This window comes from Symphalangus syndactylus, chromosome 20 (genome assembly GCF_028878055.3).
Source record: "Symphalangus syndactylus isolate Jambi chromosome 20, NHGRI_mSymSyn1-v2.1_pri, whole genome shotgun sequence".
NCBI lineage: Eukaryota > Metazoa > Chordata > Mammalia > Primates > Hylobatidae > Symphalangus > Symphalangus syndactylus.
The window spans coordinates 63,134,024-63,274,303 of NC_072442.2; the positions used below are offsets into that span (position 1 = coordinate 63,134,024).

At 47.9% G+C, this 140,280-nt stretch overlaps 6 protein-coding genes and 1 long non-coding RNA gene across 36 annotated transcripts; 3 read left to right on the forward strand and 4 right to left on the reverse strand.

Annotated features, from left to right (window-relative positions):
* Window positions 1-12,230: 12,230 nt before the first annotated feature.
* LOC134735275 (uncharacterized) lies at window positions 12,231-61,205 on the reverse strand. 23 transcript variants are annotated; one of them, XR_010118290.1, is made up of 8 exons: window positions 61,079-61,205; window positions 38,986-39,145; window positions 22,816-23,033; window positions 17,958-19,469; window positions 16,661-16,781; window positions 14,214-14,311; window positions 13,857-13,944; window positions 12,231-12,584 (listed from the first exon to the last, which is right to left on the reverse strand). XR_010118290.1 is itself a non-coding variant. In XM_063629615.1 (4 exons), the coding sequence occupies exons 1-4, from the start codon at window positions 39,292-39,294 to the stop codon at window positions 19,357-19,359; spliced, it is 738 nt and encodes a 245-aa protein (XP_063485685.1). In that variant the 5' UTR covers window positions 39,295-39,329; the 3' UTR covers window positions 19,135-19,356. The 23 variants fall into 23 exon arrangements, 1 of the variants encoding a protein (XP_063485685.1); XR_010118293.1 differs by having other exon boundaries at window positions 14,214-14,332; XR_010118287.1 differs by lacking the exons at window positions 13,857-13,944; window positions 16,661-16,781 and having other exon boundaries at window positions 14,214-14,332; window positions 18,097-18,701; window positions 19,328-19,469.
* Window positions 17,801-45,195, forward strand: SCIMP (SLP adaptor and CSK interacting membrane protein). 6 transcript variants are annotated; one of them, XM_063629617.1, is made up of 5 exons: window positions 17,801-18,064; window positions 29,853-29,976; window positions 31,955-32,015; window positions 38,577-38,650; window positions 42,840-45,195. In XM_063629617.1, the coding sequence occupies exons 1-5, from the start codon at window positions 17,816-17,818 to the stop codon at window positions 43,022-43,024; spliced, it is 693 nt and encodes a 230-aa protein (XP_063485687.1). In that variant the 5' UTR covers window positions 17,801-17,815; the 3' UTR covers window positions 43,025-45,195. The 6 variants fall into 6 exon arrangements, with proteins under 6 accessions (XP_063485687.1, XP_063485688.1, XP_055111791.1 ...); XM_063629618.1 differs by having other exon boundaries at window positions 17,841-18,064; window positions 29,853-29,955; XM_055255816.2 differs by lacking the exon at window positions 17,801-18,064 and adding an exon at window positions 18,099-18,557 and having other exon boundaries at window positions 29,853-29,955.
* Window positions 61,206-61,244: 39 nt separating the features above from the next.
* ZNF594 (zinc finger protein 594) lies at window positions 61,245-73,747 on the forward strand. The gene is given in 3 exon segments (XM_055255775.2): window positions 61,245-61,484; window positions 71,286-73,693; window positions 73,696-73,747. Coding segments are annotated over 2 exon segments (2,421 nt in total). The 5' UTR covers window positions 61,245-61,484; window positions 71,286-71,305; the 3' UTR covers window positions 73,729-73,747.
* Window positions 73,748-75,135: 1,388 nt separating this feature from the next.
* Window positions 75,136-84,154, reverse strand: LOC134735276 (keratin, type I cytoskeletal 14-like). The gene is made up of 5 exons (XM_063629622.1): window positions 84,023-84,154; window positions 83,196-83,278; window positions 82,609-82,765; window positions 82,382-82,497; window positions 75,136-76,550 (listed from the first exon to the last, which is right to left on the reverse strand). Exons 3-5 carry the CDS (start codon window positions 82,663-82,665, stop codon window positions 76,385-76,387), a joined length of 339 nt encoding a protein of 112 aa, XP_063485692.1. The 5' UTR covers window positions 82,666-82,765; window positions 83,196-83,278; window positions 84,023-84,154; the 3' UTR covers window positions 75,136-76,384.
* Window positions 84,155-85,712: 1,558 nt separating this feature from the next.
* Window positions 85,713-89,081, reverse strand: LOC129469346 (uncharacterized). The gene is made up of 3 exons (XR_010118301.1): window positions 88,898-89,081; window positions 86,727-87,319; window positions 85,713-86,548 (listed from the first exon to the last, which is right to left on the reverse strand). It is a non-coding gene; the product is annotated as an uncharacterized lncRNA (long non-coding RNA).
* Window positions 89,082-89,107: 26 nt separating this feature from the next.
* On the forward strand, window positions 89,108-96,195 carry ZNF232 (zinc finger protein 232). Of its 3 annotated transcripts, none has more exons than XM_055255783.2 (4): window positions 89,108-89,216; window positions 91,152-91,626; window positions 91,968-92,094; window positions 95,398-96,195. In XM_055255783.2, exons 1-4 carry the CDS (start codon window positions 89,194-89,196, stop codon window positions 96,105-96,107), a joined length of 1,335 nt encoding a protein of 444 aa, XP_055111758.1. In that variant the 5' UTR covers window positions 89,108-89,193; the 3' UTR covers window positions 96,108-96,195. The 3 variants fall into 3 exon arrangements, with proteins under 3 accessions (XP_055111758.1, XP_055111759.1, XP_055111760.1); XM_055255784.2 differs by having other exon boundaries at window positions 89,120-89,216; window positions 95,425-96,195; XM_055255785.2 differs by having other exon boundaries at window positions 89,120-89,216; window positions 95,434-96,195.
* Window positions 96,196-106,125: 9,930 nt separating this feature from the next.
* Window positions 106,126-125,929, reverse strand: ZFP3 (ZFP3 zinc finger protein). The gene is made up of 2 exons (XM_055255781.2): window positions 125,286-125,929; window positions 106,126-111,001 (listed from the first exon to the last, which is right to left on the reverse strand). Exon 2 carries the CDS (start codon window positions 110,991-110,993, stop codon window positions 109,485-109,487), a length of 1,509 nt encoding a protein of 502 aa, XP_055111756.1. The 5' UTR covers window positions 110,994-111,001; window positions 125,286-125,929; the 3' UTR covers window positions 106,126-109,484.
* Window positions 125,930-140,280: the final 14,351 nt, after the last annotated feature.

Genomic DNA, 140,280 nt, shown 5'->3' on the forward strand with positions numbered 1-140,280 from the left:
AAAAATTTTGTCCATTATTTCTTTGAATATATTTTTCTGTGCCTCCTCCTTTTGGAAATGGAGTCTCGGTTATTGGAAATTCCAGTTACATGTATATTAGGCTTCTTGAAGTTATCCCACAACTCATTGTTCATTTATTTTCAGCCTTTGTTTTTCTCTGTATTTCACTTCAGATTACTTTCTTTTCTTTTTCTTTTTTTTTTTTTTTTGAGACGGAGTCTCGCTCTATCGCCCAGGCTGGAGTGCAGTGGCGCGATCTCGGCTCCCGGGTTCACGCCATTCTCCTGCCTCAGCCTCTCCGAGTAGCTGGGACTACAGGCGCCCGCCACTACGCCCGGCTAATTTTTTTGTATTTTTAGTAGAGACGGAGTTTCACCGTGGTCTCGATCTCCTGACCTCATGATCTGCCCGCCTCGGCCTCCCAAAGTGCTGGGATTACAAGCGTGAGCCACCGCGCCCGGCTTCTTTTTCTTTCTTTTTTTTTTTTTTTTTTGAGAAGGAGTTTGGCTCTTGTTGCCCAGGCTGGAGTGCAGTGGCGCGATCTCGGCTCACCGCAACCTCCGCCTCCCAGGTTCAAGCGATTCTCCTGCCTCAGCCTCCTGAATAGCTGGGATTACAGGCATGCACCACCACGCCCAGCTAATTTTGTATTTTTAGTAGAGATGGGTTCCTCTATGTTGGCCAGGCTGGTCTGGAACTCCTGACCTCAGGTGATCCGCCTTCCTCGGCCTCCCAAAGTGCTGGGATTACAGCTGTGAGCCACCATGGCTGGCCCAGATAATTTCTATTACTGTGTCAAATTCACTAATCTGTGGTCTGCAGTGTGTAATCTGCTGCAGATTCCATTCAGTGTACTTTTCATCTCCAGAAGAGACAGATGATAGATACACTCATATATACATACATAATCTATCAGTATCTGTTTATCTTCTATGTCTCTACATAACATGCTCTTGTCCACTAATCTCATCATCTGTGTTATTCCTGGGTCTGTTGCAACCGATTTTTCTCTTCATTGTGAAAGTATTTTTCAGATTTGTTGAATACTTGGTAATTTTTCATTGAGGGATGTTATTTTAGATAAAATCAAAGCCTCTCTGAGGAGGGTATCATTAGGTTGGAAAATAAGAATAGCTGACCCTTGAACAACACAGGGGTTAGGGGTGCCAACCCCTGGCACAGTTGACATCCCACATGTTATTGGTAAGGCTTCTGGTCAATAGTAGGCTTAACTGCTAATAGCCTGCTGTTGACCAGAAGTCTTACCAATAACATTAACAATCGATTAACACATTTTGTATGTTACATGTATTATATTCTGTATTCTTGCAGAAAGCAAGATAGAGAAAAGAAAATGTTATTAAGAAAATCGTAGGCCAGGTGCAGTGGCTCACACCTCTAATCCCAGCACTTTGGGAGGCTGAGGCAGGCAGATTACTCAAGGCCAGGAATTCGAGACCACCTGACCAACGTGGCAAAACTCCATCTCTAACAAAAATACAAAAATTAGCCGAACGTGGTGGTGGGCTCCTGTTATCCAAGCTATTTGGGAGGCAGAGGCAGGAGAATTGCTTGAACCCGGGAGGCAGAGGTTGCAGTGAGCAGAGATTGCACCACTGCACTCCAGCCTGAGCCACACAGCAAGATTCCGTCTCAAAAAAAAAAAAAAAAAAAAAGGCCAGGTGCAGTGGCTCACGCCTGTAATCCCAGCACCTAGCACTTTGGGAGGCCGAGGTGGGTGGATCACCTGAGGTCGGGAGTTCGAGACCAGCCTGACCAACATAGAGAAAACCCGTCTCTACTAAAAATACAAATTGGGTGTGGTGGCACATGCCTGTAATCCCAGCCACTCTGGAGGCTGAGGCAGGAGAATCACTTGAACCCGGGAGGCAGAGGTTGCAGTCAGCTGAGATCATGCCATTGCACTCCAGCCTGAGGCAACAAGAGCGAAACTCTCTCAAAAAAAAAAAAAAAAAGAAAAGAAAAAGAAAAAAGAAAATTATAAAGAAGACAAATTATATTTACTATTCATGACATGAATATTTAAGAATATTTGGTTTTTTTACATTTAAATTTTAACTAAAATCTGGAATTAGTTTTGATGTGTGAAATATGATTCCAATTTTACCAATAAATTTTTTTCCCCTTCCTCCAGCACCTGGCAACCACCATTCTACTTTCTCTTTGTATGAATTTGCCAATTTTAGGTACCTCAATATAGGTGGAATCATACAATTTTTTTTTTTTTAAAGACAGAATCTCGCTCTGTCACCCAGGCTGGAGTGTAGTGGCACGATCTCGGCTCACTGCAACCTCTGCCCCCCAGGTTCAAGTGATCCTCCTGCCTCAGACTCCTGAGTAGCTGGGATTACAGGCATGCGCCACCACGCCCAGCTAATTTTTGTATTTTTTTTTTGAGACGGAGTCTCCCTCTGTCGCCCAGGCTGGAGTGCAGTGGCGCAATCTCAGCTCACTGCAAGCTCCGCCTCCCGGGTTCACGCCATTCTCCTGCCTCAGCCTCTCCGAGTAGCTGGGACTACAGGCGCCTGCCACCACGCCTGGCTAATTTTTTTGTATTTATAGTAGAGATGGGGTTTCACCGTGGTCTCGATCTCCTGACCTCGTGATCCGCCCGCCTTGGCCTCCCAAAGTGTTGGGATTACAAGCGTGAGCCACCGCTCCCGGCCTAATTTTTGTATTTTTAGTAGAGACAGGGTTTCACCATGTTGACCAGGCTGGTCTCAAACTCCTGACCTCAAGTGATCTGCCTGCCTCGGCCTCCCAAAGTTCTGGGATTACAGGCGTGAGCCACCATGCTCAGCCACAATGTTTATTTTTTTATGTCTGGCTTGCTTCACTTTAGCGTCGCCTCCTCAAGGTTCATTCCTGGTGTAGGATGTACCAGAATTTCCCCTCTTATTAAGGCTGAATAATATTCCACTGTATTTTTTGTTTTTAATTGAGACAGAGTCTCACTCTGTCACCCAGGGTGGAGTGCAGTGGCGCGATCTCGGTTCACTGCAAGCTCTGCCTCCTGGGTTCAAGTGGTTCTCCTGCCTTAGCCTCCCAAGTAGCTGGAATTAAAGGCGCCCGCCACCATGCCAAGCTAATTTTTGTATTTTTAGTAGAGACGAGGTTTCACCATGTTGGCCAGGCTGGTCTCGAACTCGACTTCAGGGTGATCCACCGCCTCAGGCTCCCAAAGTGCTGGGATTACAGGTGTGAGCCACCACGCTCGGCCTCCGTTGTACTTCTATAACCACATTTTGTGTCTCCATTCACTCATTGGTGGATACTTGGGTTGCTTCCACATTTTGGCTATTGTGAATAACACTGCTATGAACATGGATGTACAAATATCTCTTTGAGCTCCTGCTTTCAATTCTTTGGAGTACTGACCCAGAAGTGGAATTGCTGCTGGATCACATGGAATCCTAATTTTTGAGGAACTTCCATACTGTTTTCCATAGCAGTTGTGCCATCTTACATGCCCACCAGGAGTGCACAGGCAGATTCTCTGTCTCTGTCTCTGTCTCTTTCTCTCTCTTCTCTCTCTCTCTCTCTCTCTCTCTCTCTCTGTGTGTGTGTGTGTACGTTTAGTAGCCATCCTAATGGATGTGAGAAGCGGGCATAAGGGCCTCTTGTCTGGTTTAACAATTAGCCGATGAAGGGATGATGGCCGCCATCTGGTGGTAGAAGTCAGAATGTTTCCAACCTTTTGGCAATTTATAATTTCTACTGAGCATCCCAGGACAACTCTGGATGAAGGTAGAGGCACGGTTTGGCAGCACCAGCCAGGCTGTAACTTTTTGAAACTCTCTTCAGTTCAGTGGGTACTGAAGTGGGTACTTTTTTTTTTTTTTGAGACGGAGTCTCGCTGTGTCCCCCAGGCTGGAGCGCAGTGGTGCAATCTTGGCTCACTGCAAGCTCCGCCTCCCGGGTTCAAGCGATTCTCCTGCCTCAGCCTCCCCAGTAGTTGGGATTACAGGCGCGCCTCCACGCCCAGCTAATTTTTGTATTTTTTTTTTTAGTAGAGACAGGGTTTCACCATATTGGCCAGGCTGGTCTCGAACTCCTGACCTCATGATCCACCCGCCTCGGCCTCCCAAAGTGCTGGGATTACAGGCGTGAGCCACCGCGCCCAGTTGAAGTGGGTTCTTCTCCCCACTCAGCTTTGGGAGTGACAGGGCAGAGACCGTGGGCAGAGCTCCCCACACCTTTGTTCATAAGGGCTCTAGGATGCCCCCACCCAGCAGGAATTCCCTCACAGACTCCCCAGAGTCCTTCTTTAGGGAACCCCTGGGACTCCTTTGAGGTAACCTTGTCTTTTCTGGTTCAATTATGGAATGCAAAGCCCTCCCTGCAGGCCCGGCCCTCAGGGCCTCCCTGGCCTGGAGAATATCAAAGGCTGCTCCCGCTCTAGGGGGGCCTTACCTTGTGGCTTTGCCTTCATCTCAAAAGCCAAGAGGCTTCCTGCCCACAGAGTCCCTGGGATCCAGCCTTGCTTTCTGCCTCCTCCCTTCCTGGCTGTCCCTGACGCAAGCCCTGAGATCTCTCACATCAAAGAGGTTCATTGCCAAATTCATCAGGAAACCCAGGTTATAGGTAACAATCTAGCAGTGGAAGCTCTAGTATCTCTCAGAAATATGAGGGCTCTTGTTCTTGGTCTACAAACTGCTCCCGAAGCCCCTTTTCTATCAGAAGTTCTACTGACCTGGCCAGGCAGGGTGGCTCATGGCTATAGTCCTAGCTATTGGGAGGCTATGGTGGGAGGCTCGTTTGAGGGCAGGAGTTTGAGGCCGTGATCATGCCACTCCACTCCAGCCTGGGCAACAGAGTGAGACCATCTCAAAAAAAAAAAAGGTGTGAGCAGTGGCTCACACCTGTAATCCCAGCACTTTGGGAGACCAAGGCGGGCAGATACAAGGTCAGGAGATCAAGACCATCCTGGCCAACATGGTGAAACCCCGTCTCTACTAAAAATACAAAAAAATTAGTCAGGTGTGGTGGTGCACACCTATAGTCCCAGCTTCTCGGGAGGCTGAGGCTGGAGAATCGCTTGAACACAGGAGGCAGAGGTTGCAGTGAGCCAAGATCTCACCACTGCACTCTAGCCTGGGCAACAGAGTGAGACTCTGTCTCGAAAAAAAAAAAAAAAGTTCACTGACCTGCACTTCTTTCGAATTTCTCAGCCTCAGCCATCTCTCATAGAGAGAGAAGTTTGTGTTTTGTCGGAAAGCTGTGCAGTATATAAACTCCAGGGCAGCATCAGGGACTGGTTTTGTGGCACCAGGGACTGACTTCATGGAAGACAATTTTTCCATGGACCAGGGGCCAGGAGCAGCAGAGTATGGTTTCAGGATCATTCACGCTCATTATATTTATTCTGCCCTTTATTTCTATTATTATTACATTGTAATTATAATGAAATAATTATACAACTCACCGTAACGTAGAATCAGTGGGAGCCCTGCACTTGTTTTCCTTCAACTAGACAGTCCTATCTGGAAATGATGGGAGACAGTGACAGATCATCAGGCATCAGATTCTCATAAGGAGCGCAGAACCTAGATCCCTGGCATGCGCAGTCCACAATGGTGTTCGCACTCCTATCATAATCCAGTGCCCCTGCTGACCTGACAGGAGGCGGATTTCAGGCAGTCATGCAAACGATGGGGAGAAGCTGTAAATACAGATGAGGCTTCGCTCACTCACCCAACACTCACCTCCTGCTATGCAGCCCAGTTCCTAACAGGCCCCGGACCCCTGTTCTAGAGGGTATCTTTCTGGGTTATCTGATCTCAATTCTCTGTAAAGTATGGATGACTGATAGCAATGCAAAAATAATCCTTGTTTATAGAGGTGAATATTCTGTCTGGTCCTATAGCAGTTGCATTGATTTTCTTCCCCACCCCCTTTGTTAAAAAACAATTTGCTTACATTTGCTTGTCCTGTTACCCAAATGAACTTGGGTCGGCCCTGCCTGACCCAGCAAAGCCAAAACACTGGCATGAGGATCGCAGGCAGAGAAAGCGGGGCATTTATGACAGGGTGCCAAGCAAGGAGAATCTGGCAGATCCTGCTTAGGACTTGAACTCTCTGATGGCTTACAGACAAAGGTTTTTATTTTTTATATTTATTTATTTTTGAGACAGGGTCTTGCTCTGTCACCCAGGCTGGAATGCAGTGGCACGATCTCGGCTCACTGCAACCTCTGCCTCCCGGGTTCAAGCGATTCTCCTGCCTCAACCTCCTAAGTAGCTGGGACTACAGGCATGCGCCACCACACCTGGCTAATTTTTGTATTTTTAATACAGATGGGGTTTCATCATGTTGGCCAGGCTAGACTTGAACTCCTGATCTCAGGTGATCCACCCGCCTCAGCCTCCCAAAGTGCTGGGATTACAGGTGTGAGCCACCATGCCCGGCCAGGCAAGGGTTTTTAAAGGCAGAGAGGCAGAGGTTACAGGCAAAGTTGTAAATCAATACATACAGGCTATATATTGATTTTACCTAAAAAGGAGGGACATCTCAAAGGGAGGGAGACCACAGGTCATAGGTAGGTTCGAAGATTTTCTGATTTGCAATTGGTTCAGGAGGCGAAGCTTTATCTAAAAATTTGGGGTCAGCAGGAAAGAATGTTAGCTCTGGCTCCTGGGCACGACTTCCTCTAGGCCCCTCAGGAAGAAATTTAGAACAAAGACCAGAAGTCAGAGTTCAGTTCTCAGCTGCCCTTATCTGAAGTCTACTGGTGAGCAGATCCATTTGGTGGGTGTCCGGATTTCAGAAAAACAACTCAGGGACATGGGTAACAAAACATCTCCTCACTCTAACTTCCTTGGCTATTTTTTGTTTGTTTCTTGTTTTGTTTTGTTTTGTTTTTTGAGACAGAGTCTCGCCCTGTCGCCCAGGCTGGACTGCAATGGTGCAATCTTGGCTCACTTCAACCTCCACCTCCCAGGTTCAAGCAATTCTCCTGCCTCAGCCTCCCAAGTAGCTGGGATCACAGACGCCCACCACACCCAGCTAACTTTTTTTGTATTTTTAGTAGAGACAGGGTTTACCCCGTGTTGGCCAGGCTGGTCTTGAACTCCTGAACTCAGGTGATCCGCCCTCTTTGGCCTCCCAAAATGCTGTGATTACAGGCGTGAGCCACCACACCCGGCCTTGGCTATTGTTTTAAGCTATTACCTTCTTATCAAGTTACTCATTTACTTCTCAGGGCTAGGCTAGGTGCCTGGAATTTTCTTTGAAGGAACTCAAGATTTTCCTTTATTTCCATGCTTAAAAGGGCTCTCAGGCCCCTAAAACAGGTCCTTGCTCTATCTCAATTCGTTTCAATAACCTTGATTTATAAATGTTACCTGGTTTTTGGATTTTCTTTTAAACCTCTTAAAACATTGGCCTTCTTTTTTTTTTTGGACAGGATCTCCCTCTGTTGCCCAGACTGGGGCGGCTTTCTTCCCTCATTGATTAATAAGTGGAATAAAAATTTTTTTTTTTTTTTGAGACAAAGTCTTGCTCTGTTGCCCAAGCTAGAGCACAGTGGCTCGGTCTCGGCTCACTGTTCAAGTGATTCTCCTGCCGCAGCCTCCTGAGTAGCTGGGATTACAGGCGCCCGCCACCGCGTCTAGCTAATTTTTGTATTTTTAGTAGAGACGGAGTTTTACCATGTTGTCCAGGTTGGTCTCGAACTCCTGATCTCAGGTGATCCACCTGCCTCAGCCTCCCTAAGTGCTGGGATTACAGGCGTGAGCCACCATGCCTGGCCTACTTTAGTTTTTTTCTTTAGACGGAGTTTTCGCTCTTGTTGCCCGGGGTGGAATACAATGGCGCAATCTCGGCTCACCGCAACCTCTGCCTCCCAGGTTCAAGCAATTCTCCTGCCTCAGCCTTCCTGAGTAGCTGGGATTACAGGCATGCGCCACCATGCCTGGCTAATTTTGTATTTTTAGTAGAGACGGGGTTTCTCTATGTTGGTCAGGCTGGTCTTGAACTCCCGACCTCAGGTGATCCACCCGCCTCGGCCTCCCAAAGTGCTGGGATTACAGGCATGAGCCACCGCACCTGGCCTACTTTAGCCTTTTTCAAGAAAGAATTGCTACCAGGGGCAGGAGAGAGGGGACAATGGTTACAGTGTTTCACTTTAGGAAGATGAAAAAGTTCTGGGCTGGGCACAGTGGCTCACACCTGTAATCCCAGCACTTTCGGAGGACAAGGCGGGTGGATCACAAGGTCAGGAGTTGGAGACCAGCCTGACCAACATAGTGAAACCCCGTCTCTACTAAAAATACAAAAATTAGCCAGCCATGGTGGTGGGGACCTTTAGTCCCAGCTACTCGGAAGGCCGAGGCAGGAGAATTGCTTGAACCTGGGACGCGGAGGTTGCGGTGAACCGATATCGCGCCATTGCACTCCAGCCTGGGCAACAAGAGCGAAACTCCGTCTCAAAAAAAAAAAAAAAAAAAAGATTAAAATAAGCCTTATGGTATGTACATTTTACCATGATTTTTTTTTTTTTTTAAAGAAAACAATTTGCTAATTTTGTCATGAGCGGTACAAGGTTACAGATAACCAGGTCCATGTGTGTTTGTGTCTTTCCACAGTGTCAGGCTTTTACTGATGCTACTTAAATCACAAAAGCCACAGGCTACATGGAGTTCCCAAGGAGGCAATTCTCCTTAGTACTTCCCATCACTCAGTAATCAGCTGCGGGCACACAGGCTCCAGCCAGTCCACAATAAATAAGTCAATATTGCAAACCGTACAGAATAACATACTTAATTGATATATAAGTGTTACGTAGTAAACATCCCACGACAAACAAAGTAACATTTAACATCAAGAGGAAAAAGAGGAGAAAGGGTTAAGGAACCAGTCCAGGGGGAGCAGGAAGACCAAAGCAGTCCCGGTCTGGTGGTCTGGTGGTCTCTGGGCCCCGTTAGATCTTGCAAGGAAGAGTCTTTAATGTGGCCGAGCTTTGGGGGTCAAATGCTGAGTTCTTTTGGTTTGTTTTTTGAGACGGAGTTTCACTCTTGTTGCCCAGGCTGGAGTGCAATGGCGTGATCTTGGCTCACCACAACCTCTGTCTCTCGAGTTCAAGTGATTCTTCTGCCTCAGCCTCCCGAGTAGCTGGGATTACAGGCGCCCACCACCAAGCCCAGCTAATTTTTGTATTTTTAGTAGAGATGGGGTTTCACCATGTTGGCCAGACTGGTCTCAAACTCCCGGCCTCGGGTGATCTGCCGCCGCCTCGGCCTCCCAAAGTGCTGGGATTACAGGCATGAGCCACCACGCCCAGCCAAATGCTGAGTTCTTATCATGAGTGATGATGATGAGTTATGGCTATTCAGAGCTGCTAGAGGCCTGCTTTTTTTTCTTCTTTTCTCTTTTTTTTTTTTTTTTTGAGATGGAGTCTTGCTCTGTCGCCCAGGCTGGAGTGCAGTGGCATGATCTTGGCTCACCGCAACCTCCACTTCCCAGGTTCAAGCAATTCTCCTGCCTCAGCCTCCCAAGTAGCTGGAACTACAGGCGAACGCCACCATGCCTAGCTAATTTTTGTATTTTTAGTAGAGATGGGGTTTCACTATGTTGGTCAGGCTGGTCTCCAACTCCTGACCCTGTGATCCACCTGCCTCAGCCTCCCAAAGTGCTAGGCTTACAGGCATGAGCCACTGCACCCAGCCAACCAAGGCCTGTTGTTTTACAGTTAGAGTCCTCTGATGAGAACTGATGGTGGAAGAGTGTGCTTGTTTGTATCTTTATCTGGTTGGATGCAGTCTTTTTTTTTTTTTCATTTTTTTCTTTTTTTTTTTTTTTTTTTTTTTTGAGACGGAGTCTTGCTCTGTCCCCCAGGGTGGAGTGCAGTGGCACGATCTCAGCTCACTGCAAGCTCCACCTCCTGGGTTCACGCCATTCTCCTGCCTCAGCCTCCCGAGTAGCTGGGACTACAGGCGCCCACCAACACGCCCGGCTAATTTTTTGTATTTTTAGTAGAGACGGGGTTTCACCGTGTTAGCCTGGATGGTCTCGATCTCCTGACCTCGTGATCCGCCCGCCTCGGCCTCCCAAAGTGCTGGGATTACAGGCTTGAGCCACCGCGCCCGGCCTTTTTCTTAAGCAAAACATCTTATCCTAGTTGGCAAAGTGCTCTATGAAATATGAAATGGAATATTTTTCTTTTTTTTTTTTTTTGAGACGGAGTCTCGCTCTGTCGCCCAGGCTGGAGTGCAGTGGCGCAATCTCGGCTCGCTGCAAGCTCCGCCTCCTGGGTTCACGCCATTCTCCTGCGCAGCCTCCCTAGTAGCTGGGACTACAGGCGCCCGCCACCACGCCCGGCTAATTTTTTGTATTTTTAGTAGAGACGAGGTTTCACCGTGGTCTCGATCTCCTGACCTCATGATCCGCCTGCCTTGGCCTCCCAAAGTGCTGGGATTACAAACATGAGCCACCGCGCCCGGCCAAAATGGAATATTTTTCTAAGATGGAGTTAGTTACGTCAAGGGTGCTCTATACAAGTTTGAATACTTTTCTGGGGGGTTCCCATGGGGAAAGCCAAAATTAGGCAAGATTTCACAGGTTCTCAGAGCCTGAACCTTTTTTAGGGTGTGTGATTTTTAAAAATAGACCTTCTTCCTCCTACCCCACCCACTCAGTTCTCAACCAAACAACAAACAATGACTGTGACCTCACCATTGATAAGGCTTCAAGGACCAGAATAGAGGAGATGGAAGGAGACTTGCTACTGTTGTGTAAGGATTGTTTTCGTAGCAAATGGTGGCAGCCTTCCTGGAACTGGCTTAGACATAAACAAAAAAGTACTGAGGCCGGGCGTGGTGGCTCACACCTGTAATCCCAGCACTTTGGGAGGCCGCGGCGAGCGGATCACCTGAGGTCAGGAGTTCGAGACCAGCCTGGCCAACATAGTGATATCCTGTCTCTACTAAAAACTACAAAAATTAGCCAGGCATGGTGGTTCACACCTGTAGTCCCAGCTACTTGGGAGTCTGAGGCAGGAGAATCGCTTGAACTCGGGATAGGGAGGTTGCAGTGAGCCAAGACTGCACCACTGCACTCCAGCCTGGGCAACAGCGTGAGACTCTGTCTCAAAAAAAAAAAAAAAAAAAAGGTACTGGGAGGATCCTGCAGGTGTTGAAGGGTGTATTCACTTCCTGTTTCTGCTGTAGCAAAATATCACACGTTTGATATTCTCTTACAGATCTGGAGGTGCTAAAGCTCAGCAGTCTGAAATGTGTTCGCAGGCAGGTTCTTTCTGTGGGCTCTGGGGAAGAACCTATTTCCTTGCCTTCTTCACCTCCTAGAGGCCGCCTGCATTCCCATGTGGCAGTGGGGAGTGAAAATCGCAAAGTGGCAGCTCTGACTGAAAACAATGTGATTGGTAAAGAGAGTGGGCAATGGGGGGACATTTTCTCAAAGGAAAGGGTTGCTTTTCACCGAAGAGGGAGTGAAGGCCTGGGAAGGCAAGATAACAGGTGTGCACTCAGCTGTGATAGAGAGGCCGACCAGGTACGCTGTTTGCAGCAAAATGGGTGTCATGCTTTGCCCCTGGAGGCGTGGAAGTGGGGCAAGAGGGTAGAGAAAAAGTTGTTCCAGCCACTACGGATGTGTAACAAGTTACCCCAAATCTTGTTGACTTAAAATAGCCACTTGGTTTGCTCATGATTTTGTGGGCCAGGAATTTAGACAGGACTGAGCCCGGCAGGTCTCACTCGGCGTTTCCCTAGCAGCTGCGATGTCATCTGAAGGCCCCACAGGGCTGGACATCCAAACTGGCTCACTCACACGGCTGGCACGGGCTGTGTCCTGGTAGCTCAGCTGGGGCTGCCAACCCAGGGCTCTACGTGGCTTCTCCAGCATGGCGGGGTCTCAGAGTAGCTGAACTTCTTATGTCGTGGCTGGCTGGCTTCTCCCTGCCCACTGAGTGGGAGTCTTAAGAGGACGAAGTAGAAGCTTCATAATTTTTTTTTTTTTTTTTTTTGAGACGGAGTCTCACTCTGTTGCCCAGGCTGCCGTGCAGTGGCCTGATCTCGGCTCACTGAAACCTCCAACCCCTAGGTTCAAGTGATTCTCCTGCCTCAGCCTCCCGAGTAGCTGGGGTTACGGGTGCCCGCCACCACGCCCAGCTAATTTTTGTATTTTTAGTAGAGACAGGGTTTCACCATCTTGGTTGTTACACGCCTCTGTATAAGAGACCACCTGAGCAGGCTTAGTATGAGCAACAAGGCTGTTTATTCACCTGGGTGCAAGTGGGCTGAGTCAGAGAAAGGGGTCAGCGAAGGGTGGTGGGAGTAGAACTGGTTTTATAGGTTTGGGGTAGGTAGTGGAAAGTTACAGTTAGGGGCAGTTTTTTTGGGCAGGGGAAGAATGTCACAAAGTGCATAGTCACAAAGTGGGAGGAAGTCACAAGGCAGGATATCACAAGGTGGATGGATTAGTTAGGGTAGGGCAGGAACATATCACAATGGTGGAATGTTGCAAGGTCGGTTAATCATTAAGGCAGGAACTAGCTGTTTCATCTTCTTTGGTGGTTCTCCTGTTCTCCAGGCTTTGTGACTCCAGGAGGCCTGTAACGTGTGGGTCACAGGGGTCACAATGGCTCGACCATGGTGTAGCCCGTTCAGAGGACCTTCCATTGGCCAGGTTGGTCTTGAACTCGTGACCTCATCATCCACCCACCTCAGCCTCCCAAAGTGCTGGAATTACAGGCGTGAGCCACCGTGCCCCACCCAAAGCTGCGTAATTTTTTATCCTCAGAAGTTAAGCAGCTTTCCTTCCCCTACAGTCTGTGTTATAAGTGAGTCACTAACGTCAGCCTACTTTCGAGTAGAGGGGACATAGATTCCCACGGCTCAATGGGAGGAGTGTCAAAAAATGTATGAGCATATTTTAAAACCACTGCAAAGTACGTCATGGGGAGAATGTCCAGAGGAGAGATGACTGAGTTGGGTTAAATTGCCAGGCCAGGCACGGTGGCTCATGTCTGTAATCCCAGCGTTTTGGGAGGCCGAAGCAGTAAAATCTCTTGAGGCCAGGAGTTTGAGACCAGCTTGGGAAACATAGAGAGACCCCCATCTCTACAAAAAATTTAAAAATTAGCCAGGCGTGGCGGTGCATGCCTATGGTCCCAGCTCCTTGGGAGGCTTAGGTGAGAGGATCGCTTGAGCCCAGGAGTTTGAGGCTGCGTTGGGCCATGACTGCACCACTGCACTCCAGCCTGAGTGACAGGGTGAGACAGTCTCAAAAATAAATGAATAAATAAATAAATTGCCAGGCCACAGAAAATGCTTAAGTATTACAACTGGTAAATCATAAGAGTTATGGTTGATGTGGCTCCCAGTCGTTGAGTGGTAGTGCGGCTAGTGGACTCATGTTTGGGAACGAAGAGAGAAGGCTCAAGAGTGAGAACTGAAATCACTGCTGTCTCCCCATCCCTGTCCCAGGGGAAAATCCATTGCCAGCCATTACTAGCTCCTCGAGACTGCCTGCATTTGTTGGCTTGAGACCCCTTCTTCAGATCTCCCCAGTCTCTTGCTTCTGCCAGCACATCCCCTGCCACTGACCCTGACTCTCCTGCATCCCTCTCAGAAGGATCTTGTGATTACATGAGGTCCACGTGGATAATCCTGCATGACTTCCCCACTTCAAAATCCTTAGTCATATCTGCAAAGTCCCTTTCACCATATAAAATAACATATTCATAGGTTCTGGGGATTAGGGGCCCAATGCTCCTAGTACATTTCATGGGAATCTTTACCTCCAGAAACGGGGAGAAGTGGGCAGGGACTCCCTCCATACACAAGAGACGGCTGCCTCCTGCCACACCCCCAAATACTTACTTGCTTTTTTACATCTGAGCTGGAACGACCCCACCTCAATGTCATGGGGGCCAGGGTGGGAGACAGAGGAGCTGCAACATCTGCTTGGCTATTGTTAGGGACAAACAAAGCAGCCACGGTCACTTAGTGATGACTCCCGGTTCCACCTGAGTGCTTTGGCCACCCATACTGCTCTTAGAGCTCTTTAAAAATGAGTTCTTGTGCTGGGAGTGGTGGCTGACACCTGTAATCCCAGGACTTTGGGAGGCCGAGGTGGACAGATCACCTGATGTTGGGAGTTCGAGACCAGCCTAACCAACGTGGAGAAACCCCGTCTCTACTAAAAGTACGAAATTAGCAGGGCATGGTGGCACACACCTGTAATCCCAGCTACTCAGGAGGCTGAGGCAGGAGAATTGCTTGAACCCAGAAGGCAGAGGTTGCAGTGAGCCGAGATCACGCCATTGCACTCCAGCCTGGGCAATAAGAGCGAAACTCTGTCTCAAAAACAAAAACAAAAACAAACAAACAAAAAAAACTTTTTAAAAACTGCAATAAAATCTATTAATGTTCTAATTGATGTTCTATTTTATGATTTCTCTTTCTTCAGTTTTTTTCTCATGATGGGGATTAATTGACACCTGTGAGTGGCACAAAGAATAACACCTCATTTTACACATGACTTGGATGACTGAGAAGAAACAAAACGGCAGAAGCTGGGTGCCATCCGGATGTTGACCAAAAGGTTGAGTCATGAGATGAGGGGTGGACTAGAATCCCTTCTGAGTGTCCTCTAGCCTGATGGTCTCTGTAGCTTTAAGAGGTGAACATCTTGTGTGTCCAGCCATCCCTATGGGGAAGTCAGAGGGACCAGAATCCTGAGGAGAAAGCACCACAGATGACCACTAGAGGGTGCCCTTCATTCTCCTTGACCCCCTCTGGTCCAATTGCTAACCTAGGGCCCCCAGGGACCTCTTTAGCTGCCCAGATCAGCAGGTGGCATTTCAGATGTGCAGAAAGAACACAACTGCCCCAACTTCCTGCCCTCCTCTTGTGGTGGAAAGACAAATGGTGGAGTCGGGGAAGAATGTAGATAGCGAGAAAGTGGGTAGATCCAGATGCTGTGGTGTGTGTCCCTAAACTTTGCTCTCAAGCCTCTGCCTGCCCAACACATTCACTCTTGATCAGCCATGCAACCATCTGTTTCTCTCCAAATACTATGGCTGCTTTGTGTCTGTCCACATTCTGTCCACTTGGTGAGATCCTATACATCCTTCAAGGCCCAGTTCAAATGCTACCACTCAGACCCTTTCTTCTCTCCCACTTTTGTGCTTCCACAGCACTAGCATTCATCACTTTGCAGAGTAATAACTTATGTGCCTTCTGTCCTGCAGAACATGTGCTCTACTCATGAATGACTTGCCCAGTTCTGAGTCTCTACTTGTTGAGCATAGGGTCTGGCACAAATTGAAGGTCATCGTATTTAGCCTGCATCATATTATGGCTTCAACTTCCTCCTACACTTTGCGGGACTTTCTTGAGGGCAGACAGCAAAATCCCTGGAGCACTTTCATATTTATCAATTGAATTGTTTCATTTTACAACAAGGAAACTGAGGCTCAGAGAAGGGAAGGCTTCACAAAGAGAGTTGTTGTCAAACCGGGCCTGGAATTCTGATCACCTGACACCTCAGGCTTGAACTTGCTGTGCAAAAGGCATGGTTAGAAATAGTAGGACTACAGAGTTCACTATATCACAGCTGAACTGGGGTCCTTAAAGGTTAGCAAAATAATTTGTTGAATAATTTATTGAATGAATGAATGAAACACAAACCAAGAAGTCACAGCTTTGTTAGCCTAGGATGAGGTCTCTCCACAGAAGCATTTATTCACCCCTCAGAAGAGAATTTTTTTTTTTTTTTTGAGACGGAGTGTTGCTCTGTCACCCCGGCTGGAGTGCAGTGGCTCGATCTCGGCTCACTGCAACCTCCACCTCCCAGGTTCAAGCGATTCTTCTGCCTCAGCCTCCCAAGTAGCTGGGACTACAGGCACCTGCCACCATGCCTGGCTAATTTTTGTATTTTTAGTAGAGACGGGATTTCACCATGTTGGCTAGGCTGGTCTCAAACTCCTGACCTCATGATCCGCCTGCCTTGGCCTCCCAAAGTGCTGGGATTTCAGGCGTGAGCCACTGTGCCCGGCCTAGAAGAAAATTTTAAATTGGCTTTTAGGAAGGTTTTTTAGCAGCTAAACTTTGGATGAGCCCAATAAGAAAGAGTTCAGGCCTTGGCCAGGTGCAGTGGCTCATCCCTGTAATCCCAGCACCTTGGGAGGCCGAGGCAGGCGGATCACTTGAGGTCAGGAGTTCGAGACCAGCCTGGCCAACATGGTGAAACCCCGTCTCTACTAAAAATACAAAAAATTAGCTGGGCATGGTGGTGCATGCCCGTAGTCCCAGCTACTCAGGAGGCTGAAGCAGAATTGCTTGAAGCCGGGAAGCAGAGGTTGCAGTGAGCCGAGATCACACCACTGCACTCTAGCCTGGGCAACAGAGCATGACTCCGACTCAAAAAAAAAAGGTTAGACAGGCATGGTACTGCATATGAGTTGTCCAGCTACTTGGGAGGCTGAGGCAGGAGGATTACTTGAGCCCAGGAGTTGGAGGCTGCAGTGAGCTGTGGTCACGCCATTGCACTCCAGCCTAGGTCACAGAGAGAGACTCTGTCTCAACCTCCCCGCCTCCCCACAACCTCAGTTTAAAGTCCTCTTCTTGGCTGTGCAAACTTGATTCAGTGATGTAGCCTCACTGAGCTTTGATGTTCTCACCTGTAAAATGGTGATGATAATCTTCAGGGTCAGTGAAGATGAAGTGAGATGTAAGAAAAGGGATGTAAAACACTGGTTTCAGGCTCTAGTCCCAGTCCCAGCAGATGCTTCACAATGGGATCTATCAATTCAAATCAATTCAGTGGCTTGCTGAAACTGGCCCAGACAGGCCCATGGAAGCCAGCTGAGGGTGTATGTCTCTTCCCAATTCCAAGCCTCCCGATGCCCTTCTTGGTAGCTTGAAATCGGCCACGGAGGGAAGATTTACATCATAGAAATTAGTGGCCAAGCACAGTGGCTCACGCCTGTAATCCCAGCACTTTGGCAGGTGGAGGAGGGCAGATCATGAGGTCGAGAGATCGAGACCAGCCTGGTCAACATGGTGAAACCCTGTCTCTACTAAAAATACAAAAATTAGCCAGATGTAGTGGCACACGCCTGCAGTCCCAGCTACTTGGGAGCTACTTGGGAGGCTGAGGCAGGAGAATCGCTTAAACCTGGGAGTTGGAGGTTGCAGTGAGCCGAGATTGTGCCACTGCACTCCAGCCTGGTGACACAGCAAGACTGCATCTCAAAAAAAAAAAAAAAAAAAAAAAAAGGAAAAAGAAAAAGAAAAAAGAAATTAGTAAACACTGCAAATCTGGAATCTTCTGAGCCAGATGTTTTGTTTTGTTTTGTCTGAGATGGAGTCTTGCTCTGTTGCCCAGGCTGGAGTGCAATGGTGTGATCTTGGCTCACTGCAACCTCCGCCTTGGGGGTCCAAGCAATTCTCCTGCCTCAGCCTCTTGAGTAGCTGGGACTACAGGCGCACACCAAAATGCCCGGCTAATTTTTGTATTTTTAGTAGAGATGGGGTTTCACCATGCTGGCCAGGCTGGTCTTGAACTACTGACTTCAGGTGATCCACCTCCTTGGCCTCCCAAAGTGCTGGGATTACAGGCGTGAGCCACCGCGCCCAGCCAGAGCCAGGTGTTTGTTAAATTTACCAGACATATATCAGACATTATCAGATATTTATCAGACATATCTGGTTATTATAATTATTACTGAAATGAATAACGACTCATTCGTTCTGGGCAGATACAATGCACATCTGTTTGCCTATTTTTACTAATGTGACTGCTCATTTGAGTCAGAACCAGCCAATTCAACAAAATGGTTAATTGGTTTCCCCACCCCAACCCCCATGTTCAGAGGCCGTGGGCCTGGCTGGGAGTTCTGTCTCACAGTGTTGTAAGAGGGGACCCAACTCAGTCAAAATGCTCCACTGGCCACATTTCTCAAGGTCGCCACTCACCCGCCTTTAGAAACAGGAAGCCTGTCCCTTGCTTCCTCCAAGCAGAAGATGTGTCAGCAGTTCCAAGGTGCACAGGAGCTTTCAAGAGTCACCCTCGTGGTGAGATGGTGAGTTTGTCACACATGAGCTGGTTTCTTACCTGGATCTGTCTCTGCATGGGAGCTGGCGTCCTGTCGCTCTTCTTGAGACTGAGGTTGCCACATCCAGGAATGCTCAAGGAAAACTCGTCTGTGGGGACACCAAACCCACCCCCACTGCCAAGTCTCCACCCTGGCCCCTGCCAGGACCCCCTACCACACCATGAGGGTCCTCTGGTAGGCCTTGCGGGAGCGACACGGGGCAGTGAGAAGATTCTGGCTTCTGGACAGCCGTCGGTGGTGAGCTTCCCTGGAAAAGGGATGGTTGCCTAGAGATGACGCCAGGGTCTCTGCCCCGTGGGCTGACTAGAAAGGGGAAGTGGTCAGGATGGGGCTCACTGTCTCTAGCAGTGGGTGAGGGCCTGTGAGTGAGGAATGCCTCTCACCAGCTGTGCCTGAGCCGCAGCACTCCAGCCACCGCTGTCTCCTTAGCTGCTCACATATGGATACTTTCACAGTTCAGGTAAGCATCTCGGCTTTCCAAGGGACAGTTTCCTGCTCTCTTCACAGCAGACATCTGCCAGCGCCGGCATCAGGGCATGTGTCCCTGGAAGCCACCAATCGGCACTGGGCCAGGGGATTGCAGCCTGGGGCCCTGGTACGACTGCTGTGTAGGGTTGGAGAAAAACTTGCATTGAAGGATCTGCTCTACCGGTAAGTGGCTGAGTGACCTGAGGCATCACTTTACCTCTCTGGGCCTTTTCCTCATGTGTGTGTCAGGGGCGATGAAGAAGTCTACCTCTTGGATTGAAAGGAGATAATGACTGGGAGTGAGAGGTCTCAACTGTAACGAGTTACTCTCACTTTCTGGATGCCGACAGTGTGTTTTGGGACTTGATATGTGAGAAGACTGTCATGGTGCTATGCTGGAGGTGGTGGTGGGAGCGAGGCACTCACTGTGTCAATTTATTTATTTTTATTTTATTTTGAGATGGAGTTTCACTCTTGTCGCCCAGGCTGGAGTGCAGTGACGCAATCTCGGCTCACTGCAACCACCGCCTCCCAGGTTCAAGCGATTCTCCTGCCTCAGCCTCCTGAGTAGCTGGGATTACAGGCACCCGCCACCACACCTGGCTAATTTCTGTATTTTTAGTAGAGATGGAGTTTCACCATGTTGGCCCGGCTGCTCTCGAACTCCTGACCTCAGGTGATCTGCCCACCTCGGCCTCCCAAAGTGCTGGGATTACCATGGTGTGAATTTAGGCTACGTCTTGGGGCTCTTGGATGAAAGACCTGGAACACCTCCAGTCTTGGTAGCTTTGTCATTGCATCTCTGCTTTCAGCAGTTCATTAGGCACCTTCCCTTCCAGAAGCCTCGAGATCAAAGTGTGTTGGGCTGGCGTGAGTTCTCGGTGGAGCCATCTGCTTTCGCCCTCTGGAAAATTATTTCAAGAAGAGATCTGGGTTTGGCTTTGCCATATCCACTCCCACTGCCCAGTGTATCCACTTGTCCCCGAGGTCTTGGCCATGAAGCAATGCGGAGCGCAGGCTTCACTCTGCTTCAGTGGTAAATAACTACTGAGACGCAGGCGGGGCGCGGTGGCTTATGCCTGTAATCCCAGCACTTTGGGAGGCCAAGGCGGACAGATCACGAGGTCAAGAGATCGAGAACAGCCTGGCCAACATGGTGAAACCCCGTCTCTACTAAAAATACAAAAATTAGCTGGGTGTGGTGGTGGGCGCCTACAGTCCCAGCTACTCGGGAGGCTGAGGCAGGAGAATCGTTTGAGCCCAGGAGGTGGAGGTTGCAGTGAGCCGAGATTATGCCACTGCACTCCAGCCTGGTGACAGAGCAAGACTCCATCTCAAAAAAAAAAAAAAAAAAAAAACTACTGAGAGGCTTAAAGCAAGGAAGGGACAGGGTCACACTGGTATTTGGCAGCCAGTGGGGAGCCAGGTGGGGGCTAGGGGCCAGCGAAAATGGAATGGTCCAGGTACAGAGATGAGGACTTGGACTACATTTGGAGGCTGACGGGCTGAAGCAGGGTGGGGATGGGGCCATGGGAGATACAGGAATGAGGCGAGGTTTCCGGTCTTTCCCAGAAATGAAAGTATAGAGAAGGGGAGAAGAGAGGCTGGACTCCTTTTAATGACCCTGCCCTGCACTTCCCCATGCACACTTGGGTTTTAAGTTGCCAGTGACTATCCACATGGCCATTTCTGGTGCTGACATCAGCGAGAAGGACAAGTGGAGCGAGGCTCAGTGGCTCACGCCTGTAATCCCAGCACTTTGGGAGGCCAAGGCAGGTGGATCACTTGAGGTCAGGAGTTTGAGACCAGCCAGGCCAACATGGCAAAACCCCATCTCTACTAAAAATACACAAAAATTAGCCAGGTATGGTGGTGCGTGTCGGTAATCCCAGCTACTCAGGAGGCTGAGGCAGAAGAATAGCTTGAACCGGGAAGTAGAGGTCGCAGTGAGCTGAGATTGCACCAGTGGAGTCTAGCCTGGGCGACAGAGCAAGACTCCACCTCAAAAAAAAAAAAAAAAAAAAGACGAAGAAGAACGAGTGGGAACAAGGCCTCACTGAGCATGAACAGAAACAGTCTGGGAATTAGAGACGAACTGGGGCAAGAACTGCTCATGCCAACTGGCCTAAATTTCTCTACAGCCTCTCAGACCCTCGAGATCTAGGCTGGGATTAGTTCGAACCCTCATTCCAGGCCTGCCAAAGTCCAAAGCCCTCCTCAGGACTTCTGTGGACTCCTGAGGAGCCCACCTCTTTTTCCATGGTCAGTAATGGGCCTGCAGCCTCTGTGGGTAAAACTGTTTATACTGCACTGTTTATATTCCACCCCTTTCTTAGTTCCCCACACCCCCAGCACAAATCTGCTCACAAAAGCATTGGCAGATGCAGCAGACTTTAACAAAGACTCAGCGGGAGGCCACCAGAGGGGCTTGTAACACATCAGTGCAAACAACTGTACACAGAACATAACACGGCCCTGCTCTGAAAATGTCTTTGCCACCCTGTCCCTGGGCACTTTCTATCAGTTCCTCATCTTGATACCAAATGAGGCCCATTCTGCTCATCACACAGTAAGCCAATCACTGAGGTGACCAGTTTTTTTTTTTTTTTTTTTTGAGATGAGTCTCGCTCTGCCACCCAGGCTGGAGTGCAGTGGCGTGATCTCGGCTCACTGCAAGCTCCGCCTCCTGGGTTCAAGCCATTCTCCTGCCTCAGCCTCCCGAGTAGCTGGGACTACAGGCGCCCACCACCATGCCCGGCTAATTTTTTGTATTTTTTTAGTAGAGACGAGGTTTCACCGTGTTAGCCAGGGTGGTCTTGATCTCCTGACCTCGTGATCTGCCCATCTCAGCCTCCCGAAATGCAGGGATTACAGGTGTGAGCCACCACGCCCCGCCGAGATGACCAGTTTTGCAGCAGAGAATGCGTTTATTCATGAGGCAGCCAAGTGAGGAGATGGGAAAACAGGTCTCAAACCCACTTCCTCAAAGATGGGGATTAGAGACGTTGATGGGACAAAGAAGCAGGTGGCCTAAGGTGTGGGGAAGGTGATTGGAGGGAAAAGTAGGACATCGGTGTTCTGTGCAAGCCTAGTCAAGCTTCGTGGTTCTTCACAGGATGCAGGTTCACAAAATGGTGGCATTAGCATGATTAAGGATGGAGTTTTTGGCGCTCTGACATCAAATGTCACCTACTGGACACTCACACAGACCAAGCTGAAGGATTGATGCTCATAAGTGGCTTGAACTGGATAAAAGCTGACCCCAAGTTCCTGAAAAACAACTTTTCTTTTCTTTTCTTTTTTTTTTTTTTCACTCTCGTCACTCAGGCTGTAGTGCAATGGCATAATCTTGGAGACTCACTGCAACCTCCACCTCCCGGGTTCAAACGATTCTCCTCCCTCAGCCTTCAAGTGGCTGGGATTACAGGTGCCTACCACCACACCAGGCTAATTTCTGTATTTTTAGTAGAAACGGGGTTTCACCATGTTGGCCAGGCTGGTCTCGAACTCCTGACCTCAGGTGATCTGCCCACCTTGGCCTCCCAAAGTGCTGGGATTACAGGCATGAGCCACCGTGGCCAGCCCCTGAAAAACAACTTAAACAACCATTACTATGATGACCTATACGTCAGAGATGTTATCCAGCAGGAAGCTAGTGAAAGTCCAGTTAAATATTGCTTAGCTACATGACTTTTAGCTATATAGGTTTTTTATTTTATTTTTTTTTTAAAGACAGGGTCTCACTCTGTAACCTAGGCTAGAGTGCACTGATGGTGATCACGGCTCACTGCAGCCTCAACCTCCTAGAGTCAAGCCATCCTCCCACCTCAGCCTCCTGAGTATCTGGGACTACAGGCACATGCCACCACATCTGTTTTTTTTGTTTTGTTTTGTTTTTTAATTTTTAGTAGAGAGAAGGTCTTGCCATGTTGCCTAGGCTGGTCTTGAACTCCTGGGCTCAAGTGATCCTCCAGCCTCGGCCTCCCAAAGTGCTGGGATTACAGGTGTGAGCCACTGCCCCCAGCAGCTATATAGATTTTAAGATCAACTAGAAGCAAGTGACTAAAATCAAGTAGGGTAGGTTAAGTTCTGCAGGCCTAATCTAGCCCTCGGGTTCACTCCCACCTTTGCACCATCCTGCTGCCTTCCCTTCTCATCTTTCCATCCCTTCTTCTCATCACCTTCCCTCCCAGAACTCCAAATTCTCCCCCTCTATAACCCAGAGGAATTCAACATTCCCCAGTTCCTACCAGCAAACTTCATTCCTAGCCCAGCCAGCGTTGCAGATCTGCAGATCCTCTGCAGGGAGAATAGGGGGCTCTCCTGGTCGGTAGCTGCCCTTCTTAGAAGACACTTGCGATTGTAAATAGAACTTGGTTGGTTTGCCCTTAATAATGCCTCATGCTTGGTGATCTTCTGCACACAGAGCTCTTTTGCATGCATCATCTCTTGGAAGCTGTTCAGAAGCCTGCAAGGAGATATTAAGCGTCTTATTCCAAGTGCAACGGCTAAGTGGGAACGGGAAACCTATTCCCCCTGGCCAGGTGCAGTGGCTCATGCCTGTAATCCTGGTACTTTGGGATGCTGGGGCGGAGGATCACTTGGGGCCCAGAGTTTGAGACCAGCCTAGGCAATATTTTTTGTGTGTCTACAACATTTTTTTGTCTCTACGAAAAGGAAAGGAAGGGAAAGGAGAGGAAAGGAGAAAAAGAGGAGAGAAGAAAGGAGAGAAGAGGAGAGGAGAAAGGAGAGAGGAGAAGAGTGGAGAGGAGAGGAGTGGAGAGGAGAGGAGCGGACAGGAGAACGGAGATGGGGGGAGGGGAGTGGAGGGGAACTTGTTCCCTCGATGGCCAGCCTAGGGCCCTTCAATGCTTCATTTATGTGAATACGTGTATACCTATCACAATGTAAATTATATTTCTTACTGAAGATCTTCTTTTAAAAATGCTAAATAGGCTGGACGTGGTGGCTCATGCCTGTAATCCCAGCACTATGGGGGGCCAAGGCGGGTGGATCACCTGAAGTCAGGAGTTCAAGAGCAGCCTGACCAATATGGTGAAACCCCATCTCTACTAAAAATATAAAAATTAGCTGGGCATGGTGGCGTGCAACTGTAGTCCCAGCTACTTGGGAGGCTAAGATAGGAGAATTGCTTGAACCGGGGAGATGGAGGTTGCAGTGAGCCGAGATCGTGCCACTGCACTCCAGCCTGGGCGACAGAGCAAGACTCCATCTCAAAAAAAAAAAAAAAAAAGAAAAAAGAAAGCTAAATAAACCCACAGTCTCAGAAATTCCTGGTGAAGGAAAATGTGATTTCTGTCCCTGACACCCTGGAAATGCCCTTTGGAGAAATGAAAGTGAAGCTGACGTGGTGACTGCCTTCAGCTGCTCTCCCACTCACCTGCCCTCTTCCCTGTGGAAGGTCTTGCCAAATCCTTTCCACTGAAACCACCCAGAACTGCAACAGGCTTACTCATTTTCCTTGAAAATGTCATGGACAACTAGAGGAATGGGGAGAAACAAAGGGGAAGCTGGAACTCCACCTCCCCGGCATTGCATTGCCACTGCTTCCCAGCCAGCCTCTTGACCCCAGTAGCCAATGGCCAGTGCAGGACAGGGAGCCTGCCCAGGGTTGCGTGTCCAGATGAGGCTTTGGAATTAGACTGCACAGCACAGGAATTTCAGGTACTGGACCCAAAGTGACTTCTGCCTGCATTCTCGGGTGGGAGGTCCATCTACAGCAGAGGAAAGAGACTGGGGCATCATCCATTCATTCGTATATTCACAGATATGTATGGTATGTCCTGCCCCAGGTGATGTTCTAGGTGCTAGAAACACAGTGGTAATTACAGACAAAGCCTCTGCTCTTACGGTGCTTGCCCATCAGTGTGGGAGACAGACAAGGAACAAACAGAACAAATACACCAAGAGACAACTGTCACTGTCATAGGCTCAGTTGGAAGAAAAATGCATTTCACTTTTTTTTTCTTTTTTTGAGACAGGGTCTTGCTCTGTCACTCAGGCTGGAGTGCAGTGGCACAGTCATGGCCCAATGTAGCCTTGAACCCCTGGGCTCAAGCAACCCTCTCACCTAAGCTTCTTGAGTAGCTGGGACTATAGGCATGCACCACCTCGCCTGGCAAATTTTTAAATTTTTTTGTAGAGACAAGGTCTTGCTATGTTGCCCAGGCTGGTTGCTAACTCCTGGCCTTCAGTGATCCTCCTGCCTCAGCCTCCAAAAGTGTTGCGATTACAGGTGTGAGCCACTGTGCTCAATGCATTTCATTTTCGTTTCTTTGTCTGTTTTGAGACAAGATTTGGCTCTGTCACCCAGGCTGCAGTGCAGTGGCGTGATTGCAGCTCACTACAGCCTCAATTTCCTGGGCTCCAACAATCCTCCCACTTCAACCTCCCATGTAGCTGGGGCCACAGGCATGTGCCACCATGCCCAACTTATTTTTCATTTTTTAAATTTTTTTGGAGAAGGAGCCTAGCTCTGTCGCCCAGGCTGGAGTGCAGTGGCATGATCTAGGCTCATCACAACCTCCGCCTCCCAGTGTCAAACAATTCTCCTGCCTCAGCCTCCCAAGTAGCTGAGATTAGAGGTGCACACCACCACACCTGGCTAATTTTTGTATTTTAGTAGAGACGGGGTTTCACCATGTTGACCAGGCTGGTCTTGAACTCCTGACCTCATGATCCGCCTGCCTCGGCCTCCCAAAGTGCTGGGATTACAGGCATGAGCCACTGCGCCCAACATATTTCACACATACATATTGCAGGGGTAGTGATATCCCTTCACGTAGCTGAGGAGTTCTTGGGATGCGGTAGGCAAGGAGAAAGGATGGCCTCAGGAGAGAGGCTCCACCAGCTGAAATTGTGAAGAAAGTGCCATGGGAATGGGGGCTGGGGGCTGGGCTGGAAGGTGGAGGAGTTGGTGCGTGCTGTTGGACTGCTCTGTTCAAGCCGGACCCCTCCCACCTCAACCCCCACACTGTTGACTTTGCCTCCCACCTCAGGAAATGGAAACTTAGGTGTGAGCTCTCAACTTCCTGCACCCAAGCCCCTTCTCTCTGGTTCTATTCGGTGTCACTCCCTTCTCTAATCCTTGTTCCCTTTTGAAAGTTCATTCTGGGTGGGCAGAGTGGCTCACGCCTGTAATCCCAGCACTGTGGGAGGCCGAGATGTGTGGGTCACTTGAGGTTAGGAGTTCAAGACCACCCTGGCCAACATGGTGAAACCCCTGAGTAGCTGAGGAGGAGCTTAACCTCCTGAGTAGCTGTGACTACAGGTGCATGCCACCACGCCCGGCTAAGTGTAAGAGTGTGTGTGCGTGCGCGCGCGTGTGTGTGTGTGCGCGTGTGTGTGTGCGTGTGTGCGTGTGTGTGTGTGCGTGTGTGTGTGCATGTGTGTGTGTGTGCGTGTGTGTGTGTGTGCGCGTGTGTGTGTGTGTGCGCGTGTGTGTGTGTGTGTGTGCGTGCGCGTGTGTGTATAGAGACAGGGTCTTGCTATGTTGCCCAAGCTGATCATGAACTCCTGGACTCAAGTGATCTGCCTGCCTTGGCCTCCTGAAGTGCTAGGATTACAGGCATGAGCTACTGCACTCGGCCAGTGCAAACACTTCTTTGCGATCCTTCAGTAGCCCTCAGTAGTCCTGTACTCAAAATCTTTTCGGCCCTCTGTGGCCACAACTCCAGGCCTGCTAACACAGGTAGGATCCAGCTTCCATACCTTCCCAGGGCCTGAACTCGGTCATGCAGCCATTGCGTACTCCCTGTTTTCTGTATTCTCTATCATCCTTCCCCAGGGCTTCCCCTCTCTGGAAGCACCTTGGCCATTAAACCAGCCTGGTGGCCTAGAGGACAATCTACTGGAACTAGGATGTGATTCTCTTAGGGCCCCTCTCTCAGCTGCCCTCTCTCAAAAAGCAAGCTCTCCTTGGTTCTATTGAAAATGTGTTGGCTGGGCGTGGTGGCTCACGCCTGTAATCCCGGCACTTTGGGAGGCTGAGGCAGGCAGATCACCTGAGGTCAGGAGTTCGAGACCTGCCTGGCCAAAATGGTGAAACCCCATCTCTACTAAAAATACAAAAAAAATTAGCCGGGCATGGGGGTACACACCTGTAATCGCAGCTACTCAAGAGGCTGAGGCAGAAGAATCGCTTGAACTGGGGAGGCGGAGGTTGCAGTGAGCTGAGATCGTGCCATTGCACTCCAGCCTGGGGGACAAGAGCGAGACTTCATCTCAAAAAAGAAAAGAAAAGAAAAGAAAAAGTGTCTCTCTGTGGTCCATTTCATTTGTAAGAACAAAACTAACAAAAAATATTTACTACTCTGAGTAGTTCTGAAAATGACCCGTGGTTTCACTTTCTGACATCATTCCACTTCCTCTTTCCCAAGAAACTGATGATAATGAAATTTCCTTGACCTTGAAACCTAAGCAATAGTTTTCCTTGGAAGCTACACTACATGGCCAATTTATTCTTTTCAGTGTCATCAAAGTAAATGTACGTAGTGTAAAAATCAAGTAATGCAGAGAGTTTATAACAAAAAGCAACAGCCCCTGTCTTCCCGCCTCGTCCTTCCACGCAGTCACAATCCAGATACAACAGCTTTGAATGCGCAGGTTGTGGTATTTATCTCTATCGCTCTAAAGAGTATTGTTTCAGGAAAAACTCTGCAAACGGTGTTTTTTCTCTGTTCTCACAGCACCACAACAATCATCAACACAGAAAAGGGCTTCTGTGATCAAATGTGTGAGGGTTTTTCCGCCACACATCAAGCAGTGAACACCAGCTGGGTGTTCTCCAATTCAATGCCAGCACTATAGACCCAGAGATAGTATCAGATCTCACAGCTCCGTCCCCAAGACTGCTGCCCCCAACTCCCCAGATGTCGGTCGCAAGTCCGGGCCTCTGGAACTTGAGAGCAACCAGCTTCAAGCTGGGGTTCTCACGACTCCCTCTTTGAGATCAGTGTTTTTTTTTTTTTTGAGATGGAATCTCGCTCTTGTTGCCCAGACTAGAGTGCAATGGCACAAGCTCGGCTCACCACAACCTCTGCCTCCTGGGTTCAAGCAATTCTCTTGCCTCAGTCTCTAAAGTAGCTGGGATTACAGGCATGCACAACCATGCCCAGCTAATTTTTTGTATTTTTTAGTAGAGACGGGGTTTCACCATGATGGCCAAGCTGGTTTTGAACCCCTGACTTCAAGTGATCCTCCTGCCTCAGCCTCCCAAAGTGCTGAGATTACAGGCGTGAGCCACTGCACCTAGGCTTTGTTTTTGTTTTGAGATGGAGTCTTGCTCTATTGTCCAGGCTGGAATGTAGTGGCATGATCTCAGCTCACTGCAACCTCTGCTTCCTGGCTTTAACCAATTCTCCCGCCTCAGCCTCCCGAGTAGCTGGGGCTACAGGCGCGTGCCACCACACCCAGCTAATTTTTGTATTTTTAGTAGAGACAGGGTTTCGCCATGTTGGCCAGGTTGGTCTTGAACTCCTGACCTGAAGTGATCTGCCCGCCTCAGCCTCCCAAAGTGCTGGGATTACAGGCGTGAGCCACCGCGCCCGGCCGTGTTATGCAGTTTTATTGGAGGTTTGATGGTAACAAAAGGCGACACCACGGCATAACCTAGGTAGCAATTTAAGGCTGGACATGAGGTATTACTGTCCTAGAAACGCCTTGGTCATTTGCCACTACAGCAGCTTCCTAACCAGGCTCTGACTTGCCGTTCTCTTCTTGACCTCTCTCTCTGCTGCTAACCTTTTCCAAGACTTTCCCCTCTCTGGTCTGTCAGCTTCCAGCCCTCAAATGCCTGTTAACTCTCATGCAGATCAACTCAGTTTGCCCTATATCTTCAGCTTCACCCTTCTGACCATATCTCACTCAAAGAGACCCATCCAGCTATTTTTCTAACCCTCACCTCAAACAAAAGCTCTCAAAATTTCTCTCCCCTGCTATGCATTAAGTCTGACTTGTCCTTGTGATTAAAAACAACTGGCTGGGCACAGTGGCTTGTGCCTATAATCCTAGCACTTTGGGAGGCCGAGGCAGGCGGATCACGAGGTCAGGAGTTCAAGACCAGCTTGGCCAACATGGTGAAATCCCATCTCTACTAAAAATACAAAAATTAGCCAGGCGTGGTGGCACACACCTTTAATCCCAGCTACTCAGGGGGCTGAGGCTGAGGCAGGAGAATTGCTTGGGAGGCAGAGGTTGCAGTGAGCCGAGATCATGCCACTGCACTCCAGCCTGGGCGACAGAGTGAGACTCCGTCTCAAAAAACAAACAAACAAAAAAAACCTGGCCTGGTGCGGTGGCTCACGCCTGTAATCCCAGCACTTTGGGAGGCCAAGGCGGGCGGATCACGAGCTCAGGAGATCGAGACTATCCTGGCTAACACGGTGAAACCCCGTCTCTACTAAAAAAATACAAAAAAATCAGCCGGGCATGGTGGCGGGCGCCTGTAGTCCCAGCTACTTGGGAGGCTGAGGCAGGAGAATGGCGTGAACCCGGGAGGCAGAGCTTGCAGAGAGCCCAGATCACGCCACTGCACTCCAGCTTGGGTGACAGAGCGAGACTCCGTCTCAAGAAGAAAAACAACAACCCTGCAGTCAATTATTGCTTTAAATGGCACCCTGCCCCTCCTGCTGCATGTCTGAAAGAGCAGTGATGATGTCTACCATTTCTAGAGGGTCCAGTAGGTACATGCTTGATCTCCAGTCCTCACAAACCTCAATGAAGTAGGAGGTACCATTCCCATATTACAGATAAGGCTCACAGAAGGTCGAGTGACATGCCTGAGGTCCCCCAGGTGTTAATGAGTAGGGTATGGCTGTGAACCAGTGCCTGATTCCTAAGCAGTTGTCTGCATCTCTACACAACACAGTAGATTAGCTGGGCGTGGTGGCTCATGTCTGTAATCCCAGTACTTTGGGAGGCCAAGGCAAGTGGATCACCTGAGGTCAGGAGTTCAAGACCAGCCTGGCCAACGTGGCGAAACCCCATCTCTACTAAAAATACAAAAATTAGCCAGGTGTGGTGGTGAGTGCCTGTAGTCCCAGTTGCTCTGGAGGCTGAGGCAGGAGAATCACTTGAACCCGGGAGGAGGAGGTTGCAGTGAGCTGAGAGCTGAAATCACGTCATTGCACTCCAGCCTGGGCGACAGAGTGAGACTCCGACTCAGGAAAAAAAAAAAAAAAAACCCACAGTAGATAACTGCCCCATTCCACCCAACCCCAGGATGTCTTTCATTCATGCCTCATTCTTCTCTCTCCATTCTTCTCAGGATTCCACTGCAATGAGTTGGTGGAGGAATAATTTCTGGATCATCTTAGCTGTGGCCATCATCGTTGTCTCTGTGGGCCTGGGCCTCATCCTGTACTGTGTCTGTAAGTGGCAGCTTAGACGAGGTAATGGCCATCTTACCTAGGCAGGTGGAGGGAGGAGCCAGGTGGTAATCGGTGCAGTAGAGCTCCTTTAGGGCAAGCAAATCAATCCTGGGCCTGAATGAGCTGAATTTTGGATTAAGCATCTTGCATTCTGGGTTTGAGTCCTAGCTCTGCCACTACATTATGTCTCTAGGCCTCAGTTTCCTCATCCACGTAGTGAAAGGAGGGATGTCAACTAATCTCCAAGAGCCCTTCTAGCCCTAATCATCTGGGTGAAAGCAGAATCTGTTTCAAGGCACAGTATGCTCAAGTGCTTTTTCTTCCCTATGTGGCTACTGATCACAGCATCTTGCGAGAACACAAGTATATGGAATATTAAGAACTGTCTTGGCTGGGTGCGGTGGCTCATGCCTGTAATCCCAGCACTTTGGGAAGCCCAGGCGGTGGGATCATCTGAGGTCAGGAGTTCGAGACTAGCCTGGCCAAAATGGCGAAACCCCGTCTCTACTAAAAATACAAAAATTAGCGGGGTGTGGTGATGGGTGCCTGTAATCCCAGCTACTCAGGAGGCTGAGGCAGGAGAATCACTTGAATCCGGGAGGCGGAGGTTGCAGTGAGCCGAGATCATGCCACTGCACTCCAGCCTGGATGACAAGAGTGAGACTCCATCTCAAAAAAAAAGAACTGTCTTGAGGAATAAAATATGGACTCAACCCACAGCCAACATGTTTGGCCACCATGATTGCCTTCTCTGAGGCCATACTCTGAATTTTCTGGTATTACCTAGACCAGAAACCTCTTGGCACCCTCAGACATAAATAAGTAGACTAGGGATTAACACTAACTTTAGATTATCTGTAAGTGGGGTTTCCACTTTCCTGTTCATCTCCAGAAACATGAAAGCCTTGATTCGATGGTGTGTTATCTTGACTTCTCGTTCTTTTAAATAACGACCTGGCCGGGCACGGTGGCTCACGCCTGTAATCCCAGCACTTTGGGAGGCCAAGGCGGGCAGATCACAAGGTGAGGAGATCAAGACCATCCTGGCTAACATGGTGAAACCCCGTTTCTACTAAAAATACAAAAAAAATTAGCCGGGTGTGGTGGCGGGCACCTGTAGTCCCAGCTGCTTGGGAGGGTGAGGCAGGAGAATGGCATGAACCTGGGAGGCAGAGCTTGCAGTGAGCCGAGATCGCATCACTGCACTCCAGTCTGGGCAACAGTGTGAGACTCCATCTTAAAAAAAAAAAAAAGTTTTCATTCCCACCAGGTGCAGTGGCCCACGCCTGTAATCTCAGCACAGCACTTTGGGAGGCTGAGGCGGGTGGATCACTTGAGGTCGGGAGTTCAAGACCAGCCTGGCCAACATGGCAAAACCCCCACCTCTACTAAAAATACAAAAATTAGCCAGGTGTGGTGGCAGGTGCCTGTAATGTCAGCTACTCAGGAGGCTAAGGCAGGAGAATCACTTGAACCCAGGGAGAAGAGGTTGCAGTGGGTCGAGATTGCGCCACTGCACTCCAGCCTGGGCAACAAGAGTGAGGCTCTGTCTGGGGGAAAAAAAAAGTTTCCATTCTCAAATATGGACAAAAGAATGACCCTGAACTAGAACTTTACCTACTTTCTTTTTATGTTCAACCACTCCTATTAACAAGCAGGCTATAATTTATAACAACTTATATGTCCAGCACATTACAGGATACAAACTGCTTTTCCGATGCTTTATCTGATTTCCTCCCAACCACACTTTTGATTATTCATTCAACCAACATTTCTAAGTGCCACCTAAGTGCCAGGCACAGAGGAAATAAACACCACCCACGCTGTGGCTGCCCTCACTGGGTTAGTGCAGAGGCTCTGTGGTCAGACAGTCTGGGTTCAAAGTCCAGCCCTATCATTTATTAACTCTGTGTCCCTAAGTGTGTTTTCTCTGGGTTACATTCGAAAATCACAACTTTTGCTAATTCTTCTTCTATGAACATGCTTTTCCCCCTCTTAGGCAAGAAATGGGAAATTGCCAAGCCCCTGAAACACAAGCAAGATGAAGAAAAGACGTATGAGTAAGTGGGGGGGAATCCTTCCGCTTTTTACTGTTGAGAACTGCCTGTTCCCTTCCACCCTTGTCCCTCCACTACTGTGCCAGTATGACTGAGACATCCGCATTTCCTGTAGAGCTGGTGAGACGTCACACCTGCCAAATCTCTCCACATAAGGGCAGAGACTCAGGACATTGTCGATGCAGGGCAAGTCCTCCCTCCTCTCATCTCTCTCTCTCTCTCTCTTTTTTTTTTTTTGAGATGGAGTCTTGCTCTGTCGCCCAGGCTGGAGTGCATTGGCGCGATCTCGGCTCACTGCAGCCTCTGCCTCCTAGGTTCAAGCAATTCTCCTGCCTCAGCCTCCCAAGTAGCTGGGATTACAGGCACCCACCATCACGCCTGCCTAATTTTTGTATTTTTAGTAGAAATGGGGTTTCACCATGTTGGCCAGGCTGGTCTCAAACTCCTGACCTCAGGTGATCCACCCGCCTTGGCCTCTCAAAGTGCTAGGATTATAGGCGTGAGCCATCAGGCCTGCCTGGTAGTTCTATTTTTTTTATTTTTATTTTTTGAGATGGAGTCTCGCTCTGTCACCCAGGCTGGAATGCAGTGGCGCAATCTCGGCTCACCACAACCTCTGCCTCCCAGTTTCAAGCAATTCTCCTGCCTCAGCCTTCCAAGTAGCTGAGATTACAGGCACACGACAGCATATCCAGCTAATTTTTTTATTTTGTATTTTTAGTAGAGACGGGGTTTCACCATGTTGACCAGGCTGGTCTCAAACTCCTGACCTCGTGATCCACCCACCTTGGCCTCCCAGAGTGCTGGGATTATAGACGTGAGCCACTGCACCCGGCCTCTTTTTTTTTTTTTTTTTTTGGAGACAAGGTCTTGCTATGTTGCCTAGGCAGCTCTAAAGCTCCTGTGGGTCTCAAACTCCTAGGCTCATGCAATTCCCCCACCTTAGCTTCCCAAGTAGCTGGGATTACAAGCACATGCCACTGTGCCCAGCCTACTCTCATCTATTCCAACAAAGGTCACAGGTTGGGCTGTGTGTTCTGGGCCCAACACCTGGTCTGTACTTCTTTTCTTTTGATGGATTCCAAATATAGTCCTCCGAAAGCTACTGTGCTGAAAAAAAATATGCCATCCACTTTACTTTTGTGTTTTGTGATCTATTTGGGGCTTTATGACCAATATCTGCGTTGGGGATCTCCAAGGCCACTCTTAGGCTTGAGAATTCACTAGAAGAACACACGGGACCCAGAAAAGCTATTTTACTCAACAATTACAGTACATTATGGTGAAAGAATACAGATTCAAATCAGCAAATGAAAAAGTGTCTGGGCCGGGCACAGTGGCTCAAGCCTGTAATCCCAGCACTTTGGGAGGCCAAGGCAGGCGGATCACAAGGTCAGGAGATCAAGACCATCCTGGCTAACACGGTGAAACCCCGTCTCTACTAAAAATACAAAAAATTAGCCGGGCGTGGTGGCGGGCGCCTGTAGTCCCAGCTGCTCGGGAGGCTGAGGCAGGAGAATGGCGTGAACCTGGGAGGTGGAGCTTGCAGTGAGCCCAGATCGCGCTACTGCACTCCAGCCTGGAAGACAGAGCAAGACTCCGTCTCAAAAAAAAAATAATAAAATAAAAAATAAAAAGTGACGGAGTGCGGGGTCTAGCGGAAAGCCGGCAAAGCTTGCAGTTGTCCTCTCCCAGTGAAGTCGCACAGAGAGCCCCAGTTCTCCCAGTAACAATGTGTGGCAACAGACGTGAAGCACTGCTGACTGGAGAAGCTCACCTGAGCCTTGGAGTAGAGTTTTTCTTTTACTGGGGGTTAGTCACGTGGGCATGGAATACCTGCATTTAGCTTTATCAAATTGAGAAAACATGGCCCAGGGCCCCAGGCAAACAAAAACAGGCATTCACCATAAACCACATTATTAACATAAACTATCTGGTGTGGCTCAAGGCTCCCAGATATACAAAGACACTCTTTATTTACTTACGAGATGGAGTCCCACTCTGTCGCCCAGGCTGGAGAGCAATGGCGTGATTTCCGCTCCCTGCAACCTCTGCCTCCCAGGTTCAAGTGCTTCTCCTGCCTCAGCTTCCTAAGTAGCTGGGATTACAGGCACCTGCCACCATGCCCGGCTAATTTTTGTATTTTTAGTAGAGACGGTGTTTCACCGTGTTGGCCAGGCTGGTCTGGAACTCCTGACCTCAAGTGATCCACCCACCTTGGCCTCTCAAAGTGCTGGGATTACAAGTGTGAGCCACAATGCCCGGCCTCAAAGACACTTCTTTTTTTTTTTTTTGAGACAGAGTCTCACTCTGTTACCCAGGCTGGAGTGCAATAGCGCGATCTTGGCTCACCACAACCTCTGCCTCCCAGGTACAAGCGACTCTCCTGCCCCAGTCTCCTGAGTGGCTGGGATTACAGGCACGCGCCACCACACCTGGCTCATTTTTTGTATTTTTAGTAGAGACGGGGTTTCACTATGTTGGCCAGGCTGGTCTCGAACTCCTAACCTTGTGATCTGCCCATCTCGGCCTCCCAAAGTGCTGGGATTACAGGCGTGAGCCACCGCGCCCGGCTGGAGACACTCTTATTAGGGAGGATATTCCAAGGGTTTAGAGATTATTTCCCAGGAGCCAGTCAAGAGCCAGTCCTTTCTTTGGCGTATACACACTATCTAAAACAAAACTTACACTTGGGGCGAGGTGCAGTGGCTTATGCCTGTAATCTCAGCACTTTGAGAGGCCAAGGTGGGAGTATCACTTGAGGCCAGGAGTTCAAGACTAGCCTGGACAACATAGTGAGATCCTGTATACAAAACATTTTTAAATCTATGCTTTTCTAAAATGGCTTTTGTTGTAGCTTCAGGGATCCAGCAAATAAGACTCCCCGTGTCTCTATCAATTCTGATCCCTTTCAAGAATAAGACAAATGTGTCAGGTAGCCAGGTGACTAAAATATTGCCTTTTTTAAGAATAAAACTGCTGGGCGCAGTGGCTCAGGCTTGTAATCCCAGCACTTTGGGAGGCCGAGGCGGGCGGATCACGAGGTCAGGAGATCGAGACCACAGTGAAACCCCGTCTCTACTAAAAATACAAAAAATTAGCTGGGCATGGTGGCGGGCGCCTGTAGTCCCAGCTACTCGGAGAGGCTGAGGCAGGAGAATGGCGTGAACCCGGGAGGCGGAGCTTGCAGTGAGCCGAGATTGCGCCACTGCACTCCAGCCTAGGTGATAGAGCGAGACTCCGTCTCAAAAAAAAAAAAAAAAAAAAAAGAATAAAACTGGGGCCAGGTGCGGCAGCTCACACCTGTAATCCCAGACTTTGGGAGGCCGATGCAGGCAGATCACCTGAGGTCAAGAGTTCGAGACCAGTCTGGCCAACATGGTGAAACCCTGTCTCTACTAAAAATATAGAAATTAGCCGGGCGTGGTGGTGTGTGCCTGTAATCCCAGCTACTTGGGAGGCTGAGGCAGGAGAATCGCTTGAACCCAGGAGGTGGAGACTGCAGTGAGCCAAGATCGTGCCACTGCACTCCAGCCTGGGTGACGAGTGAAACTCAGTCTCAAAAAAAAAACAAAAAAATAAAACTGGTATTGGCCAGGGGCAGTGGTTCATGCCTATAATCCCAGCACTTTGGTAGGCCCAAGTGGGAGGATGGCTTGAGGCCAGGAGTTTGAGACCAGCCTGGGCAACATAGTGGGGCCCCATGTCTGAAAAAAATACCAAAATTAGCCAGGTGTGGTGGTGTCTGCTTGTAGTCCCAGCTACTTGGTAGGCGGAGGTGGGAGGATTGCTTGAACCCATGAGGTTGGGGCAGCAGTGAGCTGTGATAGTGCCACTGCACTCCAGCCTGGGTGTCAAAGTGGGACCCTGTCTCAAAAAAAAAAACACAAAAAAAACACACAAGCAAACAAAAAAGAATAAAACTGGGATTGCAGAATGTGGCTCTTTTCTGTGAGCTAGTGAGTTTCCTAATTTGGAACTGGGTGACTTTCCTGCCCAGTTCACAGGCAGCTCCGGAAAACCTCAGGTCTCCCCCACCAAGTAGACCCCTCTCTCTGAATGGCAAAGACCAGAGCAGGATTTGTGAATTCTGCAGTCAGGCCAGCTCTGGAGGAGAAAGTGAGAGGAGCTAGACTTTTCCCAAATTTAGCAGTCAGATGAGTTGCTTTCTTCTCTTAGGAAGAGCTACAGAGGGGTGGTGAGAGCCGCCAGTGGAACTCTACCCCCATGTCCCTGTCTGCGCTCAACCCAACAACCTAAAAATGTTCATTCATTCCCAGGGGGACTTTATAGCATATAGGAGTCAAATCAGTGTACCTAGGGGGATGGAGGCCCAAGTAAGGAAGTTTTCTTAGAGTTTATCTTTTAGTTAAAACTTTGTACCAAAGTATAATACAAATACAGAAAAATGGAAATACTAAGTGTACAACCTGATGAATTTCCATGAACTGAACACACCCAGGTAACTGGCACCCAGATCAAGAAATAGGATATTACCGGCACTTCAGAGGCTTACCGTATACAGCCTTTCAACCATTACTTCCCAAAGGTAATCACTGTCTGTGATAGTATAAATTAGCTTTTTGGGTTTTTTTGTTTGTTTGTTTGTTTGTTTTTGAGATGGAGTCTCACTCTGTCACCCAGGCTAGAGTGCAGTGGCGCAATCTTGGCTCTCTGTAACCTCCACCTCCCGGGTTCAAGCGATTCTTCTGACTCAGCCTCCTGAGTAGCTGGGACTATAGGTGCGTGCCACACCTGGCTAATTTTTGTATTTTTAGTAGAGACTGGATTTCATCATGTTGGCCAGGCTGGTCTCGATCTCCTGACCTCGTGATCTGCCTGCCTTGGCCTCCCAAAGTGCTGGGATTACAGGCGTGCGCCACCGTGCCCGGCAGCTTTTTGGTTTTTATGCAATCTATTAATGGCATCATACAGTATATATTATGTGGTGTTTGGCTTTTTTGCTCAACATCATTTTTATGAGATTCATTGTGTGTAGTTGTAGATTGTTCATTCTTTTTTTTTTTTTTTGAGACGGGGTTTCGCTCTGTCGCCCAGGCTGGAGTGCGGTGGCGCAATCTCGGCTCACTGCAAGCTCCGCCTCCTGGGTTCACGCCATTCTCCTGCCTCAGCCTCTCCGAGTAGCTGGGACTACAGGCACCCGCCACCATGCCCGGCTAATTTTTTGTATTTTTAGTAGAGACGGGGTTTCACCGTGGTCTCGATCTCCTGACCTCGTGATTCGCCCACCTCGGCCTTCCAAAGTGCTGGGATTACAAACGTGAGCCACCGCGCCCGGCCTGATTGTTCATTCTTGTTGCTATAGAACATTCCACCGTGGGAGTACACCACTATTTATTTATTTATTTAGAGACAGGGTCTCACTCTTAACCAGGCTGGAGTACAGTGGTGCAATCATAGCTCACTGTAACCTCAAATTTTGGGCTCAAGTGATCCTCCTGCTTCAGTCTCCTGAGTAGCTGGGACTACAGGTGTATGCCACCACAACCAGCTAATTATGTTGATTGTTTGTAGAGACTGGGTCTCCCTGTGTTGCCCAGGGTCTCCCTATATTACCCTCAACCCCCTGGGCTCAAGCCGTCCTCCCTCTTTCGCCTCCCAAAGTGATGGGATTACCGATGTCAGCCACCTTGCCCAGTCACTTTACCATAATTAATCTATCCATTCTACTGCTGATGGGCATTTGGGTTGTGTGATGGCAAATTTTATGTGTCTGTGCTTCTCTGGACAACCCAGACTAACACAGGTCGTGTCCAATTTGGAGCTGTTATGAATAGTGTTGCTCTGAACATTCTAATGCATGTTTTGGTGAACAGATGCGAGCATTTTGATAGGCTGTAGACCCAGTAGTGGAAATGCTGCCTCAAGGCGTGTGTACATTCTGCTTTAGGAGTTCATCTGCTTTTGTTTTTTGGGGTTTTTTTTTTTGTTTGTTTTGAGACAGAGTCTCGCTCTGTTGCCTAGGCTGGAGGGCAGTAGCACGATCTCGGCTCACTGCAACCTCCGCTTCCCAGGTTCAAGCGATTCCCCTGCCTCAGCCTCCTGAGTAGGTGGGATTACAGGTGAGCATCATCATGCCTGGCTAATTTTTGTATTTTTAAGTAGAGACAGGGTTTCACCATGTTGGCCAGGCTAGTCTTGAACTCCTTGACCTCAGGTGATCCATCTGCCTTGGCCTCCCAAAGTGCTGGGATTACAGGCGTGTGCCACCATGCCTGGCTCATCTGTTTTGCAAATAGAAATACATCTGGTGCCTACCTCTCCTAATCCAGCTCAGGTGAACCAGGAAGGTGTGCTCCATGCTCTGAATTATAGCACTTTATTTCCCTCCCCTCAGTTTCAGCCATTTCCTGTGCTAGAGAAAACGGTTTCATTAGGGTGCCAGTTACAAATGGGATCCAGGACCTACAAAGGAAAGGAAATGCTCCCAATTCGTAGAGACCAAGATTTGAATGTTCAACCCATTGACTTTCCTTGACGTTTTCTCTTAAATCTGCTGGGAGCAGGCATGACCCAAACCAAACACTGATTCTCTCTCTCTAGGAATGTTCTTAATGAGTCGCCAGTTCAATTACCGCCTCTGCCACCGAGGAATTGGCCTTCTCTAGAAGACTCTTGTAAGTATATTTTACTGGTAGCAGTTTCATTTAGGGTAAGATAACAAGTTTATTAAGGTGTCTTTTTTTTTTTTTTTTTTTTTGAGATGAAGTCTTGAAGTCTCACTCTGTCGCCCAGGCTGCAGTGCAGTGGCACAATCTCAGCTCACTGCAAGCTCCACCTCCCAGGTTCACGCCTGTTAGCCAGGATGGTCTCTCCTGACCTCATGATCTGTCCGCCTTGGCCTCCCAAAGTGCTGGGATTACAGGCGTGAGCTACCGCGCCTGGCCCCTATCAAGGTGTCTTAGATAGCTCAGGCTGCTGTAACAAAAATACTATAGACTGGGGTGCTTACGCAACAGAAATTTGTTTTCTCATTGTTCTGAGGCTGGAAGCCTGAGATGAGGCTGCTGGCCGATTTCTGTGAGGTTTCTGGTGAGGGCTCTCCTCCTGGCTTGCAGACCGCTGCCTTCTTGCTATGTCCCCACAAATGGACTTTCCTTGGTGCATTCAAGCTGGGGAAGAGCATCAGGGAGTCAGATTTCTGGTGTTTCTTCTTACAAGGACACTGATCCTGTTGGATCAAGGCGTCATTCCTATGGCCACATATAGCCTCACTGGGGGTTAAGGCTTGAACATGTGAATTTTGGGGGGACACAAACATTCAGTCTGTAACACTAGGATTTATAGATGCAGCATCCTGATTATTTTATTTTTGAGGCAGAGTCTTGCTTTCTCACCCAGGCTGGAGTGCAGTGGCATGATTTCAGTTCACTGCAATCTCCACCTCCTAGGTTCAAGCTATTTTCCTGCCTCAGCCTCCTGAGTAACTGGGATTATAGGCACGCACCACCACACCCAGCTAATTTTTTATATGTTTAGTAGAGACGGGGTTTCGCCATATTTACCAGGCTGGTCTTGAACTCCTGACCTCAAGTGATCCACCCACCTCGACCTCCCAAAGTGCTGGGATTACAGGCATGAGCCACCACACACAGCCAGCATCCTGTTTAAAAGAGACAGCCAGAGGCCGGGCGCGGTGGCTCACGCTTGTAATCCCAGCACTTTGGGAGGCCGAGGCGGGCGGATCACGAGGTCAGGAGATCGAGACCACGGTGAAACCCCTTCTCTACTAGAAATACAAAAAATTAGCCGGGCGTGGTGGCGGGCGCCTGTAGTCCCAGCTACTCGGAGAGGCTGAGGCAGGAGAATGGCGTGAACCCGGGAGGCGGAGCTTGCAGCGAGCCGAGATCGCGCCACTGCACTCCAGCCTGGGCAACAGAGCGAGACTCTGTCTCAAAAAAAAAAATTAAAAAAAAAAATAAATAAATAAAAGAGACAGCCAGAGGCTGGGCACAGTGGCATATGCTTGTAATCCCAACACTCTGGAAGGCCAGGGCGGGCAGATGACTTGAGCTCGGGAGTCTGAGAACAGCCTGGGCAACGTGGCAAAATCCTATCTTTACTAAAATTAGCCAGTGTGATGGTATACACCTATAGTCCCAGCTACTTGGAAGGCTGAGGTGGGGGGATCGCTTGAGCCTGGGAAGTCTGCAGTGAGCCATGATAGCATCACTGCACTCCAGCCTGGACGACAGAGAGCCTGTCTCAAAACAAAAAGGATGAAAAGGCAAAAAGGGAGCAGAATAAGTACCGACGCACCCAACGGCCTGATATAAGGTGTAAATTCATGTTCAAATCCTGGCTTGGAACATAAACAGAAAGAAACATGGGGTGTCCCTAGGCCTCTCACTTCCTATCAGAAAAACTCTGCCTGGTTCCTTTGACTGGAAGGTTCTTCCTTAAGCTCTTTGCATAGCTGGATTTTCCTCATCCTTCAGATGTCAGCTCAAAAGTCACCAACTCAAAGAGGCCCTCTCTGTCCACTCAACCTAAAGTAGTTCTGCTAATTTCCTTTATGAAACTGACAGTTACCCACAATTGTCTTATTTACTTATTGTTCATTTGTGTATTATTGATCTCCTCCACTGGAGTATAACTTCAGGAACACAGGAACGTTTCTTGTCCACCACTATTAATATTTATCCACTACCTAGAACAGGGCATGAGGCTCAGTCAATACTTAAGAAAAATATCTTGATTGGATAGATAAATAATATTAGCTAACATTTACTGAGCGTGCGCTGTGTTTCAGGTCCCACACTAAGCACTTTACAGGTATTAGCTCATTCACTCCTCACAACAACTCTACAAGCCAGGTACATTTTTTTTTTTTTTTTTTTTTGAGACGGAGTCTCGCTCTGTCGCCCAGGCTGGAGTGCAGTGGCGCGATCTCGGCTCACTGCAAGCTCTGCCTCCCGGGTTCACGCCATTCTCCTGCCTCAGCCTCTCCAGTAGCTGGGACTACAGGCGCCCACCACCAAGCCTGGCTAATTTTTTGTAATTTTAGTAGAGATGGGGTTTCACCGTGTTAGCCAGGATGATCTCGATCTCCTGACCTTGTGATCTGCCCGCCTCAGCCTCTCCCAGAGTGCTGGGATTACAGGCGTGAGCCACCGCGCCCAGCCCAAGCCAGGTACAATTTTTTTTTTTTTTTTGAGACGGAGTCTCGCTCTGTCGCCCAGGCTGGAGTGCAGTGGCGCAATCTCGGCTCAGTGCAAGCTCCGCCTCCCGGGTTCACACCATTCTCCCGCCTCAGCCTCCCGAGTAGCTGGGACTACAGGCGCCCGCCACTGCGCCCAGCTAATTTTTTGTATTTTTAGTAGAGATGGGGTTTCACCATGGTCTCGATCTCCTGACCTCGTGATCCGCCCGCCTCGGCCTCCCAAAGTGCTGGGATTACAGGCTTGAGCCACCGCGCCCGGCCGCCAGGTACATTTTTATTCCCCTTTGACAGATGAGGATGCTGAGTCACAGATAAGTTACTTACCTATAGTCACACAGCTAATGACTGCTGGAACCTGAACATGAACTCGGGTCTGTCAAACTGCAGAGTTCTGCAAATAGTGGCATTTCAGGTTTTCTTAGGAAAAGATGAGATTGTGGGAGAGGCAGTTCCAATCCCCATCAAAGATGGAGCTGAGCTGTTTCATCATCCTTCTATTACTTATGGACCTGTTCTTTTTGTTTTTTGTTTCTTTTTCTTTTTTCTTTTTGAGACAGAGTCTCGCTCTGTTGCCCAGGCTAGAGTGCAATGGCACAATCTTGGCTCACTGCAACCTTTGCCACCCGGGTTCAAGCAATTCTCCTGTCTCAGCCTCCCGAGTTGCTGGGATTACAGGCACCCACCATCACGCCCAGATAATTTTTGTATTTTTGTAGAGACAGGGTTTCACCATGTTGGCCAGGCTGGTCTCGAACTCCCAACCTCAGATGATCTGCCCACTTCAGCCTCCCAAAGTGCTGGGATTACAGGCGTGAGCCACTGCCCCCAGCCTCCTATGAGCCTGTTCTGTACTAATTCCACCTTTTGAAAACAACGCCATCCCCTTTCATCTTAGCAGAGAGATTTGTACATAAGCAATTACAGAGAGTCCTGGAAAACAGTGTAAGTCACTGGAAGGGATGTGCCAAAAAGGAAAGATGATTTGTTTCACTTCCTTGTGAAAATTAGGATCTGTAACACAACAGCACTCGTATGACTACTGGGCTCTGGTCTGTTTCATCTATTCTTTTCTTTTTGGAGACAGGGTCTTACTATATTGTCCAAGCTGAAGTGCAGTGGCGTGATCATGGCTCAGTGTAGCCTCAACCTTCTGGGCTCAGGAGATCCTCTTGCCTCAGCCTCCCAATTAGCTGGGACTATAGGCATGCACCACCACATCCGGCTAATTTTTAAATTTTTCTGTAGAGACGAGTCTCCCTGTGTTGCCCAAGCTGGTCTGGAACTCCTAGGCTCAAGTGATCCTCCCACCTTGGCCTCCCAGAGTACTGGGACTACAGGGGTGAGCTCTTGCACCTGACCTGGTCTGTTTCTTTTCTAAGCTTTTGCTTCATGGTTTCCATGCAGTGCAGTCTTAGGCAGAGAGATATGGGAGTCAAGATGTCTGACTAATATTCTCCATTTACTCACTTGGGTGATCCTGAGACTGTGTCAGGTCTGCGTCTAAATTTCCTCTGTAAAATGGGGATCTGGCCCACTAGAAGTGGGAAAATCACTGAAACGTGAAAATCACACCGAGCCACTGCATTCAAAAATATAAAAACACATGATAGCTTTGCATCTAAGGAACTTTTTGTGTATTCTAGCCCCACAGGAAACCCCAAGTCAGCCGCCTGCTACATACTCATTGGTAAATAAAGTTAAAAATAAGAAGACTGTTTCCATCCCAAGCTACATTGAGCCTGAAGATGACTATGATGATGTTGAAATCCCTGAAAATACTGAAAAGCATCATTTTGAAACAGCCATTTCTTCTTTTTGGCAAAGCTGAAGAGGGTTCACACGACTTATTTTAAAACAATCAAGAATGGTTGAACTTCAGTAGGTCTCTGGGCCCTGAAAGCCAGTGGTGATTTTATGAAGCTCTGTAAGATAAAGCACTTCCCAAACCTTAGATGAAGATACCCCTGCGATCAGATGACTGCAGCCAGAGGAGAGACGTGGGTGCTCTGCTCTGAGGACTGAGACGGCTCAGCCTTGTGCTGTTGAGGAAAGTTTCCATGGGAAGGACCATGGGGCTCCATGGCTCCCACCTGTGAGAAACTACTCATTTCTTGGCACTCTTTCCCCCTTCATTCCCTTTGGTTTGCATGGTTCTGAGTGATATTAAATCTCAGCATTTGGTTGTGCAGACCCTCCCAGGCTCCCATCCCCAGCAAGGCCCTCATCAAGCATGCTGGTCTTCACCCTCTCACCCCATCCACCTCCTGCACTGTGAGGCTGTGGGTGAGTTATAGCTGAGTGCTCTTGTGCCCAGGTTCCCACACCACATCTCACAAATTTGCAAGGGCAGGGAGTACCTTTTGTTCCTGCGAACCCTCCCCACCTAGACACCCTGCAAACCCCAATGCCTTTATATGATGTAGGCCAAATTGACCATAGAGATTTGAGTTTTCACCTAGGTTTTTGCCCCGTGCTTGCAAGTTGTACTGTAACAATGGACAAAGGACAAAAGTTACCTTCTGATTTACACCTAGAAGCATCATTTTGCAATAGGTGTGTTGGGGGTGCTACAGGAAAAATAGATTTCCCCCAGGAAAAATCATGGGGAACAGGAAAGAAAGGGGCATGTAACAATGGCATATTTAAGATGAGAGTTCAGGGGGCTTAACATCCCCTGTCCATCATTTTTATCAGTACTTCCTCGAGTTCTAGGAAAACAGCCTCAAGCCCCTTCCTTCCAGATCACTGTCCCTGGGCATCTGGGAGGAGGCAGAAGGTCCAGTGTGATGTGCTGCAGCCAATGAGATGCCAGGGACGTGGGCTGCTGTCTTGTTAAAAAGTGTCCTAATGGGGTCAATGAGGCCCAAGTCAGCTTTGTAGGCTCTTAGACCTCATCAATTCCTGCTAGCTGATCTGCCAGAGCCCTGGGATTTGACTCATTCTAACTATACTCACAAGATGCTGGTTTCTAAGTAACCTCTGGGAAATCTGGCAAATGAACAGCCTTGCAGAGAGAGCACTGTGAACCTGGAAAGGCCTGAGAGTGACTCTCAGACTGAGCTTTCCCTCAAGAGATGGGAAAATGTGTTCCTCCCATTTTCAAGCTTTCTCTCTCAATCAACGCTGGATCCAGCACTGGGGACCTGGGCTTCCTCCCTGGTTCTCTCTTTCTAGACTCTATGAAGGCTTCCACCTTGCTATTAATACCTCCTTGGGAGGCCGAGGTGGGCGGATCACCTGAGGTCGGGAGTTCGAGACCAGCCTGACCAACATGGAGAAACCTCATTTCTACCCAAAATACAAAATTAGTCAGGCATGGTGGTGCATGCCTGTAATCCCAGCTACTTGCGGGGCTGAGGCAGGAGAATCGCTTGAAACCAGGAGGCAGAGGTTGCAGTGAGCCGAGAACATGCCATTGCACTCCGGCCTGGGCAACAAGGGTGGAACTCCATCTCAAAAAATAAAAATAAATAAATAAATAAATCCTCCTTATGTTAGGCCAGTAGTTCTCTAACTATGGCCTTATGGGACTCTGGTATCCCACTAGCCAAAGAGAGGACTCTTCCCAAATTATAGAACAAAAATAAGCCAAAGGATTGGAGTGTTTCAAACACATGCTTTCTTCTTATAAATGTTCTGTAAACCCTCCAAAACAAACAAACAAAAACAATAATAAAATAAAATGGCCTTCGCTATGGTCCCTCTTGCCGCTGTGCACAACGCCATTCCTCTGTATGAAACATTCTTCCCCACCTTTGGATCCTTCCCATTTCATCTTGGCTACCCTTTCCTCATGATCCAACTTGGGTTAGTGCCTCCTGGACGCTCTCCTTTCATAGCATTAGCATGTTTATTATCGCTTATCTGTCTCTCTCCTCCACTAGACCCAAAGCAACATGAGGGCAGGGAATGTGTCCTTCTTTCCTCTACTGTTTTCCCTGTTCCTAGCACAGTGCCCAGGCACATTGTAGATGCTCAATAAATATGTTGAATAATCAATTGGATTGAATGAATGAATCAATGAACTCCTCTGAGCTCTCACGGCTCCCATACTTGGCCCTATGGAAATACTTCTCCTTTGTATTATAATTATTATATATTATGATTATAATTACCTGGTTACTTTCCATCCTCCTTTCTAATCTGGGGGCTCCTTTGGGATGGAAATTGTCTCATTGCTCTATTCCCAATGCCCAGCACAAAACCTGGCACATGGTAGGCAATATTTATTGACTGTTGAACATTCATGGAAAATCTACCAATTGGTTTGACAAAACTTTTTTTTTTCCTCTGGACATGTGTAATTTGGCTGAGATTTTATACTGGGAACATATAATAAAGCCAAGTTTTCTACTAGGGAAATTGTTACCAGTTTGGATGATAGATTTAAATATATCAAGATTTCATAGGATCTTTTTGTATATTCCAGCACCACAGGAAACCCCAAGTCACCTATTGAATACATACTCATCAATAAATAAAGTTAGAAATAAGGGCTGGGTGCAGTGACTCATGCCTGGAATCCCAGCACTTTGGGAGGCCAAGGCGGGTGGATCACCTGAGGTCAGGAGTTCAAGACCAGCCTGGCCAACATGGTGGAACCCCGTGTCTACTAATAATACAAAAAAATTAGTCGGGGGTGGTGGCAGGCACCTGTAATTCCAGCTACTTGGGAAGCTGAGGCAGGAGAATTGCTTGAATCTGGGAGGCGGAGTTGCAGTGAGCCAAGATCACTCCAGCCTGGGCAACAGAGTGAGACTGCATCTCGAAAAAAAAGAAAAAAAAAAGGAAAAAGAAATAAGAAGATAGTTTCCATCCTGAGCTATATTGAACCTGAAGATGACTATGATGATGTTGAAATACCCACAAATATTGAAAATCGTCATTTTGAAAGAACTCCTGTTCTGCCACCTTAACTGTTTTAAGAACTGATGCTTGGCCAGGCACGGTGACTCACGCCTATAATCTCAGCACTTTAGGAGGCCGAGGCAGGTGGATCACTTGAGGTCAGGAATTTGAGACCAGCCTGGCCAGCATAGTGAAACCCCATCTTTATTAAAAATACAAAAATTATCCGGGCATGGTGGCAGGCACCTGTAATCCCAGCTACTCAGGAAGCTGAGGCAGGAGAATCGCCCGAAGCTGGGAGACAGAGGTTGCAGTGAGCCGAAATCGCGCCACTGCACTCCAGCCTGGGCAATAGAGTGAGACTCTGTCTTGAAAAAAAAGGAACTGATGCTTTACTCATGCCACAAATCAGTGGATTGTAGTTTTCCTTATAATAATTACTATCTGATCTTCTTTGCAATACAAACAAGATTGTTTTCAGGAAATGCACTGGTATTACCAGCAACAAATTTTACAAATGATGTGTATCCGTTAGGATGCTTTAGGCTGCAAAGAACAGACTATCCAACTAAAGATAACTTAGACAATGAGGAGTTTATAATTTCACAAAGCAAGAAGTCTAGCGGTAAGCACTCCAGAATTCAGCAGCTCCATAACTTAGGAGTGTGGACTAATTTCAGATTGCTTAGCTTTATCCTCATGGTGGCAAAATAGCTGCCATAGCTCCAAGCATCTGTACATGATAACATTGAAAGTTAGAAAGAAAATGGGCATTACTAACACATATCTTTTTTTTTTTTTTTTTTTTTTTTTTTGAGATGGAGTCTCATTCTGTAGCCAGGCTGGAGAGCAGTGGTGTAATGTTGGCTCACTGCAACCTCCGCCTCCTGGGTTCAAGCGATTCCCCTGCCTAAGCCTCCTGAGTAGCTGGGACTACAGGTGCACACCACCACACCCAGCTAATTTTTGTATTTTTAGTAGAGACAGGGTTTCACCATGTTGGCCAGGATGATCTTGATCTCTTGACCTCATGATCCACCTGCCTCAGCCTTCCAACATGCTGGGATTACAGATGTGAGCCACCGTGCCTGGCTGTATCTCTTTTTATTAGGGAAGAGAGCCCCCAGCAACTTTCCCTGATGTCTCATTGGCCTGGAGTGGTCCACATACCCAGGGTCTTAGTCCATTTGGTCTACTATAACAAAATTCCTTGCACTGGATAATTTGTTAAAAACAGAAATGCTGCTGAGAGTTCTGGAGGCTGGGGGGTCCAAGATCAAAGCACCAGCAGATTTGGTGTTTGGTGAGGGCTCACTCTGTGCTTCACACCTTCTCACCGTGTCTTCACATGATAGAAGGGGAAGGCAGTGCTCTGGGGCTTATTTTATTTTATTTTATTTTATTTTTAATTTATTTTATTTTACTTTTTGAGACAGAGTCTTACTTTGTCACCCAGGCTGGAGTGCAGCAGCACAATCATAGCTCACTGCAGCCTCAAACTCCTGGGTTCAGGTGATCCTCTCGCCTCAGCCTCCTGAATAGCTGGAACTACAGGCGCATGCCACCATGCCTGGCTATTTTTTTTTTTTCTTTCTTTTTTTTTTTTTTTTTGAGATGGAGTCTCACTCTGTCACCCAGGCTGGGGTGCAGTGGCATGATCTCGGCTCACTGCAAGCTCTGCCTCCCGAGTTCACACCATTCTCCTGCTTCAGCCTCCCAAGTAACTGGGATTACAGGCACCCGCCACCACACCTGGATCATTTTTTTGTATTTTTTTTAGTAGAAACGGGGTTTCACCGTGTTAGCCAGGATGGTCTCGATCTCCTGACCTCGTGATCCACCCGCCTCAGCCTCCCAAAGTGCCGGGATTACAGGCGTGAGTCACTGCGCCCAGGCTATTTTTTTTCTTTCTTTCTTTCTTTCTTTCTTTCTTTCTTTCTTTCTTTCTTTCTTTCTTTCTTTCTTTCTTTTCTTTCTTTCTTTCTTTCTTTCTTTCTTTCTTTCTTTCTCTCTCTTTCTCTCTCTCTCTTTCTTTCTTTCTTTTTTAGTAAAGATGGAGTCTCACTATGGTGCCCAGGCTGGTCTTGAACTCCTGGACTCAAATGATCTTCTTGTCTCAGCCTGTTTAAATGCTGGGATTACAGGTATGAGCCACCGCACCTGGCCTGGGTCCTCTTTCATAAAGGCATTAATCCCATTCATGAGGGCAGGGCCCTCATGATCTAATCACCCCAAAGGCCCCACCTCTTAATACCATCATCTTGGGGGTTAGATTTCAACATATGAATTCTGTGGGGACACAAACATAGACCATAGCATTCTGCCCCTGACCTCACAAAATCCATGTCCTTCTCAAATGCAAAATAGATTTATTCCATCCCAATAGCCCTAAAAGTCTTAACTCATTCCAATATCAGCTTTAAAGTCTAAGTCAACATCTCAACTAAATGTTGCCTCATTCCAAGTATGGGCAAAAGTCAAGATATGATTCATCCTGAGGCAAATTGCTCTCCAATTATGAGCCTGTGAAATCAAACTACTTACACAATGTAAGTATGCTTCCAAAATACAATGGTGGGACTGACATAGGATAGAAATTTCCATTCCAAAAGGGAGAAATAGTAAAGAAGAAAGGGGTAATGGGTCCCAAGTAAGTCCGAAACTCAACAGGGCAAACAACATTAAGTCTTAAGCTTTGAGAATAATTTTTGACTTGATGTCCTATCCCCCAGATATTGGGATGGCAGTTGGGCCCCCAAGGCTCGGGGCAGCCCCACCCCCATGGCTTTGCTGGGCACAGCCCACTCTGCAGCTTTCAGGAGCTGGAATCTCGGGCCTGCAGCTTTCCCAGGCTGGAGTTGCACGCTGGTGGCCCTAACATTCTGGGGTCTTGGAGGCACCCCCGTCCCCATGGCTGTGCTGGGCATTGCCCTAGTGGGGGCTCTCTGCAGTGGCCCTGCCCCTTTGGCAGTGCTCTGTCTGGGCCTCAAGCTTCCCCCAGGAATCCTTTAAAATCTAGGTAGAGGTAGCAATGCCCTCACAGCCCATGCACTTTGCGCAGCTGTGGAGATAAAACTGCTTGGACACCACCATGCTTTACTGTCTATGCCTCCCAGAGGGATGGCCTGAGCCACAGTTGGTCCCACCTGAGCCATAGTTAGGGTATCCCAGGAGCCCTGCACCAGAATGCGGGAGCAGAGCCTTGAAATCGCTTTGACTTCAAGGTCCTAGTTTTCTGGGCCTGTGATGGGCAGGGCAGCCTCTGGAGATCTTCAGAATGGTTTCAGGGTCCTTCTTCACTGTGATGCTGAGCATCTGGCTTCCATCTCCCCACACTAACCTCCTTATCAAAAGTTTCCTCGGTCACATTCTTGGTGTTTTCTCTTCAACAAGCTTTTTTATTCTTTACAACATGGGCAGGTTGGTAAATTTCTAAATATTTAAATTCTGCTGCTTTTTTAATCATAAATAACAACTTTGGCCGGGGGCAGTGGCTCATGCCTGTCATCCCAGCATTTTGGGAGGCTGAGAAGGGCACATCACCTGAGGTTAGAAGTTCGAGACCAGCCTAGCTAACAAGGTGAAACCCCGTCTCTACTAAAAATACAGAATTAGCCGGGCGTCGTGGCACACACCTGTAATCCCAGCTACTCAGGAAGCTGAGGCAGGAGAATCACTTGAACCCAGGAGGCGGAGGTTGCAGTGAGCCAAGATCGCGCCATTGCGCTCCAACCTGGGCAAAAACAGCAAAATTCTGTCTCAGAAAGAAAGAAAGAGAGAGAGAAAGAAAGACCATCTTTAATTGGTTTCTCTCTGCTAGCATTTTACCATAGGCATTCAAGAGAAGCTTTGCCGCACTCTCAACACTTTACTCAAGATATTTTTTCCACCAAATATCTTATTTCATCACTCAGAATTTCTACCTTCCATAAAACACTAGGACACACAATTCAGCCACATTCTTTGCCAGATAATCAGGATCGTTTTTCTGCCAGTTTCCAATAACATGTTCTTCATTTCCATCTGAGACCTCATCAGAATGGCCTTTAACATCCATACTTCTACTGGCCTTCTGTTACAACCTCTTAGGTAATCTCTAAGAAAACTGAGGCTTTCTCTGTAGCTCTCCTCTTCTTCTGAGCCCTCACCAGAATCACCCTTCACAATCTATTTACAACAATACCGGCTTATTTTGTGTGTGAGACAGTCTCATTCTGTCACCCAGGCTGAGAGTGTAGTGGCTTGATCTCAGCTCACTGCAACCTCCGCTTCCCAGGTTCAAGCGATTCTCTTGCCTCAGCCTCCCGAGTAGCTGGGACTACAGGTGCCCGCCACCACATCTGGCTAATTGTTGTATTTTAGTAGAGATGGGGTTTCACCATGTTGGCCAGCCTGGTCTTGAGCTCCTGACCTCAAGCGATCCACCTGCCTTGGCCTCCCAAAGTGCTGGGATTACAGGCACAAGCCACTGCGCCCGGCAAGTTTTGACTCTTTAAAGAGATTCAAATAAAGTCAGTAGTTCAAAAGGCTAAGACCAACAATTTTGGTTTATCTTCCCGCTGAAAGGACCCTCCACATCCAAACCTATTCATGTTGTATCAACAACTCTAGAACCCAGTAACTCCAGGAGTCTGGTTATTACGACAAATGAATACAGTTGACCATCTCTTCTGCCAAGGCGACAGTTCCCTCATTTAACCCCACTAATAGCTAGATAATCCCCTAAAGAAAGATTAAAAAAAAAACAATTTCTTGCTGGGCGCCATGGCTCACGCCTGTAATCCCAGTACTTTGGGAGGCTGAGGCAGGCGGATCATGAGGTCAGGAGATCGAGACCATCCTGGCCAAGATGATGAAACCCCGTCTCTACTAAAAATACAAAAATTAGGGCATGGTGGCACGCACCTGTAGTCCCAGCTACTCGGGAGGCTGAGGCAGGAGAATCACTTGAACCTGGGAAGCAGAGGTTGCAGTGAGCTGAGATTGTGCCACTGCACTCTGGCCTGGCGAAAGAGCGAGATTCCATCTCAAAAACAAACAAACAAAATTTCCATTTGTTTTTGTGATGTATGTTGCATCAGAGTACTATTTCTGTGTGGACGTGTCTCCTGAATTGGAGTGTGCTTCTGTTTATAACCTATTCCATCTGCTTTCCCTGAGTGCACATGTGTGTGCTCTGCCATGGCTAAGTGGCAGAATGGAATCTCACTTAAATTAACAGTTGGTTGCCAAACACCCTCCAGCATAAATAGGTAACTGTTGACTGTGGTCCCATTTCATTTTACTAGAGCAGAGTGCACATATAACTATGTGCCAAACTACCGTCAGAAACAGCCAATTAATATCGCTGCACCTTGCCCCTTCAACTGTAAAACTCAACCTCTCATGTTGATCAACATATTTTTTTTTTCTAGCTGGGATTAATAGGCACCCACCATCACGTCCGGCTAATTTTTGTATTTTTAGTAGAGATCGGGTTTCGCCATGTTGGTCAGGCTGGTCTTGAACTCCTGACCTCAGGTGATCCACCTGTCTCGGCCTCCCAAAGTGTTAGGATTACAGACGTGAGCCACTGCGCCCAGCCTGATCAACATATTCCATTGCCAAAATTTAATGCCATTAAAGTTTTAGATCAGCTACACTTGAACAATTAAATATTCTACGAATAATTTTAAAAAGCCCTAAATTGGTTAAAATAAACTCTCATTTACAAAATGAACTATAAACAGCCTTTAAGTTTTTTTTTTTTTTTTTTTTTTTTTTTTTTTTTTTTTTTTTTTGAGACGGAGTCTCGCTCTGTCGCCCAGGCTGGAGTGCAGTGGCGCGATCTCGGCTCACTGCAAGCTCCGCCTCCCGGGTTCACGCCATTCTCCTGCCTCAGCCTCTCCGAGTAGCTGGGACTACAGGCGCCTGCCACCACGCCCGGCTAATTTTTTTTGTATTTTTAGTAGAGACGGGGTTTCACCATGTTAGCCAGGATGGTCTCGATCTCCTGACCTCGTGATCCGCCCGCCTTGGCCTCCCAAAGTGCTGGGATTACAAGCGTGAGCCACCGCGCCCGGCCCCTTTAAGTTGTTTTAACATTAGATCCCTCTGTATTTTTTTGTTTTTTTTTACAAATCAGGTGTTAGTGGAACATGGTTTTAACAAAAATTGCAGAAGGTAGTATTTAAGAATGAAATTCCCCTGATGTTAAAAAAGGTTTATTTGCATAACTTGTACACTTTTATCCCCGATGAGCCACCAAACAAAAATAAATTTTCCGATACATGTAATGTTGATACTGTACAAAGCTATTCTCAGTGACCAAGAAAAACTTCCTCTGAGAACATTTAAGATAAATATGACCCTGCTTTTCACAGTATTGTTTAGAAAAGAAAATGAACATTTCATACAGCAACTCACTGTTGTATTGTATCACTAGTCTACTTTATTTTTTTTTCTTTTACTAGCCTACTTTAATAATTTCACAATTCTTTACAATTTGAGATTTGGGAAAAACAAACAAAAACATCAAGGATATATACTTTTTTTTTTTTTTGAGACAGGGTCTTACTCTGTCACCCAGGCTGGAGTGCAGTGGCACAGTCTCAGCTAACTGCAACCTCTGCCTCCCAGGCTGAAGCCATCTTCCCACCTCAGCTTCCCAAGTAACTGGGACCACAGGCATGCCTGGCTAATTTTTTTTTTTCCTAAGTTAGTAAAGGCTTCCAACTAATTTTTTAAATTATTTTCTGTAGAGATGGGGTTTTGCCATGTTGCCCAGGCTGGTCTTAAATTCCTGGGCTCAAGTGATTTGTCCTCCTCAGCCAGTTTTTTTGTTTGTTTGTTCGGTTGGTTTTTTTCTTTTTTCCTTTTTTTTTTTGAGAAGGAGTCTCGCTCTGTCACTCAGGCTGGAGTGCAGTGGCACGATCTTGGCTCACTGCAACCTCTGCCTCCTGGGTTCAAATGAGTCTCCTGCCTCAGCCTCCTGAGTAGCTGGGACTACAGGCGAGCACCACCATGCCCAGCTAATTTTTGTATTTTTAGTAGAGATGGGGTTTCACCATATTGGTTAGTCTGGTCTTGAACTCCTGACCTCGTGATCCACCCACCTCAGCCTCCCTAAGTGCTGGGATTACAGGCATGAGCCACTGCGCCCAGCCTGGTATTTTGGGGGTTTTTTTTGTTTGTTTTTTGTTTTTTAAGATTAGCTTTTGACCCGGCAAGGTGGCTCACGCCTGTAATCCCAGCACTTTGAGAGGCCAGATGGCTTGAGGTCAGGAGTTCGAGACCAGCCTGGCCAACATGATGAAACCCCATCTCTACTAAATATATAAAAAAAATAGTCAGATGTGGTGGTGCGTGCCTTATAATCCCAGCTACTCAGGAGGCTGAGACAGGAGAATTGCTTGAACCTGGCAAGTGGAAGTTGCAGTGAGCCAAGATTGCACCACTGCACTCCAGCCTGGGTGACAGACTCCTTCTTAAAAAAAAAAAAAAAGGCCGGGCGCAGTGGCTCACACCTATAATCCCAGCACTTTGGGAGGTTGAGGCGGGTAGATCACGAGGTCAGGAGTTTGAAACCAGCCTGGCCAACATGGTGAAACCCCATCTCTACTAAAATACAAAAAATTAGCCGGGCGTGAGAGTGCGCGCCTGTAATCCCAGCCTCTCGGGAAGCTGAGGCAGGGGAATCACTTGAATCCGGGAGGCGGAGGTTGTATGAGCCAAGATCGCGCCACTGCACTCCAGCCTGGCAACAGAGCAAGACACCATCTCAAAATAAATAAATTAAAAAAATAAATTAGCTTCAGCCACTTTGGAGAGCAATTTGGCAACACCCAGTAAAACTGAAATTGTGTGCCGGGCGCGGTGGCTCACGCCTGTAATCCCAGCACTTTGGGAGGCCGAGGTGGGCGGATCACAAGGTCAGGAGATCGAGACCATCCTGGCTAACACGGTGAAACCCCATCTCTACTAAAAATACAAAAAAAATTAGCCGGGCGTGATGGCAGGCGCCTGTAGTCCCAGCTACGCGGGAGGCTGAGGCAGGAGAATGGCATGAACCCGGGAGGCGGAGCTTGCAGTGAGCCGAGATCGTGCCACTGCACTCCAGCCTGGGCGACAGAGCAAGACTCCGTCTCAAAAAAAAAAAAAAAAAAAAAAAAAAAAAAAAAAAGAAACTGAAATTGTGGACACTGTAAAACATAGCAACTCCACTTCGGGATAGATACCCTAGAACAGCAGTCCCCAACCTTTTTGGCACTAGGGACGGGTTGGGAGGAAAGGGGGGAATGGTTTTGGTATGCAACTGCTCCACTTCAGATCATCAGCCATTACATTCTCGTAAAAGGCGTGCAACCCAGAGTCCTCATGTGTGCAGTTCACAATAAGGTTCGTGCTCCTATGAGAATCTAATACCGCCCCGATCTAACAGGAGGCAGAGCTCAGGCAGTAATGCTCACTTGCCCTCCACTTACTTCCTGCTGTGCAGCCTGGTTCCTAACAGGCCACAGACTGTACTGGTCCAGGCCTGGGCAATGGGGACCCTTGCCCTAGAACAGTGAGTCTCAAACCACTTGGTACCAGGTCTCCACTGCACTTAAAAATGATGGAGGGAGCCAGGCTCAGTGGCGAGAGCTTGTAGATCCACCTACTTGGGAGGTTGAGGTGGGTGGATTGCTTGAGCCCAGGAGTTAGAGGCCAGCCTGGGCAACATAGCAAGACTCAATCTCTACAAAACCTAAAAATAAGAACGTTAGCCAGGCATAGTGGTGAGCACCTGTAGTCCCAGCTACTTGGGAGGCAGAGGAAGGAGGATCACTTGAGCCCACGAGTTTGAGGCTGCAGTGAGCTATGATGATGCCACTGCACTCCAGCCTGGGCAACAGAGTGAGACCCTCTCTCAAAAAAATAATAAAATAACTATATTTTCCCAAACAAAAAAATTAATGAGAAAAGTGTCACTGTGTATGTTACATTTTTTTTTTCAAATCTCATATCTGGCTTAATAGAAAACATCTGAATTCTCATATCTGCTTCCGCCGTCAATTTGTTGCAATATTGTATGTCCTGTAGCCTCATGGAAAGGTCCATTGAACATTCATGAGAAGAGTGAGCATGAAAAAGGCCAAATAACATCTTAATATTATTATGAAAATTGTTTTGGTCTCATGGCCCAGACCACTCTTTGAGAACCACTGCCCTAGAGAAACTCAAGTGTATGAATAAAAATGTTCTTTGTAGTATTATTTGTTATAATGAGAAGGTGGAACCAACCTATCTGTCCATCAGTAAAGGACCATAAGATCCACAGGGACTACACTGGTGTTGCTTTGCTCACCATTACATTTCCAGTAACTTAGCATATATTAGCACACAATAGGTGCTCAGTCAACTTTTGTGGAAGTAGAGAAGGAAGGGAGAGAGGCAGAAAAGAAGAAAGTGAGGAGGTACAAATATTGTTCTGCAACCTGCTATTTTAATTTAACTCTACCTCATGGACATCTTTTCACAGATTTAGACTCTTAGTTCACAGGGTAGGAAAGCACAAAGGTCACAGGACTCTTGCATAATGGGAAGCTTATTTTTCTATTGTCTAAAAATAAAGGCGTATTTAAGATGTCTCTTTAGGCCGGATGCGGTGGCTCATGCCTGTAATCCCAGCACTTTGGGAGGCCGAGGTGGGTGGATCACCTGAGGTTGGGAGTTTGAGACCAGCCTGACCAACATGGAGAAACCCCGTCTCTACTAAAAATACAAAAATTAGCCGGGCATGGCGGCGCATGCCTGTAATCCCAGCTATGTGGGATGCTGAGGCAGGAGAATTGCTTGAAGCCGGTAGGCAGAGGTTGTGGTGATCCACGATCGGGCCATTGCACTCCATCCAGCCTGGGCAACAAGAGCAAGACTTCATCTCAAAAAAAAGAAGTCTGTTTAATACAACCACGGGCTGCAAATCACTGCCACCTAGTGGTGTATTAAGAAGTTCACACATGGGGCCCTGGCGCGGTGGCTCAGGCCTGTTAATTCCAGCACTTTGGGAGGCCGACCTGGGCGGATCACCCGAGGTCAAGAGTTTGAGACTAGCCTGGCCAACATGGCGAAACCCCGTCTCTACTAAAAATACAAAAATTAGCTGGGCATGGTGGCGCGCGCCTGTAGTTGCAGCTACTCTGGAGGCTGAAGCAGGAGAATCGCCTGAACCCAGGAAGCAGAGGTTGCAGTGGGCCGAGATGCGCCACTGCACTCCAGCCTGGGCAACAGAGCAAGACTCCATCTCAAAACAAAAACAAACAAACGGCCAGGCACAGTGGCTTATGCCTGTAATCCCAGCACTTTGGGAGGCTGAGGCAGGCGGATCACCTGAGGTCGGGAGTTCGAGACCAGCCTGACCAACAAGGAGAAACCCTGCCTCTACTAAAAATACAAAATTAGCCAGGTGTGGTGGCGCATGCCTGTAATTCCAGCTACTCCAGAAGGCTGAGGCAGGGGACTCGCTTGAACTCGGGAGGCGGAGGTTGCGGTGAGCTGAGATCGCGCCATTATACTCTAGCCTGGGCAACAAGAGTGAAACTCCATCTCAAAAATACAAAAACAAACAGACAAAAACTGTCTTTTGTATGCTGCTGAGATGGCTGATGGCTGGAAGCCCCTAGATAACTTCAGGATGGGGGCTGGTTGCCAAAAAGATCAAGGCAGAATTAGAGGGTTGAGACTTTCAGTCTCACCCCCCAACCTCCCGGGGTGGGGGGAGGGAGAGGGGTTGAAGGTTGAGTTCATCACCAATAGCCAATGATTTAATCAATCATGCCTATGTAATGAAGCCTTCATAAAAACCCCAAAGGATGTAGTTCTAGGAGCTTCCAGATAGCTGATCACATGGAGGATGGTGGATGGTTCCTGGAGGATGGCACTCAGAGAGGGCATGGAAGTGCCACACCCCTTTCTGCATACTTTGCCCTATGCATCTCTTCCATCTGGTTATTAACCTATATCCTTTGTAATATCCTTTATAATAAATGGGTAAATATAAGTAAGGTGTTTCCCTGAGTTCTGTGAACTGTCCTAGCAAACCCTAGGAGGGATTTGTGGGAACCTCACTTTAGAGCCAGTTTGTCAGAAATACAGGTCACAACCAAGGGTTTACAACTGGCATCTGAAGTGGGCAGTAGTCTTGTGGGACTGCGGGATCTAACACTATCTCCAGGTAGACAGTGTCAGATTGAATTGAATTAGAGGACAATTGCTTGGTGTGTGGAGAAAGCCCCCACCCATCTGGTGTCAGAAGTATTGTGTTGAGTGACCGCATAAGACAGTAAAGACGGCCAGGCTTGGTGGCTCATGCCTGTAATCCCAGCACTTTGGGAGGCTGAGGCAGGCAGATCATGAAGTCAAGAGATCGAGACCATCCTGGCCAACATGGTGAAACCCTGTCTCTACTAAAAATACAAAAATTAGCCAGGTGTAGTGGTGTGCGCCTGTAGTCCCAGCTACTCAGGAGGCTGAGGCAGGAGAATCGCTTGAACCCAGGAGGCAGAGGTTGCAGTGAGCTGAGATCACGCCACTGCACTCCAGCCTGGTAACAGAGCAAGACTCTGTCTAAAATAAAATAATAATAAAATAAAATAAAATAAAATAAAATAAAATAAAATAAAAATAAAAATAAATAAAATAAAATAAATAAAATAAAATAAAATAAAATAAAATAAGCTCCAAGACCAGGCATGGTGGCTCATGCCTGAAATCCCAGCAGTTTGGGTTTGGGAGGCTGAGATGGGAGGATTGCTTGAGCCCAGGAGTTCGAGACTAGCCTGGGCAACATAGTGAGACTCAGTTTCTCCAAAAGTACAAACATTTTCTGGGTGTGGTGGTGTGCACCTGTGGTCTCAGCTACTTGGGATGCTGAGGTGGGAGGATTGTTTCAGCCTGGGAGTTTGAAGCTGCCCTGAGCTGTGATTGCACCACCATACTCCAGCGTGGGCCACAGAGCGAAGCCTCTCATCTCATTTAAAAAAAAAAAAAGAAAAGAAAAGAAATCTGGTAGGCCAGGAGTGGTGGCAGGTTTGGCTCATGCTTGTAATCCCAGCACTCTGGGAGTCTAAGGTGACAGGATTGCTTGAAGCCAGGAGTTCCAGAACAGCCTGGTCAATATAGGCAGACCCCATGTCTACAAAAAAAAAAAAAAAAAATTAGCCAGGCATGGTGGAAGTACCTGTAGTCCCAGCCACTTGGGAAGCTGGAGGATCACTTGAGCCCAGGAGATGAGGCTGCAGTGAGCTATGATCATGCCACTGACAGAGTGACACCTTGTCTCTAAAAAAAAAAAAAAAAAATCTGTCAGGGTTAGTTGTCGTCAGAACCATTTTACATGTGTACGAATGTTTTCTTGTAATTCCTATACTACTTTTAAAATAACAAAATATACTTTAAAAAAATTTATTTTAAGAACCGAGATCTGCATAAGCCAGAAAAATGAAAATGGGAGTTAGTGGGTGTGGGGAAGACAGCAGCTGCATTTTTTTGTTGAGAAATACATAAGTCTTGCCGAAAGTGGTTATTTTGGCTTTTTAGTCTTAAAAAGAATAGCTCTTCTTTTTGATCTCCTTTAGCGTTCACACGCTACCCCTGACAGCAGCATGGATTCATTATGTAATTTATTCATTCTACAAATATGTATGGAGTGCTGGCCCTGTGCCAGGCACTGGTGATACAGTGAATGTGGAGCAAAAACCCAAGGCACTCTCAGGGAACTTGAAGTCATGTGGAGCTCTTTTAAGTCATGCATGTTATCCCTTTTCCTATCATGTATGTTACAAATATTTTCCCTTTTAATACTTTCACGATCTACACCATTTCTTTTTTCTTTTTCCTTTTCTTTTTTTTTGAGAGGAGTCTCGCTCTGTTACCCAGGGTGGAGTGCAGTGGCGTGATCTTGGCTCACTGCAACCTCCGCTTCTCCAGTTCAAGCGATTCTCCTGCCTCAGACTCCCAGGTAGCTGAGACTACAAGCACGCATCACGACATCCAGATAATTTTTTTTTTTTTTTTTTTTTGAGACGGAGTCTTGCTCTATCACCCAGGCTGGAGTGCAGTGGCACGATCTCAGCTTACTGAAGCTCTGCCTCCCTGGTTCACGCCATTCTCCTGCCTCAGCCTCCCTAGTAGCTGGCACTACAGGCTCGTGCTGCCACGCGTGGCTAATTTTTTTTTTTTTTTTTTTGTATTTTTTAGTAGAGACAGAGTTTCACCATGTTGGCCAGGCTGGTCTTGAACTCCTAACCTCAAGTGATCCACTCGCCTCAGCCTCCCAAAGTGCTAGGATTACAGGCATGAGCCACCTCACCCAGCCTGTACGATTTTTTTAAAACCCATTTATTTTATTTTATTTATTTATTTGTTATACTTTAAGTTATAGGGTACATGTGCACAACATGCAGGTTTGTTACATAGGTATACATGTGCCATGTTGGTTTGCTGCACCCATCAACTCGTCATTTACATTAGGTATTTCTCCTAATGCTATTCCTCCCCCAGCCCCCACCCCCTGCCAGCCCTGGTATGTGATGTTCCCCACCCTCTATCCATGTGTTCTCTCATTGTTCAACTCCCACTTATGAGTTCTAACTCATTTTTGCCTCCCAGGGGATCCCGGCGTCTTAGCAGTGGATCTCCCAATACTTACAGGTCACAGGGCCACGGAGGCTAGGTCTCTAGGAGCAAAGGACACAGAACAGCCTATTTTTTAAATTTTTTTGAGACAGTGTCTTGCTCTGTTGCCCAGGCTGGAGTGGAGTGGTTCGATCTCGGCTCACTGCAACCTCCACCTCCTGAGTTCAAGCTATTTTCCTGCCTCATCCTCCCGAGTAGCTGGAACTACAGGCGCCCGCCATCATGCCAGTTAATTGTTTTGTATTTTTAGTAGAGACGGGGGTTTCACCATGCTGGCCAGGCTGGTCTTGAACTCCTGAGCTCAAGTGATGCGCCCTCCTAGGCCTCCCAAAGTGCTGGGATTACAGGTGTGAGCCACCGTGCTCTGCCTTAAAAACCCATTTCTAAATTCCAAAGAGTAACTTCTATTAGTGCACTATTAAGAGAGGTAAAGCAAAAGGAACTATAAAAGCAACTATAACTGAAGTCTATTTGAGACATGGCTCAGTATTTCAATGAAAATGTAACACAGTCAATGAAATACAATCTCAAATGTAGTTGTGCAAATTAAGGAATAGTTGGTAGTAGCTGCATTTACAAATTCAAGAGTGAAACGTGCATAATTCGTGCAACCCAAAATTTGGGACAGAGAGGTATGAGAAGCCAAAGTGATTAGTGCACTGACATTTTTGCTTGGGAAAGGCTTGGGGTTGGACATCTTACGTCTTTACATACATATATAACCCTCACCACGATCCTATACGATGCGAACCAACATCATCTCTATAGTAATAACTAATATGTATCTGGCCTTCACCACATGCAAACTTCACATACGTATGTCAGTGAGGTCGGTCCTATTATTTACCTCACTTTACAAATGAAGCAACGGAGGCGCGAAGAAGCTATTAATAGGTAACTTGTTCAAAGCCACATAGCCCCTAAGTGGTGGGGCAAGGATTCTGAGTGTCTGATTTTCTCACTTCAGAACTTACACTTTTAAACATTATGCTGTCCTTGTGGGGCTCTGTATCGCCTAGCCTTCGACCGGGCATTGCAAATAGAAGTCATCAATGATTGAGACCACGAATGCATGCAGGGAACAACAACAAAAGATGAAAACAGAACAGGCAGAACAGGAGTTCGAGACCAGCCTGGCCAACATGGCGAAACCCCGTCTCTACTAAAAATACAAAAATTAGCAGGGCGTGGTGGTGGGCGCCTGTAATCCCAGCTACTGGGGAGGCCGAGGCAGGAGAATCGCTTGAACCTGGGAGATGGAGGCTGCAGTGGGCCGAGATCGCGCCATTGCACTCCGGCCTGGGCGACATTGCGAGACTCTGTCTCAAAAACAAAACAAAAGGGCAGAACAAAAACGTAGTTACTTGGATGGGTCACTTACCCCGGACCGGACCGTGCCACAGCCCCGACCCCACGCGTGTCTGAGGACTCGGCGTCTCGGTGGTAACCGTGGTAACCAGCCAGCGCGCCGCGGGCCCTCCGGAAGTCAGACTCCGCCGGGCTGAGCCGAGCTACGCCAGCGCCGACTAGCGTCGTGGAGGAGTCTGCGCAGAGGAGACACCTGATCCGGTGGGAGACGGCCAGGGGAGCGCGCGCGGATTGGCTGGAGCCGACGGGGGTCGGCTGGGCGCGGTGCGGACTGGGAGACCGCAGTCCCGGGGAGCGCACCGGCAGTTCTCGCCTGGCCCAGGCGCGGGGTCCAAGGTGGTGGTGCTAGGAGCCGCGACGCAGTGATAGCGGCCGTGGAGGGGCCCCCGACCGAGCTGGAGGCTGGCGGTAGCCTGGAGGTGAGACCCCGCTGCGTTCACAGAGCTGGCGGCAGCGGCGCCTGCATCCTCCGGCAAGCGAGGAGTGGAGCAGAGCTCATATGCCTATGGGGAGAGGCCTGGGGAACCTCAGGAGGATGTAGGCGCCGGGTGCGCATGGCTGGGCCTTCTTGCTCTCCGTCGGCTTCTTGGTCTCGGCGTGCCCCATCCGCGGCCCTGTCCCGCTACTGTTGCCTGTTCCAGTTCCCTCCTGTGGGTACCGCTAACGGCATCTTCCCGAGGCCCAGAATCCACCGTCAGGCATAAATTGATTATTCCTCGCCCAAATCTGTGTCAGGTATATTTGTGTATGTAACCAAACCTGGTTTCTGCATCCCACGAGTGACCCCGCTGGGGAGACTAGACTAAGCTACAGGAGTGAACTGTATGGTTCAGATATGTTCTACTACTCAGTCTAAAATATCAGGACTGTTAAGAGTTAAGACAAGGGAGGGATTTAGGTGGGCTGGTCTCTTTGTAAGGGTCTACATTCCTTTTAGGAGCAGCTTCTGTTGTGACCAAGCGAGTTACAGAGAAACGCCACACGTTGAGACAAATTAGAGTCCTTATTAGCCGGCGACCGAGAGGCAGCTAGCGCCCCAAATTCTCTCGTCCCCGAGGAAGGGGCTAGTTTTGTTTTTATACCGTGGTCTAAATAGGGGAGGGGGGATTTTAGCTGAAGCAATTTTTACAGAAGCAGAACTAGCAAAAAGTTAAAAAATTAATTGATTACGAATGCAGTTACAAAAAATAAACAGTTCCAGTTGCACGGGCTTAAACTATCACAAAGAGATAAATGCAGGGGTTTTGCTTGCCATCCACCAAGCGCGTCCCCAGGAGCTGCTGGTGCAGCTTGCCTCAATATCTTATCAGTAGGTGCATTCCTGGACGTGCTTTGAGTCAGTTTACACTAGTTATGCCTTAAGGGAGGGAGGTGAAAGGGGGCTGCAAGTGAAGAAACTAAAATGGAGTCTGTCCGGCTCTCTCTCTGCTAGGAGAGAGTCACTCAGGTTAAAACAAAGTAGGGAATCACACTTCAAAAGTCATTTCTTTTGGGAAGCCTTCCCGGATTGCCACCGCAGCGCTTTTAGCATCTAAGTCATAGGCTCTTACTACCTTGTTTCCTGTGTGTCTTCCTCTAGGCATAGACTCTTTGTTTAGCTTCACCTAATGCATGCCCATGAATGTGAATTAAAAAGGATTGACATGGTTAAAAGATACTAAGAACTGGGCATGAAATAGCGGCATTTCTTAAGTTAAAAAATAGTGGCCCCTTGGCCAGCTTTGAGTGTAGACACATTTTCTTGGCTCATGCTGTTTGTTTTTATTTGAATTAATTGCCAACTTCCTTTTTTTCTTGAGACAGAGTCTCGCTCTGTCACCAGACTGTAGTGCAGTGGTGCGATCTCGGCTCACTGCAACCTCCGCCTCCCGGGTTCAAGCGATTCTCCTGCCTCAGCCTCCCGAGTAGCTGGGGTTACAGGCGCCTGCCACCACGCCCGGCTAATTTTTGTATTTTTAGTAGAGACAAGGTTTCACCATGTTGGCCAGGTGGTCTGGATCTCCTGATCACGTGTCCAGCCGCTTTGGCCTCCCAAAGTGCTGGGATTACAGGCGTGAGCAACCGTGCCTGGCCTTTTTTTTTTTTTTTTTGAATCAATTATGCCTACTTAATGAAGCCTCCATTAAAACCCCAAAGGATGGAGTTTGGAGAGCTTCCAGATAGCTGAACACATAGAGGTTCCTGCACAATGGTGTGCCCAGAGAGGGCATGGAAGCTCTGTTCCCCCTCCCACTTGCCTTGCCTTATGCATCTCTTCATCTGTATCCTTTGTAATATCCTTTAGAATAAATTGATAAATATAATTACATGTTTCCCTGAGTTCAGTGGCAGAGTTTGCCACTCTAGCAAATAATTTAACCCAATAAGGGAGCTTGGGATCCCTGATTTATAGCTGGTTGGTCAGAAGCACAGGTAAAACAACCTGGGACTTGTGATTGGCATCAGAAGTGTGGTGCAGTCTGGTGAATTGAGTCCTCAACCTGTGGGATCTGATGCCATCTCCAGGTAGATAGTGTCCGAATTGAACTGAATTAGAGAACACCTAGCTGATGTTGCTGCAGAATTTATTGCTTGCTTGGTGTGTGTGGGAAAACCCCAAAATATTTGGTCAGAGGGCATGGTGGCTCTGTAACCGCCCAGTGCCTAGACAGCCAATTTATCAAGACGGGAATTTATCAAGAAAGGGGAATTGCAATGGAGGAAGAGTAATTCAGGCAGAGTCGGCTATGCGGGAGATGGGAGTTTTATTATTAAACAGTCTCCCGGAGCATTTGTGGATCAGAGTTTTTGAGGATAATTTGGCGTATGGGCTCGGAAAGTGGGAAGTGCTGATTGGTCGGGTTAAAGATGAAATCATAGAGGGGTGGAGTGAGTTCTACTTGCTGACTTATGTTCCTGGGTGGGATTGCAGAACTGGCTGATCCAGATTATTGATCTGGGTGGTGTCATTTGCTGCATTGGAAGGCAGGGTCTGCAGAATATCTCAAGCACTGATCTTAGGTTTTGCAACAGTGATGTTATTCCCAGGAGCAATTTGGGGAGGTTCAAACTCTTGCAGCCACAGGCTGTATGGCCCCTAAATCGTAATTTCTAATCTTGTAGCTAATTTGTTAGTCCTACAAAGGCAGACTGGTCCCCAGGCAAGAAGGGGTTTTTCAGGAAAGGGCTATTATCAATTTTGTTTCAGAGTTTAATCTATAAACTAAATTCCTTCCCAGGGCTAGTTTGACCTATGCCTTTGTTCATACCAGGAATGAACAAAGACAGTTGAGACGTTAGAAGGAAGATGGGGTTAGTTAGGTCTGTTCTCTTTCACTGTCATAATTTCCTCAATTATAATTTTGCAAAGGCAGTTTCAGCTCTTGCCTGTAATCCCAGCGATTCAGGAGGCTGAGGCAGGAGGACGGTTTGAGGCCAGGAGTTCAAGGCTGCAATGAGCTATGATGGCACCACTGCACTCCAGCCTGGGTGACAGCAAGACCCCCATCCCTAAAACGAAAAACAATTAAAATAAACATTTGGTTACAGAAATCTTCTGTGTTGATTGATTATGGTGTAAGGGCAGAGGGAAAACTTTTTTTGTTGTTGTTAGACCATTATTTTACAATGTCCTCTTAATTCCTAAGTGTTCATTTTAATTCACTTCTTCATTGGCTATATCTCATTGCAATAATTATTTTCAAAAAGGGCTTATAACTGTCATACTCCCTAAGTTTTTACATAACTGGAAATGTTTGCCTATTGCTTTTAATGCAAGAGAACACTTTGCTGGGTAAAAAAATTATCGGCTCACACTTTGTTTCTCCTTGGAATTATATAGGCATTACTAATTCTGGTGTGGAGTATAACTGTGGGAAAGGGCAAAGTCAACCTGAAATTCTGTCTTGCACATTACTTCCTTTTCTGCCTAGATGCCCATTTGCTCATTTATTCCTGAAATTTAATTACTTCACCAGGACATGTCTCAGTTTTGACTGTTCTGTCTACTTTTTATGAGCTACAGTTTACCTTTCCAATAGATTTAAGTGCTTATTTCAGCAACACTTTCTTCTGTTACATATTGAATTTTTTTTTATGTTTGCTTTTTTTTTTTTTTTTTTTTGAGACGGAGTTTTGCTCTTGTTGCCCAGGCTGAAGTGCAATGGCACGATCTCGGCTCACCACAACCTCCACCTCCCAGGTTCAAGCGATTCTCCTGCCTCAGCCTCCCAAGTAGCTGGGACTACAGGCATGCGCCACCATGCCCAGCTAATTTTGTATTTTTAGTAGACACACGATTTCTCCATGTTGGTCAGGCTGGTCTCGAACTCCCGACCTCTGGTAATCTGCCTGCCTCGGCCTCCCAAAGTGCTGGGATTACAGGCGTGAGCCACTGCGCCCGGCCTATGTTTGCTCTTTTCTTTAGAAACACTAATTATATGTATTTGATTATCTTTCTTTAGTTACTGGTTTTATCTATAATCACATTTGTATTCATTTCATTTTTTTATTATTTCTCCAGGCCTCATTGTGACCTTGTAGTGCTTATTTTTGTTGTTCCTTATGTGAATTTCATCTACATAATGCTTTTCATTTGCCTTTCCATTTCTTTTCTCAGCGTCGTCAAGTCACTTCTCACTTCTTTTTATTGTTTTCTAATCTAATTTGTTTTTGGCAAGGCATGGTGGCTCATGTCTGTAATCTCAGCACTTTGGGAGGCTGAAGGATCGCTTGAGGCCGGGAGTTTGAGACCAGCCTGGGCAACATAGCAAGACCTTTTCTCTACAAAAAAATTATTTAAACTAGCTGGGTATGGTGGTGTGCCTATGGTGTCAGGCTGAAGTGGGAGGATTGCTTGAGCCCAGGAGTTTGAGGTTGCAGTGAGCTATGATTGCACAGCTGCACTCCAGCCTGGGTGACAGAATGAGAGTGTGTATGAAAAAAACAAAACAAGCTGGGCACAGTAGCTCACGCCTGTAATCCTAGCACTTTGGGAGGCTGAGGCAGGAAGATCCCTTGAGGCCAGGAGTTCCAGAACACCCTGGACAACATGGCAAGCCCCATCTCTACAAAAACTTAGCCATGTGTGCTGCAGCATGCCTGTAATCCCAGCTACTTGGGAGGCTGAGGTGGGAGAATCATCTCAGCCTGGGAGGTCAAGGCTGCAGTGAACCATGATTACACCACTGGACTCCAGCCTGGGTGACAGAGTGAGACCCTGTCTCAAAAAAAAAAAAAAAAAAAAGTAAAAAAAAAATGGCCTGGCACAGTGGCTCACACCTATAACCCCAGCACTTTGGGAGGCCAAGGTGGGAGGATCACTTGAAGCCAGGAGTTCAAGACCAGCCTGGGCAGTATACTGAGGCCCCATTGCTATTATTTTTTCCTTTTTCTTTTCTTTTCTTTTTTTTTTGGCTGCGTGACTCAAATTTTTTTTTAAATTAAAAATGTCAAATTTTTGGCTGGGTGCAGCGGCTCACGCCTGTAATCCCAGCATTTTGGGAGGCCGAGGCAGGCGGATCACAAGGTCAGGAGATCGAGATCATCCTGGCTAACGCGGTGAAACCCCGTCTCTAATAAAAATACAAAAAATTAGCTGGGCATACTGGCGGGCGCCTGTAGTCCCAGCTACTTGGGAGGCTGAGGCAGGAGAATGGCGTGAACCCGGGAGGCGGAGCTTGCAGTGAGCCGAGATCGCGCCATTGCACTCCAGCCTGGGCAACAGAGCGAGACTCCATCTCAAAAAAAAAAAAAAAAAGTCAAAATTTTAAATGCGTAATCTGTTTTAAACCCTTATATCTCTTCTTTAGGCTTTTATTTAAAGAATTATTTTGTCTAAAATTTCTTTGAGATAATGGAGAACTCTCTACTGAATGTTTCCTATTAATTTCTTTGTATTCCTCATGGATATATGTTTCTAATCTATTACTCATGTTCCTTTCTTTCCTTTATTCTTCCTTGAAAATGTATATTTTTTTATTTTAAGCATACATCCCACAAATTTATCTTAACAATTACTACTCAATAATGAATGAAGCAGGCTCTTTATTAAAAAGTACTATGGGAACAAGCAAAGGAAATTGAGCCCAGGCACTTCAAAGCCTTCATACAGTTTTGCTGCCACAAACACCTCATCAAATCTAGAGGTATACCTTCCTTCAGCTTTTGGCTTTCAAGAGTTCAGTATGACACAATAAAAGCCCTTCAGATCACAAGTTTTTTGTGAAAAAAAAAAAAAGGGCAGCCTTTAATCTACTATCTTTTAAATAGTAATCTGCTTGTGAATTTTGAAATATATATATATATATATATATATATATATCTCAAACCAAAAGAAAAAAAAACACTAAACACTTTAAGGGAAGATTATGACAAAGCCAATTCTTTCCAATAATAAAGGTCAGGGATTTGATAATATGGACACCCAAAAGCAGTAAGCCCACTGTCTTTCAGTTGCAGGAGAGGGTATGGTATTTAAATGAAATCCAAGGCCAGGTGCAGTGCCTCACACCTGCAATCCCAGCACTTTGGGAGTCCAAGGCAGGATTGCCTGAGCCCAGGAGGGTGAGACCAGCCTGGGCAACATGATGAGACCATATCTCTAAAAAAAAAAAAAAAGAAAAAAAAAAAGGAAATCCAGCCTGGATATGGAGGTTTTTTCTATGGACACATTACTTAATATTTAAAGGGTAAATATTAATAGTAATAATAACAGCAGCTGACACATAGTGCTTTCTGTATGCAAAGCACTGTTCTAAATGTTTTATATATATTTATATATATTTGATTCTCATAACAACTCTATGAGGTAAATACTATTATTATCTCCATTTGGAGATACTCCTCCATGAGGAAGCTAGGGCACTGAGAGCTCCAGTGATTTGCCTGAGGTCTCCCCATCATTAAGTGGTGGAGCCAGGTTTCAAACTCACGCAGTTTGCCCTTCAGTCCATGGTGTTAATCACTGTGCCATGTTGCTGCTCATTCACTCCAAGAAGATTAATGACTAGAGTCCCTATCAGCAGGACCAAAATAAAATGACTCTCCCAAGGAGCTCAGAAATGTGTTTTTGTGACTGACTGATATGGTTTGGCTCTGTGTCCCCACCCAAATCTCATCTTGAGTTGTACTTCTATAATTCCCATATGTTGTGGGAGGGACCTGGTGGGAGATAATTTGAATCATGGGGGTGGTTTCCCCATACTGTTTTCGTGGTAGTGAATAAGTCTCATGAGATCTGATGGTTTTATCATTGGTTTCCGCTTTTGCATCTTCCTCATTTTCTCTTGCCGCCACCATGTAAGAAGTGCCTTTTGCCTCCTGCCATAATTCTGAGACCTCTCAAACCATGTGGAACTGTAAGTCCAATTAAACCTCTTTTTCTTCCCAGTCTTGGGTATGTCTTCATCAGCAGCGTGAAAACAGACTAATACAGTAAATTGGTACCCAGGGTGCTGCTGAAAAGATACCCAAAATGTGGAAGCAGTTTTGGAGCTGGGTAACAGGCAAAGGTCGGAACAGTCTGGGGGGCTCAGAAGAAGACAGGAAAATGTGGGAAAGTTTGGAACTTCCTAGAGACTTGTTGAGTGGCTTTGACCAAAAGCCTGACAGCATTATGGACAATAAGGTCTAGGCTGAGGTGGTCTCAGATGGAGATGAGGAACTTGTCGGGAACTGGAGCAGAGGTGACTCTTGTTATGTTTTAGCAAAGACACTGGTGGCATTTTGCCACTGCCCTAGAGATTTGTGGAACTTTGAACTTGAGAGAGATGATTTAGGGTATCTGGTGGAAGAAATTTCTAAGCAGCAAAACATTCAAGATGTGACTTGGCTCCTGTTAAAGGGATTCAGTTTTATGAGGGAAGTAGAGCATAAAAGTTCAGAAAATTTGCAGCCTGACAATGTGATAGAAAAGAAAAATCCATTTTCCGAGGAGAAATCAATCAGGCTGCAGAAATTTGCATAAGTAACAAGAAGCTGAATGTTAATCCCCAAGACAATGGGGAAAATGTCTCCAGGGGCTGTCAGAAGTCTTCACAGCAGCCCCTCCCATCACAGGCCTGGAGGCCTAGGAGAAAATGGTTTTGTGGACCAGGCCCAGGGTCCCCATGCTGTGTCCAGCCTAGGGACTTGGTGCGCTGCATCCCAGCCGCTCCAGCCATGGCTGAAAGGGGCCAGTGTAGATAGAGCTCAAGCTGTGGCTTCAGAGGGTGCAAGCCCCAAGCCTTGGCACTTTCCACATGGTGTTGAGTCTTTAGGTACACAGAAGTCAAGAATTGAGGTTTGGGAACTTCCACCTAGATTTCAGAAGATGTATGGAAACGCTTGGATGCCCAGCCAGAAGTTTGCTGCAGGGGCAGGGATCTCATGGAGAACCTCTGCTACGGCACTGCAGAAGGGAAATGTGGGGTCAAAGCTGCCATATAGAGTCCCTACTCGGGCACCTTCTAGTGGAGCTGTGAGAAGAGGGACAATGACCTCCAGACCCCAGAATGGTAGATCCACCTACAGCATGCACCGTACGCCTGGAAAAGCCGCAGACACTCAACGCCAGCCCGTGAAAGTAGCCATGAGGGAGGCTGTGCCCTACAAAGCCACAGGGGTGGAGTTGCCCAAGACCATTGGAACCCACCTCTTGCATCAGCATGACCTGGATGTGAGACCTGGAGTCAAAGGAGATCATTTTGGAGGTTTAAAATTTGATTGCCTTGCTGGATTTCAGACTTGCATGGGCCCTGTAACCCCTTTGTTTTGGCCAATTTCTCCCATTTGGAACAGCTGTATTTACCCAGCAATACCTGTACCCCCATTATATCTAGGAAGTAACTAGCTTGCTTTTGATTTTACAGGCTCATAGGAGGAAGAGACTTGCCTTGTTTCTGATGAGACTTTGAACTGTGGACTTTTGGGTTAATGCTGAAATGAGTTAAGACTTAGGGGGACTGTTGGGAAGGCATGATTGGTTTTGAAATGTGAGGACATAAGATTTGGAGGGGCCAGGGGCAGAATGATATGGTTTGGCTCTGTGTCCCCACTCAAATCTCATCTTGAATTGTACTCCCATAAATCCCACATTTTGTGGGAGGGACATGTTGGGAGATAATTTGAATCATGGGGGCAGTTCCCCCCTACTATTCTCATGGTCGTGAATAAGTCTCATGAGATCTGATGGTTTTATCAGGGGTTTCTGCTTTTGCATCTTCCTCATTTTCTCCTGCCACCGCCATGTAAGATGTGCCTTTCACCTCCCACCATGATTCTGAGGCCTTCCCAGCCATGTGGAACTGTAAGTCCAACTAAACCTCTTTTTCTCTCCAGTCTCAGGTATGTCTTTATCAGCAGCATGAAAACGGACTAATCCACTGGGGAAGGTCAGGGATTTGATAACATGGACCCTCAAAAGCAATAAGCTCATCTATCTTGTAATTTCAGAAGAAATCAAATTGCCACACAAAAGGAGGCAATTCCATCAGAATATCAGAAAGAAAAATGTGAGGTCTGAGAAAAAGAGAATTGATTTCTATTGAAATGACAGCCATTCTGAGGCAAAGTACAGATTTGCTTAACTATCATGGTATATAGGGAGGAAAGAGCAGTATGCTGGTTATTAATTTATTGCCTCTCCAGATCCACCCATCTTTGTTTGCTTTTGTTACAAAGCTGGATTCTGTAAACATTTCTTCTTTGCCAGTTGGTACAAGATTTAGACTTTGTCAACAGAGGATGCTGGAGGGACAATGCATGGCCATAGGAAGAGAAACTAACTTCTCTTCCTGGTACTGGTGTGCTGTTCTATTTTTATTTATTTTAATTATTTACTGATGTGGCTGGTAGCAGATCAACTTGTGGGAGGCCTGGTGGCACTTACCCTAGTGGGCTGCTTCCTGTGAACCAGTTCAGGCCCAGCCACATGATCCAGCAAGTTCCTCCCCCATCCAACAGGCCACTTCCTGTGGACCAACTCCAGGTTGCCTTCCTCCCCCAGTGAATTAATTCACCACCCTTTAGGCCACTCCCACAGCCCAGCTCCAGCCTGCAGCCTGGCAGGTTTCTTCACCAACAGGGTATGTGGTAGCACAGGTTCCTGTGATAGCCACAGTGTCTCTAGTGAAGGCCACATCTCAGCTTTGGCAGGGAAAGGTCTTCTGAGTTCTTTGTTCCTCCCTCTTAGACTGCCCAGTATAATGAAGTGGTGATATTTGTATTTTAGGAATTATAGAATGATCTACTTATCATTTCAGATTCTGAAGACAGGAATAAGATGAAGGAATGGAAATCAAAGATGGAAATTTCTGAAGAAAAGAAGTCAACAAGGGCTGCTTCCGAAAAACTCCAAAGACAGATCACCCAGGAATGTGAGTTAGTTGAAACCAGCAATTCTGAGGACAGATTATTGAAGCACTGGGTACGCACTTTAAAGGATGCAGTGAGACATCTCCCTTCCCAAGAGAGCGGTATCAGGGAAATGCATATTATCCCCAAGAAAGCCATTGTGGGAGAGATTGGCCATGAATGTAATGAAGGAGAAAAAATACTTTCTGCAGGAGAAAGCTCCCATAGATATGAGGTTAGTGGCCAAAACTTCAAACAGAAGTCAGGATTAACTGAACATCAGAAAATTCATAATATAAATAAGACCTATGAATGTAAGGAATGTGGAAAAACCTTCAACAGGAGTTCAAACCTGATCATACATCAGAGAATTCATACAGGAAATAAACCATATGTGTATAATGAATGTGGGAAAGACTCTAATCAAAGTTCAAATCTTATTATACATCAGAGAATTCATACAGGAAAGAAACCTTATATGTGTCATGAATGTGGAAAAGACTTCAATCAGAGCTCCAATCTGGTGAGACATAAGCAAATTCACAGTGGTGGGAATCCTTATGAGTGCAAAGAGCGTGGGAAGGCTTTTAAGGGAAGCTCAAACCTTGTCCTGCACCGGAGAATCCACAGTAAGGGGAAGCCATATTTATGCAATAAATGTGGGAAGGCTTTCAGTCAAAGCACAGATCTTATTATACATCACAGAATTCACACTGGAAAGAAACCCTATGAATGTTATGACTGTGGACAGATGTTCAGTCAAAGTTCACACTTTGTCACACATCAGAGAATTCACACTGGAGAGAAACCCCTCAAATGTAATGAATGTGAAAAAGCCTTCAGGCAGCATTCTCACCTTACTGAACACCAGAGACTCCACAGTGGAGAGAAACCCTATGAATGTCACAAATGTGGGAAGACCTTCAGTGGGCGCACAGCTTTTCTTAAACATCAGAGATTGCATGCTGGAGAGAAACTTGAAGAATGTGAGAAAACCTTCAGCCAGGATGAGGAGCTTAGGGAAGAGCAGAGAACTCACGAGGAAGAGAAGGTTTATTGGTGTAATCAGTGTGGTAGGAATTTCCAGGGCAGCTCAGACCTCATCAGACATCAGGTAACTCATACAGGAGAGAAACCATATAAATGTAAAGAATGTGGGAAAATTTTTAATCAGAGCTCAGACCTTCTGAGACATCATAGAATTCACAGTGGAGAAAAACCTTGTGTATGTAGCAAATGTGGGAAATCTTTTAGGGGCAGCTCAGATCTCATTAGACACCGTCGTGTTCATACTGGAGAGAAACCCTATGAATGTAGTGAATGTGGGAAAGCCTTTAGCCAGAGGTCACACCTTGCTACACACCAGAAAATCCATACTGGAGAGAAGCCCTATCAGTGCAATGAATGTGGGAAAGCCTTCAGGCAGCGTTCCCTCCTTATTCAACATCGGAGAATTCATAGTGGTGAGAAACCCTATGAATGTAAGCAATGTGGGAAACTCTTCATTTGGCACACAGCTTTCCTCAGACATCAGAGCCTGCATGCTGGAGGGAAACTCGAATGTGAGAAAACCTTCAGCCAGGATGAGGAGCTTAGGGAAGAGCAGAGAACTCACGAGGACGAGAAAGTTTATTGGTGTAATCAGTGTGGTAGGACCTTCCAGGGCAGCTCAGACCTCACCAGACATCAGGTAACTCATACAGGAGAGAAACCATATGAATGTAAAGAATGTGGGAAAACTTTTAATCAGAGCTCAGACCTTCTGAGACATCATAGAATTCACAGTGGAGAAAAACCTTGTGTATGTAGCAAATGTGGGAAATCTTTTAGGGGCAGCTCAGATCTCATTAGACACCGTCGTGTTCATACTGGAGAGAAACCCTATGAATGTAGTGAATGTGGGAAAGCCTTTAGCCAGAGGTCACACCTTGCTACACACCAGAAAATCCATACTGGAGAGAAGCCCTATCAGTGCAATGAATGTGGGAAAGCCTTCAGGCAGCGTTCCCTCCTTATTCAACATCGGAGAATTCATAGTGGTGAGAAACCCTATGAATGTAAGCAATGTGGGAAACTCTTCATTTGGCACGCGGCTTTCCTCAGACATCAGAGCCTACATGCTGGAGGGAAACTTGAATGTGAGAAAACCTTCAGCCAGGATGAGGAGCTTAGGGAAGAGCAGAGAACTCAAGAGGAAGAGAAAGTTTATTGGTGTAATCAGTGTGGTAGGACCTTCCAGGGCAGCTCAGACCTCATCAGACATCAGGTAACTCATACAGGAGAGAAACCATATGAATGTAAAGAATGTGGGAAAACTTTCAATCAGAGCTCAGACCTTGTAAGACATCATAGAATTCACAGTGGAGAAAAACCTTATGTATGCAACAAATGCAGGAAATCTTTTAGGAGTAGCTCAGATCTTATTAAACACCATCGTGTTCATACTGGAGAGAAACCTCATGAATGTAGTGAATGTGGGAAAGTCTTTAGCCAGAGGTCACACCTTGCTACACACCAGAAAATCCATACTGGAGAGAAGCCCTATCAGTGCAACGAATGTGAGAAAGCCTTCAGGCAGCGTTCCCTCCTTATTCAACATCGGAGAATTCATAGTAGTGAGAAACCCTATGAATGTAAGGAATGTGGGAAACTCTTCATTTGGCACACAGCTTTCCTCAGACATCAGAGCCTGCATGCTGGAGGGAAACTTGAATGTGAGAAAACCTTCAGCCAGGATGAGGAGCCTAGGGGAGAGCAGAGAACTCACCAGGAAGAGAAAGCTTATTGGTGTAATCAGTGTGGTAGGAATTTCCAGGGCAGCTTAGACTTCATCAGACATCAGGTAACTCATACAGGAGAGAAACCATATGAATGTAAAGAATGTGGGAAAACTTTCAATCAGAGCTCAGACCTTCTGAGACATCATAGAATTCACAGTGGAGAAAAACCTTATGTATGCAACAAATGTGGGAAATCTTTTAGGGGCAGCTCAGATCTTATTAGACACCATCGTGTTCACACTGGAGAGAAACCCTATGAATGCCCTGAATGTGGGAAGGCCTTCAGCCAGAGGTCACACCTTGTCAGTCATCAAAGAATTCATACCAGAGAGAAACCCTTTGAATGTGGCAACTGTGGTAAGGCCTTCAGTGGGCGGACAGCTTCTCTTAAACACCAGAGACTTCACATTGGAAAGGAATTTGAGGACTGTAAGAGTCTACAAACAGGACGTATTCTAATAGGTAGCAGAAACCTAATGAATGTAGTAAAACTAGGAAAAGCCTGATGGAGACCACATCTTATTGCACTACAGATGAGTTTTATTAGAAAAACCATGTGAAGGTGGGAAAGCATAGAAAATACCTACTGGATTTTTCTTTTTTTTTGAGACGGAGTCTTGCTCTGTTGCCCAGGCTGGAGTGCAGTGGCGCAATCTCGGCTCACTGCAAGCTCCGCCTCCTGGGTTCACGCCATTCTCCTGCCTCAGCCTCTCCGAGTAGCTGGGACTATAGGCGCCCGCCACCACGCCCGGCTAATTTTTTTGTATTTTTAGTAGAGACGGGGTTTCACCATGGTCTCAATCTCCTGACCTCGTGATCCGCCCGCCTCGGCCTCCCAAAGTGCTGGGATTACAAGCGTGAGCCACCGCGCCTGGCCACCTACTGGATTTTTCAAACGTATGTATAATCAAGTGGAAAAGCTAAAAGCTCTTGGACATAATCACCTTTTTTTTTTTCTGTCTCAGAACTGACACTAGAATATGGTCCCGACGATACAATTTTTTAAATTATTTATTTTTTAACATACAAAGAGATGAGGTCTCACTGTGTTGCCCAGGCTGGACTTGAACTCTTGGGCTCAAGCACTCCTCCCTCCTCAGCCTCCCAAAGGGTTGGGATTACAGGCATGAGCCACTGCAGCAGCCCCAAGGGTCTAATTACTTGAGAATGTTTTAGGGGATGTCTATCATTATTAAAATCATTATAAATCACTTTGGCAACAACCCCAAAACTAAATTATTCATGGAAAGAGCCATTTCAATCTTGACTTCCTAGTCGAGTGACAAGTTTAAATGTGGGAAAAAACCCTGTGAAAATAAGGAGTGTAGGCCAGGCGTGGTGGCTCATACCTGTAATCCCAGCACTTTGGAGGGCCAAGGTGGGCGGATCACAAGGTCAGGACTTGATCATCAAGAGTTACTATGCCTGGCCAACATACTAAAACCCCTTCTCTACTAAAAATACAAAAATTAGCCAGGCATGGTGGGGCATGCCTGTAGTCCCAGCTACTTGGGAGGCTAAGGCAGGAGAATCACTTGAACCTGGGAGGTGGAGGTTGCGGTGAGCCAAGATCACACCACTGCACTCCAGCCTGGGCAACAAGTGTGAAACTCCATCTCAAAAAAAAAAAAAGTCTAACTCTTTTACTTGTCTTTACAATGCTATACAGTGAGAGCTAATGTTTATAAGGATAAACAGGATACTTAAAGGGATTTGAAGGTAATTTAATTCAGTGGTTTCCAACTTTTTAATCACCAAGGCCTTCTTTTTACTCCCCTATGTCCTGTGTTTTAAAAGATTATGTTTACCAAACTGCATTTATTAAAGAATTATATTTTGCTACATAAAGGCATGAACAACACAAATCATGCTTCTGACTGGCACCCTGTAGGCAGACCTAGGTACTAAAATTCCAGCCCAAAGCAAATAATTTACCATTTTCATTAGTCTTTTTATCCTTTTTGTGGGCAAACATATCATCTATGTTAGGCTTTTTGAAGTATTAACTATTACTTGTAAACTCCAGATTAAAAACTAACCAATTCATCTTTGATGGAGCTTGAATCAAACTAAGGGTATTGGACTTTTGAGATTGAAAGATTGAAATTTTTGTTACAGTATGGAATGTTTTTAACTGTGAATGTTGAAATAAAAGTTATTTAAGAATTACTTAGTGATTGTTTAGTATGTGCCAGGGGCCATAATTAGATGGGGCTGAAGAAAGATAGTCATTGTTCAGTCTTCTTCAGGTAGACCAGGTCCTCCTTGAGGTTCTCAGTCTGCATCTCCAGGTTGGCTCCAGCCAGAGCCAGCTTGTCCAGCCCCTGGCGCAGCTCCAGAGACCCAGCCTCACTTGGTGCAGAAGTCATTGGCAGCCAGGTGGGCATCATCCACCTGTAGCCAACACGAAGCTGGAATTACTGATCATAGCCACCAGGATTGGGGAGAGACGTGGGCTCCATGAGAAAATGCCCTTGGCAGCCTCCAGGAGGCCCTCCAACACCCTTCTTGCAGCCTTTTCAGAAGTGAGCCAGGGTGGGGGTGATGAGAGTCCCCGTGGTCTTCTCTGAGCACCCTCCTGGGAATTTCTGGGACCCAGCCATGGCCCTCGGGGTTAAAGGATGATGGGGGTAGGATGCCCAGGCATGGGTAAACACAGATGCCAGGAGAGAGACCCTTATGCAGTCGTCTCTGCATGGGGGGTCATGGCCTAAGCTGCCTAGGCCTCACTCCCTCTTCCCCAGCTAAATTCACCTCTAGGCGCAGCTGTCACCTCCTCCAGAAAGCCCTCTTGGATTACCTTTCTGCGTCTCTTTGGGGGTAATGGCCTAAGCTGCCTAGGCCTCACTCCCTCTTCCCCAACTAAATTCACCTCTAGGCTCAGCTGTCACCTCTTCCAGAAAGCCCTCTTGGATTACCTTTCTGCATCTCTTTTCCGGGCCATACCTCCTTCCTTCTCCAGGTTGTGAATTTATACCTATTTCTATGACTTTTTTTTTTTTTTTTTTTTTTTGAGACGGAGTCTCGTTCTGTCGTCCGGGCTGGAGTGCAGTGGCGCAATCTCAGCTCACTGCAAGCTCCACCTCCCGGGTTCACGCCATTCTTCTGCCTCAGCCTCTCTGAGTAGCTGGGACTACAGGCGCCCACCACCAGGCCCGGCTAATTTTTTGTATTTTTTAGTAGAGACGGGGTTTCACCGTGGTCTCGATCTCCTGACCTCGTGATCCGCCCGCCTCGGCCTCCCAAAGTGCTGGGATTACAAGCGTGAGCCACCGCACCCGGCTTCTATGACTTTTTTGGTTATTTCCTCCTCCACTGGACTCTGAGCTCCAGGGAGACAAGGCCATGTCTGTTTCATTCTCTTTGGAATCCCCAGCCCTGGGCACAGTGCCCTGGCCCACAGTTGGCCCCGAGGGTTCGTTAGTTTAAGTGATTCGTTAATTGATTAATGAGGTTATGACTGTCCTCACCTCAAACCCAAGGCAAAGCTTTCTTTTCCCACAAGGTCATCTGGGCGGTTTCAATGCAAACACGGAGGGAGGGGCCCAGAAAGAGCAGAAGGTTGGTTGTGATTACTGCCGCTGTCGTTGGCATGCTTGGAAATGCCCAAGAGGGGTTCCAATTGAGGCCGTGGGCATGCACCAAAGAGCAAGGCCCCTCCAGCCACCCAGAGGTTGAAACGCTTGTGAAGGCAGCACACGAGCGTGCAGAATCTGGAATTTGCTGAGGCTCAGGGCTGACTGCACAAGACCTCGGAGGGATAAGCCCTAGGACACACCAGTAGCCCCCACAGGCTCATCCTGTGCACCCCCTCCCAGACCCCACTCGAAGCCCTAAGTTCTGTGAAGTAACCCTGGATCAGGCTGAGCCGAGGTCCAGTTTGTTCCCAGCACCCTCTCCTCTGCCTCAGTGGGCCCATCTGCATCCGGCAGAGACCCACTCAGCCCCCATCTCCTTGTTCAAGAGGCACTGGGGGCACAGTGAGGGTCGGCTGTGAAAACCCGGAGACAGGGTGTGTAGGATGACTCGAGGCAGAGCCCTGGTGTGTGCTGCGCTTGGGGGTTGGTGATGGGGTGCTGGCTGATCCTGAAGATCAGGAGCACTGATTCACCAGGGCTCCCCTGGGTTCCCCGCTGCCAGGACCAACTCCAGTATCTGATCTGGCACTGCCAGTATCTCTGCTTCCAAGGGGAGATTGCAGGAATTCCTGCCTAGTGGAGGTCCCAGGCAGGAGCAGGCAAAGCCCCTCGTAGGCAGCACCAGGCCTGGCTCTCCACCCAGGAAACTGGGCAGGCCTAACCGCCAGGGCCAGCTGGGCCTAACTTGACTCCCGCCTGGCTGCCCTGGCTACCCTGGCCCCCCTGGCCACTGTACTCATTGCTTGCACCCCTCACCTGCCACTGGTGGCTTTGCTCTGTAGGACCCTCCAGGGCAGGGTTTGTGCAGAAGACAAAGTGGCCATGTTTACAGAATGCCAAAGCCATGTCCTTAGAGGTCATGAGAGGGAATGTGTATGTATGTGCACACATGTAGTCCCAGCTACTCGGGAGGCTGAGGCAGGAGAATCACTTGAACCTGGGAGGTGGAGGTTGCAGTGAGCCGAGATCATGCCACTGCACTCCAGCTTGGGTGAAAAAGCGACACTCCTTCTTGGAAAAAAGAAAGAAAGATGAAAGAGAGAGAGGAAGGGAGGGAGGGAGGGCGTGTGCGTGTGTGGTGTGTCTGGTGTGTCTGGTGTGTGATGTGTGTGTGGTGTGTGATGTGTGTGGTGTTTATGTGTATGCGGTGTGTGGTATGCATGTGGTGTGTGTGTATATGTGGTGTGTGTGGTATGTGAGATCTGTGTGTAGTGTGTGTGGTGTGTATGTGTGTGCGCAGTGTGGTATATGGGTGGTTGTGGGTATATATGTATATGGTGTGTGTGTAGTGTGTATGTGTGGTGCGTGTGGAATGTGTGTGCGTGTGTGGTGTGGGGTATGTGTGGGTGGTTGTGTGTGGTGTCTGTGGTGTGTGTGTGGTGTTTGTGTATGTGTGTGGTGTGTGTGGCGAGTGTGTGTGTGTGTATGTGTGGTGTGTGTGTGGTATGTGTGGTGTTTGTGTGTGTGGAGTGTGTGTGGTGTTTGCGTGCATGTGTGATGTATGTGTGGTGTGTGTGTGATGTGTGTGGTGTTTGTGTATGTGTGTGGGGTATTTGTGTGTGGTGTGTATGGTGTGTGTGTATGTGTGTGTTGTGTATGTGGTGTGTGTGGTATGTATGTGTGGGTTGTGTGTGTGGTGTGTGTGTGCTGTGTGGTGTTTGTGTGTGTGTATGTGCAAGTGGTGTGTGGGGTTGTGTTTGGTGTGTGTGATGTGGGGCGTGTGTATGTGTGATGTGTGTGTGGTGTGGTGTGGTGGGTGTGGTGTGTGTGTGGTGTGTGTGGAGTGTGTGTGCATGTGTGTGTGCTGTGTGTGTGTGTGGTGTGGGCGGTTGTGTGTGGTATGTGTGCTTGTGTGTGGTGTGTGATGTGTGTGGTGTGTGTGTGATGTGTGTGGTGTGTGGTGTATGTGGTGTGTGTGATGTGTGTGGTGTGTATGTGTGTGGTGTGTGGGGTGTGGTGCTTTGTGGTGTGTGTGGTGTGTGTGTGATGTGTGTGTGGTGTGTGGTGTTTGTGTGGTGTATGTATGGTGTATGTGATGTGTGTGGTGTTTGTGATTGTGTGGTGTGTGTGTACGTGTGGTGTGTGTGATGTTTGTGTGTATGTGTGTGATGTGTGTGGTGCATATGTGGTGTCTGTGTGTGTGTACGTATGTGGTGTGTGGTGTTTATGTGTGTATGTGTGTGATGTGTGTGCGGTGTGTGTGTGTGTACTGTGTGGTGTGTGTGTGTATGTGTGATGTGTGTGTATGTATGTGTGTGGTGTGTCTGGTGTTTGCGTGTGTGTACGTGTGTGTGTGTTGTTTGTGTGTATGTGTGTGATGTGTGGTGTGTGTGGTGTTTGTGTGTGTGTATGTGTATGGTGTGTGTGGTGTTTGTGTGTGTATGTGTGTACGGTGAATGTGTGATGTATGTATGGTGTGTGTGATGTGTGTGGCGTTTGTGTGTGTGATGTGTGTGTGGTCTGCTGTTTGCGTGTGTATACGTGTGTGCTGTGTGTGTTGTATTTGTATGTATGTGTGTGATGTGTGTGTGATGTGTGTGTGGTGTGTGTGGTGTTTGTGTGTGTGTGTGATGTGTGTGCTGTGTATGTGGTGTTTGTGTGTGTGTACATGTGTGGTGTTTGTGTGTGTGTGTGATGTGTATGTGTGTGATGTGTGTGGTGTGTGTGTGGTGTTTGTGTGTATGTGTGGTGTGTGTGTGGTGTGTGTATGTGTGTGATGTGTGTGTATGTGTGTGATGTGTGTGGGGTGTGTGTGGTGTTTGTGTGTACGTGTGTGGTGTGTGTGTGGTGTTTGTGTGTGACGTGTGTGTGGTAAGGTTCTGCATGGTCTCCTTTTCACCGCCCCCCCAACAGGACATCCGCCACGCGAACACTGGAGCCAAAGCCCCCACCCTGGTTACAGGTGTAGCCTCCGCTGTAGCCTCCCCCAGTCCCTCCAAGAAGCAGGAGGAGGTGACCAACATGTTGCCACAGCTGCTGGCTCCCAGGAGGCTGGTGGCCCGAAAGGCACCCCCAACACTTACAGATGACATCCAGGAGAAACCCCCGCCAGGGTGTCCACAGGCTCTTGACAGAGCCAGAGGTGGAGAACTGGCAGATGCTGGTAGTGGTGACAACCAGGGTATCCATGGGTCGGGTGAAGGGTCTGGTCTGGAGGGAGACCTTGGGTAGCCTGTTACAGCAAGACTGAAGTGGGGCTGGGACCCTGGCCTTTGAAGTTCAGGCCAAAACCCCAGGAGTGTATTTTGCCTCCATCCCAGCCACCCAGGGCCTGGGGCTCAGGCTGGACACATTGAGAGCCTCTCCAGGGGCCCCTCCATAGCCAGAGCCCAGCCTGAGCACCAGGGCCTCTTAGCGGTCTGTTCAGACACAAAGGTGGTGGCCGGGCACGGTGGCTCATGCCTGTAATCCCAGCACTTTGAGAGGCCAAGGCAGGTGAATCATCTGAGGTCAGGAGTTCAAGACCAGACTGGCCAACATGGCAAAACCCCGTCTCTACTAAAAATACACAAATTAGCTGGGCATGGTGTCACGCACGTGTAACCCCAGCTAGTCAGGAGGCTGAGGCAGGAGAATAGCTTGAACCTGGGAAGTGGAGGTTGCAGTGAACCGAGATCGCGCCATTGCACTCCAGCCCGGGCGACAAGAGCAAAACTCTGCCTTAAAAAAAAAAAAAAAAAGGCCGGGCGCGGTGGCTCACGCTTGTAATCCCAGCACTTTGGGAGGCCAAGGAGGGCGGATCACGAGGTCAGGAGATCGAGACCACGGTGAAACCCCGTCTCTACTAAAAATACAAAAAAATATTAGCCGGGTGTGGTGGCGGGCGCCTGTAGTCCCAGCTACTCGGAGAGGCTGAGGCAGGAGAATGGCGTGAACCCGGGAGGCGGAGCTTGCAGTGAGCCAAGATTGCGCCACTGCACTCCAGCCTGGGCGACAAAGCGAGACTCCGTCTCAAAAAAAAAAAAAGAAGAAAGAAAGAAACAAAGGTGGTGCTGGAACTATAGCCCTGGGGTAGGGTGACCCTCCATCCACAGCCACAGTTAGGAGGCTGAGCTCATTCTTGTGGGGAGTCCAGAGAACCCAGCCCTGGGAGCCAGCATGGGCACAGGACAAGGCTGCACAGGCCAGGAGCAGGAGGCTGGCCTGGCCCCCCACCCAGCATTCCAGGGCCCCGGGGTGAGGGTGGAGAGATCGGTGCCTGACATCATCCCCCAGGTAAAACGTGGCCCTGGCGGAGACTCCCAGTTAGAGGAGGCAGAATTAGCCTCTGACCTGTGGGAGCCCCATTCTCTTGGGATTCTTCCAAGTCTGCGGGGAGATACAGCCCATAGGTTCAAGGATCCCTGTGTCTGAGGGAAATAGATGTGGCCGCTGAACTGAGGGAGCTTTGGATCCAGGCCTTTCAGGAAGTCAATTCCAGAGCCTCCGTTCCCTCTTTTGTAAAAGGGGGACCAAATCTTGTCTCCCAAAATCTTTGAGGGAATCTGGAGAGATAATGACATCAGTCAGGCTCTAACAAAACAGGAAGCAGGGGTGGGGCTGGGAGCAGGGGTCTGAGACCAAAGTTAGGGCAGCCTCCCTGCTCACCTGAACCTGAGCAATGTCAGTCTACAGCAGTCCTGGAGGAGGGGAAGGCAGCCCAGGAAGGCCACAGAGGAGCAGGATCTGTGCTGGAGCCAGCGTCGTGCCCCGAGGAACGGCCCCTACAAGAGACCAGCCTGATCCGCAGCCTGGCGGCTGGCACTGCTCCACTCAACAAGGAGATTAGCAGCCTAATCTCCGCGGCACTAATGATTTAGGTGCTGCCACCTCACCTCCTCGTGGTTCTTCTTCAGGTAGGCCAGCTCCTTCTTGAGGTTCTCAATCTGCATCTCCAGGTCGGCTCTGGCCAGGGTCAGCTCATCCAGCACCCTGCGCAGGCCATTGATGTTGGCCTCCACACTCAGGCACAGGGCCTGCTCTGTCTCAAACCTGCCGTGGGAATCAGGGACTTCAGCCCAGGCTGCTTGGACCTGCAGTCCAGGTCCTGGCTGCTCACCTGCCTTCATTTTGCCAGGACTCTAAGGGGTTGGAAGGGCTGATGAGAGGGTCGAGTGGAAACGAATTCCAGCCCCGGGGCCCCGGGACCATCACAGGGCCAGATCCCAGGCCCACCAGCTTCCTTACTTCTCTCTGCCTCCCGCCTCCCCTCCCTCTCTTCTATTCCCTGCCTAAGCCCAGCAACCTTCAGAACTGGCTGCCTTCACTGCATCCTGGGCTAAGGAGTGGGGCTCCTAGGACTGCCCCACCCTGAGCTCCTGGGCCTTGCCACAAGCAACCAAGGAGTCCTGGGGTCAGGAGGGGTACCCTGAGATCCTCCCCCAGCTGGCCCAGGCTGCCCAAGCCCACACCTAGGACTCACTTGGTGCAGAAGTCAGCAGCAGCCAGATGGGCACTGTCAATCTGTAGCAGGATGTTGGCATTGTCCACGGTGGCTGTGAGGATCTGAGGAGATCGGAGAGTCGACAGGTCACTGGATGGGCGTGGCTGAGCCCACACTAGGGTTCTGAGCAGATCTTCCTGCCTGGGGACCTCTCTTCCTGCCCAGCCCCTTCCTTGCCCCGTGCTGTATTATTGGCAGAGGAGAGGCAAGCAGGAGTCTGAAGGGCTGAAAGGTGCCTCTTCTTCCCCCGCTACTCAGTACCCCACCAGACCCCCATGCCAGGCTCAGCCTTAAAGGCGAAGAGACAGCTGGCTGGGAGTATGAGGCAAACAGAAAAGAATGGGAAAATGTCCCCAGGGCAGAAGCTGTCCCAGAATTCTAGAACAAGGGAGGGGATATGGACAACCTCCTCGTTTTACAGTCAGCTAGAGGGTGCCCCTGACAGGCTCCCCCAAAAGGAGGCTAAAGGAGCCCTCACCAAAGAGTGGTTCCAAATCAGAAGTCAGGACCCCTCCTAATCCCTAACCCTGGGCTCCAGCCAGCAGCCCCGCCACCTGGGGTTTGCTGAGCCCGTCTTAAGGGACAGCAGGAGGAAAGGAGAAGCCTTTCCACGAGCTGTTCCCTCTGTGAAGATTGCTCCCTCCGTACCTAGCTCCATTATTTTCTAGTACTTGCTATGTGTTGGGTTAAGTGATAAGCACTTAACATCAATTTTCTCTTGTATTTACCTCCGTGAGTGCAACTGTTAACCCCGTTTTATAAATAAGAAACTACGCTCTAGAAGGCAAATCTGCCCAAAGACTCACAACTAGTAAGTGAAGAAACGAATTCAAATTCCGGTCGGCCCGACTCGAAAGCAGTCTTGGCGGTACAGTCTTGGGTCTCCCAATTCCTTCCTGTTCAGGCCTCACGTATCTGCCCGCCTTTCCTGACAGACCCCTGGTGAGGGTCTAGTGCCTCCACGGGCCACGGCCATCGTAAGGCAGCAACTGTAACTTGTCGCCCGCCCCACTAGGCTGAGCTCTTCCCGGACAGGCACTGGCCTTTTCCCTTCGGTCGGCTCAGTGACTCCAGGTAGACGCCCCTCAGACACCACACGCGACGGCGGCTCACATGGGCCAGAAGTGTTTCCCCTCTCCCCCAGCGGCTTGTCTAGGAAAACATGAGGACTCGGTTGCACTCGATGGTGCGGCGCCCAAGTCCCGGGAAGCCGGGAGTGGTGAGGCGGGCCGCCCGGAGCGGGGCCGGGAGTGGCGGCGAGCAGAGAGCCCGCAGGCGGGAAGTCCTCTCAATGAGCATCTCGAGCGCTGCCCGCGGCCTCTCATGACTGCTAGTTGGGGCGGGGGCAGCATGGGCGCGGCCGCCAAGGTAGCGCCGAGTGACGGGAAGACTGATGGGCGCCTGGAGACAAGCTCCCACAGCGGCCGCGCGTTTGGAGCTGGGCGTCGGGGCCCGCCCGTCCCGCCGAGCCGCTAGCTGTCCCCTCCGCCTGGTCTTCGTGCCTTGCGCCCCTTTGCGCCGTCCAGCCCTACAGCTTTGAGGCCCTTTCGGCGCACGCACCCCGCCCCGATCCCCCGGCGCTGCCCCAGCCTTGACGGCCGAGACGCTCTCCCTAGCCCGGCGCCTCGAGGACCGCCTCAGTGGCCAAAGGCGGCGCAGGGTGCGCCCGGGCTGTGTCCCCGGGAGGCTGGACCGCCAGTCCGCGAATGAGGCCATCTGCGAGGCACGAGTGCAGGAGAGTGAAGGAGACCGGGGCTTGCTGAGTAAGGACCTCCTTCAGTGACTGGAAGGTTATTCATGGGGCCTTCTGACACGCTAAAAACGAAATTTCTCCGGGGTTTGATGAGTATCTGGGTGGTGGCTTCTTGAGTTTTGAGCAGGCATCACAAATAAATCCCTCTGGAATACAGAACTGCCTCTGTTCCGTTTTGGGTTTTGTGTGTGTGTGTGTTTGGAGACGGAGTCTTGCTCTGTTGCCCAAGCCGGAGTGCAGTGGCGCCATCTCGGCTCACTGTAACCTCCGCCTCCCGGGTTAAAGCTATTGTCCTGCCTCAGCCTCCCGAGTAGCTGGGATTACAGGTGCCCACCACCACGCCAGACTAATTTTGTATTTTTAGTAGAGAGCGGGTTTTACCATGTTGGCCAGGCTGGTCTTGAACTCCTGACCTCAGGTGATCCACCGGCCTCAGCCTCGCAAAGTGCTGGAATTACAGGCATGACCCACCACATCCGGCCCTCTGTTCCTTGTTTTGAAATAACTCAATCAAAAGTCAGAGGTTCACTGGTCACATCTCCTTCCACCCACCCACTGCCCCACCCCCCAAAGATGCCTCTAGCAAATAAAATGAGACATCCTGATGCCTTCCTGGCTCGTTCCAGAATTTTTAGCTTTGACTTTTGACATGGGGTCCTTCTACCTAAAGTCCCCACCCCTGCATTAGCCCCCCGTTTTCCTTTGTCTTAGCTTGGGCTGCCATAACAAAATACCAGACTGGATGCCAGACAACAGAAATTTATTTTCTCACAGTTTTGGAGGCTGCAAGGCTGTGACCAGGGCCCAACATGGTCAGGTTCTGGTGAGAGCTCCCTGGCTGCCTTCTCACAGGGTCCTCACATGGCAGAGAGACCCAAAGCCCTCTGGTGTCTTTTTTGTTTGTTATTTTCTAAGACGGGGTCTCACACTGCTGCCAGGCTGGAGTGCAGTGGCCCGATCTTGGCTCACTGCAACCTCCACCTCCCAGGTTCAAGTAATTCTCCTGCCCTAGCCTCCCGATTAGCTGGGATTGCAGGCACCCACCACCACACCCGGCTAATTTTTGTATTTTTAGTAGAGAGGGGGTTTCACCATGCTGGCCAGGCTGGTCTCGAACTTCTGAGCTCAGCTGATCCACCCGCCTCGGTTTCTCAAAGTGCTGGGATTACAGGCGTGAGCCACTGCGCCTGGCCAGAACTCAGTCCTTACAGAACATCAGAGAATCCATATAAGGTGAGAGGCCTTATAAATGCATTGGGTGTGGGAAAGATTTGAAGGGGAGCTCACAACTTATTCAGCATCAAAGAATTCACAGTGGAAAGAAACTTTATGAATGCAATGAATGTTCAAAGACTTGTAATCAGAGCTCACACCTTATTTGACATCATAGAATTCATAGTGGAGAAAAGCCCTATGAATGTGACAAGCATGGAAAAGCCTTCAGATGGAGCTCAGACCTTGTGAGGCATCTGGAAATTCATATTGGAGATAAAGTTTTGGAATGTAGTGAGCGTGGAAGAATTTTCAATCAGAGCTCAGGTCTAATGCAGCACCAAAGAAACCATACAGAATCGTAACCCTAGAAAAACAGTAAAGATAAAGATGTCAGTATGTATATATAGGAAGAGAGAAGGAGAGTTTGTTTTTGTCATAACTACTTGGAAAATTCTAAGCTTCCTAAGAGCAATTTTCATCTGATTCAGTGTATAGTACTTAGTCTCAGGTCACGTGCAGGTATGTCCTTCCCAAATGCTTACCACAAGATAAATCAGAAATCTTGACTGGAATAAGCTTCTAGTTCCTTTGCTTTATCATCAGAGGTTCCACACCACAGGAAAATCTTGTAAATGGTGGAAGCTGCATAAAGCACTATCATCATCACAAAATGGTGTCCTTGTGTATCCTGTTTGGCAGCACCGAGAATCTAATAGCTTTCCCCTTGTCTTTTTTTCCTTACTATGAACTGTGCCAGGGGAACAGTAAAATGGGTATGATATCTGAACTCTAGGGTGGATGTCTTTCTGGGACAGAATCTAATCCAAAAGTCTGCAAATGGACTTGAGGTTTTCATATTAGTACAAATGTCAATATGTAGTTTAGGGAATTTGTCTTATTCCTCCATTCCTAGCAAAATTAGATACAGAAGTAGCTAATTAAATCAGGAAAAGGAAACTGACAGTAAGTCATAGGACCCATTGTCTTCTTTCATGTAAAAGTAGAAGTTGTGATTCAATCTATTCTGTAGGATTTAAAAGTATAATGGCACAGTGAAGTTTGACATATTGAAATACAGCCTCTGTCAATTTCATCTCCGTAACCTTTATTGTTTCTGAGTCTTGAGTTTTCTCATCTGTAAAATCAAGATAATGACATTAATACAATCCCTTGTGGAGCAACTGTGAAGACTAAATGAGACAATTTCATTAAGTTCCTAGCATAGTTCTAGACACATAGTAGACATTCAACAAATGATAACTATTTTTATCCATAGCTCCTACGTGCAGTAATTATCAGCGGCACTTCGAAGGAAAAAATATAATATATCCCCCAGCCATGGGGGTGTTAATGCACATTTTCAAGCATACTATATCTTGGAGAAACAAATTTAATAATCTGAGAATCTGAGAACTGTTACTATGGTACTACACAGTTGAACAACAATTTTTCTTGGAGAGACTAGGATTAAGCTATTTTATAAAAGTATTGAGAGACCGGATCAATCAATATCCTACAAATTTGATAGTGAGATAATTTATTTATTTATTTATTTTATTTTTATTTTTTGAGACGGAGTCTCGCTCTGTCGCCCAGGCTGGAGTGCAGTGGCTCAATCTCGGCTCACTGCAAGCTCCACCTCCCGGGTTCACGCCATTCTCCTGCCTCAGCCTCTCTGAGTAGCTGGGACTACAGGCGCCCGCCACCACGCCCGGCTAATTTTTTGTATTTTTAGTAGAGACGGGGTTTCACCGTCGTCTCGATCTCCTGACCTCGTGATCCGCCCGCCTCGGCCTCCCAAAGTGCTGAGATTACAAGCGTGAGCCACCGCGCCCGGCCCGAGATAATTTATTTTTAATTAATTTTTTTTTTTGAGACGGAGTCTCGCTCTGTCGCCCAGGCTGGAGTGCAGTGGCACGATCTCAGCTCATTGCAACCTCTGTCTCCCGAGTTCAAACGATTCTCCTGCCTCTTGAGTAGTGGGGACTACAGGCGCCCGCCACCACGCCCGGCTAACCTTTTTGTATTTTTAATAGAGACAGGGTTTCACCATGTTGGCCACCATGTCTCAAAAAAAATAAAAAATAATCGGCCGGGCGCCTGCAATCCCAGCACTTTGGGAGGCCGAGGCAGGCGGATCACGAAGTCAGGAGATTGAGACCATCCTGGCTAACATGGTGAAACTCCGTCTCTACTAAAAATACAAAAAATTAGCCGGGCGTGGTGGCGGGCGCCTGTAGTCCCAGCTACTAGGGAGGCTGAGGCAGGAGAATGGCGTGAACCCGGGAGGCGGAGCTTGCAGTGAGCTGAGATCGCGCCACTGCACTCCAGCCTGGGCAACAGAGCAAGACTCCGTCTCAAATAAGTAAATAAATAAATAAAATAAAAAATAAACAACAACAAAAAAAACCACCAACCCCTATTTCCCCCATCGCAATAAAATTAACCTTAGAATTCTTTTTTCTCCTCCCCTCCCCCCACGCCCCAGGAATTGTATCGGCTAGTGGTTGAGGAATATTTTTTCGTGGAAAGGACCGTCTTCCTTAGCTGTGACCCTCTCATCAGGTCTGGGAAGAGGTAATTGGAAAACAGAACTGGAGATGTGTTACCACAGGTCATGGACAAGGCCAGAATTTCCCTGACATCTGTCCGCCACCACTGCCCTTCAGGTACAATTCCACAAGAGACCCGCCAAACTTGGTCACCCGCTTACAAGGGCTCAGTCTCCGCCTGCGCAAGGACTGCAATTCCCAGGGGCCTCCAGGGCACCTGGCCGCTCCAGTCCAGCCGTGCAGGCGGCGCGCTCTTTCCCGCTCCGCTGAAGTCCAGGAACCGGTTCCCGGGCTCCCAGCCTCTCGGCAGCGCCCACGCGCCTGGGCCAAAGTCCGCCAGCGGAAGCCGGCGGCGAGGAGGATTCTGGGAGATGGAGGCCGAGGCGGCGACCTGCGCAGGCGCAAACCTGCAGCTGGGGTGAGGGCTGTAAGTGGCGCGGTTCGGGGCAGCGCCCCGATGGAACCTCTTAGTCCTGTGAGGTGAGTGTTGGCGGCGGCTTCCCCGAGATCCACCTCGCGGCTTGGGTTTTGCCCGTCCCGCAGGCAGCGGCGGCTCTGCAGTGAGCAGACCTGGCAGGCAGCTCCGCGGGTGTGTGTGGAGAGGGGTTTGGGTTGCCCACGGTGCCCGCGCTGCGCTACCCGCGTTGCGTCGCGTCACGTGCCGTGGAGGGGGGTCTTGATGTTCCTCTTCTCTTTTCTGGAGACCCCTGGGTAGGGAGTGAAGGGTGGGATGGGGAGTTGTACCTGGCCTGGATGACAGCCCCCTCCCCGGGCTCCCGGGCGGGCACCTGCCCGAGGCCGGGGTAGAGAAGTTTTGCTGGGGCCAGCGCCGCCGGGCATCACCCTGGGAGACACGAGCTCCGCGTTTTTCTTCGCGCCTCCTTTGTCTTAGGCCAGCGGTCCCCCTTTGTGCTCCTTTCGTGGCCTCTGATGCGTCCCACTTCCTTCTCTGTGTGAAAGGAAAATAAAATCTCAGGACCCCAAACTTACTGTGCCAAAGGGAAAAGTTAAGCTTGGAAACTGAGTCACGGAAAAAAACTGCTTTTCCTTTTGTTCCTAAACCGATAGCTGCAAGATAGAAAGCAACATATGCCCCCAGGTGGCCTCCCTCACCCTGGCAATGGAAATGAACAGCCCAGTTTCACCGGACAAGACTAGAAATCGTTCCTCCACCCACCCAGAGACAAAGCGTATTTGACTTCTTCCTCTACTCTATGTCTACCTTATCTTGTGTAAAATGCAGATTTACTGAGCACGAGACAAATTCATAATTGACTTCCTCTTTTCACGTGCAACATATGGATTCAGTGAGCTCTAATCAAATCCTCACAAGAATGTGGCCGCTTACCTCACTACATACCCTCCCTCTTCTTTCCTCCTTCCCCTCCTGCCAGCTTTCTCCCCATTAAATTGAAGCCCTCAAAACCCTCTTTGGTAAAGGTGCGGGCCACGGATCCTACTGTGGCTTGTGTGTCTTTTTCCTGGGTGCATCCTCAACCTTAGCAAAATAACCCCTAAAGTGGTTGAGACCTATCTCAGATGCTTTTTTGGTTTACACCTGTTAGATTTCCTTGGCCCAGGTCACTGTACCCGAGACTTGTTCATAGCTGCCCCTTAATAGGGCTTCGGCATTTGAATGAGATCCAGCTCCTTAGAGGGGACTTATATTTTTCTTTTGCTGTAGCTACTACTTCAGAAATTTTTGAAAGCAGGGAAGAGCAATCTCAGAGGAGGCTGCCTCCCCAACACATTCCACCTTGCACTGAAAGCTGCTCGGCTCTGGGCTCTGCATCTGGAAACTTGGGTTTTGCTTCAAACTTATTTCTTCCCAATAGTCATTTCTTCCCATAGGCCCCCAGAACTTTTTTTTTCTTGATATATTTTTCCTGTTAATGGCATTTATTTAGTTGTATTATAGAAAACCACTTTACATCCCCATCTCTACCACAATGCAAGTTTCTCAAAAACATTGACTTAGTGCAGCAGACTTCTGGGGAGGGGTGGAAGAAAAAGCGGGACTACAGGGCATAGTACAGGGTTTGGCTTTTTGCAGTGCTGAGTATATGTATATGTTTAATGAATGAAAAAAAGGAGGATGGGTGCGGTGGCTCATGCCTGTAATCCTACCACTTTGGGAGGCCGAGGCAGGTGGGTCACCTGAGGTCAGGATTCAAGACCAGCCTGGCCAATATGGCAAAACCCTGTCCGTACTAAAAATACAAAAAAATTAGCTGAGTGTGGTGGCGGCGCCTGTAATCCCAGCTACTTGGGAAGCTGAGGTAGGAGAATCGCTAGAACCCTGGGGGTGGAGGTTGCAGTGAGCTGAGATCATGCCACTGCACTCCAGCCTAGGTAACAGAGAAAGACTGTCTTAAAAAAAAAAAAAAAGAGGAATGATTTCTTCTTATGTTACAGGGGGCCCTTGCAAGATTCCAGCTGGTATGAGCCTTCTGCAGAGCTAGTGCAGACTAGAATGGCTGTATCATTAACAGCAGCTGAAACTCTGGCCCTTCAGGGTACACAGGGACAAGAGAAGATTATGATGATGGAACCAAAGGAAGAGGAACAGTCTTGTGAGTATGAGACCAGGCTAGCTGGGAACCACTCTACCAGTCAAGAGATCTTCCGCCAACGCTTTAGGCATCTCCGCTACCAGGAGACTCCTGGTCCCCGGGAGGCCTTGAGCCAACTACGAGTACTCTGCTGTGAGTGGCTGAGGCCAGAGAAACACACGAAGGAGCAGATCCTGGAGTTCCTGGTGCTGGAACAATTCTTGACCATCCTGCCTGAGGAGCTCCAATCCTGGGTGCGGGGACATCACCCTAAGAGTGGAGAGGAGGCTGTGACTGTGCTGGAGGATTTAGAGAAAGGACTTGAACCAGAGCCGCAGGTGGGAAGGGGGATTTGGTCTGTTATGGGAGCCAGATCAATGACCTTCAGGCTGGACAGAGGGGCAGCAGTAGGGGGAGTTGCCAAGTTCAAACCTCTCTTGGGCCAGGTAGAGCAGTTAGTATGTGTTTCTGTGTCTGTCTTTTCTGCCCTCGAGCCCTGAATGAGAAAGAGACTCTAGCTCCTCTTCTTCCCTTGTGCTGACTCCGAGGAGGCTCTCTAAAGTCTCCTTGGAAGCTTTGGTCGAAGGAGGGTCACATCTGCAAGTGTCCAGGCAGGGGACAGAAACCACACTAGTAATTTGAAGAAAATTTAAACTGAGTGGTGCCTGATCACCTCCAGGTCCCAGGCCCTGCACATGGACCTGCACAGGAAGAGCCATGGGAGAAGAAGGAATCTCTGGGAGCAGCCCAGGAAGCACTGAGCATCCAGCTCCAGCCTAAGGAGACCCAGCCTTTCCCAAAGAGTGGTGAGGAGCAGGATTCTGTGGGGAGGGAGAGGAGAAAGAGGGACTATAAAGGGCACAGTACCTAGTACCTATAAAGGGTAAATAGTGGTAAGTGCTTAAATGTTTGGTATCATCACAGCCTTACTATTCTTATATCTTAGGTGAGAGACTTTGCCTGTTTCATCACTCGTAAAATTAGGAGTAAGAATAAACTACCTTATAGCTCTGAGGATTAAGCTGAACTTGGGTCATATCTGGATATAAAGCCTGGCCAGCATCCTCTTTTTTTTTTTTTTTTTTTTTTTTTTTTGAGACGGAGTGTTTCTCTGTCCCCAAGGCTGGAGTGCACTGGCGTGATCTCGGCTCACCGCAACCTCCACCTCCTGGGTTCACACCATTCTCCTGCCTCAGCCTCCCGAGTAGCTGGGACTACAGGCGCCCGCCAACACGCCCGGCTAATTTTTTGTATTTTTAGTAGAGACAGGGTTTCACCGTGTTAGCCAGGATGGTCTCGATCTCCTGACCTCGTGATCCACCCGCCTTGGCCTCCCAAAGTGCTGGGATTACAGGCTTGAGCCACCGCGCCTGGCTAACCAGCATCTCTTAACTTTAGAGAGCCCTGAATCAGGACCAGGAAATAGTTCATTCACTTATGCCTTATCATCTCCACTGCACTTAACTCCTAGTCTATAATAACTGCCCTGAGCTAGAGGCCAGCCTTGAGATCCTTTTTTTTTTTTTTTTAAACTTCCTGAGGCCCCGCAAAACACTTTTTAAGCCATAAAGCACTCCTATGTGAAATACAGCCTGTCATCAAATTCTTGTTAGTTTTTTTTTTTTTTTTTTTTTTTTTTTTTTTTTTTTTTTTTTTTTTTGAGACAGAGTCTCGCTCTGTCGCCCGGGCTGGAGTGCAGTGGCGCAATCTCGGCTCACTGCAAGCTCCGCCTCCCGGGTTCACGCCATTCTCCTGCCTCAGCCTCCGAGTAGCTGGGACTACAGGCGCCCGCCACCGCGCCCGGCTAATTTTTTGTATTTTTTAGTAGAGACGGGGTTTCACCGTGGTCTCGATCTCCTGACCTCGTGATCCGCCCGCCTCGGCCTCCCAAAGTGCTGGGATTACAAGCGTGAGCCACCGCACCCGGCCAGAAATTCTTGTTAGTTAAATGGTGATTAATTAGACTCTGTTCCAAAAGTATGTTTCTACTTCTTAGCTCTTCTTCCCTGCCTTTTTTCTAGACTTTTTCTTGTCTCCTTTACTTTTGTTTAGTAAGCCTCTATTCATTTATCAATTTCATTACTTTACTTTCAAAAAGAAGCTAGCTATTGTGTGATTTTTTTTTTTATATATAGCAAGCATATTTCAGACTTTTTTAACCACAGCATTTAACCTGAAAAAATGAATTTTTAAAAAATCAAATGATCTTGGCTGGGCACGGTGGCTCACGCCTATAATCCCAGCACTTTGGGAGGCTGAGGCAGGCGGATCACTTGGGGTCAGTAGTTCACGACCAGCCTGGCCAACATGGTGAAACCCCATCTCTACTAAAAATTCAAAAATTAGCCGGGTGTGGTGGTATGCGCCTGTAATCCCAGCTACTGGGGAGGCTGAGGCACGAGAATCACTTGAACCAGGGAAGCAGAGGTTGCAGTGAGCCAAGATCATGCCACTACACTCCAGCCTGGGCAACAGAGCAAGACTCTGTCAAAAAAAAAAAAAAAGTCAAATGACCTTGAGTTATCTTTTTTTTTTTTTTTTTTTTTGAGACGGAGTCTCGCTCTGTCACCCAGGCTGGAGTGCAGTGGCGCAATCTCGGCTCACTGCAAGCTCCGCCTCCCGGGTTCACGCCATTCTCCCGCCTCAGCCTCTGCGAGTAGCTGGGACTACAGGCGCCAGCCACCGCGCCCGGCTAATTTTTTGTATTTTTAGTAGAGACGGGGTTTCACCGTGGTCTCGATCTCCTGACCTCGTGATCCGCCCGCCTCGGCCTCCCAAAGTGCTGGGATTACAAGCGTGAGCCACCGCGCCCGGCCGACCTTGAGTTATCTTAAAGCAATTGGTTTCTGTTCTCCTTAGGCTATAGGGAGCATTACAACAGATAAAACATAAAATGTGCTATGGACATTTAAAAACAAAAAGGCGGCCCGGCGCGGTGGCTCACGCTTGTAATCCCAGCACTTTGGGAGGCCGAGGCGGGCGGATCACGAGGTCAGGAGATCGAGACCACGGTGAAACCCCGTCTCTACTAAAAATACAAAAAAATTAGCCGGGCGTGGTGGCGGGCGCCTGTAGTCCCAGCTACTCGGAGAGGCTGAGGCAGGAGAATGGCGTGAACCCGGGAGGCGGAGCTTGCAGTGAGCCGAGATTGCGCCACTGCACTCCAGCCTGGGCGACAGAGTGAGACTCCGTCTCAAAAAAAAAAAAAAAAAAAAAAAAAGGCAACTCACTCTTTTTTTTTTTTTTTTTTCCTTTTTGAGATGGAGTCTCACTCTGTTGCCCAGGCTGGAGTGCAGTGGCGTGATCTCGGCTCACTGTGAGCTCCGCCTCCTGGGTTCACACCATTCTCCTGCCTCAGCCTCCTGAGCAGCTGGGACTACAGGCGCCCGCCACCACACCTGGCTAATTTTCCGTATTTTTAGTAGAGACGGGGTTTCACCATATTGGCCAGGCTGGTCTCAATCTCCTGACGTCGTGATCCGCCTGCCCTGGCCTCCCAAAGTGCTGGGGTTACAGGCGTGAGCCACGGCTCCCGGCAACACACTCTTTTTCCCTTTTTTAAGGAAGAGAAAGGCAGAGAGCACCAAGCAGATAGGAGGCAGGGAGCTGGAAGTCCTCCTTTTGATAAAGGAAGCAGTTAGTTGAGGATCGTCTAAAGAAGCTATAGATTTATGCAGCTGGGAAATGGATGGGAAGAGGTGAAGGTTGCAGAGCCAGGAAGGGCACAATTTTTTTGCCTTTAGAAACCTCCCTTTTCCTTAACCCTAATGATTCTTTCTTGTTTTTCCCTTCACAACATCATTCCCTGATTCCTTGAAAATATGAAAAATCCTAAAAAGACCATGCATTGTAATTGCTTTCATTTTTTCAATAAAACTTCTTTAGTGTTTCATTATGGAGAAATTAGGGGGAAAAAAGCAGATAAATGGGAGAAATTAAAAAGAAGAAACCCTCTCCTCTGTATAGTACCATCAGCAAGAGATAACCGTTGGTAATATCCAAGTAAATATTCTTCTAATCTTTGTCATATATATAGTAGTTTTTAAGCATTTTGTTTTCATTCCAGAAATGTACATTTTAATCTAAGTGTCATTTCCTCATACATCCAGAACAGGTATATTTACATTTTCTGTCAGTTGTTACAGAAGATGGCCCAGAGCCCAAGGACAAAGGATCATTGCCACAACCACCCATTACTGAAGTGGAATCACAGGTGTTCTCAGAAAAACTTGCTACTGACACCTCTACATTTGAAGCTACCTCTGAGGGTACCTTAGAACTGCAGCAGAGAAATGCCAAAGCGGAGAGACTGAGGTGGTCCCCTGCCCAGGGGAAAGGTCTCAGGCAGATGGTTGTCACCCATAAGGAAATCCCCACAGGGAAGAAAGACCATGAATGTAGCGAATGTGGTAAAACCTTCATTTATAACTCACATCTTGTTGTCCACCAGAGAGTTCATTCTGGAGAGAAACCCTATAAGTGTAGTGACTGTGGGAAAACTTTCAAACAGAGCTCAAACCTTGGTCAGCATCAGAGAATTCATACAGGAGAGAAACCCTTCGAATGTAATGAATGTGGGAAGGCCTTCAGGTGGGGTGCTCATCTTGTTCAGCATCAGAGGATTCACTCAGGAGAGAAGCCCTATGAGTGTAATGAGTGTGGGAAGGCCTTTAGTCAAAGCTCCTATCTAAGTCAGCATCGGAGAATTCACAGTGGAGAGAAACCTTTTATATGTAAAGAATGTGGGAAAGCTTATGGATGGTGCTCAGAGCTCATTAGACATCGGAGAGTTCATGCCAGAAAAGAGCCTTCCCATTGAATTGAAGGGGAGAACATCTCCAGACAGAATTCTACATTGGTCTAATCTACTTTAGGACTGGATCCCATAAAAGTTGTAAGCTCCTTAAGATTTTTCCTGTGTCTTTCTTGATTTAGGAAAAACTTTACTTAGTTCTGCCTGTAGATCATCCCTTCATGTCCTTTGATTAAGATACTGATATTAATTAGGATGCCTTTGGCTGCAAGTAGTAGCCAAGTTGTTTTGCTTCTCCTTTCTAGCATATGCCTAGTTTGCCCACCAATATCTACTTCATTAGAATTTTGTTGTTGTTGTTTGAGACGGAGTCTTGCTCTGTCACCAGACTGGAGTGCAGTGGCACGATCTCAGCTCACTGCAACCTCCACCTCCTGGGTTCAAGTGATCCTCCTGCCTCAGCCTCCCAAATAGCTGGGACTACAGGCATGCACCACCATGCCCAGCTGATTTTTTACATTTTTAGTAGAGACGGGGTTTCACCATGTTGGTCAGGCTGGTCTTGATCTCTTGACCTTGTGATCTGCCCACCTCTGCCTCCCAAAGTGCTGGGATTACAGGCCTGAGCCACCATGCCCGGCTACTTCATTAGAATTTTTTTTTTTTTTTTTTTTTTTTTTGAGACAGAGTCTTGCTCTGTAACCCAGGCTGGAGTGCAGTGGCGTGATCTCGGCTCACTGCAAGCACTGCCTCCCGGGTTTACTGCCTCAGCCTCCTGAGTAGCTGGGACTACAGGTGCCCGCCACCACGCATGGCTAATTTTTTGGTATTTTTAGTAGAGACAGCTTTCACTGTGTTAGCCAGGATGGTCTTGAACTCATGACCTCATGATCCACCCGCCTTGGCCTCCCAAAGTGCTAGCATTACAGGTGTGAGCCACCGCACCCAGCCTTCATTAGAATTTTTAACCTGGCACTAAGCAGCTGCTCGGGAAGTGTTAGTTATATTTGTATTTATTGTGAATGGGTCTTTGGTCTGGCTCCCTTTTTTTTTTTTTTTTGGTAGAGATGGAGTCTCACTATGTTGCCCAGGCTGGTGCCAAACTCCTGGCCTCAAGCAGTCCTCCTGCCTTGGCCTTCCAAAGTATGGGGATTACAGGCATGAGTTGCAGTGCCTGACCAGTTCTCGCCCTTTCTCAGACCCATGCTAGTCTGCTGGCTCAGACAGGGTCACATCTGCAAGTGTCCAGGCAGGGGACAAAAACCACACTAGTAATTTGAAAAATTTAAAGAAGTATTAACTAGTAAAAAGGGATTATCTGCTAAAGGGAGTAAAGAGATCTCAAGAATATAGGGGCTGGGCACGGTAGCTCACGCCTGTAATCCAAACACGTTGAGAGGCCGAGGCAGGTGAACCACTTGAGGTCAGGAGTTTGAGACCAGCCTGGCCAACATGGTGAAACCCCCGTCTCTATTAAAAATACAAAAAAAAATTATCCGGGCATGGTGGTGTGTGCCTATAATCCCAGCTATTCAGGTGGCTGAGGTAGGAGAATTGCCTGAACCCGGGAGGCGGAGGTGGCAGTGAGCTGAGATTGTGCCGCTGCACTCCAGCCTGGGCGACAGAGCAAGACTCCATCTCAAACAAGAATATAGGAATAGGCCAGGCATGATGGCTCACTCCTATAATCCCAGCACTTTGGGAGGCCAAGGTGGGCAGATGGCCTGAACCCAGGAGTTCAAGACCAGCCTGAGCAACATGGTGAAACCCCATCTCTATAAAAAGATACAAAAAATTAGCCAGGTATGGTGGTGCATGCCTATAGTCCCAGCTACTTGGGAGGCTAAGGTGGGAGAATCACCTGAGCCTGGGAGGTTGAGGCTACAGTAAGTCATGATCACACCACTGCACCCCAGCCTGGGTGATGGGGTGAAACACTGTGTCAAAAAATACAGGAATGGCAGAAAAGGGAACAACTACTACCTCTAGGGCTGAGGGAGAATTCTCAAGAAGCAAACTTAGAAGAGCCCACATCCGCCTGACCAAGATTGAAATTCAGACCTTATTGTATAGGGTGTGGCTATTCCAGTGTTGTGCTAGAGCCGGTCTGTACAGGCTGGCAAGATCCAGTTTTGCACATCTCTTCCCAAGTCTGCATTGAAATTAGCCATGGTGGGAGTATTCACACCACGGAAGTCAGCATATGCAGCAAATGAGAGACTTTTTAGTTTTGAACTAGCTGTTAGCTAGTTGATAAATATCTACCAACACAAGCCAGGCACAGTAGCAGGTACCTATAGTCCCAGCTACTTGGGAGGCTGAGGTCGTTCAGCCTGGGCAACATAGCAAAATCCTATCTAAAAATTAAAAAAAAAAAAAACAACATTTTTTAGTGTACCTGTTGTATAGAGTGCAAGGGACAAATGCATTCGATGAGGTTGGAGAGATGAAGTTTAGCAGCTATCAAGGCCTGTTAAGCCACCTAAGGGATGTGGATTTAAAAGCAGTGGGGATCCATTACTAGGGAGTGACACCGTCAGTCACTCAGTTGTGTACTTCAGAAAGATCACTTCATCTGCAGTGTGGAAAACTGAAAACAGACTCTTATTAGGAGACTTGTGGTAACCTCCAAGTAATATGGCTACCTAAACTGAGGGAGTGGCCATGGGGATGTAGAAGAGGAGACAGATTTGGAAAGTATGAAAGGGGCAAGATCAGTAGGGCTTTTGGGGGTAGATCTGACTGCCAGGCAGAAACCAGCCCACCCTCCCTCTAGACTCCAGCTCAGTTTATGCATCAAACCAAACAGTGCAGATGGCTCTAAGTTTTCCTACCAAGAGCCTTAGGCTCTGTCCAGGAGCCCCATTCTACAGGCCTTTCTCAGGCACCTGCCTCTGCACACACCCGAGAGGACCCTGAGGCCAGAGGTGGCAGAGTAGCTGCCCTACAGACAGTGTAGCCATAAGCCCTGAGGGCGAGGGAGGAGAGCTGCAAACCAGGGAGCACAAGGAAATGGGGAAGCTTTGGGCTTAGGGTTAAGGGAGTCACTTTCCTCTTCCAGGCACCCGAAAATTACTGAAGCGGTGTTTCAACTGTGCTACCAACCTTCAGAAGGAGGCTTTATGTTGCAATGTTACGGATGAAGAAAAAGACAAAAATAGATGAAATAATTTGTCCAAGGCCACATAATTGATAAGTGCCAGAGCCGAGATCTGAACCTAAATATGATTTCAAAGCCTGTGCACACAGTACTCTTTACTCAGAGCTGCAAGGAAGAAAAGTGGGGCTTTTGCATTTCTAACCTGAATTGTGGAGCAGAGAAAGCCAAACTCACTGTCCCAGTCAGCACTGCTTCCCAGACACATGAGTGCTTGGTCCCACTGATGAGACTATCTCTGCTGCCCAGGAACTAATGCAAAATTTAATTAAATTTAAAATTAAATGTAATTGAATGGGCATGATGGCTCATGCCTGTAATCCTATCACTTTGGGAAGCCGAGGCGGGTGGATCACCTGAGCTCAGGAGTTTGAGACCAGCCTGGCCAACATGGTGAAACCCCATCTCTACTAAAATTACAAAAAATTAGCTGGGTATGGTGGCGGGTGCCTGTAATCCCAGCTACTTGGGAGGCTGAGGCAGGAGAATCGCTTGAACCCAGGAGGCGGAGGTTGCAGTGAGCCGAGATCATGCCACTGCACTCCAGCCTGGACAACAAGAGTGAAACTCCATCTCAAAAAAAAAAAAAAAAAAAAAGATTAAATGTAATTAATTCTTGTTAATTCTGCAAATTAATGCTGTCACCTTAATTGCTTAATGGAACAATGAGAAATGAAGGTCTTTATTTAAAAAATGAAAGCCTTGAAAGAGTTCCATCAGCCACAGAATTGGCATACACATAAACCTTATATCAAATGAGCAAATCTGGCTGGGCGCAGTTGCTCACGCCTGTAAACCTAGCATTTTCGGGGGCTGAGGTAGGTGGATCACTTGAGCTCAGGAGTTCCTGACCAGCCTGGGAAACATGGCAAAACCTCGTCTCTACAAAAAATACAAAAATTAGCCAGGCATGGTGGCACACACCTGTAATCCCAGCTACTTGGGGGGCTGACAAAAAAGGATTGCTTGAACCTGGGAGGTGGAGGCTGCAGTGAGCCGAGATTGTGCCACTGCACTCTAGCCTGGGTGACAAAGTGAGACACTATTAAAAAAAAAAAAAAGCAAATTTCTTTTTTCTGCTTCCAACCATGAAACCATGATGGAGTAACAGGGACTGAATTTACCATCCCACATTAAAAAGCCAGATAAAATATATGAAACAATAATTTTTAGAACTGGGCAACAGGCAATGTGAAAGAGCCCTGAGGGAAGGGAAATAAATGGGAGGAGTCCTAGCATTGGCCCAGCTTTCTTTTTTCTTTTTTTTTTTTCTGAGACGGGGTCTCATGCTGATAGTTCACTGCGGCCTCAACCTCCTAGACTTCCAAGTAGCTGGGACTACAGGTGCACAGCACTACACCTGACTAATATTTGTATTTTTTGTAGGGACAGGGTTTTGCCATGTTGCCCAGGCTGGTCTAGAACTCCTGGGCCCAAGTGATCCTCATGCTGTGGCCTCTTAAAGTGCTGGGATTACAGCCGTGAGCCACCGCGCCTGGCCTGGCCCAGCTTTCTATAGGGTGAGTTTCTAGGCTGCAGTGCCAGAAGGAGGAACCCAAACAGCCAGCAGACTCCCTGAGTTACGGAGATAGACTTGAGAATTCAGAGAGACTGTGGTAGAAGAGCACCAGAGAGGAGAGAGTTGCACAGGGCTCCAGAGATCGCAGGTAGTTCCCTCAGTTCAACTGAGGACTAATCAGCACACATGTTCACAGAATGTCTCCCTCTGGACCAAGCCCTAGACTAGGCAATGCCTGGGACTTGAAGGTGATTCAAACCTAGTGTCTGCCCTTGGGGAGGTCCCTGTCTAGTGGGGAAGATGGACTAAGTCAACAACTGCGAATCAATCCTTGGCCTTAGGAGCCCTTGGGAGGAAACTGCTACTGCCGGGGGATTGGAGGAGTGTCAGGGAAGGCCTCAGAGGACAAGCCCTTTGCAATGGTCCTTGAAGCTAGAAGTAAAGAAGGGTGGGGGTGGGTGTTAAATGGACAGCGGTGCCCTGGGAGGGGGGATGGAGTCTGTAAAGGCAAAGAGGCATCAAAGTGCTGGGTGTATGTGACTATAAGCAGATCAGGGTGGCTGGTGCATGCTGCTGGTGCCGGTGCCGGGATGAGAGGTTCTGGGACCAGTTTGTCAAGGGTCTTGAATGCCACAGAAAGAATTTTTCTCCCAGGATGCCCTGGGCTCCAGGGGCAGGGTGGGAGTGGGGAGAAGGGTCCTGAGAAGTAACGGGTATTATGAGAGCTGTAATTTCCAAAGCGTGGGGAGGATGGACAGGAGGCTGACAAGGAGTATGAAAGAAAGATTTTTGAGGATGATACAGGCAAAAGATCTGACTTCTTCCTTTGCTTTTCAGAGCTGACAGGGATGTGTTTTTTTTGTTTGTTTTTTGAGACGGAGTTTCGCTCTTGTTGCTGAGGCTGGAGTGCAATGGCACAATGTCGGCTCACCACAACCTCCACCTCCTGAGTTCAAGCGATTCTTCTGCCTCAGCCTCCTGCGTAGCTGAGATTACAGGCATGTGCCACCTTGCCCAGCTAATTTTGTATTTTTAGTAGAGACAGGGGTTTCTCCATGTTGGTCAGGCTGGTCTCGAACTCCCGACCTCAGGTGATCTGCCCACCTCAGCTTCCCAAAGTGGCGTGAGCCACAGCGCCCGGCATGGATGTGTTTAAAGCAACCTGTGGCTATCTTATTTTTGAGTAAATGGTATGATAAATTCCCTCAACTAAAGAAAGGTTTTGGTTCACTTGTTCAACATTGTACTTGCCCACATCACAGAAAAATCAGATCATCATTTGTTGCCTCTTATTCATTCATTTATTGATTTTTGAATGGCAACCATGGGGTGAACACAATTCTACAAGTTAGCCCTGTCCTCAAGGAGCAAAGCAAAATTACTGGCCCCACTGAAGAAGAGGCAAGATCAAAGTTTCATGTCAGAATGAAAGTGTCCTACAGTGAGTAAGTCCCCATATCTCTGGGCAGTGTGCGTGCTCGGATGCTGAAGTTGATGAGAACTGGGCTGGTCTTTCCCACACTGGCATTCAAAGGTCCTCTCCAGTGTGAATTTCCTGATGAACTCCAAGGTGAAAATTCCATCTCAAGGCTTTCCCACACTCTACATAGTAGTGCTTCTCACCAGCGTGAATTCGAACGCAGAGGAATCTCCCACCTCCACCTGAAGGCATGAAGCTCTCCCAGGTCCTTCCCACATTCAGGGCACTCCTGGGATTCCCCTGCCTTCAGAGTCAGTGGAATGGAACCTAGATTTATAGTGCCTACTCCAACTAAATCCCTCCGCACCCCCATCCACAGTCCAGCTTGGAGAATGCGCGACATACCCAGCTGACCAAGGGCATAGAAGCATTTGCTTTTTTCTTTCTTTTTTTTTTTTTTTTTTTTTGAGACGGAGTCTCGCTCTGTCGCCCAGGCTGGAGTGCAGTGGCGCAATCTCGGCTCGCTGCAAGCTCCGCCTCCCGGGTTCACGCCATTCTCCTGCCTCAGCCTCTCCGAGTAGCTGGGACTACAGGCGCCCGCCACCACGCCCGGCTAATTTTTTGTATTTTTAGTAGAGACGGGGTTTCACCGTGGTCTCGATCTCCTGGCCTCGTGATCCGCCGGCCTCGGTCGGCCTCCCAAAGTGCTGGGATTACAAGCGTGAGCCACCGCGCCCGGCCTACTTTTTCTTTTCTTTTTTTTTTTTTTTGAGACAGAGTCTCACTGTGTCACCCAGGCTGGAGTGCAGTGGCACGATCTCGGCTCATTGCAAGCTCCGCCTCCCGGGTTCACGCCATTCTCCTGCCTCAGCCTCCCGCGTAGCTGGGGCTACAGGCGCCCGCCATCACGCTCAGCTAATTTTTTGTATTTTTAGTAGAGACGGGGTTTCACCATGTTAGCCAGGATGGTCTCGATCTACTGACCTTGTGATCCGCCCGCCTCGGCCTCCCAAAGTGCTGGGATTACAGGCTTGAGCCACCGCGCCTGGCTTTTTTTTTTTTTTTTTTGAGACAGAGTCTCACTGTGTCACCCAGGCTGGAGTGCAGTGGCGCAATCTCAGCTCACTGCAACCTCCACCTCCCAGGTTCAAGCAATTCTCCTGCCTCAGCCTCCCGAGTAGCTGGGATTACAGGCGCGTGCCACCATGCCCCGCCAATTTTTGTACTTTTAGTAGAGACAGGGTTTCACCATGTTGACCAGGCTGGTCTCAAACTCCTGACCTCAGGCAATCCACCCGCCTCAGCCTCCCAAAGTGCTAGGATTACAGGCGTGAGCCACCTCGCCTGGCCCGCATTTGCTCCTTTCTTGATGATTCTCTGGATAACCTGCCAGAAAGTCTCCCAGACCTCTGCCCACTCCCAGCGCATAACCACCGTCTCTCTTAGCAAAAGGCCTCAAATGATCAACTCCATTGTCTGACACTCATAATTTCCATACCTATCTTTTACTTTTTTTTTTTTTTTTTTTTTTTGAGACAGAGTCTCACTCTGTCACCCAGGCTGGAGTGCAGTGGCGCATTCTCAGCTCATCGCAGCCTCTGCCTCTCGGGTTCAAGCGATTCTTCTGCCTTGGCCTCCCGAGTAGCTGGGACTACAGGTGTCTGCCACCACGCCGGGCTAATTTTTTTGTATTTTTAGTACACACAGGGTTTCACCAGGTTGGCCAGGCTGGTCTCAAACTCCTGACCTCGTGATCCACCCGCCTCAGCCTCCCAAAGTGCTAGGGTTACAGGCGTGAGCCACCGAGCCCAGCCCTTTTTTTTTTTTTTTTTTTTTTTTGAGACAGAGTCTCGCTCTGTCGCCCAGGCTGGAGTGCAATGGCGCGATCGTGATCTCGGCTCACTGCAACATCTGCCTCCCGGGTTCAAGTGATTCTCTTGCCTCAGCCTCCCAAGTAGCTGGGATTACAGGTATACGCCACCACGCCCAGCTAATTTTTATATTTTTAGTAGAGACGGGATTTCACCATGTTGGCCAGGCTGGTCTCGAACTCCTGACCTCAGGTGATCCACCCGCCTAGACCTCTCAAAGAGCTGGGATTACAGGCGTGAGCCACCGCGCCCGGCCCTCCATACCTATCTTCTTAGCCCCTCTGTCAGTCTTAGACGACAGTGACTTCTTTCTAAAGCCAACCCTGCCTTTCGTGTTTTGAGTCTACGCTTCCCGACTGCAAATAAGTTTAATTGTAATAATTAGATATTAAATAGTTATATTAGGCCTGACTTGGTGTCCAGAAGAGCCTGGGCCGCTGAAGGGACTCCGTAAATATCCGCGAGATGTGAAACGTCCTCACAAACCGCAAATCCCAGCATGCGGAGAGACAAAAGTACAGGCCCATGGATTTGCCCCCAACTGCCACCCCGACCCCACCCCGCACACGCACGTGGGAGTCTCCGCGGACGCCCCAGAGCCCGTGCACGCGGCCGTGAGCCCGCCCAGGAGGGAGTCCCTCGGCCCTCAGCGTCCGACCCCACTGCTCCCCGACAGAAACGCCCGCCGCATGGCAGCTAATCCGCGCACGGCGCGCAGCCCTCAGCCCTCGAGCCCCGCCCCCGGGTGCCGAAGTCCCGCGCTAACGAGGGGCCTCCCGGCGTCCTAGAGAGGCCCCGCGACACACATGCTTCCGCCCGCGCCGCCGGGGCTCCTACCTGTCGGATACCGGACTGGCTGGCCTACTAGCGCATTTGGGGACTTTTTGGAGACGACGAGTACCAACAGAATTGGTTCCAGCAGAAGACACCTGCCTGTGAAGCGTATTATAAACAAGTAAAAACAATGGGTGTTCTTGTCCGCGGTACTGCAGGAGAGTAAAGTGGCCGTCGATTCCCAGGACTAGGAGACAAGGACGTGGGAAAGACACCTGGGGTATTGGAAAGGGGCCCGAGCTCGGGTCCCGGGGCTCCTGAAATGGGCTTCCATTGTCCGGTCGGTCACTGCCCTCAAGTCACCTTCCTCCTTCCCTTCTATGCATCGTGCTGGCTGAGCGCTTCGAGGAGAGGGACAGGTGGGCGCCACGCTGCATAGGCGCCCTGCGTTTGGGACCCTTTCCTGATCGCAGCGCTGACGCCGCTGGACTGTTCAGGCGCCCGCTAGTGTCGGCGCTTACCCGCCGCGCCCAGCGCAGGTGCTTCATGTCGCAGGCGGCCAGCGAGTGGTTGACGACTGTGTCCACCTGCCCTGCTTAGGCTGCTCCCTTCCTCATGTGATTGCCAGAATCGTCCCCGCTCCTTCCCACTGGGCTTTTACTGAGGTCCAGCTGACCTCCATTTGCAGGGGTTCACCCAGGCAGGTCTTTTTGACATAGCTTCATTCCAAAAGCTGAGGGGTGCGGTGTAGAGGAAATTATTGGGGAAGTGACTCGGTCTTTTTTTTTTTTTTTTTTTTAAGTTAAATGTTTGATTTGGGGAACAGGGGTCAGAGGATGAGTTTCAGGAAGTCCATAAATTATCTGAAACTGCATGTACATTTTTCCGGGCAGAGCTTTCCTGGTTCTCAAAGAAGATTCATGACTTAACAGTATTAAGAACCTGGCATCCGCCAGGAGTCAGAACACTTGTAAAAATTTAATGGTAAACAATCAGCAGCACCCGCCGCCACCCTGAAATTTCAGTAATGTGATTTTTTGTTAAAGGCCATACAAATGGTCCGGAGTATTTTAAGTTGCTAATCATGAAGAAAAACGTGTATACCAACACACACACAATAGGTAACGCTTGTCCTGTTATTTAAGATGAAGGATCTCACCAAGCAAAGCAGATCAAGGATACAGAATGTACACTGTATGCAAAACCAGAAGCTAACAAGCATGTTGGGGTACTTAGGTAAGGTGAAACTTACAAGGTGGGGATGAAACTGGTAAACAAAGCCCTTATTAAAAACCATAGTGAAACGTAATGCAATTTGGAATAAACATGACAAAGGCATTATATCAATAAAATAGTAAAGAAATATTTTATTTACCTAAGGTGTTAGTATACCATTAAAATTAGGGAAGGAAGAAAATTGTGTACATGGGCATAGCTTCAAAAATTCTGAAGGGTATTTCTGGGTATTTAGGTAGGACTTTAAGATGGAGGCCTGTGTGGTTTTTTTATTGGGTCTAAAATTAAGACAATTCATGTCCTTTCCTTGATAGTATTTGCACAAATCATCACTACCAGTCACGACTGTGGTCAGATGCTGACTCCCAATTAAGTCGAAGAGGGAGGCAAACAGAAGGAAAAGAGAAATCTTCCTGAGATATCTGGGTAAGACGTGGAAGAGGACAGGGAATTGAGGTTAAGGATTTGCGTGTATGTACCTAACAAGATACAGGTGATTTCATTCACCAGAAATCTTCTGGGGCAGGGCGGGGAATATGTATCTATATATGGTAGATTTTTCTGGGAATGAGACGTGAGACCTCCCCCCTAAGAACATGGTCAGGTACAACAGGTCACTAAATTGCCTCCTGATGTTCAAATGAATGAATGGTGAACTAGAGGACGTTTTGCTGAGCAGGGATGGGTTTAAGAGGGTAATTGAGCTAGGGCCAGGGGAGGTGAGGTGATGGATTGGATATCTAGTAGGCAAAAAGAAGTTGAGGTGACTGAGCCTTGAGAGGGGAGGACAAGAGAAAAACCTTCATTGGTTTGGCCAGTAAGGTACTTCTGAGAACAAAATGTCTAATAGGATGCACAATGTGAACTCTTCTCCTTTGCTTACACACTATCTTCAGTGAAGTCCATATTGCTCAGGGGTGTTTGTGTGAATAGATCGTTTAGGAGAAGCTTGAAGGGGTGCCAAATTCTCTATCAGGGCTGACAAGAGGTAAATGTGGAAATAAAATATGCAAACACGGGAATCAGGCATGGAACGGATAGGTGAGATCCAGGTTTCATGTGAGAAAGATATGGTCTGGGCACAATTCAATTTGTGCTCCAGCAATGAAAAAAGGAGTAAGACGGCACACTTCACTTGTAATCAACCTAAGGGAAGAAGTAAATCAAACAACTTCCCTTATTAAGAGTGTGACTGTTAGAGGCAGAGGTATCTGGAAGGATGTGGAAACTCTGCAATCATCTATTTGTACAATCCTTTTCTCAAGTCAAGGATATAAACCTGGGAAGACACCTATATTGGAGTACAGAATAAACCCATTTGGTGAATTTTTTTTGGCTGTGATCAGTTCTGTTACCAAGGACATGATTTAAATTCATTATATTCAAATCTACATAGAAATTAGTAATAGAAAATGTGCAAAGGATTTCAGATAAGGCAGTAATGAATCTGCCTACCTGCAGCACAGCAGTGGTTAAGAGCATCAACCAGGTTTGGAGTCTTGGCTCTCGCTCTTACTAGCTGTGTAATCATGGGTCAATTACTTAACACTGCCCCTTCTTATCTTTTAAATTGGGGTAAGAATACCCACCTCACTGATGGTTGCACCACTATGCAAATTAAAAATCATTCAACTGAACACTTAAAACAGGTGAATTTTATAGTATGTAAATTATGCCTTCATAAAGCTTTAAAAAAATGAGTACCCACATCATAGAAATGATGTGAAAATTAAAATGTAAACTGGCACTGTGCCTGTCAGGTAGTAAACACTCAATAAATATTAGTGACTAATATTAGTGTAACAAAGACGAGGTTAAAGAACAAGAAAGATATATAAAGTTAAATTTTTTAAGAATTAAGGAATTACTGGGCTGGTTGAAACTTTTGAGATCATTTAGTTCAACTCTTTCATTTTACAGATGAGAAAATTGGAGACCAGCAGGTGAAGTGCCTTATTCAAGGTCTAGCACTAAGACCAGACCCCAGGCCTGCTGGACCCCCATTAGTGCAATTCCCACTAACACCCACTGCCTCAGAGACATGGACACATGAAAAATGTAGGCTGTGTTTCCTTAAAGAAGAAATAAATATAGAACACAAAAAACATGCAGAGACTGTGAAGAAAGGCTGAGCATGGTAGCTCACACCTGTAATCTCAATACTTTGGGAAGCTGAGGCAAAAAGATCGCTGGAACCCAGGCGTTCAAGACCAGCCTGGGCAACCTAACAAGACCTTATCTCTATTCTTTTAAAGTCATTTAAGAAAAAAGAATTTCAAGGCCAAGGGGTAAAACCAAGAAGAGGCTATGACATCCTGACTTAGCCAGGGCCTCCAGTGGGGTCTAGGTCATGAGAACTTAAGTGCTTTGGCAAGGCCAGACCCTGGTTTGTCATCAGGTGAACTGGCTCATCACTGTAGCCAGGTGCCTGGAGCAGGTGAAGCCACAGTCCTCTCTGCTACTTCCTGTCACGACATCTGTCAGCAGTGGCAGGAGATGGGGCTAAAAATGTATGCAGCAGAATTCTTAGGAGCAGTCAGTCTGGTCAGTCTGAGCACCCCTGAAGTGTGGACAGCTCCTGAAGAGCTGCTTCTGCCCATGCCGAGCAGTGTGACCTCAATTGTTTATCCCCTGGTGTTGCCTAATCGGCCCCTCTGGATTCTAAGGCCTTCACTTATAATCCTGTTATAAATTGCCTGTCAGTTCCTCCATCATGGCAGCCTCTTCAGATGAATAAGGAAGCTTAACAGATGTGAAATGACCCTGCTTCTTCATTAATGCTGCCATCTTCTAAAGTAACTTGATAGCAGGGCTGGACAACTTTGAAGCTAATAAAAGCTTACTAAATTATTCCAATGCTAAACAGTGGACAGGAGAATGAGGTGTATCTTCTAAGTTATGACTTTCTAATATTTCAGGGGGTAACATTCAATGAGTCAACTCTGTCATTCTTAGGAGGTGGTGGAATCCTGTTCCCACAATTTTGCTGAAGAGTAATTTAGGAAAGATGGCTGGTACAGACCCTTAATGTTTGTTATGTGATCCACTGGGGGAGGAGAAGAGGAAGGAAGAAGGACAGAGGGGAAATTAAGGCCTGAAATAGCTTTTATGATTTAACTTAGTACACTGAAACCTCTCAATGAATAATTCATAAAAGTGCCTCATTAGTGCCTGCAGTCCTAGCTACTTGGAAGGCTGAGGCAGGAGGACTGTTTGAGCCCAGGAGTTCAAGGAAGCAGTGAGTTACGACTGTGTCACTGCATCCCATCCTGGGCAACAGAGCAAGACCCCAACGCTTTAAAAAAAAAAAAAGGGCCTCATCTTCTTCAACCAACTGTTTAAAATCAGTGGGAAGACAGAGGAGGTTCTGTCCATTCATTTGATTTGAATACTTGGGGCCCATATTATGAACAAATGAATAAGTTGGACTTTAGCTTTTCCACTAAAGGCTTTCCTATTTTGCAGATTACTCCATACAGTGAACACTTTGATGTCGGAGGAGGTGAGAGCTCCGACTAAAAGTCTTCTGACATTCTTGGCACTCATAAGGCTTCTCTCCAGTGTGAATTCTCTGATGTATGATAAGTTGGGAATGCTGGCTAAATGTTTTCTCACACTCACTACATTCATAAGGTTTCTCTCCAATATGAATTTTCTGGTGGAGAAGCAGCTCAGCATTATCCCAAAAGGTTCTTGCACACTCATTACATTGATGGGGTTTCTCTCCAGTATGAATTCTCTGGTGGACAATAAGGTGAGAGGTCCGCCTGAAAGCCTTTCCACACTCAAAGCATTCATAGGGTTTCTCTCCAGTGTGAATTCTCTCGTGTCTAAGAAGTTCTGAGTTCCCCCTGAAGGCTTTCCCACATTCCTTACATACATAGGGCTTCTCACCAGTATGAATTCTAATATGTCTAATAATCTCTGAGTTCTGGCCAAAAGTTTTCCCACATTCATTACATTCATAGGGTTTGTCCCCTGTATGAATTCTCTGATGCCGGATAAGCTCAGAACTCTGACCAAAGCCCTTCCCACATTCATTACACAGATATGGTTTTTCTCCAGTATGAATTTTCTGGTGTCTAATAAGGCCTGAGCTATGCTTGAAGGCTTTGCCACACTCATTGCATTCATGGTATCTTTCTTCAGTATGAATTCTCTGATGCTGAATAAGCTGTGAACTAACCCTAAAGGTCTTCCCACATTCATTACATTCATACGGTTTCTCTCCAGTATGGATTCTCTGGTGTAGAATAAGGGCTGAATTTTGACTGAAGGCTTTACCGCATTCTTCACATTTATAGGGTCTCTCTCCAGTATGAATTCTATGATGGTGAATAAGATGTGAACTCTGAATGAAGGCCTTTCCACATTCATTACAAGCAAAGGGTTTTTCTCCAGCATGAATTCTCAGGTGCCGTCGAAGGCTTGAATTAGTTCCAAATGTCTTTCCACATTCTTTACATTCAAAGGGTTTTTCTCCACTATGAACTCTCATGTGCTGGATGAGATGTGAGTTCTGATTAAAGGCTTTCCCACATTCTTTACATGTATGAGGCTTTTCTCCCACAGAACTTCTCTGTATTTTGTTAGATTCTAAAATCTCTATGAAGTTTTGGCCAGAGGTAGCAAATGCACTAACTCCCTCTGTTGTATCTCCCTGATGTGTAACCAGATTTGGGCTGGGACTGCAGCCTCTCTCACTCTCATTATTCTCCCGGTCCTTCTCACTTGAGGGTGATTTCTTACAGATCATCAACCCTGATGGAAAGTCTCTCTCCTGAGGAGACATCTGCTCTATAACCTCTTCCATGGACTCTCTCGAATGTCCCTCCAACATGTCTTCTTCACATGCTGCTCCAAACTCATGACCTTGGTAAACCACTTTTGGAAATTTTTCTAATAATGACCCATGTGGCTCAGATTCTTCAGAAATTTCTTCCTTGGGAATCACCTCCTTGTTCTCAGTCCCCATCTCGCAATCTGAAATGAGAGAGGTAAGTATGTGAAGGGACCGTATCATATTTAAATGAAGCTAACACCAGAGGAGAACAGAGCTTTGATGTAGTTCTCATAGCACTCAAAAACAGTCTTGGTCAGGGAAGGAGGGCAGCTGAGGCAGGAGGATTGCTTGAGCCTGGGGAGGTCAAGGCTGCAGTGAGCTGAAATGCGCCACTGCACTTCAGCCTGGGTGACAGGGCGAGACCCTCTCAAAACAAAAAACAAAACAGAAACAGTCTTGGTATCTGGCGAAATGACAGGATGCTGCCAAAGACAGAGATTTAGGATTATGGTGGACATGCTAAACAGTGGATGCTGACAGGAGTGAGAAAAGATTTCGAGAGAGAAGTAGGAAATGGATGGTAAAGAGATGCTGATAAAAAAAATTCCATAATACTAACGGTGAGTTGGGTTAGAACCTGAAGGTGATTAAAGAAAACATCTAGGGAAAATGGTGGCCATATTAATAGATAGGTATATGATAAATATTCAAAGAAGGGACAGAAATGACATGGTGGTTCACACCTGTAATCCCAGCACTTTGGGAGGCCGAGGCGGGCAGATCACTTGAGCTCAGGAGTTCAAGACCAACCTGGGCAACATGGCGAAACCCTGTCTACTAAAAATACAAAAATTAGCTGGGCATGGTGGCGTACACCTGTAGTCCCAGCTTCTTGGGGGGCTGAGGCAGGACAATTGCTTGAACCAGGGAGGTGGAGGTTGCAGTAAGTTGAGACTGCACCACTGCACTCCAGGCTGGGTGACAGAGTGAGACCCTGTCTCAAAAAAGAAAAAAAAAGGACAAGTTAATAGAAATAACTTTTGGGTGTATGGAGAAGTAACTGCAAAATGAGTAACAAGAGGACTATTCTTAGTCCTGTTCTCTGGTACTCATCAGCTCTGTAGAGCAGGAGAGGAGAGGGCACATAGAGGGCTTACCTCTTCAAAAGATTACCGTGTCTTAGCTGTAACTAGCACAGAAGTGCCGCCTTTGGCTCCCTGACATTTGGAGCCACTGGCTTTAAACTTCTCCAAATGGCTAGTGAATTGTGCCAATACCATTTACTGAATAATTCTTTCCCCTACTGATTTAAAATGCCACCTATGCCATAGTCTAAATATCCATCTATATTTGGGCCAACTTCTGGATTCTATTCAGTTCCACTGATCTGTGTCTTCTCTAATATCAAACAGTTCAACCTGTTAGCTTTATTAACATTTTTAACATATGCTAGAGAAAGTTATCTGAGTTTTCTTTTTCAGACCTTTCCTGTCTATTCTCATATCTTCCCAAGTAAACGTTAGTATAAATTTGTAGTCCAAACTTATGCTGATGTTGTTTTTATGTTCATCATGTCTCTGTACCTCTTTTCATTTAGTGAGATTTTCTTACATTTTGTAACTGGCTATTACTTTTATATATAGCAATGCTGTTGATCATTACATATTAATTTTATAATCAGCTCTCATAGTATTTTCTTAATACCTTCATAGATTACTTAAAGAGTACATTTTTGGCAGGGTGTGGTGGCTCACACCTGTAATTCCAGTACTTTGGGAGGCAGAGGTGGGAAGATTGCTTGAGCTCAGGAGTTCAAGACCAGCCTGGGTAACATAGGGAGATCTTGTCTCAACTAAAATTTTTTAAAAATTGGCCAGGGACAGTGGCATGTCTGTAGTCTCAGCTACTGGGGAGGCTGAGGTAGGAGGGTCACTTGAGCCCAGGGGGTCAAGGCTGCAATGAGCAGTGATTATGCCACTGTACTCCAGCCTGGGCAGTAGAACAAGACACCTTGTTTCTTGGGCAGGGGTGGGTGGGGGGAAGAGTACCTTTTTAAAACTTTTACAAAGATTTTTAGTTGTGGCAAAAATGTTTAGTTGCCTACCCCAATATCTGTTATTCCTCATTGCCTTATAACAGAATAATAAATTTATGTAGTGTGGCAATTAGCCTAGCTAAAAAAATACATTCCCCAGCTTTTTAATTTTTGCAGTTGGGATTGGCCACATGATCATATTCTAGCCAATGAGACAGTGAGATGCAAATAAAACCACATGAGACTACTAGGAAATCTCCTAAAGGATGAGGGGATACATTTCTTCCATCTTGTCTTCCATGCTGTTCCCAGAGCATGATGTGATAGCTGGACACCATCCTGGACCATGAGTATACTGGCATAGCCTAGGACTGGGGATCACAGCTGGAAGGAACCTGGGACCCTGATGACTCCATGGCACTGCCATACCATTCCTGGAATGCCAGCCTCTGGACTTCATTTATCTAAGAAAGAAATAAGCTTTTGCCTTAAGATATTGGGGTTTTTCTGTTATTATACAAGGCCAAACCTATTCCTAATAAAACTGTCCTGGGGATTTGGCTGTCCCCACCACAGACAAGGGTCCAAATGCCAGGAGAATAAGCCTGACCTTTGTTCAGATGATAAGCAATCTGGAACTAATATTTTTTTTTTTTGAGACGGAGTCTCGCTCTGTCGCCCAGGCTGGAGTGCAGTGGCGCAATCTCAGCTCACTGCAAGCTCCGCCTCCCGGGTTCACGCCATTCTCCTGCCTCAGCCTCTCCGAGTAGCTGGGACTACAGGCGCCCGCCACCATGCCCGGCTAATTTTTTTGTATTTTTAGTAGAGACAGGGTTTCACCGTGGTCTCGATCTCCTGACCTCGTGATTCGCCCGCCTCGGCCTCCCAAAGTGCTGGGATTACAAGCGTGAGCCACCGCGCCCGGCCTGGAACTAATATTAAAGTGGCCTTTGCTTAGGGCAGTCTATTTGTGCACTACAGCAAATCTGAGGAATACAATCCTCCCGTCAGTGAAAGTGTTCATTGTGGAAGGTGATTCTCAAGGGGGATGGGCATGTGTGGAACTTCATCCTTTAGACAATGCAGAACTATGGGATGGTTTTTTAAACCAAGGAGTGACATGGTCCCTGGTCAGATTAGTATTCCACGCAGATGCACACTCGTGGTCGTTTAGTGGCTGAAGTAGAAAGCAATAGGTCTGCACATAGGAAGATCAGCGGGGAGGCTGATGCAGTCATCAAGGCAAAAGGTGATGTGATCTCACTAGAGCACTAGTAGCAGTGGGGAGGAAGAGACAGGCTGGGGAAATATGGAAGAGGTCAAATTCTGCAAGACTTAGTGTGTGACTGGAGATAGGTGCAAGGAGAGAGGACTCAAAGATGGTGCCCAGATCTCACTCAATTTGAGGGATGGTAATTAGATGGACGGTGGTGCCACAATATTCTGAATACTGGGAGAGGAGCTAGTATAGCAATAAAAGAGGATCAATGAGCTCTGTTTTGGACAAAATGAGTTTCAAGATATCCACAGAGAGGTATCAAAGAATCAGTCCAAATATATTGGTCTAAAGCTTAAAGTAGTCAGGACTAGAGATACAGACTTGAGAGTACTCAGCCTGAGTGTAGCATGAGAACCATCAGAGGCTGCGAACAGAAGCCTAAGAGTCAAAGAAATAGTCATGAGTGCTCCAGTTATCTTTCATTTTCCCTCTAGATCTTCTTTCCACCTTTCTCCCTGTCACTCTTTGCCCCAGAAGCCTAACCTGTATGGAACACATCAACAGAGCCTCTGGCTTCCAGCTGTGTTCCACCAATGAGGAGCCCCAGCAGGGGTCTGGAAGCAGGGAGGAAAGGGCAGGGCAGGAGAAAGGGGTCAGGGTTCCTTCCTGTGAGGTTGTCTTGGGCTGGGGGTTGTCCCTCAACTGAGGTCCCTACTCCTCTCAAGTCTATCCTACTCAGTAGTCTCACTGTCTGGGTTCCAGTAACCTCTGCTCCCTCCTGTCTCTTCAGGCCCAGGGCTAGTGACTATTATTACCAGCCCCAGGTTCTTCAATGACCTGCCCACACCTAGATCATTTATAATTAACCTCGCTGCAAAAAACCCTCCTCAAATTATCCTAATTTGAGTGAGCTGTTTCCTGTTCAGACTCTGTTCATAAAGGGGTGAGTAGAGGAAGAGAATGAGCCAAGAAGATAAAGAATGGTAGTGAAACCGAAAAACCAGAATACTGTGTCACAGAAGTCACTTAGGCATTGGCAGAGGGAATTTAAAAATATCAAGGGAAGGCTAGGCATGGTGGCTCATGCCTTTAATGCCAGCACTTTGGGAGGAGTAGGTGGGAGGATCACTTGAGCCCAGGAGTTTGAGACCAGCCTGGGAAACATAGCAAGACCCCATCTCTACAAATTAAAAATTTAGCCAAGCACAGTGGCATGTGCCTGTGTCCCAGCTACTCGGGAAGCTGAGGTGGGAGGATCACTTGAGCCTGTGAGGTAGAGGCTGCGGTAACCTCTGACTGAGCCACTGTACTCCAGCCTGGGCAACAGAGTGAGACTCTGTCTCAAAAAAAAAAAAAAAAAATCAAATGCAGTTGAGATTCACTAGGATAAGAATTAGAAAATGTCTACTGAGGTTGGGCACAATGGCTCACGCCTGTAATCCCAGCACTTTGGGAGGCCAAGGCGGGCAGATCATGAGGTCAGGAGATCAAGACCATCTTGGCTAACACGGTGAAACTCCGTCTCTACTAAAAATACAAAAAAAGGAGCCAGGTGTGGTGGCAGGAGGCTGAGGCAGGAGAATGGCCCGAACCCGGGAGGCAGAGCTTGCGGTGAGCCGAGATCACGCCTCTGTACTCCAGCCTGGGTGACAGAGCGAGACTCCGTCTCAAAAAAAAAAAAAAAAGAAAATGTGTACTGAGACAATAGATAGTCACATATGAACTGTGAGCACAGATTCAGGGGAATGACAGAAGCAAAAGCCAGCTGGTAGTGGACTGAATAATGAATTTGCTGCTGCTTTCAAAAAAAAAAAAAAAAAGGCCGGGCGCGGTGGCTCACGCTTGTAATCCCAGCACTTTGGGAGGCCGAGGCGGGCGGATCACGAGGTCAGGAGATCGAGACCACGGTGAAACCCCGTCTCTACTAAAAAAATACAAAAAATTAGCCGGGCGTGGTGGCGGGCGCCTGTAGTCCCAGCTACTCGGAGAGGCTGAGGCAGGAGAATGGCGTGAACCCGGGAGGCGGAGCTTGCAGTGAGCCAAGATCGCGCCACTGCACTCCAGCCTGGGCGGCAGAGCGAGACTCCGTCTCAAAAAAAAAAAAAAAAAAAAAAAGTGGATGAAAGGAGAAGACCAAGATGGACAGTGCTATAGAGCAAGGCTTTCCTCTGATGGAAGAGACAGGCGCATGTTTATATTAGAAGGAATAGGTCCAGCAGAGAGATAGGGGTTGAGTGAAGAAAGGATGAGATTACTGAAGAAACAAAGACCCTGAGCAGCACAGGAGGCTGGAGTCATGTGGTAAGGGAAGGGGAAAGGGGGAGATTTGGGGGCGACTTTGGACCCCCCTTCTCTCTGCCCAGCCTCCCGTTATCCACAGGATTTTGGTTACTAACACCATCTGGCTTGGGCACCTCCCGTCACTCATCAGGGCAGCCTGGTAATGCCCCCCTCCCCAGACACCTGGAAGGAACCTGATCTCCTACTGGAATCCTGAAGTCTTAGAAGCTCTTTGTGCTACACCTGAAAATGAGGTGGAACTTTCTTTGACTTTCCCCATCTCAGCATCTTCTCTCATTTTCCCATGAAGTAAGAGAGGGCACCTAAAAACTGTACTTCTCCTTTTTGTTGAAATCTTTGAAAATTATAGGTAATGTGTATCTATACAATTGTAAGAATCCACTGTCGAGAATTTAGCTGTCTTCTTCCTCCATGGTACCATCTGAGTTGGGAAGTACTGTCTTAAATACATTTCTCTCTCATCCCTACCCAAGAGCAAGTTCCACAAGCTGCCATTTCAGTCTCCATCTGCTTCCAACCCCCTCTCTGGCCTTTCCTTTTCATCCTCATGACTCCTATAGTTGCTTCTTTTCCATCATCTAGTTCTTCACAAAATCAGCATTCATAGAGCTGACATGTGTACCACAATAAATGGAAAATCACTTTTTCTTAGCAAAACAAGATACAACAGAAGTTAAGTATGTATTTATCCCCAGTCAAGTAACCAGGACCTAGTTTAAAACTCAAATTCAGGGCCAGGTATGGTGGCTTACGCCTATAATCCCAGCACTTTGGGAGGCCGAGGCAGGTGGATCATGAGGTCAGGAGATCGAGACCATCCTGGCTAACACGGTGAAACTCCATCTCCACTAAAAATACAAAAAATTAGCTGGGCGTGGTGGCGGGCACTTGTAGTCCCAGCTACTCAGGAGGCTGAGGCAGGCGAATGGCGTGAACCCAGGAGGCGGAGCTTGCAGTGAACCAAGATTGCGCCACTGCACTCCAGCCTGGGCGACAGAGCAAGGCTCCGTCTCAAAAAAAAACAAAAACAAAACTCAAATTCAGAAAGTCTCCCCTAGCCAGGTGCAGTGGCTCATGCCTGTAATCCCAGCACTTTGGGAGGCTGAGGCAAGCAGAACCACCTGATGTCAGGAGTTCGAGACCAGCCTGGCCAACATGGTGAAACCCTGTCTCTACTAAAAATACACACAAAAAATTAGCCAGGCGTGGTGGTGTGCAACTGTAGTCCCAGCTACTGGGGAGGCCGAGGCAGGAGAATCGCTTGAGCCCAGGAGGCACAGGTTGTAGTGAACCAAGATCGCTCCACTGCACTCCAGCCTGTGCGACAGAGTAAGACTCCATCTCAAAAAAACACAGAAAGCCTTCCCCAACTAAATCTTACCCACTCTGATCATTCTTTCACTTTGCATTCTGCCAGCAACACGGTATGTCATTTGTTAAATACTGCTCTATGGGTATCTTATCAAATACAAATCAAAGCCAATCTCCATTTGGTTGATTTTTCCAGAGGCACAGCCATACATTAGGCCTCAGACTCATATGGAAACACCACTTCTCATAGCCTAAATTCAAATTCCCAAATACAATTTTCTATCTTTCCGTTTCTCACTTCCTCACTTTCCTAAATCTGAAATTAAATGTTTCTGAAGACAGATAAGATGGAGGTGCTACTAGAAGAGTGGAGGTTGGCCACTGGTCCTCAGTTTGGGGATGACAGGCAGACCTCTATTGGGTCTCCACAGCTCAGAACAGGACCCTCAACTTGGCAGACCTAAATTTGTCTTTTCAACGCACCCAAGGAAAGCAAGCTCAAAAAGCCTCATTCACAAAGTACTGATGTATAAACCAGATATCTATTAATTAACAACAAGAAATAAAATTTATAAAAGACCATGTTACCTAGATGAAAATCTACATGAGCCAGGCACGGTAGCTCATGCCTGTAATCCCAGCACTTTGGGAGGCCGAGGCGGGCAGATCACCTGAGGTCAGGAGTTCAAGACCAGCCTGGCCAACATGGTGAACCCTCATCTCTACAAAAATACAAAAATTGGCTGGGCATGATGGTGGGTGCCTATAATCCCAGCTACTCAGGAGGCTGAGGCGGGAGAATCGCTTGAACTTGGGAGATGGAGGTTGCAGTGAGCTTAGATCGCGCCATTGCACTCCAGCCTGGGCGACAGAACCAGACTCCATCTCAAAAAAAAGAAAAAGAAAAGAAAATCTACATGGAAAGCCACATAAAACCCTGAAAATCGCTTAGTAGCCCTGAAATCATGGCAGGAAGATCTTGTTAGATGAATGTCTCTTAAACAATGGTTCTTGGCCTGGAACTAGGCTAGCTACGTAAGAATCCACTGAGAAATCTGTTAAAAATACTAATTTCCAGATCCCATCTCAGATCTCTCAGAATCAGAATCTCTAGTGGGGCCAAGAGATCTATATTTTAAACAAGTACCCTAGGTGATTCTGATGCACAGCCAGGTTTGAAGACCAGTGTTACAAAGTCTTTTTTTTTTTTGAGATGGAGTTTCGCTCTTGTTCCCCAGCTGGAGTGTGGTGGTGCAATCCTGGCTCACTGCAACCTCTACCTCCTGGGTTCAAGCAATTCTCCTGCCTCAGCCTCCCGAGTAGCTGGGATTACAGGCATGCACCACCATGCCCAGCTAATTTTGTATTTTTGGTAGAGATGGGGTTTCTCCATGTTGGTCAGGCTGGTCTCGAACTACCGACCTCAGGTGATCCGCCCACCTCAGCCTCCCAAAGTGCTGGGATTACAAGCATGAGCCACTGTGCCCGGCCTACAAAGTCTTAATGACTGGAGTTATCCTACTCTTAATGTGGTGTATCCATCTCTACCCAAAATCTGGCCTACAGGCAGATCAACACAGGTGTCAAGCAGCAGAATATGGGTACATTGCCAGTTCCTGTTCTGACTTTTTTCCTCTTCTCAATCTAGATTGCCCCTCCCCTCCCCTAAACCTGAGAGCAGACAGATATAATACAAGTGACTGCATACCTTTTCTGAGTTAAAAACCACCTTTCTGTTATGTTTAACAAACTGACTCTAGTTACTGTAACTGGACCTGATTTTGCCCAAAGTGCATAAATCTACATTTACAGCAATCTCTTGTGATAGCAATATCACAACTTTTTGAACTTATCTGCCAAAAAGCCACACAGTGATTTGTAGTAAAACATTACGGCATAATCTGTCAGCTGACTGACAATCTGATTACATCTTTTAAAAATTTTGTCGGGACTGGGCACGCCTATAATCCCGGCACTTTGAGAGGCTAAGGTGGGCACATCACTTAAGCCAGGAGTTTGAGACCAGCCTGGCCAACAGGGCGAAACCTGTCTCTAGAAAAATTACAAAAAAATTAGCCAAGCATGGTGGTGAATGCCTATAGTCCCAAGCTACCTGGGCAGCTGAGGTGGGAGGATCACCTGAGGCTAGGAGGTGAAGGCTGCAGTGAGCTGTGATCACACCACTGCACTCCAGCCTGGGTGACAGAACAAGAGACTCTGTCTCAAAAAATGAAGTAAAATTTTGTTGGGAGCAAAGATTGGGACTTGTATTACAAAAGGTCCAAGAAACTCACTTTTTCAACAAATTGTCTCTGTATGGCACGCTAGAGGATTTCCCACTGCAGAGTGATGCACCATGGTAACCTTAAGGAGTTGCGTGAGTGGTGTCTTTATTTATTTTATTTTACTTATTGTTTTTTTGAGACAGAGTCTCACTCTGTCGCCCAGGCTGGAGTGCAGTGGCGTGATCTTGGCTCACTGCAACCTCTGCCTCCTGGTTTCAAGCGATTCTCCTGCCTCAGCCTCCCTAGTAGCTGGGATTACACGCGCCCACCACCAGGCCCGGCTAATTTTTTACATTTTTAGTAGAGACAGGGTTCCACCATGTTAGCCAGGATGGTCTCGATCTCCTGACCTCGTGATCCACCCGCCTTGGCCTCCCAAAGTGCTGGGATTACAGGCGTGAGCCACCGCGCCCAGCTTGTTTTTTGTATTTTTAGTAGAGGTGCGGTTTCACCATGTTGGCCAGGCTGGTCTCAAACTCTTGACCTCAAATGATCCACCCACCTCGGCCTCCCAAAGTGCTAGGATTACAGGCATGAGCCACTGTGCCTGGCTGGCGTCTTTCTTTTATAAAAGAAGAAAAGGGCCAGGCGCGGTGGCTCATGCCTGTAATGCCAACACTTTGAGAGGCTGAAGCAGGTGGATCATGAGGTCAGGAGATCGAGACCATCCTAGCTAACATGGTGAAACCCTACCTCTACTAAAAACACAAAAAATTAGCCGGGCATGGTGGCAGGCGCCTGTAGTCCCACCTATTCAGGAGGCTGAGGCAGGAGAATGGCGTGAATCTGGGAGGCAGAACTTGCAGTGAGCCAAGATCGCGCCACTGCACTCCAGCCTGGGCGACAGACTGAGACTCCGTCTCAAAAAAAATAATAACAAAATAAAATAAAATGAAGAAAAGAACAGGTCCATTCTTAAGCAGATCAGTCATAGGCAAGGATACAAAATAAAGTCAAGATCTAGAAGTTGATTTCCATACAACAATCTATGTGCCCAAATATGTTACAGAAAGTGTCTGTGTACCTCCTCCACATATTTCCATCTGCAGACCACTGCACTATAGCATTCTGGACAGAAAGTGGGCAAGCAAGAGGCCAGGAAGTACAGGAAGAGTACGAAAAGAAACAGACATCCCGGCTAACACGGTGAAACCCCACCTCTATTAAAAATACAAAAACTTAGCCAGGTGTGGTGGAAGGTGCCTATAGTCCCAGCTACTCGGGAGGCTGAGGCAGGAGAATAGCATGAACCCCGGGGCAGGCGGAGCTTACAGTGAGCCAAAATTGCACCACTGCACTCCAGTGCAGAGCAAGACTGCGTCTCAAAAAAGAAAAAAGAAGGCCGGGCCCGGTGGCTCACGCCTGTAATCCCCGCACTTTGGGAGGCTGAGGTGGGCGGATCACGAGGTCAGGAGATCAAGACCATCCTGGCTAACACAGTGAAACCCTGTCTCTACTAAAAATACAAAAAATTAGCCGGGCGAGGTGGCGGGCGCCTGTAGTCCCAGCTACTCGGGAGGCTGAGGCAGGAGAATGGCGTGAACCCCGGGGGGCGGAGCCTGCAGTGAGCCGAGATCGCGCCACTGCACTCCAGCCTGGGCGACAGCGAGACTCTGTCTCAAAAAAAAAAAAAAAAAAAGAAAAAGAAAAAAGAACAGAAACAGAAAAAAACAATGTAGCATGCACAAGGGTGGGATAAATATGGAAGGGGAGAAGATGAGCACGGCAGCACTGACATTTTGATGTGGAGGGTAATGATAAGCTCTCACTATGTGCTAAGCAATTTACAGACATTAACCCTTACCACCACCTCATGAAACAAGCACGCTGGAGAGCATCAGAGCGAAGAGGGGCCAATCACCATGCTCTCCTGACTTCTTTCAGTGGCAGTTTTGGCAGCCTGAGAATCCAGGGAGATGTGTGGTGGAAGACTGAGGAGGTGAGGCCTAGGGAGGTTAGTCAGGACAGAGCTGAGATGACTGAGTGAGATACGGATGGAAATGAAGGGGGGCTGGGAGGAGTGGGGTGCTAACAGATGGAGGTTACAGAGAGGGTGAAGGATGTGATGAGCACCTTCTTTGTGCTCCAAGGGAAGGTAACCAAGGGAAGGTATCTGGGAAACTGGGATGAGGTTTTATTTTTAAATGTTGAAATTTTAATATCTCAAAAATAATATCCTTTGAAACTCATTAAAATTTATGATGAGAAATGGAAATGTTTTGGATGTCAACTTGCAAATGTATAAAGAGATACAAACCTTCCAAAATTATTTTACGGGGTATGTGAGCAAAAATATTTGCAGCGGCTTTGCTTTCCTTGCCAGAGATCTAACCTCATCCAAGAGCTCCAGCAGTACACTCCAACTGGGTTAACCCAGTCAAATAAATGCCCTAATTCTTGCAAGGCACTGGTTCAGAAACAGCAAGGATTCGGGAATTCCTGGTTTGGAAATGGACATCCACCTTCATCTGGGTCAATATTTTGAGGAAGTTTGCTGGGAGCTGCTGGGAATAGTTTCCTGCCATCCTGAGAGAACCATAGGAAAATACTTCCATATATTATTGCCTGTACCTGCTGCTGCCATCTCACTACCAGCCTGTGAATGAGGGCAGCTAAACCTAAGAAAAACAAGGGAGATGCCACCAGGGCCATTGGATTAAATCAGTCCTGAAACAACTAAACCTCTTTTTTTTTTTTTTTTTCTTTTGAGAGGGAGCCTCGCTCTGTCTCCCAGGCTGGAGTGCAATGGCGCAATCTTGGCTCACTGCAACCTCCGCCTCCTCGGCTCAGGCAATTCTCCCACCTCAGCCTCCCAAGTAGCTGGTATTACAGGCATCCGCCACCATGCCTGGCTAATTTTGTATTTTTAGTAGAGACGGAGTTTCACCATGTTGGCCAGGCTGGTCTTGAGCTCCTGACCTCAGGTGATCCACCCGCCTCGGCCTCCCAAAGTGCTGGGATTACAGGCGTGAGTCACCACACCCGGCCTATACCTCTTGACTTCCAATTATGAGAGCCTATATACTTGCATATTTTAAAGCCAGCTTGAGTTGGATTCTGTTACTTACAGACAAAAGCATCTTAGCTAATGCAGATGATTTTCCTTAACCTCTGAAAGGCCAGATCCTACCAAATATTCCATATTTAGTACAAAGAGCACCTCCTTCTCAAAGTCTTCACTAACATCTGCAGGAAAGAGGTTCTCTCTTGGTCCTCTGAGTTCATTGGCCCTTTTCTCTTTCATTCTACTATAGTTATCATGTTACTTCCTGTTTATTGCACCCCCAAAGCCTACAGAATAAAAATTTCTTCCCATGGCTCATAATGTCCCCCTGAGGAAGCCCATTTCCCTTTCTCATCTCCTGTCCCACACCCTCCATTAACTGTTGGAAGGTGCAGTCATGCTCAGTGTCCTGCAGTTCAAACATTTTCTATTCTTTTTTTTTTTTTTTGAGACGGAGTCTCGCTCTGTCGCCCAGGCTGGAGTGCAGTGGCGCGATCTCGGCTCACTGCAAGCTCCGCCTCCCGGGTTCACGCCATTCTCCTGCCTCAGCCTCTCCGAGTAGCTGGGACTACAGGCGCCCGCCACCACGCCCGGCTAATTTTTTGTATTTTTAGTAGAGATGGGGTTTCACCATGGTCTCGATCTCCTGACCTCGTGATCCGCCCGCCTCGGCCTCCCAAAGTGCTGGGATTACAAGCGTGAGCCACCGCGCCCGGCCACATTTTCTATTCTTTAAAGCTTCTTTGCCTTTGAGAATAAGTTATTCCCACGTCCTGGAAATCTACTGCCTACTTTGTGCACTTCACAAGCATCTCCAAGCCTCAGCTCAGGCATGGACAGACCCCCTCCAATTTTTTTTTTTTTTTGAGACAGAGTCTCACTGTGTCACCTAGGCTGGAGTGCTGGAGTGCAGTGATGCCATCTCGGCTCACTGCAACCTCCGCCTCCCAGGTTCAAGCGATTCTCCTGCCTCAGCCTCCTGCGTAGCTGGGATTACAGGTGTGTACCACCACGCTCGGCTGCTTTTTATATTTTTAGTAGAGACAGGGTTTCACCATGTTGGTCAGGCTGGTCTCAAACTCCTGACCTCAGGTGATCCGCCCACCTTCGCCTCCCAAAGTGCTGGGATTACAGGCATGAGCCATCACGCCCGGCCGACCCCCTCCATTTTCTTCCCTGACCCCCAGACTCTAAGGCAGACAGCTACTCCTTCACCTCGTAGCAGCTACCCCACTGCATTATTAATTTTTCATATCTATTTTCTTCTCTAGACCATAAGCAAGGATGCTTTTCCATTCATCCTGGTATTCTGAGTACCTAGCATATTTCAGATACCTGGTAAATGTTAAGTGAATTTGTGTAACTGTCTTATATATATAATGAATCTGCAATACCTCCCTTTTTTCTGAGACAGGGTCTTGGCTCTATTGCCCAGACTCACTGCAGCTTCAACTTCCCAGGCTCAAGAAAATCCTCCCACCTCAGCCTCCCAAGTAGCTGGGACTACAAGCGTGCGCCACCACACCCAACTACCCAACTAATTTCTTTGTACAGATGGTGTCTCACTATGTTGCCCAGGCTGGTCTTGAACTCCTGTGCTCAAGTGATCCTCCCGCCTAGGCCTCCCAAAATGCTGGGATTACAGGCATGAGCCACTGCACCCAGCCCCTGTAATACTCTTGATGGCTAACTGGATATTTCATTCATCATTATATCTAAAGTGCCTAGGATAGTGTCTGACACATAGCTGGTGTCGATAACTGTAAAAATAAGTTCCTTCTCTCAAGCTGGGTGATATTTAATTTATGGCACTGTTATCCTCCTTTCCTCTCTTCTCCCTCTGGTACCCATAATAGGGCTCTATCTTTGCAGCTCAAACCTGTCTCCTTTTCACAACCACCCCTCATAAGTCAGTATCTTGTCTAGCAGCACAGGGCACAATCTGCCACTAGGGCCTTAAGTTTGTGACACTGCCCGCCATTTCGTCCTAGCGGTTTACTTGGGGGTGGAATGTCTGAGAAAACCACAGCTCCCACGGGTCCCCACCTCAGGATAGAAGGGAGTGTCCCTGCTTCTCCCGCCCCCACGGATGACAGGCACCAAACCAGAGCTGGGACGGTCCCTGGCGGTGTCCAGGCCCCACCCTCTCTGTGTGCAGGTGGAAATGAAGGCCTGGGGGCGGGGGGAATGGAGGAAAGCATAAACTTCAAGGTCACACAGCGAACCCCGGTCAGAACGGGCCTAAACGTAGGGTTTCCGCTCGGCTCTCTAGGGAGCTGGGAGCCCAGCCCCCGCCTACCCCCACAGCCGCGACGGAATGAGGTCTCACCGCAGGCCGCTACCGCCCCGCGCTCGCTCACTCCGCTCACGCTCCGCGCTGCTGGGCCTCTCGCACAGAGCCCGCGGCTGTTGTCCCGGTGTCACTGGCGACGGGCATCGGCCACTTCCGGTACCCGGGCGGCACTCCAGCCAATCGGCGCGCGTCGCACTCCGCTGGAGGAACAGGTGGTCAGCGCACCGACGCCCCCTTGCCTTTTCCGGCTTTGCTTTTCGCCGGTTCTCGCCCTAGCCCAAGTTCCACGTCGCCGCCGCCTGCCGAGCCGGCTCCCTGGAACAGCAAAGTGCACCCGTCGATGCCCACTTCAGCCCCGGAATCATTGACGAGCTGAGTCCTCCGGGTTTCCTAGAACGGCTCCGGGGATGAACTTCCGCTCCGCGATCTGCCGCTCTGCGCCCTGGTGTCGCTCCCCAGGCATTGCTCTAGGCTGAAGAACTCGGGAATCCGCTTCGCATTCCCGCGGGGACTTTGCGCGACCCTTTTAACTCTCCCAACCCGCATCGTTCTTATCCCATCCTTCCTTTCCACAGACCCGTGGGTCTGATAAACACAGGGCTGCAGATCCTGGGAACAGGTCGCTCCTCGGCGGGAACGAAGGGAGACATGCTTTGAGTTCCGGGAGGGCTTGCAGGAGTGACGTTTGAGTTGAAATCTCAAGATTGAGTGGGAATTACCAAGGTTAAGAGTAAAGGCCTAGGTTAAGCAGCTGAGGCCACGGAAACAGCATTCTGCAGCTAGCCTTCCTGCGTTCCCTGAGCAAGCTTGGCCCATTCTCACCTCAGAACCTTTCCTTGTTACTTCCTCTGTAATTTTGCACAGCGGCTTGTTTTTTTGTTTGTTTGTTTTTTGAGATGGAGTTTGGCTCTTGTTGCCCAGGCTGGAGTGCGATGGTGCCATCTCCGCTCACCGCAACCTCCGCCTCCCGGATTCAAGCGATTCTCCTACTTCAACCTCCCCGAGTAGCTGGGATTACAGGCATGTGCCACCACGCCCGGCTAATTTTGTATTTTAGGTAGAGACGGGGTTTCTCGATTTTGGTCAGGCTGGTCTCGAACTCCCGACCTCAGGTGATCCGGCCACCTCGGCCTCCCAAAGTGCTGGGATTACAGACATGAGCCACCGCGCCCGGCCTCCAGCTTGTTTTTGTTTGTTTTTTGAGGCGGAGTTTCGCTCTTGTCGCCCAGGCTGGAGTGCAATGGCACAATCTCTGCTCACTGCAACCTCCACCTCCCGGGTTCAAGCGATTCTCCAGCCTCAGCCTCCAGAGTAGCTGGGATTACAAGTGCCAGCCACCACGCCCGGCTAATTTTTGTATTTTTAGTAGAGACGGGGTTTCACCATGTTGGTCAGGCTGGTCTCGAACTTCTGACCTTAGGCCAGACCTTAGGCCCACGTTGGCCTCCCAAAGTGCTGGGATTACAGGCGTGAGCTACTGCGCCCGGCCAGCCAGCTTGTTTTTAGGTGTCGGTTCCAAGATCACCACATTGAAGACTTTCATTCTATGTAATGTTGCCTCAGAGTACACTATCCTTCCCAAATATCAGTTACAAAGGACTATGATTAGCCCTGTTTGGGTCTGGTGCTCAACCCTGGACCACTCAAGAGGGAAAGGACCATGTGATTAACGAAGCCTGGTCACCTGCCTTCCCACAAGGATGAGGGCAGGCTTCTGTGTTTGCCTCGCCATAATCCTATGAAATAGGGAAAGGAGTGACCACCTTTAGAAAGGAATATTGTGTTTGTATCCCGTACACTATCTAGCAGAAAGAAAACTTTCTCTTGAATTCATCATTGCCATTAGGCCCTAGACTTTAGGGTCCATCACTTTAGCCACTCTCGTACTAAAATCCTTAACTCCCTTGCCCTACTGTCTGCAACTGCACGGGAAGTTTGTTAACTCTGATTCAATCAGAATATCTATCTTCCGGCCGGGCGCGGTGGCTCACGCCTGTAATCCCAGTACTTTGGGAGGATGAGGCAGGCAGATTACAAGGTCAGGAATTCGAAACCAGCCTGGCCAAAATGGTGAAACCCCATCTCTATTAAAAGTACAAAAATTGGGGCCAGGCGCAGTGGCTCACGCCTGTAATCCCAGCACTTTGGGAGGCCAAGGCGGGCGGATCACAAGGTCAGTAGTTCGAGACCAGCCTGGCCAATATGGTGAAACCCTGTCTCTACTAAAAATACGAAAATTTGCCGGGCATGGTGGTGTGTGCCTGTAGTCCCAGCTACTCGACAGGCTGAGGCAGAAGAATCACTTGAACCTGGGAGGCAGAGGTTGCAGTGAGCCGAGATCAGGCCACTGCACTCCAGCCTGGGAGACAGAGTAAGACTCCATCTCAAAAAAAAAAAAAAAAAAACTACAAAAATTAGCCGGGTATGGTGGCTCGCACCTGTAATCCCAGCTACTCGGGAGGCTGGGGCAGGAAAATCGCTTGAACCTGGGAGGCAGGGGTTGCCGTGAGCCAAGATCATGCCACTGCACTCCAGCCTGGGCCACAGAACGAGACTCCATGTCAAAAGAAAAAAACAAAATTGTTTTCCTTGCCCATGTTGCTAATGGTGAGTGGGAAAAATACATTTTGTTGAAGAGTCCTAAGGTAATTTTATGGTGTCTGCTTTCCACAGGCCCAGAAATCACTTTCTGTTTCCCTACTCAGCTTGTCTACCATTTTCCATGGTTGCCATTGCAACCTTCCTCACTCTGCTCAAAACTTTCTCCAAGCCATGATCCAAGAAAAGTCCATTTCCATCAAAATCATTGCAAGCTACATTTATCCCAAGGAAAGATGCCAAGACTACAAAAATATCCTGCCGCAGAACCAACAGTGGAAGATACTTGGTTTTACTGAGCTTTATCTAGTACACCTGCATTAATGGGTGTCTGCCTCAAGGGCCTAAATTGTGATTCTCAACCTTGGCTGCACATTGGAATCACCTGGGGTCTAAAATTATAGATGTCTGGTGCCTCCCACATAGACTCTGTTGAAATTGATCTGAAAAAAGATCTGGACACGGATTGTTTTGCTTTTAACTTTCCAGGTAATTCTGACCTACAGCCATGGTTGAAAACCAATAGTATAGGCCAATGGTTCTCAAAGTGTGGTCTCTAAACCAGCAGCATCAGCATCACCTGGGGACTTGTTAGAAATGAAAATTCTCAGGCCCCACCCACAGATCTTCTAAATCAGAAACTCTGGAGTTGGAGCTCAGAACTGTGTTGTGGCTTTTTTGTTTTGTTTGGTTTGGTTTGGTTTGGTTGTTGTTGTTTTTTGAGATGGAGTCCACTCTGTCGCCCAGGCTGGGGTGCAGTGGTGCCACCTCAGCTCACCACAACCTCCGCCTCCTGGGTTCAAGTGATTCTCCTGCCTCAGCCTCCCGAGTAGCTGGGATTATAAGTGTGCACCACCACACCTGGCTAATTTTTGTACTTTTAGTAGAGACGGGGTTTCACCATATTGGCCAGGCTGGTCTTGATCTCCTGTCCTCAGGTGATCTACCTGCCTCGGCCTCCCAAAGTGCTGGGATTACAGGCGTGAACCACCGCGCCCGGCCCAGAAATGTGTGTTTTAACAACACTTCATGGCTCTGATGCACAATAAAGTTTGAGAATCATTGGCCCCAGCTTTCGCAGTGCTTAATCTGACCTGCGCTTGTGTATGGGTTAGGAAGGAAAAGGATAAGTTGTCTCCTCTCGGCCACTCCCCGGCTCACCGTTTGCTTTATTTTATTTTATTTTATTTTTATTTTTTGAGATGGAGTTTTGCTCTTGTCGCCCAGGCTGGAGTGCAAGGCGTGATCTTGGCTCACCGCAACCTCTGCCTCCGAGGTTCAAGTGATTCTCCTGCCTCAGCCTCCTGAGTAGCTGGGAATACACCCACGTGCCACCATGCCCGGCTAATTTTTGTATTTTTAGTAGAGACAGGGTTTCTCCATGTTAGTCAGGCTTGTCTCGAACTCCTGAGCTCAGGTGATCCACCCACCTCAGCCTCCCAAAGTGCTAGGATTACAGCCGTGAGCTACCACGCCCGGCCCACCATCTGCTTTATTACACTAGCCAACCTAGGTGCCACCTGAAGTAATAGGAATCTACCGAGAGAAGGAGACAAGGACATATGGTCTGTAAATACTGTTCCCACTTTCAGCCTGTATGAGGATGTGTATGACTGGGCAGGGGCTGATGTTTCACGGTCTACTAACAGGCTTAGGACTTCTGCAGAATTGGCTTTATAGGTAAGTATGAGCAGTTCTGTTCCTCTTAAAAAAACAAACAGAAAAAGGTAGGTAGGAACACTGACCACCCTCCTGAATTCACACAAACACATGGAAAACCAAAGACACACTGCTCTATTTCACCCTTGTCCCTTCTCTTCTATCTGTAGAATATGTGAGAAGGAGGGCTACAGGCACTGGCTGCACTCCATTCTTACATTTTATTTTTATTTTATTTTATTATTTTACTTTATTTTATTTTATTTTATTTTTGAGACAGAGCTTCACTATTGTTGCCCAGGCTGGAGTGCAATGGTGCAATCTTGGCTCACTGCAACCTCCGCCTCCTGGGTTCAAGCGATTCTCCTGCCTCAGCCTCCCAAGTGGCTGGGATTACAGACGTGCACCACCACACCCAGCTAATTTTTGTATTTTTAGTAGAGACAGGGTTTCACCATGTTGGACAAGCTGGTCTCGAACTCTTCACCTCAAATGATCCACCTACCTTGGCCTCCCAAAGTGCTGGGATTACGGGCCTGAGCCCCTGCACCCGGCCTATACTTCAAATTCTGAATTTTGATCTCTTCCTGGGCTAGCAATATGCAGTATGATACTCTCGCAATGCCATGCAATCAGGAGGGTAAACAACCAATACTGTACAGTGTCCTGTATTGCCAGATGATTTTACCCAACTATAGGCTAGAGAAAGTGTTCTGAGCATGTTTAAGGTAGGCTAGGCGAAGCTATGATGTTAGGTAGGTTAGGTGTATTCAATGCACTTTTTTTCTTTTTCTTTTTCTTTTCTTTTCTTTCTTTTTTTGAGATGGAGTCTTGCTCTGTAGCCCAGGCTGGAAGGCAGCGGCCCCATCTTGGCAAACTGCAACCTCCACCTCCCAGGTTCAAGCCATTCTCCTGCCTCAGCCTCCCAAGTAGCTGGATTACAGGCACTCGCCACCTGTAATATTTGCATTTTTAGTAGAGACGAGTTTTCGCCGTGTTGGCCAGGGTGGTCTCGAACTCCTGACCTCAGGTGATCCACCCACCTGGGCCCCCCAAAGTGCTAGGATTATAGGCATGAGCCACTGCACCTGGCCTGAATGCATTTTCAACTTACAAAATTTTCACCTTACGATGGGTTGATCAGGATGTAACCCTATTATAAGTTGAGGAACATCTGTATCAAGGAGGCCACAGCAACCAATTCTGAACGTGACCCAGCAAGGTCACATTTTTACCGTGCGTGGATGACAGATCCTTCTTGGGCAAGTTCTTTAAGCCTAAGAGGTGCGTTGGGGTCCTGTAAGGTCCATGTCTGTCTTAGGTGAAACCACCGTCCATTTCACAGTGGGAGAAATGCAGCAACACCCAGAAACCTCAGCCTCCCAAAAACCACCATGAGAGGGAAGACAGAGAAGAAAAGGCTGGCTTAGAGGAGGGGTCAGTTCTGGGCTTTGAGAAGGTGAGCGGAAAGTTGAGGTTCGGGGCGTGGTGCGGCACTGAAACTAGACAACAGCAGAGGGTATAGGGAACAAGTAATCAGAGGACAAAGGAGAAGAAAGCTGCATCCCAGCGTATGAGGCTCATCACCAGGAATCTGGAATCTTAACAAGGTCAGCAAAATAATCGGCACGATTGCCACGACGGGCAAGACATCACTGAGCCACATGTAATAATGTTCTTGTCCACCTCTCAGATCCCCAAATGTGCCTTAGAGCCCCACCCAACACAGTATTCCAGGCAGCTGCTACTAATTTGTCTGAATTTGCACATGAGTGAAGTTATTTGCCATCCCAGGGTCAAGGCAGTCCTGTGTGAATATTTCTGAGGCTCTTTTCTGAGAAAATAACTTGGGAAGAAAATCAAGTCCCAGGGTCTCCCACATCATAGGGACACATAAGCTCCCAATGTGACCAGAAAAGCGTAAGACTGCCCGAACAACTCCTATTTCTTCACATTTACTTTACTTTTTTTTTCTTTTGGAGACAGAGTCTCGCTCTTGTCGCCCAGGCTGGAGTGCATTGGTGCAATCTCGGCTCACTGCAACCTCTGCCTCCCGGGTTCAAGCAATTCTCCTGCCTCAGCCTCCCGAGCAGCTTTACAGTTTCAGGTCTTACATTTAAGTCTTTATTCCACTTTGAGTTGATTTTTGGGTATGGTGCGAGATAAGGCTCCATTTTCATTCTTCGGCATGTGGATAGCCAGTTTTCCTAACACCATTTATTAAAGAGACTGTCAAAAATAAAAATAAAGAGACTGTTCTTTTCTCACGGTGTGTTCTTGGCACCTTTGTTACCAATCAATTGACCACAATTGTTAGATCGATTGGATCTAACTCTGCTTTCACAGTGTTATTTTCCCAGCTCAAGATGTGGCTCATCAAAAACATCTTCAGGCCAGTGGTTCACGCCTGTAATCCCAATACTTTGGGAGGCTGAGGCGGGCAGATCACCTGAGGTCAGGAGTTCGAGACCAGCCTGGCCAACATGGTGAAACCCCGTCTCTATAAAAATACAAAAATTAGCCAGGTGTGGTGGTGGATGCCTATAATCCCAGCTACTCGGGAGGCTGAGGTACAAGAATCACTTGAACCCGGGAGGTGGAGGTTGCAGCGAGCCAAGATTGCACCACTATACTCCAGCCTGGGTGACAAAATGAGACTCTGTCTCAAAAATAAAAATAAACATCTTCAGGGAACTACTACTCAGTCCTCCAACAAGATTCCTTCTCAGTGATGCACCTTTGTCCTTGGGCTGACGCCATCCCCCACACCCCAGTTACTCACTCTTCATACTGTTGTTTTCCATTAGGCCACACACCTGCCCACAATGCTATCCTTGTTCCCACTACGACTACAAACCATAACTGTGATGATACCTCAGGACCTCTCTCAAATAAAGGGTCCCTTTGTTTCTGGGGCTTAATTCTGTTGCCAACAGCCACAGATTCTCTCTCCGGACAAATCTTGGGATCATGGCCTTCCTCCCTCATTCGAACTCACTCTACCCTCTGCAGTAGTGAGTCATTCAAACCATGGCTTTTGATTTCACTATTTTAATGCCATATAAGAAATCTTGATGTATAGATCTCACACAGGTGAGCAAAATATAGGCTTTGAGTTTGGTTTAAAACAACAATAACAAAAAAATCAAAACTTTATATGTATCCAACATAGTTTACAAAATCCTCTCTTATGTATTAACTATGGTCAGAGTCCCTTGAAGCTTAGACTGTCTATGGCAACTGTAGATAAGGTATTTATAGGCAAAGGAGGCCAAAAGGAGTTTAGTGACATGTCTAAGTTTACTCAGATTGAGGCTGGGCGCAGTGGCTCACACCTGTAATCCCAGCACTTTGGGAGGCCAAGGCAGGTGGATCACCTGAGGTCAGGAGTTCAAGACCAGCCTGACCAACATGGAGAAACCCCGTCTCTACTAAAAATACAAAATTAGCTGGGCGTGGTGGCGCATGCTTGTAATCCCAGCTACTCTGAAGGCAGAGGTTGCAGTGAGCTGAGATAGCACCATTGCACTCCATCCTGGGCAAAAAGAGCAAAACTCTGTCTCAAAAAAAAAAAAAAAAAAAAAAAAAAAAGTTTACTCAGATCGGAAGGGGAGGCCAGGTGTGGTGGCTCATGTCTGTAATCCTATCACTTTGGGAGGCTGAGTCAGGTGGATTGCCTGAGCTCAGGAGTTCGAGACCAGCCTGGTCAACATGGTGAAACCCTGTCTCTACTAAAAAAAAACCAAAAAAATTAGCCGAGTGTGGTGGCACACGCCTGTAGTCTCAGCTACTCGGGAGGCTGAGGCATAAGAATCACTTGAGCCCGGGAGGCAGAGGTTGCAGTGAGCTGAGATTGTGCCACTGCACTCCAGCCTGGGCAATAGAATGAGACCCTGTCTCAAAAAAAAAAAAAAAAAAAAAAAATAGAAGAAGAAGAAGAGAAGAGGTCAGGATTTACACCTATATCTGCTGATTTCTCATCAGGCTCTTCTCACTACAACCTGATAGCCTTCCTAAAGTCCCACTTAACACACAATCTGCCTCTCCTCTTTTATGGGACCCTAAAGACTCCCAGGCCTGTTTTGCTACTGTTTTTGTTCTGGAGGTTTTTTTTTTTTTTTTGAGGCGGAGTTTCACTCTTGTTGCCCAGGCTAGAGTGCAATGGCATGATCTCAGCTCACTGTAACCTCTGCCTCCCAGGTTCAAGGGATTCTCCTGCCTCAGGCTTTCAAGTACCTAGGATCACAGGTGCCTGCCACCATGCCCGGCTAATTATTTGTATTTTTTTTTTTTTAGGAGAGACAAGGTTTGCCATGTTGGCCAGGCTGGTCTTGAACTCTTGACCTCAGGTGATCCACCCGCCTCAGCCTCCCATAGTGCTGGGATTACAGGTGTGAGCCACCACGCCCAGCCTTGCTACTGTTTTGACCATTATTCAGCTAATGGTCAAGATGTGTCCCATTAAATTTTTAAAAATTAATTTATCTTTTTTTTTTTTTAAAGACAGGCCTCACCATGATGCCCAGGCTGGTCTCAAACTCCTGGCCTCAAGTCATCTTCCTGCCTCAGCCCTCCAAAGTACCGGGATTACTGTGAGCCACCACACCCAGCCAAAAAAATTTTTCATAAACTATTCAGTCTTCCAACAAGATCCCTTCTTTATGATGAAATCTTTCTCATAATCAGCTAATGGTCAAAACAGGAAACTTCAGATCTAACATTCAGCAAATCCACATTTGCCTTATACGTGCATAAAGCATCCCCCTTCTACCAAAATGAAACCCTGCACAATGATGGCGTTTGGGTTACTTAGCTGGCTTCAATACTTGAGTTACTTTAAGACCTCATTCGAAACAAGCACACACACAAAGCCATCTTGAATCTTCTCTTCTCACTCCAACCACTCCTCCACTGCCCTTCCTGACTCTTAGCATTTGAGTTAAGTTGACTTGTTGTAGCTTGCGTTGTCTTGTAAGAATATTTTGTTTTTCCTTTTTTTAAATTTTTTTGAGACAGAGTCTTGCTCTGTTGCCTAAGCTGGAGTGCAGTGGCGTGATTTCGGCTCACTGCAACCTCTACCTCCTGGGTTCAACAATTCTGCCTCAGCCTCCTGAGTAGCTGGGATTACAGGCACCTGCCACCACGTCCAGCTAATTTTTGTATTTTTAGTAGAGACGGGGTTTCACTGTGTTAACCAGGCTGGTCTCAAACTCCTGACCTCAAGTGATCCGCCCACCTCAGCTTCCCAAAGTGCTGAGATTACAGGTGTAAGCCACCATACCCAGCCATTGTAAGAGTATTTTCCATCTCCTCACTCAGTTCTCCACCCTCAGGCATTGCACCTGTACCACAGAACTGACCAGAGATGGTCTGTACAGGTTGACTGACAAATGCTTACATGGGGCTGGGGCAGTGGCTCATGCCACCCAACATTTTGGGAGGCCAAGGCAGGTAGATCACTTGAGGTCAGGAGTTCAGCACCAGCCTGGCCAACGTAGTGAAATCCTGTCTCTGCTAAAAATACAAAAAATAGCCGGATGTGGTGGCACAGGCCTGTAATCCCAGCTACTTGGGAGGCTAAGGCAGTAGAATCACTTGAATCTGGGAGGCAGAGGTTGCAGTGAGTCGAGATCGCACCACTGCATGCCAGCCTGGTGACAGAGCAATGCTCTGTCTGAAAAAGAAAAGAAGGCCAGGCACGGTGGCTCACGCCTATAATCCCAGAGGCCGAGGTGGGCGGATCACGAGGTCAGGAGTTCAAGACCCGCCTGAACAATATGGTGAAACCTTGTCTCTACTAAAAATACAAAAATTAGCTGGGCATGGTGGTGCTTGCCTGTAGTCCCAGCTACTCAGGAGGCTGAGGCACGAGAATCGCTTGAACCCGGGAGGCGGAGGTTGCAGTGAGCCGAGATTGCACCATTACACTCCAGCCTGGGTAGCAGAGCGAGACTCTGTCTCAAAAAAAAAAAAGAAGAGGAGATATGTTTACAGATTTAGGCATCCTCTTCCCTGCCCGAGAATAAAGAGACAGTTTTCTTGCTGGTCATCAGGTGGCGCCAGGAACCTACAGACAAGAATTTCAACTGTGGCTGGCAAAGTGGATAAGGAAGGAAAGTTGAGTCCCAGGTCTCCCGGATGCAGCTGCCACTTTGTCTAAATAGAGAGTCTTCAATCGCGTGTCTAAATATCAGTGAACCCATGAAATTCAGTATGTGGACTAATCCACCTCCTCTAGAGCTTTTCTAATTATGTTGATATCAAGAGACATGTATAAACATGCATACTCTATGTTTGTGGTGTTTTCTTAGACTGGCTGAAGGTATTCTCTTTCATTGCAGTCATAGGATTATTCCCTGAAACAAATTATTTGATATTGTCATAAAGATTGACCTAGGCCAGACAGCATTGACTCATCTGTTACATTCAAACAGTTTCTCTCCGATATGAATTATCTGGGGTAGAGTAAGGCATGAACTGTAATTGCAGGACTTCCAATATTTATGTCACTCACAGGTTTTCTCCCCAGAGGTAATTCTTTGATGTGGACGAAGATTTGAGCTCTGATTAAAGGTTGACCACATTCAATAAATTACGGGATTTCTCTCCTGAGCAAATTCGGTGATGTAGGATAAGACGAGGACTCTGAGGATAGGCTTTCCTGCACTCATTACATTTAAGGATTTCTCTTCTAACATGAAGTCTCCAGTAAGGCTAATTTATAGCTAAATATTTACCTGCACTCCTTACTTTTTTTTTTTTTTTCTTCTTGAGACATTGTTTCTTTCTTGTTGCCCAGGCTGGAGTGCAATGGCGCGATCTTGGCTCACTGCAACCTCTGCTTCCCGGGTTCAAGGAACTCTCCTGCCTCAGCCTCCCAAGTAGCTGGGATTACAGGCGCCCACCACCACACCTGGCTAATTTTGTGTGTGTGTGTGTGTGTGTGTATATATATATATATATATATTTTTTTTTTTTTTTTTTTTTTTTTTGAGTCTCACACTGTCGCCCAGGCTGGAGTGCAGTGGCATGATCTCGGCTCACTGCAAGCTCCACCTCCCGGGTTCACGCCATTCTCCTGCCTCAGCCTCCCGAGTAGCTGGGACTACAGGCTCCTGCCACCACGCCTGGCTAATTTTTTGTATTTTTAGTAGAGACAGGGTTTCACCATGTTAGCCAGGATGGTCTCCATCTTCTGACCTCGTGATCCGCCTGCCTCGGCCTCCCAAAGTGCTGGGATTACAGGCATGAGCCACCGCGCCTGGCCATTTTTTTGTATTTTTAGTAGAGATGGAGTTTCACCATATTGTCCAGGGTGGTCTTGAACCCCTGACCTCAGGTGATCCGCCCACCTGGGCTTCCCAAAGTGCTAGGATTACAGGTGTGAGCCACTGTGCCTGGCCGACACTCCTTACTTTCACAGGGTTTTTTTCATTGTGAATTGTGTGATGTTCAGTAAGACCTAAGCTCTAGCTGAAGGCTCTTCCCCACTCGATGTCCTTACAGGGCTTCCCCCCAAATGAATTATCTGATGTTGAACAAATTGAGATCACCACCTGAAATATTTTCCAGCCAGGGGTGGTGGTTCTTTCCTGTAATCCCAGTACTTTGGGAGGCCGAGGCAGGAGGATCACTTGAGCCCAGAATTTCCAGACTAGCCTGGACCACATACGGAGACCCTGTCTCTACAAAAACTAAAACAATTAGCCAGGCATGGTGGCACGCACCTGCAGTACCAGCTACTCGGGAGGCTGAGGTGGGAGGATCGCTTGAGCCTGAGAGGTCGAGGCTACAGTGAGCCATGATTATGCAACTTTACTCCAGCCTAGGCAACAGAGCAAGACTCTGTCTCAAAAAAATGTTCCCACATTTATTACATTCATAAGTCTTCTTTCTACTATGAATTCAACAATATCTAATGAGCTCTAACTTCCCTTTGAAAGTGCTCTCACAGCCGGGCGCGGTAGCTCACACTTGTAATCCCAGCACTTTCAGAGGCCAAGGCGGGTGGATCACAAGGTCAAGAGTTTGAGAACAGCCTGGCCAATATGGTAAGACCCCATCTCTACTAAAAATACAAAAATTAGCCGAGCATGGTGGCAGATGCCTGTAATCCCAGCTACTCAGGAGGCTGAGGCAGGAGAATCACTAGAACCTGGGAGGCGGAGGTTGCAGTGAGCCAAGATCGCGCCACTGCACTCCAGCCTGAGCAACAGAGCGAGACTCCATCTCAAAAGGCAAAAAAAAAGTGCTCTCACATCTACTCTGTTTATATGATTCTTCCATAATATGAATTCTCTGATTAGAGTATAGAGTTATGGACTGAATATATGTGTTCCCAAAAAATTCATACATTGAAGACCCAACTCACAGCGTGGCTACATTTGGAATAATTAATTGGAAGTAATTAAGGTTCAATGAAGTCATAAATTTTAGGCCCTGGCCGGAAGCAGTGGCTCAGACCTGTAATCCCAACACTTTGAGAGGTCAAGACAGGAGGATGGCTTGAGCCATGGAGTTTCAGACCAGCCTGGGCAACATAGTGAGATGCCATCTCTACAAAAAATTTAAAAATTAGCTGGGCATAGTGGTGCATGATTGTGGTCCCAGCTACTCAGGAGGCTGAGGTGGGAGGATCACTTGAGCCAAGGAGACCAAGGCTACAGTGAACCATGATCGCTGGGCTACTGCACTGCAGCCTGGGCGACAGGATGAGACCCTGTCTCAAAAAAAGAGACGAAGAAGAAGGAGAAGGAGAAGAAGAAAGAAGGGAGAAGGAGAAGAATAAAGAAGAAAGAAGGAGAAGGAGATGGAGAAGTAGAGGAAGGAGGAAAAGGAGGAGGAGGAGGGGAGAGGAGGGAGGAGGGAGGTGGGAGGAAGGGGGAAGGAAGAAGGAGAAAGAAGAGACACCAGAGAGCAGTCTCATCCTCTCCCTTTCTCCCTCCTTCTCCCGAGCACTCCCCTAACTGCCCCACCACCACCTCCCCATAACCTGCACATTTGCACAGAGGAAAGGCCACGTGAGGACATAGTGAGAAGGCAGCCATCTGCAAGCCAAGCAGAGAGCCTTTCCCAGAAACCAAATTGGCTGGAACCTTGATATTGGACTTCTACCCTCCATAGCTGTGAGAAAATAAATGTCTGGTTTAAGCCACCCAGTCTATGGTATTTCATCACGGCAGTCTGAGCAAACTAATACATATGGTGTTAATTTTCTTTGCCACGTGTGTCACGTTTTCACCTAGCTCACTGGTAAAGTTTTTTTTTTTTTTTTTTGAGTCAGTCTCACTCTGTTGCCCAGGCTAGAGTGCAGTGGTGCATGCAGGGTGTGATCTCAGCTCACTGCAACCTCCGCCTCCCGGGTTCAAGCTATTCTCCTGCCTCAGCCTCCTGAGTAGCTGGTATTACAGGCGCACACCACCACGTCTGGCTTTTTTTTTTTTTTTTGTATTTTTAGTAGAGACAGGGTTTCACCGCGTTGGTCAGGCTGTTCTTGAACTCCTGACCTCGTGATCTGCCCGCCTTGGCCTCCCAAAGTGCTGGGATTACAGGCGTGAGCCACTGCGCTGGGCAAGATTTTTTTTATTTTTTTTTTTTTTTGAGACGGAGTCTCGCTCTGTCGCCCAGGCTGGAGTGTAGTGGCGCAATCTCGGCTCACTGCAAGCTCCGCCTCCCGGGTTCACGCCATTCTCCTGCCTCAGCCTCTCCGAGTAGCTGGGACTACAGGCGCCCGCCACCATACCCGGCTAATTTTTTGTATTTTTTAGTAGAGACGAGGTTTCACCGTGGTCTTGATCTCCTGACCTCGTGATCCGCCCGCCTCGGTCTCCCAAAGTGCTGGGATTACAAGCGTGAGCCACCGCTCCCAGCCTGGGCAAGATTTTTTTTAATGATACAACTTTGTTGGGGGCGGGGTGGGAGGTAAGATCACTTGTTCATTGTTAGAGGATTGCAAATTGGTACAAATTACAGGGAGAGCAAATCTTCCCAAAGGTAATAGTCATGCACCCTTTGACTGAGCAAATCCACTTCCCAAACGTATTCTACAGACACTCTTGTCTGTAAATTTACATGAGTACAAAGTTATTCAGTGCAACATTGTTCACAACACCAAATAGTTTGAAACAGTTTAAATGTATCCACAGGGAAGTGGTTTAATTAATTAAGATACATCCATAAAATGAGTTAACAGTCAGAGTGGCTCATGCCTGTAATCCCAGCACTTTAGGAGGCTGAGGCAGGTGGATCCTTTGAGTCCAAGAGTTCGAGACCAGCCTGGGCAACATGGTGAAACCCTGTTTCCACACAAACAAAAATACAAACATTAGCCGGGCATGGTGGTGCTTGCCCACAGTCCCAGCTACTTAGGAGGCTGATGTGGGACGATCAGTTGAGCCCAGGAGGCAGAGGTTGCAGTGAGCCAAGATTGTCCCACTGCACTCCAGCCTGGACAACAGAGCAAGACCCTGTCTCAAAGAAAAAAAAAAGGCTAGGCGTGATAGCTCATGCCTGTAATCCCAGTACTTTGGGAGGCCGAGGTGGGTGGATCACCAGAGGTCCGGAGTTCAAGACCAGCCTGGCCAACGTGGTGAAACGCTGTCTCTACTAAAAATACAAAAATTAGCTGGGCATGGTGCCGCATGCCTGTAATCCCAGCTACTTGTGGGGCTGGGGTAGGAGAATCGCTTGAACCCGGGAGGCGGAGGTTGTGGTGAGCCGAGATTGTGCCATTGCACTCCAGCCTGACGATAGAATGAAACTCTGTCTCAAAAAC

Bases quoted from the DNA above. Each gene is read 5' to 3' on its own strand.
- SCIMP (XM_063629617.1), top strand. From the start codon at position 17,816: ATGGTTAATTGGTTTCCCCACCCCAACCCCCATGTTCAGAGGCCGTGG. The intron at 32,016-38,576 runs GTAAGTGGGGGG...CTCTCTCTCTAG, and splicing joins GATGAAGAAAAGACGTATGA to GAATGTTCTTAATGAGTCGC. The intron at 38,651-42,839 runs GTAAGTATATTT...TGTGTATTCTAG, and splicing joins GCCTTCTCTAGAAGACTCTT to CCCCACAGGAAACCCCAAGT.
- LOC134735275 (XM_063629615.1), bottom strand. From the start codon at position 39,294: ATGTTTGTGTCCCCCCAAAATTCACATGTTCAAGCCTTAACCCCCAGT. The intron at 26,784-38,985 runs GTAAGCACCCCA...CTTGTCCCCCAG, and splicing joins AGAAAACAAATTTCTGTTGC to GCTGGAGTGCAATGGCACGA. The intron at 23,034-26,685 runs GTGTGTACCCCC...ATCTCCTTGCAG, and splicing joins TTGAGTAGCTGCGATTACAG to GCTTCTGAACAGCTTCCAAG.
- LOC134735276 (XM_063629622.1), bottom strand. From the start codon at position 82,665: ATGCAGATTGAGAACCTCAAGAAGGAGCTGGCCTACCTGAAGAAGAAC. The intron at 82,498-82,608 runs GTGAGGTGGCAG...GGTCTCTTGTAG, and splicing joins TGAAGAAGAACCACGAGGAG to GGGCCGTTCCTCGGGGCACG. The intron at 76,551-82,381 runs GTGAGCAGGGAG...TGTTGGCTACAG, and splicing joins CTGACATTGCTCAGGTTCAG to GTGGATGATGCCCACCTGGC.
- ZNF232 (XM_055255783.2), top strand. From the start codon at position 89,194: ATGGAACCTCTTAGTCCTGTGAG. The intron at 91,627-91,967 runs GTGGGAAGGGGG...GATCACCTCCAG, and splicing joins GACTTGAACCAGAGCCGCAG to GTCCCAGGCCCTGCACATGG. The intron at 92,095-95,397 runs GTGAGGAGCAGG...TCATACATCCAG, and splicing joins CCAGCCTTTCCCAAAGAGTG to AACAGGTATATTTACATTTT.
- ZFP3 (XM_055255781.2), bottom strand. From the start codon at position 110,993: ATGGGGACTGAGAACAAGGAGGTGATTCCCAAGGAAGAAATTTCTGAA.